This window comes from Mytilus californianus, unplaced genomic scaffold (genome assembly GCF_021869535.1).
Source record: "Mytilus californianus isolate M0D057914Y unplaced genomic scaffold, xbMytCali1.0.p SCAF_8, whole genome shotgun sequence".
Taxonomy (NCBI): domain Eukaryota; kingdom Metazoa; phylum Mollusca; class Bivalvia; order Mytilida; family Mytilidae; genus Mytilus; species Mytilus californianus.
This window is the reverse complement of record NW_026262734.1, coordinates 68,846,712-68,990,890: the sequence shown is the minus strand read 5'-3', so window position 1 is coordinate 68,990,890 and position 144,179 is coordinate 68,846,712. Positions and strand designations below refer to the sequence as shown.

The 144,179-nt window shown below is 32.0% G+C and overlaps 2 protein-coding genes and 1 long non-coding RNA gene across 6 annotated transcripts; 2 read left to right on the top strand and 1 right to left on the bottom strand.

Moving 5' to 3' along the window:
• The first annotated feature begins 55,760 nt into the window (after window positions 1–55,760).
• LOC127712144 (uncharacterized) lies at window positions 55,761–56,799 on the top strand. Its single transcript, XR_007986966.1, has 2 exons — window positions 55,761–56,096; window positions 56,534–56,799. It is a non-coding gene; the product is annotated as an uncharacterized LOC127712144 (long non-coding RNA).
• Window positions 56,800–60,005: 3,206 nt separating this feature from the next.
• LOC127712143 (uncharacterized) lies at window positions 60,006–72,695 on the bottom strand. The gene is made up of 7 exons (XM_052218411.1): window positions 72,261–72,695; window positions 71,786–71,932; window positions 68,288–68,323; window positions 67,012–67,193; window positions 64,174–64,334; window positions 61,753–61,928; window positions 60,006–60,134 (listed from the first exon to the last, which is right to left on the bottom strand). The coding sequence occupies exons 1-7, from the start codon at window positions 72,505–72,507 to the stop codon at window positions 60,034–60,036; spliced, it is 1,050 nt and encodes a 349-aa protein (XP_052074371.1). The 5' UTR covers window positions 72,508–72,695; the 3' UTR covers window positions 60,006–60,033.
• A 19,231-nt stretch (window positions 72,696–91,926) lies between these two features.
• Window positions 91,927–143,878, top strand: LOC127712142 (apoptosis-inducing factor 3-like). Of its 4 annotated transcripts, none has more exons than XM_052218410.1 (19): window positions 91,927–92,126; window positions 103,217–103,338; window positions 117,506–118,341; window positions 121,001–121,338; window positions 125,079–125,188; window positions 126,251–126,360; window positions 127,419–127,545; window positions 128,164–128,276; window positions 128,776–128,862; window positions 129,869–129,960; window positions 131,630–131,760; window positions 135,322–135,437; window positions 135,790–135,925; window positions 138,880–138,956; window positions 139,556–139,673; window positions 140,541–140,639; window positions 141,317–141,392; window positions 142,576–142,680; window positions 143,410–143,878. In XM_052218410.1, the coding sequence occupies exons 2-19, from the start codon at window positions 103,305–103,307 to the stop codon at window positions 143,450–143,452; spliced, it is 2,748 nt and encodes a 915-aa protein (XP_052074370.1). In that variant the 5' UTR covers window positions 91,927–92,126; window positions 103,217–103,304; the 3' UTR covers window positions 143,453–143,878. The 4 variants fall into 4 exon arrangements, with proteins under 4 accessions (XP_052074370.1, XP_052074366.1, XP_052074367.1 ...); XM_052218406.1 differs by lacking the exon at window positions 135,322–135,437 and adding an exon at window positions 132,943–133,058 and having other exon boundaries at window positions 91,933–92,126; XM_052218407.1 differs by lacking the exons at window positions 91,927–92,126; window positions 135,322–135,437 and adding exons at window positions 98,040–98,175; window positions 132,943–133,058.
• Window positions 143,879–144,179: the final 301 nt, after the last annotated feature.

Genomic DNA, 144,179 nt, shown 5'->3' with positions numbered 1-144,179 from the left:
CTGACTACTGGGCTGATGACACCCTCGGGAGCTGATAGTCCACCAGCAGAGGTATCGACCCAGTAGTGTAAAAAATATGAAATCAACACGTTTTAAATTTAATGCGTCTGAAGCACTTTTCTGGATTTACTTTCATCGGGAACGATCAAAGCTGAAAATTTGAAACGAAACAGTTGAAGAGCTATATGACCAAAAAGGACAACAAAACATAAGCCAAATCCATCTATGGTCAACTTTGCCTGAGTTTCTTTATAATTTCTAAATTCATTAACGGACAATTTCAGAAAAGTTTGACAAAGTACTGACTACTGAGCTAATGATACCCTCAGGGACTGATAGTCTACCAGCAGAGGTATGGACCCAGTGCTGTAAAAAATATGAACACAACACGTTATAAATTTAATGCGTCCGAAGCCCTTTTCTGGATTTACCTTCATCGAGAACGCTCAAAGCTGATAATTTGAAAGCCAAGGATGTTTAAGAACCGAAACAGTTGAAGAGCTATATGACATAAAGGAGCTTTAAAAACACAAAAAAACCATCTAAGGTCAACTTTGCCTTGAACAGCTTTTCAAAATTAGCATAGAAAAGCAAGAAATTGATACAATGGTATGTGCAGAATTTTGTGTATTGGAAAGACATTTCCTGTTTATAGAGTGACATACTTGTAAAACGACAACACTATAACCATCTATGGTAGAAGTTTGTTGTCTTTTGATTTAAGTTATCGACCTTTGACTTTCATATTGATGAAAGTAAAATACCACAGTTATATACGCACAACGACAATCAGCAAGAGTGATCTCATTGAATTTACCAGATAACAACAGTTAACCTCTATAACTGAATAACAGAGATTAAGAAAAGGTGAACAGAATACCATAAAACCAAGAAAACCAGTTATAAATAAAACAATTTATTTCTTTGATACCGGTATTAACTAAAACTTAACTTGTTTGCTTTACAAAAAATATAATCATGTGCTATTGTGTTTATTTTAAAATAAGTTTATGTCCCTGACCTCGTGATATATCTTTTTTAATACGATAACTCATATTGCACCAATTTGATTTACGTTTATATGACATAATTAAAAAAAAACAGATTTTTAATAGAATTAAAATGTAAGTACATAGATCTAGTAGATATTTGGGATATAATAAATGTTCCTTAAGAAATACATGTTATTAGCATGGTGTTCCCTTTAAAATTTCCATCAGTAGATAAATGGAAAATCAAACCTGAGGGTTTACGATTGTATTTTGATTGTGTCTATTCTTGTTAGAATTTAAATGTAAATCACTGTATGTAAAAAAATTGTTTAACTATAATACTGAATACAATTTATCTTGGCACAAATAACATAATGATTAACGGTTACTTTTTTTTTGCGGAAGTAAGCATTATCAAAATATCAGGCTTTTTTAATTCGATATTAAATTTTTAAAAAAGAATGAGATTAATTTCACCTTTGCCATGAAACACTTCTATTTTTCTACAGCGAAAAATTGGGTATTGACCTAAATATATGTAAAAATTAAGGCAAAAATAAATTTAAAAATTTACTGAAAAAACAGCTCAAATTAAATTTTCAAATTGATTGGAAGAAAATGCGAGATTTTTACTTTTCAGAATGAAGGCAAATTGGACACTTATTTTTCATTCAAGAGGTTTTTTGACTATGAAAATTATTTAGATTTAAAGCACCCCCAAAAACATTTGTTAACAAAATACAGACTCAGCAATCACTGTTTAAGAATAGAAACTGGCAGACATGAACGTTTTATCAATGTATGTGGTAAATATGAAATATTACCTCGACATGAGAGGATATGTTTATATTGTAATTCAAATTCTATTGAAAATGAAATGCGCTTTCTTCTGGAATGCCCTCTTTACAATAACCTCAGAAGTGATATGACTGATTATATCAAAAAATACCCCAGTTTAGTTAATTTAAACAGAATAGATCTTTTTACATGGATCATGAGTAATGAAGATAGCAGTTTTTTATCTATTTTATGTGCATACCTTGATAAAGGCCTGCAACTTAGAAAATTAGTTAAATACTCTAATAGATAGCAAAATTATCTCCCCTTGACCACTGACCCTTTCCTCATGCATTTGAACTATTATTTTATGTTTCTTTAATCACTCTGTAATGTCTATGTCATGATGTTATTAATGTTATGCTCTTATTGGGCCCTTTAATTTGGAAAAATAAAAAAATATTGTAATTATTGTATTATTACGAATCCAAGTAGGATCCACTATAATGGTGATACATGGTAAACAAATTAACGCAGACATTTAGTCACTGGTATAACTGAATACGTTTTATAAAAACTCTTTTGTCTGGTGAGATATTTGATTTTAAATCGTATATAGATTTTTATTGTAATTTCAAGTGTTATCGACCATTTGTGATGCATTCAATAAATTGTATCCCTTTCATATACCAGACTGATATTCTAAAAAAAATGTTAGATTTTTAATTTATTTTGATGTTACATTCTGTTTGGTATACCACCATGTATCACCTCTGCTCAGCTTTTATATTGTTTCTGAAATACTATTGCTTGAGAAAGAAACGAAACTGATGGCTAAATCAATTGTTTGCTTAACGTTAAGTCCATCAATACCAAATGTTAAGGTATTAAAGATATGCTGTGATTCCCTAACCATGCTTAGATTTGACAGTAATACAGCAGCAAAAAAAATCTAGAAAACCAACAGATATTGATTGTAATAGGCTAACTAGTTAACCGCACTACATTCTGATTGTGCCTGTCCCAAGTCAGGAGCCTGTAATTCAATGGTTGTCGTTTGTTGCTGTAAATCATATTCGTTTTTTCGTTCATTGTTTTGTACATGAATCAGGCCGTTAGTTTTCTCGTTTGAATTGTTTAACATTTGTCATTTCGGGACCTTTCATAGCTGACTATGCGGTATTGGTTTTCCTCATTGTTGAAGGCCTTACGGTGACCTATAGTTTTTCACTTCTTGTCCATTTGGTCTCTGGTGGAGAGTTGTCTCATTGGCAATCATACCACATCTTCTTATTTTTATATTTAAACTAGGTTTCAGTAACTGTGAGTACCCGTAGATCGACTCGTTGTGTCTTTTGTCTTTATGTTAGTTGTTTGTTAGCCTCGTGCCGATTTGGCGAGTCAAGCAAGTTCTAATTGATATTTACTGTTTGTTCTTTTGTTGAGATATTACACGGGAACTACTTAACAAGTAAGGGGAATGTTGTGCTCTCAAAAACGTGTCTCTTGTAGAGAGTTGTCTCATTGGCAATCATACCACATCTTCTTTTTTATATTTTGAGCGCTCTCAAACATATTTAATTCTGCCGCATTCTGTATATTTGTTTTTCGTTTATTGTTTTGTCATAAAGCAGGCCGTTGGTTTTATCGTTTGAATTGTTTAACAGTTTGTCATTTCTGGTCCTTTTTATGGCTGACTATACGGTATGGGTTTTGCTCATTGTCGAAGGCTGTATACGGTGCTCTAAGGATGCTTAAATTCGCATTATATACTCTGATGGATAGTGGTATCATTGGCAATAATACCACATCTTCTTTCATTTTGAACTATCATGTTAGTTGTGTTGACAACATCATCAAAAGACAGAGCAAAAAAATGATACCTGAGAGAACTCACCTGTTACCATTAGTGAAGTCGGTTCCTTAACTAACCTTAACCTATAAACGAATCATGTGTCCTTGTCTTTGTAGTCTTTCATTGCACCTCCGAACAAATTTCATATAAATATAAATTATTTACAGTCCAAGGAAATTATGACTTTATGCAATGGCAACATTTAAATAGCCGCTGTCGCAAGGTTTGGGACAAAAATACAAAGCTGGACAACACGTAGTATGTATCTACAGTATTACACGATGTACATAATGTTTGAAATGCAAGTTGCCGTTTTACATCGGAAAACTAAATACGAAATTTTCATTGATATTTTTCATTTATTATATTAATAAAAGTTATTTCGAAATGATTTATTGATTTTTTAACTCTGTCGGCTCACTCACAAATTGAATAAGTCCGAAGAACTTTATGTTAAGCTTGTGAGTGAAAGACCGAGTTTGGCATCAGTAAACTCCTTAAGAATAATCTGATTTACTTATACGTCCAAAGTATGCACTAAAATTATGACATAAATGAAATAAATATGTGCTCATTTGTATCTCTTGAAAAATTTCCTTCATAAAAGAAATAGTCATTACATTGAGAGGTTGTTCCCAAGCTGAGAAATATGAACAGGACTTTAAATGGATAATCGTCACAGAAGAAGGATGTTACTGTTATGTGTACCAAAAATACAGCACTAAAGCAAGGAATAGGACAAAAACTTGGCAGGAGGAGGAAGTCCTGCAAAAGCCATATGCTATTCAATTCCATTAAATGTGAATACAATACTAACCATTCTTTTTGTGACAACACCCACAGTAAAAAAAACCCGGTTGGAAAAGTATAAAAAAAAATGATACGACCGGTTGCAAGTGATTTTTTCAAAAGACCCACCTTACCTTAGTGAAAAATGGAGAACTTTTTAAGAACACTTATTGAACTTTATTGTGTAGGAATCCATACTCATGATGTCATGAAACTGGTTTATATATTATCTAAACTTTTTGGATGCCAATAAAATAAGAATTACCCTATAACAGTGATATTATTTTTGTATATTGTAGTTAAGCTATTTTTTTTTGTGTTTTTCAACCCGAGATTTTTAGACGTGTATATTTGTTTATCGTATCGCTTTCATACATTTTTACCGAAATTCAGCCCACCATTATTAGAATCGATTTTTTGCAATTTCCAAGCTCATATCGTTCCCTGAGTGGGGTTTTAAATCTTTTAAAACATCAGCTGTAAAACTGCCTAAATTTTTTTAAAGTTTCTGAATAATTTTATTGCATATGACTGATCATTTCTAAAGGTAGTACTACGCTCTTGATTACCAATAATACCGTTTAAACTAGAATATGATATAAAGTTGTTAGATAGATATACCAGGTTCAACCGAATTAATATATTAAATTTCATGCATAAAAGAATTTTGTAAAGACTTTTTGAAAATTCTAGTAATGAAATCCATGACATAATTTATTCTAATTAGACTTTATTTATACCAATTTAGATCATGTTTGCAACTTGTGAATTTGAACAAACAAATAGCTTTATAATGTTACCTTTCTTCCTGTAAATTTACAAATAAAAAAGAATATGGATATCTACTTTTACATATAAACTTAATAGTTCCTTTATGAAATTTCTGATTTTTAAAAAATACGTAGACTTATAAATAGTCCCTATAAGATTTAAGCTGTTCTTTTTTTATTTATTTCATTTCAAATCTATAATCTGAATATTTGTACACAAAAAAGTATTGTTTCGTAGACAAAGAGTACCGTCAGTGCATTTGATAAACCCATTCACCGAGAGGCATTAAAGGAAAACGGCATAGAAAAGTCAACAGCATGGCAATCAATATTTAAGAGGCCATGTTGATAAGTATTGAGGTATCATATTGTACAAACCTTGAATAAAACAAATCAGATTCACTTTAAAATGTTCTTAAATGATTTGCTGTGTCACAAAGAATATGTTAAAGAGACAAATTTTCTTTTTAATCATGTCCTTACTCTTTTAACTTAGAAAAAAATGTTTCCTCAGTTACGAGGCCAAAGAGCGTACCAAAAAAAAAAGGAAATTTGCAGGCCACCTAGAGCAAAAGTGTGACTAGGACATGATTTTTCGTTTCAAATACAAAGTAAAGTTACCGTTACCAATCATATAAAACATTTTTATCAGTGATAATGATTTTGTGATATGTTGCTATAACAACGGGAAATGCAAAGGAATTTGAATTGGAAATATTAAAGAAGACCTAATTTGTATCATATGTATACGGAATTCTGGACTGACAGTAATATGATGTTTATTGTATTCTTACTATTAAAGTTCTATGTGGTTAAGCAAAAAAATAAAATTGGATAAGCAAATTAAAGCATATAAATCTGTCACACTGTGATTTTAGTGAAGTTTGGAAGACTTTAAAAATGACTGGTGTAAAATAAATTCAAAAGGAATAGGCCCAACTTAATTGGTAAATTTTGCAATGTTGTATCACACAAATTCGAAGGGAATCTTCTTTGGAAACCTCTTTCCAATCGCGGTAGGTCCACTTTTTATCGATTTTTTTATTAATGTGTTTGCGTTCTGAATATGCATGAAATGCTTGCCTCTGAAATTCAATCAAACAAGAAAATATCAATCTCATCATGATGTATATGTGGTAGTTGTTAATTTGGATACCTTTTTTTTGTATCATACTTTGATATTTTGAAATCATTATAAATTAGTTGAGTTAAGGTTTTTAATTATAAGTACTTATTGAGTAGTTTCTATTCATGCATAGGGATATTTATTGTAAGAATTCTTCATAGCTCTGTGAGTTTTGATCGATTGGGTATTTGTTTACTCTCTAGGTTTTACTAGTTTGTTTTGTGTAAACTCTCTCATCTTAATGATAATTGGTTGATTAAGTCATATGTCTTTTTGGAGGGAAATTCTTTTGTTTGATTAAAATTTGCTTATATTTTAAGCTAAATGGTACTGCACTGTTCTTTGATATAATTCGTTTTCATATTTGGTGGACATCTTTGATTTTACCAAATGAGGTCAGTTTTCTCACATTCCTGCTAATTTTTTAATATACTGACATGAATGTATTGTATAGATGATTTTGTATAAATGGTCAAAATGAATGATTTCAGAATAAAAGGTGCTATGGGGGATTAAAACCTATGTAAATACATGTATATGAAATATTGGTTAAATCAGATAAACTAATCGACACAGTCAAAATAATAATTTTGTAAGTATTTAAGCCAAATTATATGAATATCTCAGTGTTATTTAAAAGAAGCCATTGTACTGATTATTTGTATTTGTGTAACAGGGTCATTATGAAAATTATCGACCCGAGGTGTTTATTTTTGCTAAACTACTAAAACTACCTAGTTTATTATAAATATTTTCAAAAAATATGCCTTTTTGTTGATCCTAATTCATGTTTTCATGTTTTGCAGGAAATGATTAATGGGGACTGAATCAAATGAAGAATCTCTCAAGATAAATGCGTCAGGAGCCTGTTGTTCAGTGGTTGTGGTTGTTGATGTGGTTCATAAGTGTTTCTCGTTTCTCGTTTTTTATATAGATTAGACCGTTGGTTTTCCTGTTTGAATTGTTTTACACTAGTCATTTTGGGGCCTTTTATAGCTTGCTGTTCGGTGTTCTTTGTTGAAGGCCGTACTTTAACCTATAATTGCGGCGTCAACAATGTATTAGTTTGTGATTAGGTCAGTTTATGGAGAACAACTAGTGGTAGGTCAATGATAGTTGGTATGTAGTTGTATTAGCATTAGCACATCTCTTTCCTTGGAGATTATTTTGACCTCGCCCCCTCAGTCATGGTCTATTGACTTTGAAACTTTTTCTTAGTTTACATGTATGGGAAACCACTAGTGGTAGGTCAGTGATATTTGGTATGCAGTTGTATTAGCATTGGCACATCTCATTTCCATGGAGATTATTTGGTCCCGCCCCCTCAGTAATGGTTCATTGATAAACTTTGCTTTGTTTACATGTATTAGTATGTGATTAGGTCAGTTTATGGGAAACCACAAGTGATAGGTCAATGATATTTGGTATGCAGTTGTACTAGCATCGGCATATCTCATTTCCATGGAGATAATTTGCACCCGCTCCCTCAGTCATAGTCTATCTCCGGGTGCGGGATTTTCTCGATGTGTTAAAGACCCATTGGTGGCCTTGAGCTGTTTTCAGCTCTTTGATTTAAGAAATAATAGATGTTTCTGCAAATTTTTTAAAAGTTGTTGGAGTGGGGTCCGAGGAAAAAAATTTAAAGGGTTCTAAAAGGGACTGAGTATTTTATTTTTATTTATCAAATTTTAATTAGGGATGTTTAACTGTTTTTATCCAAAACTTAATTCATTTTACTGTTTTATCAAATTTTTAAAGGGTTTTAAAAGGGACTGGATATTTTGTTAGTGTTTATCAAATTTTAATTGGGGATGTTTTACTGTTTCATCAAAATTTTAAATGGGAAATTTTACTATAGTTGTGATCGATATTTTATTGTTTTTATCAAAATTTTAATCAGGGATGTTTTAGTGTTTTTACCCAAATTTTAATTGAGTTGTTTTACTGTTTTTATCAAAATTTTAAATGGGTCATTTTATTGGGGTTTTTGTTTAACAGGGATAGGGTATTTTACATGTTTTTATCGAATTTTATTTGGGATTGTTTTACTATTTATATTTACATATTTTTATCAAAATTTTAATTGGGGATATTTTAGTGTTTTTATCAAAATTTTAATTGGGGATGTTTTTGTATTTTTATCAAAATTTTGATTGGGGATGTTATAGTGTTTTTATCATACTTTTAATTGGGGTGTTTTAACTGTTTTTATCCAAATTTTAAATGGGTCATTTTACTGTTTTATCCAAATTTTAATTCGGGATGTTTTACAAGTTTTATACTTAACATTTGTTTAGAAATTTTAATTGGGGAGATTTTATTGTTTTATCCAAATTTAGGATATTTTACCTTTAGTATCAACATTTTAATTACTTTTTTTTAAACTTAGTTGTTTATAAGTCATGCCAATGACAAATCACAGACTTCAAAACTGGTACTCCGAAAGGAAAAGGCAGGTGTCTTACTCTGGCTTTTTCTTTGGTGAACTAGCACCTTAAAGTCCGGATAACCTACACAGGCCAGCTGACTAGTGCAAGCAGACAGGTACTTTTGTACCATTTGGTATTTTTAAAACTTTTGGCAATTTTTACTTATGGACTTTTACCTTTTACTATTTTTCAAATTTTTTTTTAATTGTTTTAAAATGTTTTTAACACCTTTCAGTTAAATACCCATTTTTTTCGGAGTTTAGTGTGACGTCCATCCTCACTGAACTAGTACACATTTTTGTTTAAGGGGCCAGCTGAAGCCCGCCTCCGGGTGCTGGATTTTCTCGCGGTGTTGTTGACCCATTAGTGGCCTTGGGCTGTTTTCTGCTCTTTGGTCGGGTTGTTGTCTCTTTGACGCATTCCCCATTTCCATTTTCAATTTTATTTAGGCTGCATAATGGTTATCCAAGGATAATTTCTTTTTATAAAACTTACATCACACTTTTTGGCTTATTGTAACTGGCTTTTACCTTAGATTTCAAGAATTGATACGATAACCATTTGATATTGAAAATAAAAACTACAACTTCAAAATTGACTCAATACCAACATAAATTTTAATGTTTCATGTCAAAAAGTTTTGATCTTCTTTTCAAAGTTGAAATCTTTATTCTTCCATGTCTGGTACTTCATGATTTTCATCAACTAACAAACTTTACATAGGGATATCTTACACATAGAGTAGGCTAATATAGGTTGGTATTGAATAGAGAGAAATGGAGGGAGGGGACATAGGAAGAATTGAGAGGATGAGGGTAAATAATGGGAATGGTATGTAAAGATGTGTGTTCTATAGGGAGAAAAATGAAGAATTGAGAGAATGAGGGTAATGTTGAGGGTGGTATGTAAAGAAGTAAGTTTGAGATGGAGTGAAAGAGCGTGAGAATGTTGATTTCTTTGTAAGGACTTGATGTACTGGTCTAATGGAAGAAGATGTATGTTTGTTATTCATTCTTATCATAATGGGTTTTATATCGGTCTTAAAATGCTGTAATTATTTTGCAGTTTTTGTCTCGCCTTGACGAAGTCAAAAAGCGAGACATAGGTATGCTGTTTCCGGCGTCGGCGAAGGCGGCGGCGTCAACAATGTATTAGTTTGTGGTTAGGTCTAGTTCATGGTGAACCACTAGTGGTAGGTCAATAATATTTGGTATGCAGTTGTATTAGCATTGGCACATCTCATTACCATGGAGATTATTTGGCCCTGCCCCCTCAGTCAAGGTCTATTGACTTTGAAACTTTTCTAAGTTTACATGTATTAGTTTGTGATTAGGTCAGTTTATGGGGAACCACAAGTGGTAGGTCAATGATATTTGGTATGCAGTTGTATAATCATTAGCATATCTCATTACCATTGAGATTATTTGGCCCTGCCCCCTCAGTCAAGGTCTATTGACTTTGAAACTTTTCATAGTTAACATGTATTAGTTTGTGATTAGGCTAACTTATGGGGAACCATTAGTGGTAGGTCAATGTTAATTGGTGTTCAGTTGTATAAGCATTGGCATATCTCATTACCATGGAGATTATTTGGCCACTCCTGATCATGGTTCATTGACTTTGAAATTTTTACATAGTTTACAAGTTAGTGTTTGCGTTTAGGTTTGTTTAAAGGGAACGACTTATGATAAGTCAATGGTATTTGGTATGCAGTTGTATTAGCATTGGCACATCTCATTCCATGGAGATTGTTTAGCCATGTACCTTTAGTCATGGTTCATCGACTTTGAATATTTACATAACTTACATGTTAAAGTGTTGCTATTTTATGATTTCAACATTTGCATTATCAAAATTACAAAAAGGCGAGACATATCTCTGTGATAACAGTTTATCTAATATTTCATGGTCAACTTTCAATAGTAAAATTAAGTCTGTACAAAAAATCTCTACCAATTTCAATGGAAATACAAAATGGATCACTAACATTATATTGACATGCATCCTGAGGAAGTGTGTTCGCCTCGGTGAAGGAAGTTTTCAGTGTTTGAAGCCCAGCAAAGTCGAACTAGACTTTGAAATTGGCATATGCTGCCTCCTCGCTAAGAACGCTGCATTTAGAAGAAACAGCAAAGACTGATCGGCTTGGAGTCGAAAACATACAACATTGAAAACTTAAGACTGAGCAACACGAACCCAACCATAAACAGGGGGTGATCTTAGGTGCTCCGATAGGATAAGCTGATCCTGCTCCACATGCGACACCCGTTGTGTTACTCCTATACAATACGTTGATAAGTTATATCAATCTGATTAGGCATCACACAATAGCGTATTGGTAATTGACTCGTAGCAACAGATGAAAATCATAAATCAATCCGCAAACAATCCTCCTACCCGCCACCTTCGAATATGAAATGGTCGTCTCCTAATATCTAAATATTAATGACAAGCTATTTTGGCAGTGTTTGCAGTTTTGCACAAAATGCAAGGAGTTTGAAGCCCTAGTGTAACTATGTAAGACAAAATATAAAGATAAAAATGATAAATAATAAAGTAAGATAGTCTAATGTCCTGTGAACATCTAAAGGTGGTAATTTGACTGATTTGTAATAATTTTTGCATTTCGAATTCAGAGGACCAAAAAAAATGGCCTTATATCAAACCCTCTCCTTTAATTCGAAAGACTAAATTTTGATCGATGATTTAAAGTTGACTTTTTTTTAGTTATCATAAAGAAAATCAATTTAATTGAATTGCTACAAGCATGCATAATGTGAAGCCTGACTCATACCATCATGTACATCTTTTTCTTGAAATTGATACTGATGAAGAAATGTTAACTAGGATATATGATTGATTGATTGGTGTTTAACGCCACATTCAGTACTTTTGTGATAATTGCAGTTTTCTTTTAGTCAACTTCCCATTATTAGGGAGTAACATAACCATCTACCCCTGACTATGACTGAAAGAATATATGACGGATTCACAACTTGCGTGTATTGACTGTATTCCCCAATTGATGTAAGCAGAAGTTGATAAAGAATATGCTTTGATTTTAAACTGTACATATTAAACTAAAAGGCTCCCTGTATAATTGACACAATTTTATCTGACCAGTGCCAAATTATCATGGGCTAGACATACTTGTTTGTCCAAAATGGTAAATAGGGAATTTCATGCACAAAACCAAACTGTTCTTTCCAAAGTTGTCAAGCTAAGTTCAGTGAATATTGGACTCATGTTTCAAAAGATATAACACAGTAACCAAATGCTTGCCCTAATTTCAGTCTAGCAATTGCTGTGTTGTGACTTTAAACATAGCACATACAAAGACGTTTTCTTCTCTCCATATGGCATTATCACGTCAACAAATGGTCCAGAGAATACTATCTGGGGACCATAATTTCTCTTTCATTTCCTGTCGGATTAATTAAAGAATTGAAAAGAAATACCGGTACATGAATTTAACAAAAGAATCAATGTTATTTTAGAAGTCTCTACTCAATTTCCGTGCCAGTGGCTTATCTGTAGTATCAGAATCAGGAAGAAGATAGATGTTGCTAGACAATGCAATTTGTTGCTAAGTGTTTAATAATGTGTACATATCATTACTGTCTTAAAATATCTATTGAATGTTAAATTCAAATTTTCATTAATTTGTGGTTGTAATGAGGGGTCCGAGGTTGCGGACATATTTTCAGATACAATGCACAAAAATCTTTTTACTCATTTTCAGGGTAATACAATAATATTGTAATTGTCGCCTTTTGTTGATGCATAGCAACCATCCCTTTGGAATAAAGACATAGAACAATGACTTAACAATGAATATGTATGCTACAATGTATACAAAATAAATGAATCTGGTAAATTGCTCATCATACTCATCCGATTATTTCTTTACTAAAAAATTATCTGTACTTAGTTACTTAAAATCGAACTCCGTTACTAAGGAATATATGTTTTGCTGAACAACCATTTCATTTCAGATTATGGCCCCAAAGTGTGCTTAGAGTTTTGACTTTGAGCTCAAAAAGTGTTAAAATCTGATTTTATAGTAGGGGCCACAGAAACACACAACCTAGCACACTGTGTAACGAATTTATCTTACCGACTATCTTAACATGTGTCATTTAGACTAGTTGCCTATCAAAGTAATCAAGTCTTCAATATTAAGCTACTTCCATTGGTCTATACAAAACAAATGCCAACAATAACAACTTGTTAGCTTTAAATGTGTTTTTTTTTGCATTTTTTTCAGTCGTTGGTCATCAATTTCTTCATCTGTTGTATGAGCGAAAAGTTTCAGATTTTTGTTTTTATAAAGAGACGTAACACTGCACTAACCGTATATTTACATAAAACACGCTTAATGACCCAAAATCAAATATGCATGCTTTCCACGTGTTTGCTTTTAACCAATGATATTCCTAGAAATGTATAGGAGGTAAGATAATCCGAGCAATACATCATATTTGCAAGAGCTTGCAAGTGTAATATGAGATACTGCGAGGGACAAAATTTCTCAATAAATGTATTAGTACAATAACCCTTTCATGTATAATATATTAACACATATTTCAGTAGTATTTATGATATATCGTCCACCACCTGCAGCACTGCTTGACTGCATAATGGATGCAATACCATTTCCTCGATTTAGTTTATCCTTTGTTGCCTGCGTGCAAAAATCTTTTACTCGGAAACTCTCTAGGCGTACCAAACGTTCAGAAGGGAGTTTAGAATGCAATATCGATCAAGATGCAATATTTGTACTCATCGGAAATCCTGTACTTTTAAGGTAAATTTATTTTTAAAAAATCAGTAAAAATATCTGCAATCATTGCAAATCTACATAAAATATTAGATACTACATAATAATTATATGTTTCCTAAGTTTGTAAACGGATTCAAAATAAAACAAAAAGTTATGATAATTGTTAATTTCAATTCTTTTGAAAATTTTCCTATTATCTATCAGTAAAAATCTCTGTACTCTGATAATCAACTTGCAATTTTATCGAAGTCGTTATAAATTAAATATGTTCTATATTCTTGGTTTTTAAATATATGGGTTTGGGCGTTCCTTGTAAAAAAGCGCTTCGGACGCATGGAATTTATTAAGTGTTATTTACGTTCAATATCACTGGGTCAATACTACTGGCCATGGACTGTAGGTTTCACTTCTGTAAATATAGACAATGCAATTTCCCATTGGATCTCTTTTTACGACTGAAACTGTGACACTTTTACTATGAAGTTTCGTGAAATATCATATCCCTGAATGAAAAGTTCATATGCACTACTATTTTTTTTGCAAAGGTCAAAACATAGGGTTGAACAGCATATTTTCAACATGTATATGCCTTGAACTTCTATGACTTTAAACATACTAAAATTCTGTACTACTCCTCCCTTACTTTGATTCTTCCTGGTGAATTCAATGTGTCCGCTACGCAACAGTATGTTTTCACCCTGGTAAAATTCCCAAGTTGTGTCTCTACGAGAAGAAACATGGAGATCATATCTGGTAACCAGTAGGTAAACAAAACAAAATATCTAAGAATATTGAATCTCTCCGAAAAAGAGGCGTGGTTTGTGAATTAGTTATACTTACAAAATTCAATCTGTACGTATCATTAGCTCAGTAGTCAATGTTTCGGTACTGACATGATTTTTTGTATACTATTTTTGAATTCTCCATTGAAAAATAAAAGTTAGGTTCCAACTCCAACATGCAAAGTCGACCATAGAAAAATTTGGCTTTTATTTTAGGATCCATTTATTTTTGGTCATATAGCTTCTTACGTATTCACGTTTTTATACATGCATGGCCTTCATATGTTTGGTTTTAAACGTTCCCTATAAAGTTATACCCAGAAAAGCGGACACACTAAATTTATAAAGTATTTGTATAATTGCATAGAATGTTACGTCATAATAATATCATAATAGCAGTGATTTCAAATAAAATAAAAGGAAATATAGGAGTTTGAATGAGAGGAAAGATAGGAATTTGAATGAGAAGAAAGATAGTTAAAAACTATGAATAGCGTTTAAAAAACTAAAACGGCACATTACGAAATATAACAAAAACGTGGTTTAAGTACTTACTTGGAGGTTCTTTTAGATTTACTAACATTTTCTGTATTAAAGGTTTATATGTATACTTTGAGGTTGTAAAAACCTCATGTCGTATTTTTTTTAGAAAAGAGGCAAAAGATAACAAAGGAACATTTAAACTCATAAGTCGAAAATCAACTGACAGCGCCATGGATAAATAAGAAAAAGACCTATCAAATATAAATGATTGTTGACCAAGGAAGACTGACATAGATCAAACAAACCTCACGTTGAATATTAATAAAATAATAATAATCAATCAGCCGATCTAAGTATGAATCGGCTACATGTAGAATACAAAAAAAACCATTTCGTTTATTCATTGATTCTTATAATTTAAATTATGTATTGTTAAGTAATGTATTCATTGCCTATAATTTAGTTCGGTATTTTACCGCAGTTACGATTTGTTTGAATTTTCTTAATATCATCAGTACTCTGATTCTTTGAATAAAACGCTATTTCATTGTATTTGATCTTTATATTAATTTTTTTAAAGATTACAATTGCAAATGAATGTGAATACAATTAGTATTCCTTCAACATGTTTAAATTCCTTAGATTAAATTACGTCAAATATGCTCAGGAAGCAGGCAACTTTTGACCACTGGTATCGTAAGTCATTACTGTTGTACAAAAACTATGGTACACTGACCAAATGCATCCATGTACCTTCTCTGAACGTATATACTATATTCATTAAGAAAGTTCCGTCACTTTCTGATTCCAATGTAATTTCTAACGTCCACTTTTATCAAATTGCAAGGACTGCTATTCTCCATACACTAATATTCCAAGAAACGTGTTACTGGTTGTATCCTTGTTTGTGTAGAAATAGTGAGTTTTTGAACCAGAAACATAATCAGTAGTTCGTATCCAGGCATGGTCGTCTTTGTTCATCTTAAATAATGCAGTCATTGATCCACAGTCATAATGACCATTACTCTCATATTCGCCGGCCGTTGATATGCTATTATTTTGAACAACCAACTCCGTGAATGCATAGTTATTCCCGCTTGTGCATGCTGTCCAGGAGAACAGATAAATTCCAGATTTTGGTGATACAAATATGCCGTTGAAATTATTATAATGGCCTCCGATATTCATAATAACATTTCCGAATACGACTATTGACTTCTTCTCCAAGTTAAAATAATGGGGTGTAGTTTTTGTTGTAGCATAGAACATTACCGGTTCAGACTCAAAAGAACCTGCAACGATACATAAAGTATAAAAAGGTGTTATTTTTGTTCCTTTTTACAATTTTGCGATACATACTTATTATTGTACTACAGTCACGATAATACTTATTATTGTACTACAGTCACGATAATTTGCATTTCCCTAAAACCGAATTTCAAGATATTGCAAGGGTTTACATTGTAACCAGAGTGTGATGAAAATTAGTATAGCTTATTTTTATGGGGTTTTTGAGAGTATGGAACCATAAATACTTTTCTGACATACCAGTTGGATGATTATAGTTTGTGCTACGTTATTATATTACGTGTATTAAATCATATAAGGATCATTCCGTAACTGCTCCATTGTTCGCTTTTCTATAATTCAAAAATATAAATGAATATAACTTTTTGTTGATACCTTGGAAAAAAAGCCCGTTTTTGTCTTTTCTGAATAGTAATATAAATTCACCTGTATATAACGTTTGTATTTCACATTTAATTTGTTATTCAAGAAAATTCGTCAAGTAGAACTTTCTTGACAGAGTGAAATTGCTGTCTGAGAGAAATACTCAATCTTATTTTATATCCAGTGTAGAAGAGAGGCGAAAGATACCAAAGGTACATTCAAACTTATAAGTCAAAAAATAAAATGACAACGCCATGGCTAAAAAAGAAAAGGACCAATTATAGACAAACTATACAAATAGTACACAAAACACAATATAGAAAACTTAAGACTGAGAACCTAACCAAAACCTGGGGGTGATCTCAGGTGCTCCGGAAGGGTAAACAAATCCTGCTCCACATGTGGTACCCGTCGTAGGTAGTTATCATGCCGAGAATTTTTCGGTCGCCACTAGGATTTTTTGTTTTTACTGTAAATTACCTAGTATTTTAAAAATTAAACAAGTTTCTTTTCGTTTTATAACTTAGCTGTTTCAAATGCGTTATATAATTGTTTATGATGGATTCAAAGGAAAAAACATGTCATTTGAATTTGAATGCTAACTTGTACCGCAAATAACGAACTCTTTGTCCCAAACCAAACATTTGAAATTACATTGCTAAAACTGTTCTAAAATCTACATACCTTTGTAAGACGAATCGTTTAGCGTCTGAATCCTACTTTCAAAGATCCGCATAGAATTTTCTATATCAGAGATATGTTGTTCAATTGTTTTCTCTGTTTTATTTTGTATGGATATAGCGCATGATGTGAGAGCAAGAAAAGTCAGCAGAAACCACAGACAAAACTGTCGTATCGAGCTCATCTTTGAGGATACTTAGATGGGAATATTGTTATGTGTTTATATACTGCCGTCTTAGAAAGCACAGAACACGTCTTTAATTTTCATTTATTATTAAATCATCCATGTGGGCACCAAATATAAATCAATTTATTTCATACACAAACTGTTAATGAGAAATTAACTTTTTTTGCATCTGACATATGCCATTCTACGCGATATTTTCCTTCGACACAAAAAGGCCTGTTAAATATGTGCACGTGCTCTTTCCAATTCATGCATATCAAGATGCAATTGAGAAATGATTGGTTAATATAATTAATTATTATCCATAATCATGTTTTTGTATTATTGATTATTCTTATCTATTACGTTGTACAAAATTCATCGCGTTACCCTTCATTACTGTAATGTCTATGTATAATGTTTTTATGGGAAAAAAACCAAAGCATCGTAATCTCATTGTTTGAATATAAAATCTGGCACAATTTGTTTCCAGATTTTCTAAGCCCCTTCTTTATATATGATGTTCAGTTTAATATCATATTCATCATTGTCAGATACTACTAGCAGATATCTTTATCAAAATCAAGTTAAAGCCATCAAATGACAACTTATAGTGTGATGAAACATATGTTTTTAAAAATAAGAATAGACAAAATCAACATTGTATTTAGATGTTACCAGGAAAAATGAACAATCATACGGATATTTTAACAACGGATAAAGATGAAACAGGCCTTGTTACTCTACAAACTATACTGTATTAAAAAGAAGAGAGACAACAAAACTTACAAAAAGATGAAATCCAAATCAAGACAACACTTACAATGTCCGATCGTGCCGATACAGAAAAATCTGTCCATGCATTGTTAGAAAAAATATAAAACATCTACTTGACCGAGCAAACAAAGGTTTTCTATCAACCTACGAATCATTAATTTTGCAACTGGTGCAGATAATACCAATGGAGCTGCGTTGGAATTCAGAACATATTTGAGACAGAATTAAGTACGTATTTGTGCAATTAAACCCTTTAGATGAAATAGATTTTACATCATATTCCATAATGAAAGTTCGATTTATTACATCATTTTTTTTTTTGGCTGGAAAGTGGTAAAGGTGAAGGCAACTTGAAGAATCCAAATGGTTTGTTGCACAATATAATAAACAATATGCTTGATTTGCATGAAGATAGATTATTGTTGTACATTACAGGATGCAGGACACTTGACATAACGACCAGGTCTGTTACAACTATATTATGGAAACTCCTGGAGGAGGAAAACCTCACATCCTTGATATGAATTTGATTATCAATATCTAGTAGAATATTTGGAAAAAAGTAGCATCTGAAATTGAATTCTTGGAAAATTTTCTTCAAATGATGAGAGGTTCTTTTTCAACAGATTGCTACTAAAAAGCTATTAAAAAGATGATAGTGGACGGTGAGAGAAAATTGAAACAATATCCAAACTGTGAGATTATCAACGTTGATTGCTAAACTTCTCAAATAGAATTTTAAGACTGTCTCAATGTGTTGGCAATACAATAACATGTAACAGCAAAGGTCCAAAATGAATAATCGTCCCTACTTTTGCTGTTAAAGATGAAGGGCTACACTTTGTTCGGATTGACGTTACTTCAATAATTATTATAATGAATACCTATTATGTACATATGGTTAAGATTAAGAAAATGGGGTGGGTTGAGATATGCAAATATCTTAATTTAACCATTCAACATATCCATATGCCTGTCCAATAACAGGAATCTCTTCAGTGGTTGCCTAATGTCATAACTTAATCTTATATTTCTGTTACTTTGAGAATGCGGTGTTAATTGCAGATTTTTGATTTTTTTTTCTGTTACATTTATTCACAACTTTAACAGACTCGGAACGATTTAAAGATTGCAATAGTAATAAAATATCAACATCCGGACGGCATTCATGCAGGGTATAACAAAGAAAAACTTAAAGCAGTGAAAGAGCACAACCAATTTCTGAATATATCATTGTATATCTCGTTTGGATTTTATATCATAGAGCAAATGCAACACGTATAACAAATGAAACTTGTATTATGGTCAATGCTAACAAAACTTTGAAGTGACTTAAAGCCAATGACGAACAGAAAAACTTAAGGTAGTAGAATCGACATAAACTAAACTCAAACACATGATAGAAAAATCAATAATTAAACTTTTAAAAACAGAACTAGAATTAATAAGTAAGCAAAAGGAAGAGAAGGCCAGAGCTTATACAGTAGCAATAGAAAAAGAAAAAAAATAACAAGTTGTATTATAATAGATAGATTGTTAGAATCTGAACATCTGACCAAAAGTGTCTGCTGTTAAAAGGAATCAAACAAAAAAACTGACAATGTTAAGGCCGAAAGAAACATTGTTCTCCAACCAGGTGTAGACGTGGACGATAAATAAACTCATCATAGATACCAAGATTAAAATTGAATATTTTTATAGAAACAATATGAACAACAAATATGTTAAACAACTAGAAAAGGCGAGGGCTATTCCTCACTAGAAGCTTAAAGTATGATACATGTACCTATTATCGTGATACGTGTTTCGTGTATGATCTTCATCATGTATCAGATATGCCCAGGAACAAAAAACAAAAAGAAATATGTGAATGAATTAAATTGTCAGGTAGTCTTAGTTTTAGTACAAAACAATGATATGCTGGTAGAATTGTATTAAAAGGGAATAAGCTACGATTAAGACAAAAAAATATAATATGATTTTTTTTTCCAAACATTTATGAAAGTGGAGTAGTGAAACACTATTTCGCAATTAGCTGTCAGTTTGAGTCAATTTTGTAAAAAAAGAAGCTCATAAACATCGCTGGTGTTATATTAAGTGGCTTGCAAGCCAATAATTCAAACTCATTTGAATAACCCTATGTTGGAGATAGATTGCATTTTTGTTGAGCCTGTCCAGTGCTTTAAACGAAAGTCAGCTGAAATAGGTGAAACTAGGGAAGGAAACAGTAGGAAGATCGATTTCGTTGTTTGATTCAACCTGCAAAACATCTTACCCGAATTCAGTTGTTATATTCTGCTTCTCTACGATGGCTACATAAAAACCCGAAGAAGATTTTTCTGTTGAATAAACTAAATGTGATTTGTTTCCTTTGTAATACTGGTTATTTCAAGCATTACTGTCAAATTTTGTCCTAATCAGTCTAATAGTTTGAGAAAAATCTAGTATAATGTAAGACGACAGCTATTTGAGCAAAAAAAAATCCAAACCAAGTAGCATCATGATACAATATAGTGTGGACCAATAAATGATCAAATATTTATCTCATCTGCTTACAAACAGTTGAATATGATACAAAAGATGACTCTAGGATGATAAATACCACTAATGGACCTCTTTGTCTTCATTATAAGGTCTCTTTTGGTTCATTTATACCTCTCATTTTCCTCCTTTTTAGGCCGATAAATCAAAATTTTTGGGTAACTTTCACACATCTATACAAGAAATGTGATAATAAATGAGTAATTGAAGTATTAAAGCTGAATGAACTATCCATATAAAAGTTTACTGGCTCCATGGGGGTTTCAATAAGTCCTTACGTAAAACTTAAATTTACGCCGCGCTCCAGAGAGGGACATAACATGCTTCCCTTTTAGAGAATAATTTGTTGTTACTGCTTCAAAAATAATTTCATTTACTTATAGCTGTATATTTATTAAAGTATTACTTAGGAAAAAGTGTTCTATTATAGCAAAATATAAGAAATAAGGAGAAAAAGTCAGAAAAAGCTCCCCAAAACACTGAGTATGGCTTGCACTGTCTACTGATATTCATGGTAGAGTCCTATTTTAAGGCAATTTTCTCTTAAAATGTGTTTTTGAGACTCAATCCACTCAGCATATTTCATTTTTACAATATTTCACTGAAATAGCATGAAATTTTAACAAATGAGAGTACATACAAGGTCAAAGGTGCATGTGAAGCTTCCCATAACAGGTGTAATACCACCATTGTTTTCCCCTGTTAATCTTTGTTAAATTTGCACTTTTCAAAACATTGTGCAGAATTTATCTTTGTTTCAAATAAAGAAATACTTGGCATGAGTTAAGTTTTATCCTGTCCAGTACTACAGACAAAATTTCACATAACATTTAATTGCATATAAGATAATAACCATCACTGGAAGTTAACCAATTAAATGTCCATCCCTTTCTTTCCTGTTTACAAGCATTAGTAACCATGTAACCTCAAGCTTCCACAATACTTTATAGAAACACCAAATAAAAAAAGGTTGGTGCTTTGAAACATCCAAGATATATGTTTATGACTCAGAAATTTTTTACTGCAATGAAATGGAGGATTAATTTCCTGCAACTGTCAAATTCAAGGGAATTTTTTTTCAACCCTTTTTCGTATGCAACCGGATGTGACGTACTATGATTTGGTGGTATCACACCTGAAGGCCCAATCAATGAAAATTCGTCAATGAAAAATTTTCAATTGATTATTTGGATTTAGCTCGATATCATTAAGCTAAAAGCTGATTGTCTCTGTCATCCAAAGAATGCCAATCAAAATCCTTGAGTCGCAGCTTTTTTTTAGTATAAAGTGTTCAGGCTCTTGCGAGTGGGAGAGTCGATCACGAAGAGAGCATTGACCATTCGGGTTACAAAAAATCAGTCTTATACAGGTTATGAGTAAATAATTTATAATTTAAATATTTTATTTATAATATATTGTTTATCTATATAATAAGCTCAATCAGAACTGAGAAAATCAACCTTATTCTGTTGCCCTTGTTTAACTGTCTATTTGTATTTCATTTTTTTTTATATATTTATAGCTATAACGGGGTCACATGTCAATCGACAATTTTTCTGAGTTAGGGAGGCCATTTAACTTCAAAAGGGGGGGGGGGGGGGGGTAATGTTTTTTTTTATCTGAGTCAGATTTTTTTTTTTTTTTTTTTAGTTTTTCGACGCTATCATTCAAATTATTTTTTTCATAACTTAACACTATAAGGTATGGGGAAAATCTGGATTCAAAATATTTTTATTTGTCATCTGCTTGACCACAATATTTTTTTTTAAAAAAACCATACCCCCCCCCCCCCCCCCCCCCCCCCTTTTGAAGTTAAATTGTCGTTCCCTTATGCCGATAGTTAATAAGATGGCGTCCAGTCAGCAATATACTCAAAATGTTGATACTTTATAACGATTCCAGACATTGTGTATTGTTTTCTATACAACTTTTGTTATTCTGAAAGATGTTTTAGTATATATAAAATCAAATTTGAGAGGTTGAGTAAATTCCTTTGGCATAAAGTTGGTAGCAAATGTGTGTCTGTGTGGGTGGAGTGGTATTGTTTATTCTATCATTTTTTAAACTCTTTTGTACATTCTGTGTGTTTTGTTTGTTGTTAGTTTATTTGTTATTTTTCCTCTAAAATAGATTCGCGTAATTAAGCTTGTACTAATACCAATAATATGATCTCAAAATAAGCTTTGAATTCACACATGAATTATTTAAAACGCTCAGACAGCGATTTTTATATAATTGTCATCACAATTCGTTAAGGTATTTTAAGATAGTTTACATGAATTTCAATATATTTTATTTTAGAATGGTAGATCTATTGTTAAAATTTAACTTTATACAGCTAACTTGTTGGTATCTTAATCATCTATTATCAAATGAATATCGGTAGGAATCAAAATCATTCAATCGTTTTCCACAAACAGATAAAAACCTGAAATATGAAAAATTTTTATCATTACAGTGTCAAACATTTTGTATGCCGGAAAATTCAGTAAATGATAAGTCCTACCTATAAATACTGCTTTTATTGAGAGGGAAAAAAGAAGTATTACATTTTTGGCCTTTAAGGTACCCACGGCAGGTGAAGGAAGCGCTGTGATTGGATGTAAGGGTACACTATATATTTTTTAAATTATCTATGAATAACTGCAGTGTGTATATTTACAATATAAATTTTGAAACCCATTGAAATATTTTCTTGAGAATTATTCGAAAAGACTTCCAAATTTTCATAAATTTGATGTAAAATGACGGTGGACATGGATACCATAAACAAGCTCCGTTGAAAGATGGTCATGCTACTATTTGCCTTCAATTTCTAAAACAGAATAATAAAGAACTAATGCCACACAAAACCGTTTTGTCCAGGTTTTTTTTTTATAAAAAGTGGTAAATTTAGAAAATGTTAGTATTGTCGCCTATGACAATAAATACTACCGATTTCCCTTTAGACGCTGTATGGTGGTCGCCAATGATTTTACTACATTTTCCAGATTTTCAATTCGTTTATCCGTAGAAGATTGTTCGGTATCATTCTGTATTGATTTAGAATAAACTAGGAAAATGAAAAAACAAGAAAAAGACAAAAAAATATCGAAACCATAATGTTATCTGTTGTGAATGATATTAGAACCTTAATGCTTAGCAAATTTAAAGCAAATATAATTAGTTTATTCTGTTTTATATCTAGTTCATATCATAATGATATTAACAGCATGGTAACCTCACTAAGCAAGGTATGCATAAAATTTATTTAATGAATCCACTTTGTATACAAGATTTGTTTTGAAGGAAAGTAAGTGGGTTTATAAGCCAATAAGGTATGGTTGGCAGATTGGTACGACGTTATATATATATATAAGAAGATGTGGTATGAGTGCCAATGAGACAACTTTCCATCCAAGTCAAAATTTATAAAAGTAAACCATTATAGGTCAAAGTACGGTTTTCAACACGGAGCCTTGGCTCACACCGAACAGCAAGCTATAAAATATGCATTTTCCTTATCGGTGATGTTACGTGTAGTGTAAATGAGAAAGCAACCTATCATTGTAAGTTATAAAAAAAAACGGATATATAATTATTACATGATGGATTGAACTGATGGACTTTAAAAACGCAACACACATTTTGGTGATTTTCTTTTACCAAACCATGATTTATATTCATATGATTGCTAATCATGCTAACTTTTTTTTGTTGCATTTCTATATTGTCGCGACTGAGCTTTGAAAATCTGAATCTGGTCACGCAAGAAAACGCCAACGTGCTGTTGCTACAAAATTTCTCATCAAAAACTCATCTTAAAATCCTTAAAACATATGTACAGGCAAACGGGATTGTCAATGCCAACCCATGACCAGATCAACCTCAACGCCACGTCGAAAACATTTCATTACGCAAATCCATTTGCGAGACAGCTTAAGGACTGCAATGTCAACTGGTAACCAAGTCGTCCGATATCATGACAGACGGATTCAAGCCATAAATGTTTCCAATATACTGAAATGCCACAGAATTAACTGCAGAAAAACATTTGAAAGCCTGCAATTTAAACCGCCTAATTGCCAAAATACATTGTAGACTACTGGGTGAGACAGAGGCCAAATCAGAAGGGACAAAACAGAACTCAAAGCATGCCCAACAGAACTGGTTGACCTCTCTATCAATCATTTAGGCGTTGGTTATAAGCAGCCATTACCTTCGACGGTCATACATTCATTGATAATGAGAAAACCAGGATTTCAATGTATTCCACATGATTAAAACATTAAATGTCACGTAATCAATGTAACTTTTGAATTGCAAACTTTATTCACCAGTTTTGAGTGATTTTTTGGTTTATATATATTTATTTTATAAGTATTAAAGTTGAGAATGGAAATGGGGAATATGTCAAAGAGACAACAACCCGACCAAAGAGCAGACAACAACCGAAGGCCAGCTATGGGTCTTCAGCGCAGCGAGAAAATCCCGTACCCGGAGGTGGTCCTCAGCTGGCCCCTAAATAAAATTGTGTACTAGTTCAGTGAAAATGGACGTCACACTAAACTCCAAAACATATAAATGAACTAAAATTCAAAAAAACATACAAGACTAACAAAGGCCAGAGGCTCCTGACTTGGGACAGGCACAAAAATGCGGCGGGGTTAAACATGTATTGTGAGATCTCAACCCTCTCCCTATACCTCTAGCCAGTGTAGAAGAAAGAAACACATAGCAATACGCACAGTAAAACTAAAACTCAAAAGAAGTCTGAGTCCGATGTCAGAATAGGTAACAAAAGAAACTAAGCAAAATGACAATGATTCATAAAAGAACAAAGAACTACTAGCAGTTACTGACATGCCAGCTCCAGACCTCAACTAAACTGATTGAAATATTGTATCTTCATCATTTGAAAATCAAGTGCAATCCCTCCCGTATCATGCCAATAACTGGTTTTAGAATAAATGTGTTAATTTCCGATGCAAAGACCCTATGAGTGAATCAATATTAATACCAAAATATGCAATCCTTAATGACTTGACAATAGTATCGTAACTATATGCATATTTAAACAGAATAATCTAGTGATGCGTTTGAAAAGTCCGTCATTGTACATGTATTTCCTAAAAATGTCCGCAACAATGGACTAGTTCTTTAATAGACCTTAAGGCAAGTCGTGAGGGCAAGCAAGTTTTATATCGAATGCAGACAAGATCTTCTTTCAACACCACTTTCAAAGCTTAATTAACAAAGGTAAATGCCCTGCAATCCTCATTCTGTATGTATATGCGACAATTCAAAAACAAAATAGCAATGCAATACTGTTTATTTCGATAAAAGATGTATTTCGGATTGTTTAAAACGTATTTCCAGCATAGTTCTAATATTAAAGGGATCAAATGTTCATGTTTAGATGAACCATGAGGACTTGATACATTTTGTTTTGGATAGGCGGGAGTACAGAATGCTATGTATGCATACAATACCTGAAATTAGAAAACTATTTTATTCGTGTGATTTTTATTTGAACCATTCCAATGTAAAGTTGTAAACCAACATATATCGTTTGTTTATGTGTTACATATTTGTTATTCGTTCATTTTTTGTACATAAATTAGGCCGTTAGTTTTCTCGTTTGAATTGTTTTACATTGTCATTTCGGGGCCTTTTATAGCTGACTGTACGGTATGGGCTTTGCTCATTGTTAAAGGCCGTAAGGTGACCTATAGTTGTTAATTTCTGTGTCATTTGGTCTCTTGTGGAGAGTTTTCTCATTGGCAATCATACCACATCTTCTTTTTTATATATCCTTGAATAAGCAGTAATCAACATGATAAATGCATGCCATATACTGGGTATTTCAGTATAAAAATACTATGTCAACAAGCCCTGTCTATATTGGGTCGTTCTTATCCAGACATAGTCATTTTGTCGACTATAAATGTTGCTGTCAAAGATCCACTGGTGTCACGATGACAGCAAATCTGACTAACATACAAATCATGTGCCCACGTCTCGCTTACAAGGCTTGAAATATAGATACTATGTTCATGCATCCTTTATAATTACAAGGCAGTGATCTGACTATGCTTCGTTCTGTTTAAACCATTTCATGGTTCCTGTGTTATCGAAGCATGGAAACAAGATCTATGGTTTAGTCAGATTGGTTAACTGCCACTCTCATTTTATAAGCTTTTGATATAACTTAATTTTATACGACCATTTCGTGAAAACATAGTTGGCACATGTAGTACAGGCTTTCAATAAAATCAAATATGAGGCGGTTTGTGGGGCGATTAATGTGCCATCCAGATTGTTGAAATGTTTCCCAAGTATGTTATCTGGAGTAACTAAGGTTTCGCTTCCTCCAAGCAAAGTTAACCATATGCAGTTTTGGCTTATCTATATATGCCACGTGTATTTATGCTCATAATATTTTTCCAAAAAGTTCGACTCGGGGAGTTTCTGAGGAGGGAAAATTTAGAGAAAAGCATTGGGAACGCAGTAGGTACGGTAAATTTGACATTGATTTTCTACGACTTGTAGCGATAATAATGTTGTTATACTGTTCTTGGTATGCAAAATAACATATACAAGATCAAATTCAATAAAAACAAACACCATGGCACAAAAAAAACAACAAAAACTGCATAAAAAAATGAAAAGTTTGCAATACGAACCCAATTATAACACAGAAATGCAAAGTTCACAATTCATTATTTTTGTCGTTATGCTTAGTTCTCAACCGAACCACATAGACATTTCTAGATTTAAGACAATGTATGCGGCAGACTTAATGGTATCTGTGACATCCTTTATTTGATTTTCATTGAGATAGTTGTAGTCAGCAAAGCGACCAAACCGAAGGGACATCATCTATATAGCGGAAAGTGAAGTTAAAGTATATAATATTTGAAGTGGAAGCTATGTGTTTGGTTCGCTTAAACTGGGAAAAGACTGTTTCTGATTCGTTAATATGTGTTTCTTGATTACCCACCATAAGATTTTAACTTTTACAAATTCCACATTTATAACTAACAATATGAAAAAATTGAAAACAACACGTTATAAATTTAAGCGCTTTTCTGGATTTACCTTCATCAGGAACGCTAAAAGCAAAATATTTGAAAGCCAAGGATGATAAGAACCGAAACAGTTGAAGAGCTACTAGTATACGACCAAAAAGGACTTAAAAATAGCTATATCCACCTAAGGTCAACTTTTTCTGAAGGAGTTGAAACCTTAGTTTCTAAATAATTTCAAAATTTATAAACGGACAATTTTAGAAAGGTTTGTTTTCAATCATGTCAGGACCGGAACCGAAGTACTAACTACTGGGCGCATGATATCCTCGGGGATTGATAGTCCACCAGCAGAGTTATCGACCCAGTGCTGTAAAAAATTAAAACAACACGTTATAAATTGCGTCCGAAGCGCTTTCCTTGATTCACCTTTATCAATAACGCTCAATGCCAAATATTTGAAAGCCAAGGATGTATAAGAACCAAAACAGTTGAAGAGCTATCCGATCAAAAAGGACCTAAAAAAATAGCCAAATCTACCTAAGGTCAACTTTGCCTGAGGGAGTTGAAACCTTAGATTCTAAATAATGTAAAAACTTATAAACGGACAATTTTAGAAAGGTTTGTTATAAATCATGTCAGTACCGAATTATACTACTGGGCTGATGATACTTCCGGGGACTGATAGTCCACCAGCAGAGGTACCGACCCAGTGCTGTAAAAAAATGAAAACAACACGTTATAAATTTCATGCGTCCGAAGCGCTTTCTTGATTTACCTTCATCATGCAGGAACGCTCAATGCCAAATATTTGAAAGCCAAGGATGTATAAGAATCGAAACATTTGAAGACTTTTGGATGGTAAGTCCACCATAATGACCGACTTAAGCAAAGGTCATATTTGTATTTGTCACAAGTATTCATGTTTTACTTATATGAAAATAAAGAATTATTATTAAAAAAACAGTAATGTAGAATCCAAATCAAATACGAAGTTAAAGAGCATCAAAAACCAAAAATTCTGAAATTACTAGTACCAAAAAAAAAAAGACAGGAGAGAGACCGAAAAAACAATCAAAATTCATAAGTCGATGAGAAATCGACAACACCACAATATATAAATTGAAACAAGTACTAGCTGAAAGGACATTACCTATATAGCAGAAAGGGAAATAGTTATAAGTCAATTTTGCGGTTAGTTTTGCTTTTTGTCCTAATGAGAGTTTATCATTAGTGGTAATTCGTATAAGTCCAAGAACAAAGCAAAAAGGGCGAAGCTGTCAATAAGTTTCTATTGGGAGGATACTGGAATATCAATCCATCAAACATGAGACTACTGTTTTTATGATCATAATATATACTCTATAAATCTTGATTAAAACGAATATATAATTCAGTATGAAAACATATTTATGTACTTTTATAGTGCGTTTGACTTCCATAAATCGTCAAAAATATATTATCAAAAATCCAAATTTCTTATGTGTAACTTTATATGGCAATTTATTATATAGAATAGACTCTGCAAATTTGTTCAAAAATTTAGTGAATAATTCTAAAAGTTATACAGTAGGTCCATACATAAGTAAATGAAATGATAAACAATAGGCCTCTAACACTTTTGTCGAAAAACTGACCAGTTTCTCTCACAGACAATTTATTCACTACTTAAAATGATATTTACATTGATAATAAAATTTTTAACATCTAACAAAATGGGAAACTTTTTATTACATGAGCGAAAGTTAAGAAAATTATTGTCAGGGTTTTTATACTTCATACAAAAATCTACAATTTATAATTTCAAAAAATAATCTTAATTTTAAAATTTTAGTTAAGAAGATTTTAACCCAACAGATTTTCAAATCATTATGTTAGCAACAGCAATTGTTGTTTTTTTTTTATTCTCAAACATGTTACAGTTAATTGTAAAAAAAAACAAATGAATACTTCTGCATGAAATAAAATATTTTAATAAATTGTACACGTTTGAAGTTTCTTATTATTTAATTTTTTCTACATTTTTAGTAATAAAAGCAACAGATCGTTGTCAATTAAATCATAATAACTACATGAATTCCAAATTTTTCCTATAAACTATAACTATTTTTATCAGGTATGCTTGGGAATTAACGTTTAGAAATTTTGGAATCCAAAACATAAAAAAGCGCGGATGCATAAAAAACAGAAGGAACAGAGCAGAACAACCATAACAATTTAACGCTAACTTTGCAAGAGGGAGCTGCAACCCTTAGTTTTTTATAGAACTAAGTAGTATATTTAGCTGAACATGTTAAGTCTTTTCAGTACCGTAGCACTGGCTACATTGCGAAAGGTACCTTTGGATACAAACAGAACACCATCAATACTAATGATGAAATGGTAGCAATAAAATGAAATATTATCGCCATTTCGATGTCTTTAATTTGTTGGAACCCTTATTAATTATTCTATAATCTAAAAAACTTGATTCAATTACATTATGTATTTATTGTTATTTTAAAATATAAATAGAGTACATGTGACATCTTTACTTATGTACACGAAATCCTTTCCATCTGCTTGTTTAACTGGAAATTGGTTTCTTGCATACGCATGCTACTCCAATATTTTCCTTCACTGCCTTCCATTTGATTGAGGTTGAATTATGGCGTCTTAAAACAGGAAATGAAATTGTAAGTCTTTCACAGTTACATAGTGACTTCTCACGGATTCCATAAGTTGTCCTCTCTCTAGGGCAACGGCATTTGGCATCTAGCATAACGGTGGGATTTCTATTGGCATCATACGTAACGTCATAATACCATGGACATAATGCGTTTTCATTTACGTAACGTAAGTTACTCTTCAATGTTCTATTACATCTATTTTCACCAAAGTAACGAAAACGGAACGTTGATTTTTTGTAACTCTCTTCGTTGTCGAAGCATACCGAGTCGCAAGCAGTCCGAGAATATGTTGTTAAATCGAATGCCATTTTGGTATGATGGTGAAAAGTACTGATTGAATCTTTAACATTTAAACACCGTTGTGATGCATGAGTAGAAATAAAAGTTAATTGAAATATGAGAATGTAAACTAATGTCATGGTTCGTTCCCTTGATATCAACTCTCTTTATGACTTTCAAATGACCAAAACATTCATTTTATACGTTTTTCGATTCGTTCCATAGTTTAAGTTTTTGAATATGAAATACACTTTTAACATTGTGCTTTTTCTGTGCAAATTTTTTCAACAAATCAAAAAATTTTGAACGAAACGTTTATCGTCTTTTTAGCAGCATTTTTATATAACATATATTGCTTTCAATGCTTTGAACTTCCAATACTTTGTAAGTGTTTTCGGAAGGCCATCCATAACTTTTGAAGTTTTCATTTCATATTTGACTTTTGATAAAGAGACCAATAGATTCGAGCCGAGACCCCATTAAATCTCCTACAAAATTATGTGCTGAAGTTAATCGGTTAATAAAAGAAAGAAATATGGTTGAATTATCTCTATTTCACTTGTTACTTTTGACAACTAAAACAAGTTCCGTTTCCTTGTAAAAATTAAAGACATGTGATGATGAATATATTACTTGTGACAAAGTTTTGAGAAAAAATCAATTAAATATTATGATACACATTAAACATTTCCTGTTAATTTACCGTGTAATTTGATATAGAAACAAGAGAGATATTTAAATGATAAACCATTAAGTCATTTGTGCGACAAAATTTGGTATCTATAAAAATTCTTCGTGTTTATGTTTACATTCGGCTTTCATTTAAGAATTGAATGCTTCTTTTTGTAAATTTATTGGGGTGTAAAAGCGTTGACCGAAGTACATTTTGTATGAAGAGCGCTTCATTCTAAAAATGTGCGCACGGTCAACGCTTTTACAACCCTATAAAATTACTAAAAGAAGCATTCAATACTTATAAAAAATTATTACATTTTTTGGCTAGGATCATGAAAACACGATTTCTTCTTTCTTTTATTTACCTGTGCACTCTATTGTGGAAGCTCGTGTCATCATGAATGTTACATTTCATTTTGAAATGAACATTTATTTCAGAATGACGCAAGATTGCTGTTAGCCAATCAAACTAACGTATTATAATGAAACATACATGTAATGTAATTATATTGTACTAAATAAATTTTTTTTTAATATCTATTATATGAAGGACAAGCATATAGAAGTAATCGCCTGTTTTAAATGTGATGTTCAATGTAGGACAATATTTTGAACGGGAGAAAATTCAAGTCAACTCAGCATTAATGTTTTAATGAAAATAAAAATTTGTGTCCTTTTTGTCCTTTTTGTTTTCCTTCATATTTAGACTTTAACTTTCCGTAAATAGATTTTTCATTATACATCCTAAAAATGTTATATTAATCATATTTTCTTTAAAAAAAAACCAGCTGTAACATTGTACATCTCTGTTCATTTTTGAAACACAGCTTGCAAACATTTTAGGACTTTACTACATTAAATAGGAAGCACACGAAGGGTTAAATAGTTCAACTGCAAATACAATGGTAAACAAACAAATTATTAATATTAGGATTTCCATTCTCTTCTATTTGCTACACAATATAATGACAACTTACAAAGATACAGTCTATTGTAAATGTTGTCAAATAAAGTATATCCCCTGGTCAAAACACAATTTTCTTTATTTTCTTTGATCAAAAATATTTCTATATTTCTTTTAAGCACATCTCATTCCGACGAGAAAAAATAATAAATTTATCTTTATACATCTTTTTCATCATTTTTTCGATGTAAGAAATAAGTATCTGCATTGAGATGATTGACATGATTGAGTATTTTGAGTATCCAATGAAACAAGATGATCGTGTAAAAAGACAATAGCAACTAGATTCGGAATACAAAGATATGACGTATACACATCGACGAGACAGCAACCCAATGACACAAAGAAACAAAAAATATAAGAGGTCAACATGCAGTCTTCAACAAAAGACATGTGGATGATATATAATCAATCAAGCTTTAAATGTTGAGCAAAACTGCTTACCATTCCGTAGCACCTGAATTCACTCTGCTTTTTGGTGGATTTGGTGTTGTTTTAAAATCTTCATTTTTTTTTTTGTATTGTTTAGTTATTGTTATTTGTCGTTTGTTTTACCCATGGTGTTGTCTGTTTTATTGGACTTGTGATTTTTTATTGCCCACTTGGTATCGTCTGTCTCATATTTTTCAATCTTTACATTTTTTTTTTTTTTACCTATAAGTTATTTTTCTTTAATATTTTTAAGTTACTTGTTTCTCTTAACCATTTTTTTCTTTTTGCTCTTCACTTGCAAGGGAGTATTTCATTCGTTAAAAATAATAAATACCGAAACTTTCATTTGTGAAAATCCCAAATCTTGGGCCTCGTGATAGAAGTGCTATATTGTGCTGACTTTAGCTATTATCTTTAAAAATGAATGCAGAGAAACTTAAAAAAAAACGATAAAAAGCCAAGATGTTCAATTGATTCAAACATTACAGAAATCATCAATCGACTCCTCATAGCAGAAATTTCCCTTAAATGACAATTTTATCCATTTTTTGTTTTGTTTTTTTGGTCATAAACTTGAAAATTATTTTAGCTAGAAAAAAAAAACATTTTACAGAAAGCATTATCAGCTAGACAGTATTTACACATATTTTAAACAGTACCGAAATATTTAGGGACTCTTTAAATGGCTTATTGCTCATCAATGACGATTTTAACACGTTTTGCTTTTAAGGCGAAAACACAAGCAGATAGAGAAAAACTGTAATCTGCAAAAACGACCAACAAGATGAGATCAATAAATAGGTCAAAATAACCAAAATCGATATTTGACACCTTATAGGAGATATAAACTTAAATCTTGACCAGCAAATATATGCAGCAATACAAAATCTACAAATAAGTCAATTCAATGAAATCGTCAATTGACTCCTTATAAGAAAGTCGGAAGATATCAAAGGGATAGTCAAACTAACAAGTCGAAAACAAACTTACCATGCCATGGCAAAAAAAGAAAACCGACCAAAAGACAAACAACAGTCTGAAAAATACAACATAGAAAACTACAGACTGAGCAACACGAACCCCACCAAAAACCGGGGTCATTTCATTTGATACGGAAGGGTTAGCATATCTTGCTCCTTTTGCGACACTCGACATGTTTCTCCAATAAAATACATTGAATAGTTATATCAAATGATTATAGGCATCACGCAATAGAAGATTGGTAATTGACTCTTATCTAACATTAGACATCACCAAATGAATAAATCATCGGTCATGTAAATTTTTGAACCCTGAAACTTAAACGAAATTGTAGCACTATTTTCATGACAAAGGATAGACAAAACTGTACCGGTATATACAACTCTGACATTCAAAAATTTAAAAGCATACAGAAAGACACTTCAAACTAAAGCAAGAACAACTTTTAAACAAAACTAGAGGCAATCGCAGGTGCTCCGGGAGATTAAGCAGTTTCTGCTCCACATGTGGCACACGTCGTGTTGTTTTTTTAAGTACAAATCCGATGATAAGTCTAATTTGGTAGGCCTCACTAGAGGACAAGAGGACGGAATTATGGTAACGACAATTTTTGAGGGATGAGATTCAACGTCACCACTCGGAACTCTTGGTTCTGTAGCTTCCTTGTAAGAACAACCCTCTATCAAATAAATTATGATAGGAAATGCAACTTCTGGATTATCATATCAACTGGGAGATATATACTTGTTTTTCTTTGTTGACATATTTGTTGGTTTTTATAGTGATTAAGATTATAACACAATGTTGACTGCTGTACCCCTATTTTGACATTTTTTCCTATTTTGTCCTTTTGTTTTGTTCACAAATTGTTGTCAATATAATGGAATTGTATGCGACTGTCATACAAGTGAGAGGATTAGCTAGCTATAAAACCAGGTTTAATCCACCATTTTATACATAAGGAAATGCCTGTACCAAGTCAGGAATATGACAGTTGTTTTCCATTCGATTGATGTGTTTGAGCTTTTGATTTTGCCGAGTGACTTAATTAAATTCTTCTTCCAAATACTGCCCACATTCAACCTGATGAATATTCTGGCAAAATCTATTATACGCTTGCGCGCAGCTTTTTATTACATTTGCGCGAATTCATTTTACAGGTTATACAGTAAATATAGAAACGATTCGTAATAAATGTGTCGATAGTAATCATTTTGAACATATTTATCATTTAAATTTTATATTTTTCGTATTGAATCCCACAAAAAAAATATATATGAATTGATCACGAGAAATACCCTAATCGCTTGAGGCTTACATTTAACTTAATAGCGAATATTGAAGAGTGGATAATATTCTGTTTCCAATCTAAAAAGGCTTGATACGCCAGCAGTTGTAAGTAGGAGCAAGAAAAAGAAAACAGATCATCTGTTGGAACAATTTCGAATATTACAGAATGGAGAAGTTAACAGAATTCATTTTCTTAAAGTAGTGGGCTTCAAATATTCAGCATATACCGAGGACGTGCAATGTTTTTACATTTTGATCTGTAAATATTTCCAGGACTTAGTGCTTGTGCATTATAAAACGAACCTTCTCGAAAACCCCACTTTCACCTCCTCATTGGTGAGAAGGGGACTTATTCAAGAATTTTCTAAATGTACTGCCGAAATTTACCCAAAAGAACTTATTTTAAATATTCAAATATAAACCGGAATAAATGTCCGATCCTAGATTTAGATATTTCAGTTTTACACGGGAAACTCTATACTAAAATTTACGACAAAAGGGACTGCCCGTGTCTGTTGTGACGTTAAATGGATTTAAATGTACGTAATCTATGTATTACTGGTAAATTATTAAGTCAGGGATTTCGTTATCACAAATTACTTAAAACCTTTACTAGATTCTTCCATAGATATAAAGATTTGGTTTGGAATTTCGGTTGCACCTGTAGAAAACTTATTTCAAACGGTAAAGAACATTCTAATTTTAACGGGGATGTTGCTTACCGAGCCCATTTAGTCTTAGATGCATGATTTTTTTTATTAGTTGTTATTGGCTTTGAACTAGCTGTCAGTAACTGCGAGTACTCTCATATCTGTACTTAGTGTCTTTTTGTTGTGGAGATATATAAGTACCCTGCCACGTCCACTCTGTGTTTTTGTTTAATGTATTTCTGCTTTGTATCTATTTGATAAGTTATGCCCTTTTCAACTGATTTTTATAGTTTGTTCTTATGTTATACTGTTACACCACTGTCCCAGGTTAGGGGAGGCTTGGCGCCTTCAAACTAGTTTAACCCCGCCACATTCTGTATGTGCCTATCCAAAGTCAGGAGCCTGTAATTCAGTGGTTGTCGTTTGTTGCTGTAGATCATATTTGTTTTTCGTTCATTATTTTGTACATAAATCAGGCCGTTAGTTTTCTCGTTGGAATTGTTTTACATTTGTCATTTCGGGGCCTTTTATATCTGACTATGCGATATATACCTTAATTTACCTGTTACAGTAACATGAATGCGCGCAAATGTAAAAGCTGCGACGTCACTAAGAAAGCAACCTAACGACAAATTTGTTTTTCTTCAAAATTTAGAGGGCACCATATAGTCTTCAACAATAAGCAGGTGACTAAATTATGGTGATCTCTTTATCGTCATACACTCTAAAAGTTCGTTGCTGTACTTCATAGATGATTTTATTCAGCAAAGTCATAAACAAAAAACGGAGACACGATCCTGTGCAATATCCTGGGATATCAAGCTATACATAGAATGAAAGAAACATTAAATATTGTTATCAATAAAGAAACACAAACTTATTGACATTCATCACCCAATAATACCAGACAAAAAGAAGATTTGAAGGACAATTCATGGACTTATTATATTTATACAAAATATTGTCGAAAACTAACCGGCTGATTTATGACTAAACAATAAAAGAAAAACAAATATGACAGACAGCAACCAACAACAACCCCAATCCACATGTTCCTGACTTTGAACAGGAACATATATTATTTGGTGGGTTTAAACATATTGCTAACGTCTACGTCATCTTGTCTACTGTGGATAGTTGTCTCATTGGCAATCATTTTTTTTATGCTGTGAACACCCCCCTGTTAGTCGTTTGATTGGTTATTGTTACGAGATACTAAGTAGTTATAACGAGTTACTTCTTCGGTATAACTAGTTAGATTAGTCATAATAACAAGTCAGCTTAGTCGTAATAGCAAGTTAACTTAGTCGTTATGAATTCGTGATAACGACTTAAACAAAAATGCCCTGACATTCACCGGCTTCCGTAGATATGACCAATAGAAGGTCAATAGATATCTATATTTAAGCAGTGTATAAAATGCAACTGAGTTAGAGTTTCAAATATAATTCAGGTGTTTGTTTATTGTATCCTTCAGTAGCACCAAAAATCACCCCCAGTTTTTGGTAAGGTTCGTGTTGCTCAGTCTTTAGTTTTCTATGTTGTGTTTAGTGTACTGTTGTTTTTTTGTCTTTTTCTTTTTTAGCCATGGTGTTTTCGACTTATGAGTTTGAATGACCCTTGGGTATCTTTCGCCTCTCAGTTATCATTTTCTGCAGGAATGGAAAAAAATGAACCTCAAAATAAAAAAAATAACTTTCTAAAACACAAAATGCATTAAACATTTATTTATATAGTGGATGTAAGACCTCAAAACTGTTCCAACTGCACATGTTTGGCCGTAATCAGAGTAATTTTCTAGGTGTTAATACAACCATTTTCGTCAAATTGCTTTGATGAACCCGAATTTATTACGGATATACGAATCAAGCTAAGCTAAAACGGATTTTCTCATCTGAGCAACGATTTTGGCCAACTGTATAAAAGGGAGTTTCATGTTCACCGATTTGACTCAAATTCTTATATTTGATTTATAACATATAAAAAGTCTGAAATAAACAATTAACAATGCATGGACTCGATAATATGTATCAATATTTCGTGTGTATTTTAGTCTAGACGCCATCTAATTAACCCTCGCGATGACCTCCGGAGACTGCAGACGGTCATATAACCCGATTTAAACATAAATATAAATAGATAAAGAGCACGTCCAATTGGATTTTTCTAGGTCTATCTAAAGATTAAAAGTATTGATATTACATGTCGTTACGTGCACAAAATATATGGATGTGCTGAATAAAATTGCTCATTGTAGTGAGCATGGATTGATCCAGGGTCGTTTGTAGTACGCCTGGATTCTGCTGACGGTAGTGATGCCCAAAGACCTGAAGGAAATAGGGTCTGGTGAAATACCTTTGCAATTATTTACGGTGCATCACCATGAAATGTCCCCTAACTTAAGTGTTCTGCCGATACGGAATCTAAATCCATCTTACACTAATGATTGTTTCCGCCGATTCGTTTCAGACAAACGAAACTCCATGTGTGTGCCTTGATGAATCTTTACGAATCATTTATCAAAGCGATCACTAATATTATGAAACAGAATACTATTTACTCTGAAATATTCATAATTAAGTTATATGTATGTCTTAAGCTATTATGGGATTTTTCATGATCACTGTATATTTTTTTAGAATTCAATTTGAAAAATATATAATTTAAATTTAGAAATATGTTCAAAATTCGTTTTAACTATAGTTATATTTATTATGAATTATCTTTATTTTACCTTTGTTACCTGTAAAACGAATGTGCGCAAATGTAATCAAAAGCTGCGCGCAAAGGTAAAACAATTTAATCCCCAAATCTGCACAAAAGTAATGCGCCCGTTTGATTTCATTTTATAGAATAATTAAATATTCTAATCATCGTTTTTGCCTGTATAAGAATGATTGTTTGTGGATCGAATCAGTCAACGAAACGGTTCAACGTTGTTTTACTTTCAATGTTGACATTCTTTTCCTTTTAATAGTTGAACACGCCTAGTATATGCGTAACCCATCTCCAGCTTAGGGGTTAAATTGAAGGTCATATGAATACGGATGCACTGACGTTAAATTATTGATTTAGAAGTCAATAATACACCAGCGATATTTATGACTTTAGTTTGACAAATTCGGGCCTAAGTCACTGCTTTTAACGAAATATCATTTCAAAATTCCGCTCTTTTAATACTTGAAACGAAAAGAATAGTATTCTAAATTTTTGTCTAAATCGTAGCTTATGCCCCTTTAGTAAATCATAAGCCTCTTGTTGTATTGATGCATATTTTTTTTATTTACTTTGACAACCAAAGAAGAATGAATACAGTGATAGCTATATTACCAAAAGGGTTGTTAAATACACAAAACTAGATGAATAGAGGGCCACTGTACCTGTACCGGTCATTTGGAAAAAGTGACAAGGTGCTCTCTATTAATGGGTATGTTAAAGATTGCCAAAAGTCATTCGTGTTATCCCAGGTTCTATGAGTTCCGTCACCAACAGGAATTTGTCGAAATAATTTTAAAGTGGTAAACAAATGACCACAAATGTACTGCTTGAAATAATAATAACATTGAATTACAGAAAACAATTTTATTGAGTATAAAAACAAACATATGATTAATAAACCCACAATATGTGGTACAATAATTATCATTACCTAACTGGTAAGTATAGTTCTATTTGTTTTATTGTCAATGTGACGTACTTTTTCAAACTTTGTTATGATAGATATTTACATGTCATGTGAAATATGTAATTGTTAGTTTACTAATAAATTTACAGTTCAACCTTTACGAAATTAAACTATCTACCCTTCATATGTGAAATTTTGATTTTATCTTAAAGGCTTACCTGTATTTTTGAAAAAGTCATTTCCAAAAGATAAAACAATATGACTATATTCATTCATTAAACAAAAATTGCATTTATATATGAAATTTTCCTTCTTTCACAAAAAATATCATAACGATTACTTTTTTTTATCCAAGATAGTCGTTACAAGTTATATACTCCATAAAAGCCTTTACTATCTCATTTTCGAAAAAATCAGTCTGAATGGTTTATATTCGTATAAGCTTAATATAAAAAGATGGATGATTTATACTCATATAAGCTTAACATAAAAGATGGATGGTTCATATTCACATATGCTTAACATAAAATAATCAAATATATCAATAAATGTACATTACGTTTGACAGAACACATGTAATCATAATCAAAACAGGAAACTATGTAGAAAATCCAGCTATTGCCGTATGCGTAACTGTTTCCCTAAAATGAAATGAATTAACAATTGACTAGAACTTTTTGTAACACAATAACGTAATGCCCCTTTTACAAAATTGACAAAATATCGTAGTAAAACATTTTACGTGCTCCAAATATTCACTTGTTACTGTCCTTTGATTTCGAAAAACAAACATTTCACACTGTTTATTTTAGAAGTTTAAAGAGCAAGCCCACATGAACCTTTCGTCGCACTGTTTTATGTCTTTATGGGTTTCTTACATACACATCCCACTCCAATACTTTCCTTGACTGGCTTCCATTCATTTGAAGTTGAATCACGACGTCTCAATACTGGATAGGCCATTTTTAGTCTTTCACAGTTGCAGAATTCACCGTCCGTCAAAAATTTCCCATCTCTTGGACAGCGGCAATTGGCGTCTAGCATTATAGCCGGATTCCTGTTACGGTCAAATGTTATATCGTAGTACCATGGACATATTGTGCTGGAACCAATATGACTTGAATCTTCTTTTGAAACGACATCACATCTTTTTTCGCCAAAATAATGAAATCGAAATATTGATTTGTTGTAGTTATTCGCACTGTCAAAGCAAGATCTAGATGAGACGAAATTGCTCTCAGTATACGTTGTTAGATCTGATGCCATCTTTGTATCTCTGTGAAACGTCTTTATTGAATCATTTACAGTTGAACATCGTTTCTTTGCATTTGTTAATATGAATGTTGATAACAATATAAGAATGTACTTGTAAAATAATGCCATGCTTCTCGGAGATCATATAATATTGTAACACTTTTTCAAACAATTTATACAAGTAATGCGGATTTTCTCAACTTAATTTAGATTTTTGTTTCTATTATTTTAGCCTTATATTTCGATACTCTTGAGTATACAACATTCTTTGATTCCGTATTTGACATTTTTACTCTGTCAAAATTATTATTGTTTTGGGTATACCCAATAAATAAATAATAAATACGGTTGCATGTTTGAACCAGTTTAGGTCACATGTTACTATGGAACTACCCCTAACTATATTAGTTGCGAATAACCAATGCATCGTATTGTTATATTGTAATATTTACCTTAAACTATGATTAATGCTGATGAAGTCATAAATGAAACCCCCGTTAGTAGCATAATCATGAAATCTTTAAACACTGATAAATCAATACAAAATTAAGCTGAACATTTTCGACTCACTTAGATTATTAAATGAATTTCCGCTTCCTTGTGGAAGTTCAATAAAATGAATGACTGTTTTAATATATTTCATTGTTATTGTGTACCTGTTCATTATGTCATTGAACTTTAAATTAATACATATTTCCTTATCTATTAGGGAAAATGGCACCTTGAAATAGACTCTGACTTTGTATAGGTGGGGATTATAACAAGGTGTCATTTTCCCAAATAGATGTATCAGTCATATAGAATCATGCCTCGAAAAAAAACACTCATTGCTGGAATGAAATTTCTTTATTGGGTAATGATCTAATCAGTGTAGAACATCATCTTATCTAAAATACTTATTAAGGTTATTTATATATAGGTAAGAATTTACAAATTTCAAGGAACGTAAATAGTTATATATAGGAGTAAACGGAAACAAATTATAAGATACAACGAAAAGCAATGTCGATATTTCTGAATTGAATAATGACAAAAATGTTTGACACGGCTGTAGTAATTCATTGGTGCTCAACCTTCTCTGTCAATTTGATCAGTGGAAGTTCAATATACTCACTTAATACACACTAGAACAATCAAACAAGAAAAACATGTAATTCAGAAAATTGGTATCAAAACGTCAAATACATAGCTACATATGTTTTGTTATTTTTGCCGATGGGTTGCTTTTCACATTTACGTGTATACATACAGCACATCAAATTTTATTCATATCCATAAAATATATTTTTTTCTTTAATCGGTACATTGTAGGTACTGCTTTTGTCTGTATAATTATCATTCGTTTTGGTACATCGTATACGAATAGAAATCGTACACGATCTGAATTTTTTTCCCATCATAACACATTCCAATTGAAAGATTTTAAAATTTGAAGTTGTATCGTATTCACACCCAATTAGAGATTTACAATAACTGTCGGACTCGGAATCCGAGTACGATTAAGACTACCTATCATACAGATAAACCGGCTAGCCTGGGATCGTCCCGATCACATAATAATGTTAGCGCTCATTAATATAACCATGCTCAATATCTTAATAATCGGGACGGAGTCGTTAAAACCAAAATAAGGATTTGACTATCTTATCTGTATGGAGGTTTTAATATTTTAAACCCAATGGTTAAATTTACTAGGAGGTAGGGGAGACGTACTTCGTTAACGTTGAAAACCGAGAAATTTATCCACTTGGCATAATTACGATCCTTACATGACAGTTGTGTTTTAAAAAACAAATATATCTACTAGCTATAAAGCATCTCATGTATTTTTAGGCCTTTTGTCAAACTAAAAACCATTGTCTGGTTGGTTGTCAGGGGGAAATTTTGAAAGTTAATAAAAACATTCAAAAAAATTTATTTAAGAGAGGGGCGAAAGATACCAGAGGGACAGTCAAACTCATAGATCGAAAATAAACTAACAACGCCATGGCTAAAAAATAAAAATAAAAACAGACAAATAATAGTACACAAGACACAACATGGAAAACTAAAGACTAAGCAACACGAACCCCCCCCCCCCCCAAAAAAAAAACTTGGGGTTATCTCAGGTGCTCCGGAAGGGTAAGCAGATATTTAAGTATTATGTGGAAGGGCAGACTAAACATTTGCAGAGGTTGAAGAATAATTAACCTAAATTACACACAATTTTTTTTTTCAGTTATGCATTTTTAAGATCCATTTATAAAGTCATGGACTTTTTATATAAAAACAAGGAGGAGTTAGTGAACAAAATTTGTCCCACTTTTTTTATATATTTCATAAATAAAATAATTAATATGCCTAATTTTTTTACTAAAAAATGAGTGAACGAAAGTAAAACAAAATACAACTAAGAAATACACATCCAGTTTAAACATTTGAAATAGCACGAAGCTTTTTTTATTTTATTCAAACACACCTACTCTGTTGTTATGACACATTAGAAAGGTATATCACTTGACCCATATATTTCCTGTTTTCGTACTGTGGATGTGTATTGTTATTATATCAAAATGTAGCCTAAATATATATAAAAAAAATGGATCTGAAGCGAGACTGATGTATCAATATTTTTGCTTTATACGAATTCAGGACAAAACAGTCAACTCAAACACGCTTGAACGTAAAAAGGTGTACCCGATTTTCTCTTTTGATAAGATGAATACCCATTTAGGTTATTTTACCCCAAAAACTACATGAAATGTAATTTACTGCTTGAAAAAGATCAATTAGTCTAATTCGACAATTAGAAGAAAACAGTTGGAATATCACAAATCATCACTAAAAGAATTCCAAAACTGATGAGAGGACTTTGTGTTTCGAGCTCAGATTTTGAATAAAAAATTATAGAAAACTAACTAATGAATAATGAATATATATGTTTTTCTACCTCTGCTGAATCAAACAAAGTTTTACGAGGGGAGTCTTTTTCTTCTATAGGATATCCATCCTATTTGCAGGGTCGCCATATTAAAAATATATGCGTTTATTTTTAAATATAATTTACATCGTTGATATAGTTATAAATGTTAAATTAAATTCATTTAGTGTATTTTGACATTTTGATACGGTCCCTCTATTTTTTTAGTCAGTGTAGGTATCGGTGTCGGTATAAGTGTCCGTGTAGATGACTTTTCGAAAATGTCTAGTGGTAGGGGGAAGGTTTCAGGAGAGGGCTTGATATTAAACAATACTTTTGTTAATAATACTGACTACCGTAAAAAGGTTAAAATAGTGTAACTTAATCTTCGATATGAAAATAAGCGTACGATTGCTGACCCTATGGCTATTCATCCCTTTTTAATCTATAAACGTTAACTATATTGAACGAAACAATACACACTTTGTTCAGAAAGAAAATAGATCGGGTTATATGCATATTAAAAATGAATGCATTTCTTTGATTATTCAAACTTTTTTCCTCGATCAAAGTATATTTGCTCGGGTAAAAAAAAATAACCAATCCGTTATCTGTTGTGTGAAGCTAAATGGCCCGAAATAAAGGGCGTAGGAAACTCAACAGACTCATAACGTAATACCGAGTTCATATGTATTCAGCGAACTTGAATACTATAAAGTTATGGGAACAATTTGAAGGCATTCATGTCAGAATCTTAAAGCAGGTTGAAGTTTGTTTTATTATTGCTTGATATTCGAAAATTAGATAAATACAAAAATGAATAATAAATGTTTGTAATGTTTTTATCATTTTAAGATGGCCTCCGTATTTTTCTAGTCATATTGTTATTCGTACTAGAAGTCGGGTCCGAGTCATACACTTATTGTAACATGTGTAAATAACTACAATACATACCGGCTATCGGAAAGACAAATGTAATAAATCTGCTAAATACGATATCAAAATTCATTGTATTGCAATGGAAATCGGAAACGCAGATAAAGCTGCTGTACACGATATCAAAATTCAATAATAACATAACATGAATGTTTCACTAGAATCCGTATTAGCTGTAGAAGGGGTGCTTTCTCACTGTGTAATTCTTTGTGAACTTCTATCTGGCCATCGTGATTTGTTTGGTTTCAGGATTCTGAGCAGTTTTCCTTCTGTAGCAATGGTTATGTTTCCGTAGTGATAGTCGTAATAGGGTGTTGTATAACATATCATATTGTATCTGCTGTAGTGATAGCCGGTAAGAAGATGTGGGTTTAACAAATGAACTTGAAATAACATTCAGTACGAAGAAAACAAAATAGCAAAATTGCAATCAAGATAAGATAAAAAATGAAATGAACCTGACAGGAAGTCTTCAATACAGCAAGGTTCACTTTTGGCAAAATATTGCCCCAAATTTCAACTTTATCAAGAAATAATAAAAGAACAATTTTGTTCTAAAATTGATTTATTTCAAAAGCCTAAATCCTAGTTAAGTAAAACAAATCTTTTCATAATAGCAAATGATAGGCCCTAAATACTGCTCATTTTGGAGATCTTGTTAAAATACGATGATTTTTGTGCAATGTTGAGAGGTTTGGCCGCACCCTTAAAACGTTCTGTAACCAAGAAGATTAATATTGAATCCCAAGACACAAAAATAAAATCTGAATCGGGGATGGAGACAAAAGTAAATTATGCTAAAAACTGTCATAAATTATGGAAAAGTTTTAGACGAAACGTGCGTTTGGCGCAAATACAAAATTTCAATCCTGGTATCTATGATGAGTTTAGTTACAGCACACATCCTGCATAATAAGGGGGAAAAACTTCATATTTATAATTTGAGGTGCCAAAAAGAAGTTATATGTATTTATAGTAATATCACAACTGCTTTTATATGAAAGTTGTAGCGTTTTGGCCTGATGAAAATGCCTAAAAATGTTTGGGCTAATTTTAGCCTTTCGTGAAACTACTCTTCTCAGAATTTCACAGTTTTCCAGCTAGCCTTAGTTGTCTCATTGACAATCATACCACATCTTCTTATTTTTATATGGCATTATCTTAGGAAAATTTTGTCAGTTCTTTCCATTCCTTAAAGTATCAAAGACCTCCATGTTTCGTTATTTTTTATGACTTCCATAGATACACTATCTCGTCAAAACAATTAAAAAAACAACCCTGAAATAAGCCAATATTGGTTTTTAGGAGTTTTCGCACTTTTGTCCGATATCTGCCATGTAACTTTTATACAACTGTGGATTCATTATTATATACTTAAAGATAATTTTCTTAGTGTTCGTGGATACAGGTGATCCATGAAATTAAATGTTGAACAAAATAATATTTCTTATCGACTTGTTAGGAAAACGTGTCAAAAACAGCGAAATCAAGTTTCACCCAATATAAATAAAACTTCCTCTTAATGCACGAAAATGTATACCCACAAAATTAATGAATCCATAGTACATTAATTATGGCAAAATTTGTTTAATGAATACAACATTACCTACCGGTAACATACGCAGCTATTCCAATATGAGCAGCTTTCATGTAACATATATTTCGATATGAGCAGCTTTCATGTTACATATACACAACATTCATTACAGGTCATATACACAGCTTACTTGTAAACTATATACTTCACTCGTCACAGGCAATATGTGCAGCTATCGTGTTATATATATACTAGAATTATTACAGGCAATATGTGAAGCCTTCATGGTACATATACTAGATTCATTACTGGTAATATTTGAAGCCTTCATGTAACATACATTCAACATTCATTACAGGCAATATGCACAGCTTTCTTGTAACATATATATAACATTCATTGCATGCAAAATGCGCAGCTTTCATGTAACATATACGAAACATTCATTTCAGGCAATATGTGCACTTTTCTTGTAACAGATACATGACTTTCATTACAGGCAATATGCGCAGCTTTCGTGTAACATATACACAACATTCATTGCATGCAAAATGCGCAGCTTTCATGTAACATATACGAAACATTCATCTCAGGCAATATGTGCACTTTTCTTGTAACAGATACATGACTTTCATTACAGGCAATATGCGCAGCTTTCGTGTAACATATACACAACATTCATTTCAGGCAATATGCACAGCTTTCATGTTACAAATACACAACATTCATTACAGGTTATATGCACAGCTTTCAATTAACATACATACAATATTTGTTACAGGTAATATGCACAGCTTTCATGTAACGTATATGGAATATTCGTTACAGGTAATGTAACATAGAATGTATATAGAAAATTCATTTCAGGCAATATGTGCAGCTTTCAAGTCACAAATAGAAATAGAAACAGCACAGGAAGACATGTTAATCAAAAATCATCTTCGAAGCATACATGCCCATGGTAAGAGTATATGCAAGTGATGGTAGTTAAATTTTGAAAATTACTTAAGATTAAGTAATACATGTTTATCTCCCTCATACAAAGCTCTGATTCGTTGTCCAGATTTGGCTATACTTTATGTCCTTTTTTGTTTAATCATCCCTTCAAATTTGTGTAAAGATTTTCATATAGTTTGGCATCGAGCATCCCTGTAGATACATTAATTTTCGCAATGCGTATCTGGTGCAGTAAAATTGATAAGATTTATGTTATTAAACAAATGCAAAAATATGATATGGATTTTGTGCACTCGATACATGTATCTAGTAAAATCTTCATATGGCAATACTATTGACCAAAAATTAAGAGTGCCAAATACAATTTGCAATTGCAAACTTAGTATTTACGCAGGTTCAAAAATAAGTTTCCACAGCGAAAACCATTATTATAGAATCTCTAGATCTTAACTGTGGATATCAAACAGCCTGCATTGGATAAATAGAGTTCTATTGCACTGTTTCTATGATGACGAAGGTATATCTAAACCTTCATAGTTCAAATTCGGTTCAGATAAACTATCTTATAATTTTCACAACTTTCATAATATGTAATGGCGATTGTAATGTTAATGTTATTAAAATTGTTTGCCTTTGAAACACATACCAAATAAAAGTAGATGTTGGATACACCAAACACCTTGATGTGATTTCCTGCTTTTTCACACATATTACTTTTAGGGTTCATATGTTGAAAATGAATTGCTAAACGATCAATGTTATAATAAGACTAATTTAACCTATAATTTCTGGTAGCCCTGAACGGATAACAGATAAAAGAGGGACGAAAGATACCAGAGGGACATTCAGACTCATAGATCGAAAACAAACTGACAACGCCATGGCCAAAATAAAAAGACAAACAGACAAATAATAGTACAGATGACACAACATAGAAAACTAAAGTCTAAGCAACACGAACCCCACCAAAAACTGGGGGTTATCTCAGGTGCTCCGAAAGGATAAGCAGATCCTGCTCCACATGTGGCACCCGTCGGTTGCTTATGTTATTACTTATTGCTTATTATTGTTTGCCTTTGAAACACATACGAAATAAAAGTAGATGTTGGGTACACCAAACACCTTGATGTGATTTCCTGCTTTTTGCATACATATTACTTTTAGGGTTCATATGTTGAAAATGAATTGCAAAACGATCAATGTTTAAATAAGACTAATTTAACCAATAATTTCTGGTAGCCCTGAAAAAAGTGGGATGTAGAGTAATCTTAGTGTCCATTTTCCATTCCTCAAATAATTTGTATGCGAATAGTTGCATTTGCATATTTCCTGTTTCTGAGGTTTTTCAAATTTTATTTGTCATAAGCATCGAGAAAATTGTCACTACTTGGACGAAGAACAGCCTATCTTTTCAAATCACATAATATGTCCCTAATATTTTTACTAATATGTTCGTGTTATTCAATATTTAGTTTTCTGTGATATGTGTTTGGTGGGGTTTTTTTTCATTTCTGTAAATCTTGTTTTTCTTTTAGATACAGTTCTATTAGAATGAACTCACACAATGAATCAATTACTTCGCTTATAGCATAATGTCATATGAGTATTTACATATCTAAGTCCATTATAAATGATATCAAACAATTTGTTGAAAAGAGAACAAATATTACCAGCTTTTAATGTTTTATTGAGAACTTCAGTATGACAATTTTCATGTCTTACTTTGAGTTGTCTCTCTTGCAATTTTAAATAACAGATTGAAAAAAAATCATAGACAGGCAACTTAATGAAAATCAGTTTGGTTTCTAAGGAAACCATCGGACATCTGACAAATGTAAATGTAAATAAAACTATGATTATAAAGTAAAACTGTTCTCATTCATTTGTAACGTACAAAATACAAAGATATTCTAATATGTTTCTATACTTATGTCTATTTCTAATCATTTTATGTAACTTGCCCTTCATGGACCGATGATTGGTTCAATAAAGTATTCGTATTCGTACCAATAAAGAATCAACAAGGACAAAAAACGAACATAACGACCTGTTCAAGAGCTGGCATCAAACCTCCTATAAACTAATTGTTTTCTATATGAAGCTAAGGTTGATTATCAAAGGCATTAAATGAAATTTTCGTTACTTGGTGTTTGGTATATGTTACTTTGTGTGCACGTCTAACTCACATTTCAATTGGAAGTAGACCCCACTTCCGCTAAAAAAAAGTGGGATGTAGAGTATAATCTTAGTGTCCCTTTTCCATTCCTCAAATAATTTGTATGCGAATAGTTGCATTTGCATATCTCCTGTTTCTGTTCTTCTTTTATTTATTATCTAGATGATTTATTCCCGGCTAAACACTGCTAATAGTTTTTTTTCTAATTCTAACTATCGTCGAAGACAATATGTCAAATTTTTATTTACTGCCAATTTTGTCTTCAGATTCTAGTCCACCTAGTGGATATTGGATGGGCTTGAATGATATAGAAGTACCAGATGATTTCAGATGGGTTTCTTCAGATAAGACTGCAACATATACAAGCTGGAATCCGGGAGAACCGAATGGTCATCCAAATCAAAATTGTGGGGGATTATGGACTTCTTTGCAATTTGAATGGGGCGATGACTTCTGTAAAGACGCAAGTTTATTTTTATCTGCGAGGAGAAAGAGTAAGTGTATTGATTCTTTTTATCAAACCGTAAACGATGTTATAAGGTAAAGCCATCATTTGTTAACATTAAAACATTTGTTACGATTAAATAACAAAAATACCGAACTCCGAGGAAAATTCAAAACGGAAAGTCCCTAATCGAATCGCAAAATCAAAAGCTCAAACACATCAAACGAATGAATAACAACATATTCCTGACTTGGTACAGGCATTTTCTTATGTAGAAAATGGTGGGTGGATTAAACCTAGTTTTATAGCTAGCTAAACCTATCACTTGTATGACAGTCGCATTAAATTCCATTATATTGACATCGATGTGTGAACAAAACAAACAGACATAATAGGTAAAAATGTCAAAAATAGGGGTACAGCAGTCAACATTGTGTTTTAGTCTTAATCACTATAAAAACAAGCAAATATGTCAACAAAGATAAACAAAAAGGCATATAGACATAGCAAATTAGCAAAAACAAAAAGAAAAGAATACAAAACATTATCATAGCACAATAACACAGTGACGGAATGTTTAAGTACCGAGCCACGTCAAATGGATATTGCCAAAAAGAGACTAAACAGTAAAATTAATAAACTACAAAGACAAATAAAAGAATACTATAACACGTTCTAACCGATTCCTGTTTAAAAAAATAGAGGCAAAAGATATCAAAGGAACATTCAAACTCATAGGTCGATATCATACTGACAACGCCATGGCAAAAGAAAAAAAGACCAAAAGACAAACAACAGTATACAAAACACAACATAGAAATCCAAGACTGAGAAACACGAATCCCACCGAAAACGCAAGCCCTGGAATATCGTATCAACTTGGAGATATATACTCTATATGCAGGCGTTACCTGAAATACTGCTACATAGAAATGAATAGTTTACAATTGGGAAGCTGAAATCATCTATTTTGTCGTAAAGTTTTGTTCTCAATCGTCCCTCATTGTCAATTTCTAGATGTAAGTCAAGATGTAAGGCAGACAACTGTAACTGTTGTATCCTTTATTTCATGTTCTTTGGGAGCGATGCGTTCAATCACCAAACTTTGGATCATTAAGTGAGAGGACATCATCTAAATAGCGTAAAGTGAAGTTAAAGGATAATGGTAGCTTCTTTTTATTCTTCCTAAGAAGATCCTGCATGTATGAAGTAAACCTCGGATGAATAAATTATCCAATCAAAAAAAAGGAGCACAAATGGTTCCTATTGGAATGCCGTTTGTTTGTTGAAAAACACGTCCTCCAAATGTAACAAATATGTTGTCAATCAAGAAATTAAGCATCTTGATAATGTCAGTTTCGGAGAATTTCTTTTTATTCAGAGTGAAAGTACGATTTATCCTTCCCTAAGACAAGATACTTTATCTATGTTGACAACTCTTTTTTACGAAACAACACAAGACCAACTCTTTAAATTTGTCTTTTACTTTGGAATGGGGAATACTTGTGTAAAGTGTAGAAAAGTCGAATGGTTTGATAAATAATATTGCTAGATGAAAGAGTCTTATATTGTATGTATTCAAATAGTTCTTATGATTTTTTTAATATCCACATCTGATTCACGCAGCCTCTAGAATGGATAGTTTCACAATAACTTTGAAGAACGGCTTTTTTGGCTGACACGACTTATGTTAATAATTTAGAGAGAGGTTTCGTGGAGCACTTGGAAGACCCAGCAGCAATATAACGTTGTTTGTAAGGAAAAGTATGTAATTTAGGTATCCAATACAGTGAAGGAACATCCAGTTATTCATCTTTGGTTAAAATTCCAAAGGAACATAGATTATTTATCAAGCATTTTATGTAATGTGATTTACACACAAAAACGATGTTGTTTGGGCTTTATCTGCGGGAACAACGACATATTTGTCATGAAGGTAGGACAGTGCTTTGCAATATTTGGGTCTATTAATGTCTCTAGAAGTGAACATAACCATGGGGAACAATAACAGTTAGCTCTTTTGACATTATATCCTTACAGATATTATTATTATTAGTGTTTGTTTAACCATTCATGCATGATATCGGTATTCACAAATGTATACAAATGTTAAAATCAAATTCCATTCAAATAAGTATATTTCATAATTAATTTTCTAGTTACGCAAACATGCATGCAGAATTGCAGTGATGAAGAGTTTTCAGAAATGGAAAAAATTCAATGTTTTAAAATCTGTGTCGAATTCGCATGCGCCGAGATTCTTTTAAATTAATCATTTATTTATATGAAAACTTTTGTATTTGATATTGTACGCATATACATTCAGCGGTATTACGAATAGATAAAAAGATACTAGTACTTTAAAAACTGTTACTGTACTGATAAAACCATGCAGGAACAAAGGTTAGAGAGAAGTTAAAATAAAAATAAACATTTATAAAAATGGGATGAGATAATCATATTCAAAATATACTAGCTCACACAATTGAAACAAATAAACATGTATAAAGAAACAGATTAAATGTTCAAATTTTAGTTATGTAATTATAATTTCCTACGGTTCGATAGTATAGTTGGAAACTACTGTAATAACGGTAATAGTGAATACTATTGATACGGGTACTTCGTATGTACACGTATGATATATATAAATATATCACGTGATATTAATATTAAGCGGGAATATTTTCCCTTGTTGGTCACTTCTAGCCAAGCATCAGACTGAACAACAGTGAAATATGACAGACCCCGGTTTAGATAATTTTGTTAAACAAGTAATTGTCCAAGAAGTACAAAATGCGGTATCTACTTCCAAACGAGATACCCTTAACCAAATATCCGCTTTTATAGATAACAGGCTATCCATATTCCAGGGAAATATCCAACAATCTCAGCGAGATATCAGTCTATCTTAGATGTCCAAGATTGAAGAAACTTTGTCGGAGAACTACACATTTCAACGGAAGCGGAACGAAAACCAGTACAAACATGAGGTTAAACTCCTGACGAAGTTGACGGAGGTAAAATTAGAATTAGACGGACCAGATTTATCCGTAGAATCCATTCAACAAGCAAGAGACAAGATTGTTGAAGTTATGGCAATTGTAAGAGACAGACAGAAACTCATTAAACTTGCTGATTCATCAGAATTGGGGTGGAAATCGTTTAAGGAGTACACAACTAATCCAATTGCCGACGACTCCGAAGATGCAAAGAAGATGATAAGAGCGCAAAATAGAGCTGAACGTAGGAACAAGTCAGACAAGCTGAAAAAGTCGAAGACAAACAGAAAAGTGCCTTATTCCACCAAAGAGAGAGATTCACCCTCTACATGTAGAACAGGGAGATGTTTTAATTGTGCAAAAAAGGCCACTGGGCGGGACATTGTCCTGAAAAGAAAGACAAGATAAAAGAGGGACGAAAGATACCAGACGGACAGTCAAACTCATTGATCGAAAACAAACTGACAACGCCATGGCCAAAAATAAAAAGACAAACAGACAAATAATAGTACAGATGACACAACATCAGTATACATGTACTTAAAAATTTTGAAAGTTATGATTGGTATAGTAATATAAAGGAATATTATATTGATCAAGCTGAAAATTCATTCCAGGCTAGGGTATACATGGGATACAAATATAGGTAAAGTTATTGTTAATAAAGATAGAATTATGAAAACTGAGAAAAAGATTTTTAATAGAAGATACAGACCAATATCTAGATCAAGGGGTTATAACCAAACTCATTTGAGCAGAATCTCCCACTTTAATGATCGGTAAAATGGGATAGAAATTACTGCAAAATCGTAAAAAACAGAATATTTTTCGGCCGTATATAAGTCAAATAATGCATATTTTAAGGTTTTTCTTGTCGTATAACACACTTCGGGTGGTGTCAGGATTGCCCAAGGAAAGACCTCCATCCGGCCGGTCTTTCATTTGAACAATCCTGACACCCCTCGATGTGTTATACGACAAGAAAAACCTTAAAATATGCATTATCTATAACATAACTTAAGTTTCACTTTAGTAGAATATATGATTCCTACTAAATACAAAATAGAACAAAATAATTCAATAGAAAATGAACTTTATTTCACTCTTGTCCAGTCTGATGCTTGGCTAGAAGTGACCAACAAGGGAAAATATTCCCGCTTAATATTGATATCACGTGATATATATATCATACGTGTACATACGAAGTACCCGTATCAATAGTATTCACTAGTACCGTTATTACAGTAATTTCCCACTGTATTATCGAACTGTGGGAAATTATAAGTATCAACTTTACTACCATTTCTTGGTATCTCAATAAATACTAAATACTATATACTAGTATATAGTCGATAGTCCCGCAATACTAGAACCACACAGAAAGGGCGGGTAAAGTTCAGTTTACAATCCAAGTGTTTGTGAAACTGACATTCTCTTTTCAAATGCATCATCCATGTACCCGCCCTTACTTGTTTCTGACTTCCACCTCGCGTGTCTCTTAATGCACCTTTCGTTTACATCAGACTGGGAAGCAACGGTAGCACCGCCTGCACGAAGAGAATGTAAACCTAGATTAAGATTAAGGGCGACAATTTTTATCCTTTTTACAATATTGTCTTTAGCTGAAGTGTAACTCATCATCTTATTCTTATGTATCAATTTAGCTATACCCCTTGATTTGTTAGAGTGGGACCCGATTTTTCTTACGCAAAGTTCGTATTCTGAAGTAAGTGAAGATATTTTTTTTTATTTAAAACCAATTGATAATGATTTGGAAATTACCCGTAATCAATTTAGACATGGTCTACCGCAGACAGCAAAATCACTTCAAAACAAGATTGAGGAATCGGTTCCGAAAAATTCTGTTAAAAAATATACATGGGGTTATCATGTTTTCAATAGTTGGCAAACCGAGCGCTGTTTTCGTCCGATATCGGATAATTTAGGAATTCCTCCAAATTGTATACAAAAGGATTTAGTAAGCATGGAAAACACAGAACTGTCTACTTCGGTAGAATATTTCATTGCCGAGGCCAAAAAGAAACATGGAGGTAAATATCCGTCTAACAGTATATATGACCTGTTTTCCTCAATACAGGGATATATTCGTCATAAAAAATCATCTAGTATAAACTTCTTCAAAGATCCCGAATTTCTTCGGGCTAGACAAGTGTTAGATGCTTTCATGAAAGAAAGGGTCAATGAAGGTCTCGGTTCGAAAAGAGGGAAAAAAGATACCAGAGGGACAGTCAAACTCATAGATCGAAAACAAACTGACAACGCCATGGCCAAAAATAAAAAGACAAACAGACAAATAATAGTACAGATGACAGAACATAGAAAACCAAAGACTAAGCAACACGAACCCCACCAAAAACTGGGGGTGATCTCAGGTGCTCCGGAAGGGTAAGCAGATCCTGCTCCACATGTGGCACCCGTCGTGTTGCTTATGTTATTACAAATCCGGTAAATAGTCTAATTCGGTAAATCACATTCGTGAAAAGGGAGGGTACACGCATGCAGGCTGATGTGATATCGGTAGATGAAGAAACGGCATTATATGATAAGGGTATTTTTAGCATGGATAATCCCCTACAACTTCTAGACACGTTGCGTTATTTGTGTGGTTTGCATTTTGCATTAAGAGGAGGCAATGAACACCGACGGCTCAGACTTAACCTTAATCCGCAAATAACTAGTCCGTTTCAAGATAAGGATGCTCAATTAAGATACCTGTTATACAAAGAGGACGTTTCAAAAGCTAATGCAGGTGGCCTTAATCACAGAAAAATTGCTCCAAAATGTGTCCGAGCATTTGAAATCCCAGAAAACAGGAATAAATGTATTGTTACAGTATTTGAGAAGAACAAGTCACTTTGGTAAGTAGCTTATTATTAACTTTGTAAAATGGGGGGGGGGGGATTTTTTATGTAACGCGTTAACGCAGATTATTTTTCAACACTTATAGATAAATGAACAGACAAATGGTATTCCGAATATGTAAAAATGACAATAGTGGTATCCCCCTCCTCCCAAATATAAAATATGAATATAATAGTGTATTCTACCTCTCTGTGGCGATTTCTTTATAAAGGTGTAGAACATAAGAAAATATGAAAATTGATTTGCGTAAAGAATATATAAAACAATTAAAAATAACAAAGGCAGCAGTAAATCGTCTAATGTACATGTAACCAAAAAAAAAAACAGACATCCAAAGGTCGCATTACATTTTCCAATACGAATCCACAAGATTCTATACTGTTTTCTTTAATATCTCTTCTCATGCTTGAATATGATAAAATCTGAAATATTTGTTTTAAAAGTGTTTTGAACAGTTTTTCGTGGTTGATCTAATCTCACGTAATGTCCTTTTAATTTACCTATAATTTAAATCATCTTTACATAATTACATTATGAGTGTTTGAAGTTGAATTTTACATTACGTTTTCTGGTATTTCAGTCCAACAAATGGAGGAAAGGATTGTTTTTACCTTACACCTTTAAAACATGTCAAAGATGGACAATGGTATAGCAAAACTCCTATTAGACACCACACTTTACAAGGCACTGTGAAACGTTTGTGCACACGTATTGGACTAGCTGGAAAACGTACAAACCATAGCCTCCGAGCTTCAGCAGCTACATGTCTTTATAATGCTGGCATAGAAGAACAACGTGTGGCCGAAACAACAGGTAATATAATAGTAAAATGAAACGTTATAATTTCTAATCTTTTAATACTAATATTCTTGTTTAGCACAAACAAAAATGGCATTAAAAAAACCACGAGGGTTTTGCTTTTTGCTTGTCTGCATATTACCCAACATCTATTCATTTTCACTGTTGTTTCAATTGCTATAATAGAGAACCGATGATGGTAACAAAAAATGGATATCTTTGTACAGAGACTTGAGGAAACGTATTAAGATATATGATTGTATCTGTTTCGATCACGAATGTTTTGGGTTATCAGATTTACCATTACTCGTCCGCTCGTCTGTTTGTTCGTCATGCTTGAGTTACTAGTCAAATTTTGAGTTTAATTCCATTTATTGTGCTTTATGAATATGCAGTTTAATAAAAAAAAAAGTGCTAACGTAAACAAAAAATAATTAAGCTTTGTATTGCAGGTCATCGTAGTAAAGCAGTAAGAGTTTGCAAAAGGACCTCTACCGATCAACACATAGAGGCTTCCAACATCTTGTATGGATTAAGACCGTCAGATGGAAGTAAAAAGGCAAAATCATCAGCAGCTGCCGGTGCACCAGTTGGTAGTGCGTCGGTTGAATGTTCAACAGACGAAAGTGGCAAAAAACTGTGACTTGCAACTTTTCTTTCAATTTTTCGTTATGATTAATTCATGTAAAATAAAATGAATAAAATCTGTTAACAAACAGTTACAGTAGTATTTTAATCAGGATAAAATAATGACCTTACACAGGTCATTATTTTATGCCTTGGATCACATTTCATTGAAAAATGGTATCGTCTAGGTTGATTCTTCAAAAGAATGACCTATCGTTCTGAAAGAAAATAACTCCATATAGATATATAATACTTAATAACATATAGTATATTTACTTTATATACTGTCCAAGTATAACTCTTGAGACGGTCTTCCGAGCATTTGGGTTTGGACACAGGTTTCCGACATTTTCCACTTTATTTAAAATAAAAGACTACATTTTAAATGGAGTTTGACCGAGATAACTCGTTTTTGTTGGTTTTTCCTGACCGGCGGGATCGTTGATGACAGAGCAAAATATTTTGAACACAATTTAATTATTATTCTATAGAATTCTTTAATAAAAGTTAATTTATTGTGCATTGATACTATGCTTTATGTATACTGTGTTTATCAATTATATTTATATTAATAAAATAGGGGTCCACCAGTATTGTTGGGCTATCGGCTATATATATAGTATTTAGTATTTATTGAGATGCCTAGAAATAGTAATTAGTAAAGTTGATACAAAGAGTTATTTTTTCTGCTGCATCGTATAAAATTGCTAATCTATCCGTGTGTCTTTGGTTTTCTGGAATTAAATTTGTATGCATTTGTTTCAGAAGTGTTGTTGACAGTGGTGAAGTCGTTGGTTTTACCAGGCCTGAGGGAAATAAAACATTGCCTTATTCATCTATACCATACTGTGTTGATGATATGTTCATTATAAGAATTGGCATAGCTTATATTTTGTATCACATCCTTGTAACTTATTTTTCTTTACCATTAGTTATTCCTCGTCAATAAAGTATGCAATGACATATGCTATTATATAGGAGTCCCCGTTTCTATTCTCAATTTAATCATTCTCCTTTTTTGACCTCTTTAACATGAAAATTAATTGTATTTTCAGCTCTTTAAAAAAACTTATTTGTTCTCCTCTCTTTATTGGTATCATTGTTTTATCAAGTATAAAACTTCATGGATTGTTTACCTATTATGTTTCAAGGTAAACATACCCTTTGCAAAACAACATATAATATAAACGTTGTTCTTTGCCTAAAACTATGTACTTAAGCATTCTTCTTTCCCTGAAAGCAGAAAGAATGTACCAAGAAGGCAAACAAAATCCATATGTCGACAAGACAGACTATAACCGACAGAAATTAAAATAAAATATCTTTAAACGTGATGAATACACTTAAAAAATTAGAAAACACATATCCTATCCAGTAGGATATGCAGAAATAATTAGTAGAACAAGTTGAGTTGCTCATGACAAGTTGTTTTCTGTGATGTCAACAAAAGTTTACCGCTGTTCAATTTTCATAAATTCATACAAAACATACAAATCAAGATAAAAACAAAACTAGGCAATTGCATGATCAAATAAACAAATTAGAGCTTTGAAAGTCATAGACACGAAATATCAAAATCCGCAGCACAGCAAGAAGAGATTCAGTTTACTGGTCATGCAATTAAGGACTACTATGGCCATCAAATGGGTTAAAAGCGAACCAAATGAACCAACACAGGATATTATCCTAATAAAAAAAAACGAGGAGCGAAAGATACCAAAGGAATGTTCAAACTCATAAATCGTTGACAAACTGACAACTCCATGGCGAAAAAGGAGCACGACCAAAAGACAAACAAACGTATAAACAACACAACATAGAAAGCTAAAGACCGAGAAACATGAAAATCATCGAAAACCAGGTTGATATTAGGTGCTTTTGAAGGGCAAGCAGATCCTGCTCTACATGTGACACACGTCGTTTAATTCGGTGATGTCATAAGAGGGATATAGAACCGGTATGTTTCCGACAATTGTGACATATCCGTCTTCATCTGCAAAACCAAAATCCCATAACGGACAACCAGCTCTTGTTGGTGTCCTTAAATTTTTTCGAATGGATGCCTTGAACTTCACTATTTGGAAACCTTGGTTTAATAGCTTCATTGTAAGCATCGACCGGACTCAAGGCTATTAGGTCATGCATTCAGAATCGCATTCAAAAACCACAATGTACTATGATCACACGGGTTTCAAACCCTTTCAAGAAGCCCGAGAATGTGATTGCTATGTTAACTCTATGCGATGGGACAGAGGATATGTTACTTCTTACAAATGGGAAATAGACAATTATAAAGGAAAGAAAAGTCTAAATTATAGTAACAATAAATGGTTTATAACTGTGGTCATCTCGCTATTTGTGACACATGTATTATAAAATTCGAAACTTAAAGGAAGGATCACTTCAATTTTACGAATAAAAAAGCTACGCTTATTATTTTGTCAAAAAACAGGCCTTTTATTTAATTGTTTGAATTGTCCTACATTTTTTTCATGTCGGGACCTTTTAAAACTGATTATTACGTATGTGTTTTATACATTGTTACATTTATACAAGGGCCGTTTGATGACATATAGATGCTTGAATTTACATGATTTTGAAAAGTGGATACTGTAAACCAACAAATTTTCGCGACTTCCGCGAGTAGTAAAATAACTCGAATATAAATTTCACAAATATGTAACACTTGGGCCTACTCGTATATAAATACATAAAGAAATTTAGAAAAAAACAGCGAAAATATATCGCTGCAATGTTGGCTAAAAAGGGTTTAACCTGCAAAACAAGTACGTTTAGTATCCGCGATTATAAGTTGGTTTACAGTAGTTGTCTCATTGGCAATCATACTGCATCTCTTCTGTTAAATACATTTCTTGTTGCAGTCACCCTCTTTCAATGATATCCTGATAAGAAAGGCAAATCCTAGAATACTATATCAGATCTGAGATTTTTACCTCATATGATGATGCAGATGGAATGTTGATATATTGAAAATCAAGTTTAAAATGAGAAAAATAAAGTTAGGTACTCGACTGAGCATCACTGTCAATGCCTATTCTACTTGATATAGTGTGTGATTTTACTTTCTTCCAGAGGTAACCGATATACTCAGTCCTTAAATGTATTAATAATATTGTTTGAATAATTAAGATTAAATCAAAATCATATCTTTAAATTTATGTATATTAATTGATTTCAGTATTTTCAGGGTCATAGTTATATGAGGTTTTCGGAGCATTTGGTCATATTTTCGTACATTAAAAAAATAAACACAAATTCCACATACTAGTACGTGTATTTTAAGCATGATCTATGTATTTATCAATCATCCTATTATCTGTTCAGTTCCCGCTAATATTGGTGATGGACATTTACATGTATTGGTATGCACAGAAATCTCTATTGTATCAGCCAGAATATACTGCCCTGAAATGAAAATAAATGACTTGTATGTTTTTTTACTTACAGAAAATATTAAATTGTATATGCGTGCAAATTAATCTTTGCATTGAGAAAATCGTTGTCAGTGACAGTTTACTGACATAATCCAAGAAGAAGAAATTCAGCATCCTTGACACAGACGGACTGAATTCTTAGTTATAGATTAGGACAAAATGCAGCAATGGTAATCGGCTAAGACACCATAACATTAAATCAATCAGTACATTTCTTTTTCACCTATAGGTAATACAAACTTCAATGTATTATATTAATGAAATTGTGTGGTATCAACAATAATATTATGACAACATGACACAAAAATAAGGAATCTAGATTTGAACTTATGGCATAGAACAGAAGGATGAGATATCAAGGGGTATTAAAAATTCAAAAGAGGAACTACCACCGACAAAACCATGGCAGAAAAGAAACAGGTCAAAAAACAAACAACAGTCTGCAAACACTACATAGAAAAAAAATCAGCGACACGAAGCCTACAAAAACCGATGGTGAACTCGGGCACTCCGGAAGAACTAGTAATCCTGCTTTACTTTGCCACCGCCGTGTTACTCTTTCCGCGTAGAAAATCGCTAAATAAGTCTCATTCAGTGATGTCATTGAAGAATGCAAACCGGAACTATGGCTACGACCAGTGGAAAATATTCTGTTTCAATCTGAAGTTATTACAAACGCCATTACCATAGATATGGTAATATTGGATAATTAAAAGTAAAACTTCACAAGGAATGCTCAAGCCTTATAATGACAATGAATAAACTTCAATTTGGCGTATCATAAAAACGTACCATTTGTAGAGTAGTGAAGATAGGGCCTTCAAACATCAACTTAACTACCGATTAACCGGTCAATCGGTCGAAAAATTATTCGAGTAACCCGTTAGGCAAAACCATTCAATTTGAAAACACTACTATTAACGCCATTACAAAATATCGACTTACGAAAAAAAGACAAACAACACTCTACAAAACACAACACAGAAAATTAAAAATTAAGGCATACAACAAGAACTGATTTGATATCATGTGCCGGATGTGACTCAAATCCTGCCCCACACGGGGCACCCATTGTGTAGCTCACGATAGTTACAAATTCGGTGCTAAGCCTCATACGATAATGTCAAAAGTCGAGGACAAAAAGATGTGGTTGTGGTTACGACAATTGGATCATATCGGTGTTCATCTGTTAAATAGATATATAGCGGTCAACCAACTTGTTATGGCGTCTGTAAAACTGTTGAAGGGATGATTTCATTTTACCACTTGGAAACATTTGGTTCCATACCGCGGAAGGTGAAGTTAGGGGATAACGGAAGCATCTTTTCGTTCTTAATGAATCTTCTGTATGGAGTCTGCCTCATATAAATAAATTACAAAACTAGTGTTATAAATTCATAACCAAGAAAAGATCGTGCACGAAAAATAAAAATTTGCTAACCATAAAATTTGGAAAGTGGAGATATAGAACAATTCTACAATAAGATAATCATATTTACTACTTCCGCATTTACATTGTTTCTAAACAGTCAAAGCCTCCGCCTCCCGGAATGCATTATTTGGTGACAACCACATTACGAGGTACTTACCACTTTCAAATCGGCCTTTCTTGTTTCCAGGACTAACAATGAAATATGGTGGTTTTGTCAAATGATCAAAATGACACGGTGCAACCTGTCCTGTTACATCTCGAACTAATAACCATCCTTCATCAGCAGGACATCCTCCAAAATGTTCATTTATGTAGAAACGGCGCTCCTCTACGCTGTTAAAGGATGATTTGTTACACCAAAAGTTACACCAAATTTAGAACAAGTATTTCAGTAAATCAGACTGTGCTCGTTAAACATCATAAATCGTGTTATGTATCACCAAGGTGTGATTTCACACTTATTTAACACTTAAAAGAGTTGTTTTGTGCAACTTATCACTCGAATCAGTGTTATCTCCGTGTAAGATGTACAATTAAAAAAATACTTGCAAGGTTATACCAAACGTTACCACCATATTTAGGACCACTTTTCAAGAAAATCGGAATGCTTTAAATTATAAATCGTGTTAGTGTAACCTCCGTGTAAGATGTATATATAGAAAACCTAAATGCATATTTAAAATTGCTTACATCAGCTAGACGAACGTATAATGATTCGTTCACACGTACATTTGATTCGAATTGAATTCGAATCGACTGTGAATCGATTTCGCTAATCGCGTTCACACACTCTTCTTTTTTAATTCGAATTGATTCGAATAGGCTAAATCGCATTATCCAATTCGCATTAGAAATGCGTTTTTGTTAATACGAATTAAAAGTTAACGTCGTTAAGACAGTAAAGCGAATTTGATGCGCATTTCAATTCGAATTAGAATTTACGTTAGACGTTAAACGTTTCGAATGCGAATTAAACTAATTCGAATTAGTTAATGCGAATCGAATTCGAATTACGTGTGAACGCAGCATAAGTATGTGATAGTTTTAATCTTAATTGATATATTCTGTAAGTATTTCATAGTATTTCTGATGATATTTCAAAATAAAAAACAGCATGCACCAAGTGCCATTGTAATGACTGATCGATGTTCTAAAGTGGTTATGCAAAAATATATGTTTATATAAAGGATTTGTTCGTTTTTTCGTAGTTTTTCTGTCATTGCCATGGCTTTGTCAGTTTTTTTCTTCGACTTATGATGATTGGATGTCCCCTTGCTATCTTCTACCTCATGTTTGTATATTGTATCATTAAAATGTAATAGTTCGCTTATTATGAGATGTTTTGTATCAACCAAAATCAAAAATTGATATTCCTATAAACATTTTTACAATTAATGACAGAAAATGCGTAATGAAAAGTAATAGTATCTCATGTCTTTTTAGTCATTGCACATGATAACAGAAGCAGTATCTTTACTATACATGATTTCCTCATGTTTTTAAAGTAACGTCTGCTGTAAAAGTTGAACAAAAAAAGAAGAGATCTGATCCATACTGTCGTTTACGAGAAAGTTTTTACAAATTGTGCCTTTTTGTTATAAATGCTCTAAAAAAGACAAATCGTTTGTCATTTTTGCATAAGTTACTAACAGGTAAATAAGAATAACTGGTTATAAAACAGCATACCCATGTGCAAGGACAATTTTGAATGAGATGCTTAAAACATATATAACTTCCTGTTTCATTTTAAGTTTAATTTCGGCTTCAACTTAATTATCAATTATCAGTTCCATATTTAAGTATTTTTCTTATCACGTTTTTCTACAAATGTTGCGGGATGATCTTCTTTTTACGTTTGTTCGTTGTTATACTTGCCTATACTTTATATCTTTTGGGGTTTCAACAGCTTGTCAACGTTGTATAAGTTTTTGGATTTTTCAAACTTTTGGCCTAGGGCATCACTGAAGGGACATGAATTGTCAAAATGCGCATCTGGTGCAGTAACATTAGTACCTTTAATGTAACTATTATGGTAAGAACGGTTTTGAGGGAGAACAAATGAGCAATTGTAAAAGTAATTACGTCAGAAGATATGGGCTGTTATCTTTCAGTGATTATTTGGGTTTTTGGTTACTAAGCTGAAAAACAATCCAGCATCGCTCAAAATGAGGAAGAAACATATAAGCGCCAATTATTTGATGCATTTTGGTATTTCCTTGAATTTATTTCTCACGTGAATTAATCCCATGTCCATTTATCCGAGCAAGTGATAAATCATAGAGATTATGTAAAACTAGTTGATGGTTAAATTTGCATTAATGTGATTTATCTGGTAATAAGTTAGAAGACAATTACATGTCACTGACATTTCTAAGCCAAAAATGGATTTGTTTAAGATCCAAAATGGCTTAACACCGTTGTGGTGCGAAAGTGCAACAATGGTTTTGGTAAAATGACATAATATATTCAGTATTTTCGGAGTCAAATTAACTTTAAGAAAGAATTATTTTCAGTAAACGTTTTCTAAACGAATGTTTATCTTAAGAAAGTTTATAAAGACATAAAAAAATATACTAACCCTTCAATTGAAAAATAGTTAACCGTTGAACTTCGTTTCAAATCAGTGAAAGTAGTTCCTAACAGGTTTTCCTTCGAGAACCAGTTCATGTGGTTCGTACCAAGACCATTGAAGTAAAACGCGGCAATGACGGATCCATTCTTGTAGATTTCAACTTTAACCTGTTGCAGAAAACATACAAAAATTGTTAAATAAAGGCTCTTTGTCACTTGCTTAGCTGGCAATATTTATTGTAGCTTTAACCTTAGATGAAGAAGACAGTATTTACAGAAATTTTCTATATTAGGGGACGACCATTTGAATCTGAAGGGGAAGGGTGGAGGTGGCTGGCAAATTTTGGGACATAAATATTCTGGCCCCCATTAAGTTTGAAATATATAATCTTGCCTTATCACACATGAATATAAATATTTTGGCCTTAAAATATTCAAAATGTTCAAAATATCAACAAGTGTATACGATAGTTACAAATAATCAAGAAAAAGCGCTTCAGATGCCTAAGATTTATAAAGAGATATTTCTATTTTTTTTTTTAAATAAAAAAGTATTGTCGGGAGCGGATTAAAGGGGTGCCTAGAGAGCGTGTGCATACCGTCCCTCTTTTTGATACTTACTCAAGCAGAGAACAAAAATTTCACCATTTGAGATCTAAAATGTTCGACAGTCCAATTATCATTGTCGGGCAATACTTAGGTATTTATCTGATTTTTATATTATCGATATATATAAAGTGAACGAAAACTATAAAAAAAAACATATTGAATAAATATTAGGAGGGTTCTCAGAAAGAGTGATCATCTGCTGTAATATACATATTGCAGCACTTTTAATATTCCCTATAATTTTTTTGCTGTCTATTATAAATGTTTGAACAGCAAGTACATTGTACTAATTTTACGTTTTTGTTTCAAAAAATATATTGCACATCACAATTGAAGGCAAATTCTTTAAAAACTTTTGAAGCACATGGCTATGAACATCTTAAGCTGGACATAAAATAAGGAAGTGACTTGAATCTTCAAATGGGTCTCACAACGTAGGCACTGCTAATACAGACAAGTGATGAAGCTGCAAATGTAAATTTAAAAAATAAATAGTCTGACCCTGGTGTAAGTGAAATCAAATTTGCCAGCATACCCCCCTTCTCCCGCTCCTCAAAATTCAGTGTTCACCCCCTTACTGCGTCGACGCATCCAAGCTCCCGCCGTTTTCGAAATTCATAAGGTTTTTTTTCACATGATGTGTGGCCTCGCGCTCTTATCTATTGAGGCTTTATTCGTTTAGAATTTCCACCTAGTTTAAGAGGGGATACTTGTTTTAAAAATGAGACGTCGGAGTGTGTTAGATCATAATGAGGAAGACCTCTGTGCTCCTTAGTTTGAGCTATCCCGACACTCATGCATAACGCTTGTCCAACTGGAATGCAGTGCCAAGATGAAAGCTTTTCATGTGTATAATATAGTCCAAGACATGTAGAGAGATTTATATCACTTATTGAAATTAATCAATTAAAATAAAGATGTAGTTGATTACCTCTGCGGTAATTTTATATCTGCTCTTGAATTTAATCAATAACAGTGCAGTTAATGTCCTGTACAGTAATTTTACATCAATATATCAATCAATCAATCAAATAATGAATCAATCGTTCATTGATTTTTATTTTAAAAAAAAAACGCTTCGCGTACTTTGAATAAAACAGTTTCTAGGACAAAAGTGTATTATTCATTGATTTCTATTTTTCCAATCGAGTACTATAAAATTGAGAATGGAAATGGGGAATGTGTCAAAGAGACAACAACCCGAACAAAGAGCAGAAAACATCCGAATGCCACCAATCGGTCTTCAACACAGCGAGAAAATCCCGCACCCGGAGGTGGGCTTCAGCTGGCCTCTAAACAAAAATGTGTACTAGTTCAGTAAAAATGGACGCCATACTAAACTCCAAAACATATAAATGAACTAAAATAAAAAATCATACAAGACTAACAATGGCCAGAGGCTCCTGACTTGGGACAGGCGCAAAAATGCGACGGGGTTAAACATGTTTAGTGAGATCTCAACCCTCCCACTATACCTCTAGCCAATGTAGAAAAAACAAACACACAGCGATACGCACAGTAAAACTCAGTTTAAAAGATGTCCGAGTCCGATGTCAGAAAAGGTAACAAAAGAAACTAAGCAAAATGACAATGATACAGAAATTAACAAAGGACTACTAGCAGTTACTGACATGCCAGCTCCAGACCTCAATTAAACTTATTGAAAGATTATGTCTTCATCATATGAAAATCAAGCACAATCCCTCCTGTTAGGGGTTTAGTATCATACCATCATAAAATATATGGGAAGAACATAACCCGTATCATGCCAACAACTGGTTTAAGAATAAATGTGTTTATTTCCGATGCAAAGACCCTATGAGTGAATCAATATTAATACCAAAATATGCCATCTTTAATGACCTGACAACAGTATCGTAACTATATCCCTTTTGAATAAGTCTGTTTGAAGGTTTGGTTAACTTTTTAGGTGAATGCCGACATTTTTGTGCTTTGTAAAGAATATTACCATAAAAGATTGGATGTGAAATACCTGAACGTATACTAGTAATATGTCTGCATGTTGAATATTATTTACGAATTATGTCCTTGTACCGATGATAAAATTAAATAAATATTTTGACTAGTTTGTGATATCGAAAACCCTGCATGGTGTAATAATTTTTCAGTAATACAGAGATTTCTTTCGTTAAAATCAAATACGTTGTTACATACACGAGCGAATCGAACAAGTTGAGATATATAAACAGTAATACTACTAAATCAGTTCAGTTACTTGGTCAATGTTATGCTTGCTCCAGTTATCTATCAGCGTGCTCCTGACTTGTTTCAGTCTACAAGCTGATGCATCAGATGTAACAGCACCACTGATTGTTGTTGAGGTGGGAGAAGATGCGTTCCATGAATTTATTACAGACTGACCGTTATTAGCACATGCAAGAAAGACTGTTGTCCATGCTGAAATATAAAAATACCACCAATTAAATGATATAAAAGCTCATTTGTAATATAAGTTCCAAACGAAAGAAATATTCTGTAATATTTTTTCCAATGGAACAAATTTTACAGAACAGTAAGGTTTTACCTCTTACATTAAATCTTCCGTCACATGGTCAATTAGAATATTTGCTGATACAATAGTATTTTTATTTAATAGATGTGACACAAGTTTTATGCCATTTAGGAAATTATATTTTATTTACAGTCTTAAACTGTGATTGAGAGAGTTGGGCGTCCATTAACATGTTAAACCCCGTCATATTATGTGTGTGCCTGTCCCAAGTAAGAGGCCTGCAATTCAGTTGTTGTCGTTTGCTACTGCATCATATTTGTTTTTGGTTTATTGTTTTGTATATAAATTATAGGCGTTTTGTTTTCTCATTTGAATTGTTTTGCATTTTGTTAGGTCTGGCTTTTTACAAATTGCTATGCGGTATGAGTTTTTTTCATTGTTGAAGACCGTACGGCGGCTTATAATTGCTCACATCTACGTCATAAGGTCTCTGGTTGCTTCAGATTCAATTTTTTAATATAGTCTCACCACATACAAACATATAATAAGATTCACAGGATAACATATAGTTGTCTCATTGGCAATCATACCACATCTCTTTACTTTATATACAAAATGAAGACATTACCACAGGTTTAAATTTAAGTTATTTTGTTACATAAAAATTCTTGGCCTTGTGTTCGTTGTTGTTTTTTCTTGACCGGTGTTTTTTTTCGGGATGTTAAATTAAATTAAATTGTGAATGTTTTGACTTTTGCCTAACTTTAAGGAAGACTGAGTCTAAGTCTGAATCACTTAATATTTATATTCCTGATTAGAAAAAGAACAAAAGTATGAATAATTATTGTTAAAGAGAATTTATTATGCAGTTCAATTTAGTTAATAAAAAAGACTGCTGTTTACTTTTACAAACTAACCTCTTTTTATGGGCAAGATCCCCTCTGCCTATCTTCAATTTGTCCTTTTAATTATTGTTCCTTTTGAATCTGTTTACCTTATATCGACCAATCAGCAATGAGACTTAGTAAATTTCACTTACTTGAGGAACTGATTTTGCATTTTGTGTCTTCCATATCTGAAAAGCAGACGTTGTATATGAATAAACATTAAACAAGTTGCTTTTTTAAAAAAAAAGACAATTACGTGAACCTTAGAACTTTTTTTTAAAAATTATATCTCAGTGCTTTCATGGCCATGTGTGTGGAGGATGATATTTTCTTTTTAAATTATTGTAAATCATGACAATATGAGAGTGGTGTTAATTATAAAGTGAGATGAAAATAAAAAGGGAATGTGTCCATGGGACACACATGATGCCCCTGCTTGCATATCATATAAAGTTTTAAAGGGACATAACTGAAGAACGGTAAAAGTGACACTACCCAAATTTGTAGTTGATCTGACTTTTGTGGTAATAGGTATTGTGTATAAGTTTCAAAATATATGGTTGAGGCAAACTTAAGTAAGAGAACGGAAACTTTTATGTTTGTAAAGGGGCATAACTCTAGAACAGTAACCGTTACACAACCAAAATTCTAACTTGATCTGTGTTTTGTGGTAATAAGCATTGTGTATAAGTCTCATACCATTTGGTTGAGGAAAACTAAAGTTAGAGAACGGAAATGAAAAATTCAGCAATTTTCATTTGAAAAGGGGCATAACTCTAGAACGGTTAAAGTGACGCCACCAATTTCAAACTTGATCTGTATTTTGTGGTAATAAGTATTGTGTATGAGTTTCATAACATTTGTTTGAGGCAAACTTAAGTTAGAGAACGGAAGCCAACTCAGTTAAGGGTAAAACGTAATGCCCCACCGCTACGTAGGAGGGATAAAAAGAAATGGATTCCCAGACGTATACCTTCTTAAAGAATGATAATGATTCAAAACATGGACAAATGTACCTTCTTTCAAAAATTCATAAAATAAATCTAGACATAATTAATGAGGCATTACGAACTGGTCAGATAGTAGGAGACATTAAATGTTCCTTACCGACCAATTATCAATAAGTGTAACTCTCCCACGAGACGCATTGAGAGATTTCTTGATCTAATTATAAAACCATTATTGAAGAGGCTTGACTTTTACATTCGAGATACAAAAGATTTCATTAATAAAATTGAGTCACACGAGATCAAAAAAGCATATAAACGCATGCCAACAAGAATACCTTGCGAGGTAGTAGTTGGGAGACTTTTGAAAAGGGACCCATTCTTAAACAATTTTAAGCAAAAAATCCCGAAACACTGATAAAATTCTGAATTATAGGCAACAAACATTTATTTAGTTAGCAAAAACGGTTTAAAGTCTTGAGATTTATTACGTATGTTGGTTGAAGGAACCGCATTTCACAATAATTTTTAATTTTAAAACACAATTTCATAAATTCAGATATATTTATTAAAAGAATGTTGGTCTCAGTATTTTATGTATTTTCAATCTTAATTCTTATATTGATATATAATTGCTTAAACAAATACCCGAACGTAAGATCAAATACACTCTTTTTCTAACTTTCCAATGTTTACAGAATCCATTGTATGCTTATTCAGTGTAAAAATCTAGAGTTAATTGTTTTGTGTATTTTTCTTTTTTTCTTTTGCATAACATATTTTTCAAGACCTCATGAAAGATTAACATGCAATTGTTAAATCTATTTCCTTATTTAAAAAAGTATATAATATATTTTTTATTATTAAGAATATGATTATTTCCTGGGAATACAAAACAAACAGTCTTTATTCTATTTGTTTTATTTTCAGTTTTTGAAACAGACATTTTTGTTTATCTGATTTGTCAAAATGACAATGATGTGCATAAAATTTATTGTTACGAATCAACAAATCCCAAAGCCTACTAGAACTCATTATGTAGAAACCACAACACTATTAATATCTGGCACTGATGTTCGATACCATTGGTCGTTAAATCTTGACAATTTAACTTTCACTTGTTTATCAAACGTTGCAACTGTCAACTTTGCTCAAGTAAACACGTAATACGATGCATAAATATAGCTTTAACATACATGTTTGAAAGTGATCTATAGATACATTAAGTTTATTATCATATATCAGATAAGAGGATAAGCGATTTGTGACAATTTCTTTATTGCGACGTTTTAAATATCTCAGATACCCCCGTATGGAGGTGCTCTTAATTGCAGGAGGCTAATACAGATAAGATGAAAAAGTGTTCCGAATGAAGAATAATTTAGCTTCCGAATATTCCTCCATAGACTATATTTCTAACTACGGGAGCTGCTAGGATGAAAAATTTTGTCCTGCATTTTTTTTTTTAGTTGTAATCTCTGTCCTGCCTTTTTATTTTTCACTCTATTCGGTCCTGCCTTTTTTTAAAGTTCATCCTGACTTTTTTTTACCTAAATTGTCATCCTGACTTTTTTTTTTGAAAGTGTCTCATCCTGCCTTTTTTTTTTTACTCAAAACTCCTGTCCTGTCTATTTTTTTCTAATTTCATTCTAGCCCCCCCCCCCCCCCCCCCATGAAAATCAAATAGTAGCTCCCTAATTATTATGCGTGAACCCTCAGGTGTTCACGCAAAAAGTAATTATCTTATACTAAAGCTATGTTGATCTCATTGTTCTGTAGATTTCTAACAAACGACTTAAACAATGGTACAAAAATTGCAGTCGTATCATACGCGTATGATCGAACCATATGAGTAAACGCATTTGGTCATGACCATACACTTATGGTCCAAATACTCATATGATCCGGACCATATGTATAATTGCCAGTTGATATTAAGAATACAACAACCAAAGGATCAATATAAAAAGATATATGGGGCATTCTTCAATGAGACAGCAAACTAATGTCACAAAAATATATCAGACATCTAGAGGTCCACATTATGTCTTCATCAATAGAAGAGTTTCTATGCTATGTGTCCAAATCTAAGTTATATTTAATTTACAGAGACTATCAAATATATAGCTGTTATCACCACCATATTCTTTGACTCAGTGAAAAAAATACCTTAAGATGTAACTAATGACAATCATTGACGAGGCTCTTGTCTTGGGCCCCAGAGGAGCGTGAACATTTAATATGATTTAAAGGGGTTAACTACTTTTGGGGAATCTCAACCCTGTTCCTTTTTTTTCACCTCACAAAATTAACTTTGATAATATTTAATTCGGCACAAATGTGTCTAAGTTAGAAACTTAATAATTGCATTGCATTGCGGATGCTTTAACTATAATAGAGCTGCGTCGGATAGAAATTGACCTCATGCAAATGAATGTCAATACATCTGTTAACTTATTTCAGGTTGAAAAAATGTCTATAAAAAGTCTGTAACCGTTTGAAAATCGAGTTGATATTTATAAGAACCCTACAATGCAGACCAAAACTCATCTTTTACTTCGTATTTTAATGTTCCAAAATCAATCAAAGTTTTATATATGTACATGTATACGTGCACTTGCACAAGGCCGATTTCTATCCGACGCAGCTCAGATGTGGTTCTTCTCTTGTTAATCTGCTCTAATACACATTAATCTTTAATACCTGTAATCGCCTGGCTCAATAATCCATAAATATTGTCTTGAATCGTTAATACATTATTTATTAGGTACTGTGTTTCAATGCAGCATTGGTCAGCATTGCTCTCGTCGGTCAACTTAGCCGAATTACATCCTGACATATTTTTCCAATCTGAGAGTAAACAGATTCGAACAATCACAAAAAGGACTTAAAACAGTACAAGACTATGGCATTCAAAGTTATAGAATCTATTTTTGGTAAAATAAAATGAATGATTTTTCCTAACATTTGCCAGCATTATTCCTATTATCATTATTATTATTGTTTCAATTCTGATGTAACGATCGAGAGAAAAAATATAAAGATATTATATTGTATCATGAAATTGTACTAAGTTATCTAAAGTCATTCTATATTATTTGAAGAAAATTACAATGGCATATCTGGTGCACATTTTCCATTAATGCATTTCACTTTCCTTTATAATAAATATGTTTACCGGTCTGTAAAGCTTTCTTTAAACTCTGATACTCTTTTGTAAGGTTCGATGCCATTTGCTTTGTCATGGATAGTTCATGGTACAGTTCTGAAACATAGCTTTCTAAGCGTTGTCTTGATTGTCTCTCCTCCGTCAACAGCGCATTGATATCCCTTTGTGTCCCTCGATTTCCCGTTAAATGACCATTGTCCAAAAGAAATCCATTTGAATGTAGAATACTTAGTAAGAATAAAAGCAGTTGTAACATGGTTTGAAATATTGTTCTGACCTACTTTTCCACTGATGATTATCAAAATTGTTCCTCAGATAGCATATCTTACTAAGTTTTAATCTTTGTACTTGTGAAGAATGTCATGTGAATTTGAAATAACTCTTGGTTTCCGTGTACTAAACTAAGTAAATAGTGGAAAAGTTTCTTTTTTTTTTTCATTAAAACATTTCGACAAGGCAAACTTAAAGATGTAGTGGCTTTTCGGGAATCTCTATGATCCAATCTTGCTAACTTAAAAAACGAGCAGCCTCTCAAATGTTGCTTCTTCACCAAGCAGTCAGCATTAAGGATGCAGAGCAAACACTGATCGGCATAGTCTGAAAAAAAAATGTCCCGATGAGTAACATGTTTTACAGCTAGCTTGTGTCGGTAAAGAAAAAGACAAGGTTTACGACACTGTACTTCTACATAGTTGACTTTTATAAATTATGAATAAATAAAAAAAAAAAAAAAAAAAAAATCTTTATTTCAAGAGGATGCTCCCATTAGTTAAAACTAATCTTCCTGAGAGTCCTCAAAATAATAATAACATATGTATAAACAGTTTGTATAAACAGAAATGTTGAAGAAAATATTCAGTTTACAGACATCTTTCGTTTGACCTATTCGATAAGGGGGAAGTCGGAATAAAGTTCCTTTCAATTTAACCTTCGGTTGCCTTAATTCTTTTGCTAACAATCTAATGCCAATCCGACTTTGAAATAACAACTAGTGGTGTTAAACAGACCCGAATATTTGAAAAGGCGATACTACCAACGGTGATAGAAAAAAAAACCTGTTTGATTTACAGTTTGAACATTATCATAATAATAAAAGTTCACCTAAACTTTAATATTTTCCAACATTGCAATGTCAAGAGTTAAGGTATACACCAATTTTATTTGGTGATCCCCTTTTCTAAGAAACCATAGAAGCACTCGTAATCATTACTTATATTAGGGGTCGTGGTTACACTAAACCCATATATAAACTATGACAACAAAAATAATATATGAAAGGTCTTTTATGAAAATTATTTATGTTCATTAAGACAAAAAAAAAATGATTTTCATTAGTTATTCTTTTATCCCCACCCGCTCCAGCCAATTTTCGGGAAGACGATTTGAACACTATCTGCAATAGTCGTCATTCTTTTCATACATGGTGGTCGTTTTACAAATTGCATCAGTTTAACTCCCTTTTTTGGATCCGCCCCTAAATTCCGTGTGATGGTGAGTACTAACTGACGCTTCCTCCTAGTTGCTTTTAATCTAACTGCATGTGTATTTATTAAAAAGAATCAGAATGTATATAAATCCTTCTGAAGAAAATAAATAAACAGCTGCGCCATGAGCGCATGATACGCCCGTCGTCTTGTGTGTGTGAATTTTTATGCAATAATCATAAATAGTTTCTGACATACGGCGCGACATGCGAAACCCCCCCTCTTTTTTTTTTTACAAAAAACTCAATATCTCTAAAATAAAATTTTGAATCAAAACCAAAAAGTATACAGATCTTTAGATTAATATAACTAAGAAGTGTGTAAAATTTTAAGCAATAATCATAAATGGTTTTTGAGATACGGCGCGACATGTGAAAACCCCCCTTTAAAACAAAAATCAATATCTCTAAAATAAAATTTTGAATCAAAACCAAAAAGTATACAGAAACATGTTACTTTTATTATTCTTCCCTTAGTTTATTTATTTTGTATTCAAAATTATTTATTTTGTAAAAAATATTTCCTTTCTCTATTGGTACTGTACAGGTATACCTAACAACAAAATTATTTTCATTTACCTGTGTTTAAAGTTATTGCAAATGGATGGTATTTTTGTTCGAGCATATTGTTTTTCTTTAATTGTTTAACATTTCTTACCGATATAACATGTCACTTTTATTATTCTTCCCTTAGTTTATTTATTTTGTATTTACATTGTGTCATAGGTCAAATTTATTTGTTCAGTGTATGTTCAATGGTGTTAATATGTCCTTTGATTGAGTTAAGCTATTTCAGTTGATATTTTATAGTGTGTCTTTCTATGTTGTGATGTTACACTATTGTTTCAGAAAAAGGGTGAAGGTTTGGTACCATTAAAAAGTTTAAACCCGCTGCATTTGTTTGCACCTGTCCTAAGTCAGGAATCTGATGTTCAGTAGTTGTCGTTTGTTGATGTGGTTCATAAGTGTTTCTCGTTTCTCGTTTTTTATATAGATTAGACCGTTGGTTTTCCCGTTTGAATGGCTTAACGCTAGTAATTTTTTGGGGCCCTTTATAGCTTACTGTTCGGTGTGAGCCAAGGCTCCGTGTTGAAGACCGTACTGTGACCTATAATGGTTTACTTTTATAAATTTTGACTTGGATGGAGAGTTGTCTCATTGCCACTCATACCACATCTTCTTATATCTCTTTACATTAATATAACTAAGAAGTGTGTAAAGTTTTAAGCAATAATCATAAATTGTTTTTGAGATACGGCGCGACATGTGAAAAACACACACACACACCTGTTTTAGTTACTAAGTCCCGTACGTAACTCAAAAAGTTTTAATCTTATTTTCACCAAAAAGTAAACAGATCGTTTGACCATCATAAGAAACAACTATTTAAGTTTCATGAAATTTGGATAAGTCGTTCTCAAGTTACGGTGCGACATGTTTACGCCGGACAGACAGACTGACAGACGACATTTCTTTACCATAATACGTCCCGTCAAACGTCAAAATTTTGACCGGGGTATAAAAATATGGAGCATATTTCTTTAATTTCACTTTCAGACCTATTTATCATGTCCTTTCTCTCAATAATCCGTATTTGAAAAAAATACTTAAATTGATCGAAGTTAGATCTAGTATATATTATTAGTTACATGGTGTATCACATATGGGGTCAGTAAATTCCATATGGGGTGAGAGCGAGAGCGAAGAGCTCTCACCCCATATGGAATTTAATGACCCCATATATATCGTATTAGGTCACTAGCACACCGTGTAACGAATTTATCTTACCGACTATCTTCACATGTGGTATTTTGACTAGCGGCCTTTCAAAGTGCAAGTCTTCAATACTTAGTATTAAAATCCTACTTCCATTTGTCTATATAGAAAACAAATGCCAACAATAACAACTTTTTAGCTTTAAATTTGTTTTATGAATTTATTTCAATCGTTCATTACACATGTTACATGTATCAATTTCTTCGTCTGTTAAATCCTTTCAGATTTCTTTTTTTGTTTTGAAAGGGAAGTAACTCCGTTATACCAACAATAACAACTTGTTAATAATAGCTTTAATTATCTTTTATGAACTTTTTTCAACCTTTGAAAGGGAAGTAACTCCTTACTAACCCCATATGGTTGCTAACCCTATATGGTAACTAACCATGTATTTTTTTAGGGCACCCTATACCAAATATACATAGTCACCACGTGTAGTCCTTTAACCAATCATATCTCCATAAATCTATAGGAGGTAAGATAAAGAATAATACATGGCAAAATCCGTGATCTGTTTATCATATATATTTTTACAAAAGCAGATTCGTGATATGTAAGGGGACAATCGTTAATTTTGATTCTGAGGTAGGGGCCTGGCAGATTTTAGAAATAAATATTCTGATCCCCATTTTGATGAAAATATATAATCTTGTCATATCACACATGAAAAATAAATATTCTGGTCCAAATAAATGTTTGTAGTCAGTTACAAAGGTATCCAATATTAACAGAAAATCCGGAAAGAATTCTATTATCAGTTGTTGTTTTGAGGGAAATGCAGTGAACTTTCCCCCTCCTTTTCATCTAAATAAATATAATTTCGTTAATGAAATTTAAAAAAAAAATTTTAAAATGACTCACTACGCTTGCCAGAAGACTCTCTTTTCTTAGACCAACCATCGATTGTAATGGTATTATGTTTTTATATTTTTTTATATTTATAGAATATATATATTCGAGACTTCATTTTGACTGTTCTACTGACATTGTTTTTGTTTGATTATTTAAATAATCTGGCCGCCTTTATGTTTGAAATAAATATTCTGACCTCATCAAATTTGCTAGCTCTCCCTCCCAGCCCCCCTCAAAAGTAGATTGTTGTCTTCTGCTGCTTAGCCCTCTTGCTGACGCTTATTTAATGTGATAACATTTCGTATCATGCCAGAAAATACGGCAACTGGACATCATATATGTCAAAATTTGACGTCATTCGATATATGACGTCGCGCCTTGATGACGTAACATTGGAGACCTAGCAAAGCCTCGGAAAAAGATTAAATTATATAATCTTTGTTCTTTTATTTGAAATAATTTTGAAAGAGATGCGGTAAAAGAAAAAAAAATAATTGCATAAATATCAAGCGGATAACAACCAAGGAGTTCCGGAAACAATCTGGAGATGTTCCAAAAGGGGTGCGATACGTGGTATGCCGCGCGGATACGGGTTTAGCTATGCGATACGGGGTATGCGATACGGGTTTAGCTATGCGATACGGGGTATGCGATACAGGGTAGATGATACAGACTTGAGTAAAGAACCTTTATTAGATATACAAAATTTATGATAAATCCAGGTAAACTTGAAAAATTAGAGAGACTACAGAGACAGTATAGTCTTATAACTTGATATATTACTTGATTCGATGACTTTAAACTAGAATCGAGTTTGACAAAACTATAATTTCGGTTTTCATCTTATTAAAATGTATACCTATATGGTAAGGTTTCACTCGACGCTAAGAAACGAATCTATATAAGTGTCACGGTTTACTTATTTCTGATCGTTTCGATGCATTTCTAATTGTAACCGATTTTACTCCAATTATTATAGTTGTGTATTGAAAGAGAAAAGATATGATGTTATTTTACGTCATAGCCATAAATTAGTAGTACTTTTGCTAATTAATATTCATAATATGTAAATGAGAATTGTACCACGTGATAATAGTTTGAACTGGACTGGCTTGATATCATTAAAATCTTTAAAACACGGATATTTTAAGTTGCCCGTCACAGAGTCCTTGTTTATAATCACTCTGATATTTCCGTAAAGTTGTCAAAGTTGTCAGGCGGTCAAAATCAAAACAATGAACGCGAATTTAGTGAATTTTTCGTGTTTTCGTGAGTTTATTCTTCTTGAAATAGGGGCATTTTAACTTGGGAACCTAGAGTTCAACGACTACACATACAAGGTTTGGACTTGCTTATTCTTTGGACATTCAAGTTTCAAGTTTCATCCCCGCAACCTGTTTTTGTAATGACCTTGTTAGCCAATTTTCAACACAAAGTTTGCAAATTTGACGTTTCAGCCATTTTAGCCTGTATTTTATACTGCAATGTTAAAAGCCTCTCGCTTCGATTTTTAAAACAGCTCAGGAACCTTAATTTTTGCAACGACAGTCATTATGTTTCGTTTAAATGGTGTATATTGTTGTGTATATTTATTTTCTGCCCCGGCAACCTGTCTATCACTTAAATCAAAGTTAAAACAGACATTTTTTTCTAAATTCCCTATCATTTCAATAAAATTTCCGTGACCCGTATCCGATTTCTTTAGTATAATATTCAAATAAGCAAAGTGGCGTTAATTTCTGGATATGTTTGATAGAATATTGACTTTTAGTTAGCAATAAAGTTTGTAAAAATGAACGAAACCCCCGATATAGAGAGTAACCTTCCATTTTCACGAAAGTTACTTTTGCATGTTTGTCTAGATACCATAAACTTTTAGATACTTTAAAAACTGTCGATTTAATGTTTCTCGAAAGAAAGTAATGTCAGACGGTATTCATCTTCCTAATCAGTTTTAGTGCAATGTAAGTACATATAATAAATATAACTCAAACATTGAATAATGATATTTAAATTCGGGAAAGTTCTCACATTTTGTCATTAGAAAGCGCTGCAGGCGTAATTTACTTACTCTTTAGACATGTTAGAATTCAGTTTTAATCTTCTTTCTTCCATGCAATGGTCTGAAAACTTCAAATAGCAATATTGCTTTCTAACCAATCATTTGCTGATTTCAATTAAATTACATGTGCAAGGAGTGCTGTTTCTTATTCGTTTGTTTTCTTGCGCTGCAGTATTCAGTCAAAAGCTACATGGCTGTACATAAGCTTGTTTCCTGTAATAACGATAGTGCACCCCGCTTTTGAAAACAATTTATCTGCCATTTTTTCATATCTTTATTCAAGTTAGTGGTAATGCATGGAAGCTGCACTTTGCATGCTTTTTTATTGTGTCAAGTTATTTACTTCAGTTTACATGCCCGAGTCAGACTTGTCCATGCCTATTTCGAAAGAAAGGGAGAGGTGTGCACAAATAAAACTGCTTTTAACTCACAACTTTGTGTGCCTGTACGAAGTCAGGCTATCTAGACCATGGCATTGTGACGGTTGCTGCTTGTCTTTGTACGTCCATTTTTTTATTTCGATGGAATCGGATCGGTTGGTGGTTTACTGCAGGCTGGCTATTTTGCTGTCTAATATTTTGGTAAATCCTATACGTACAACCACTCAGTCTTTTGGTTGTTTTTTTGTTTGTTTTGTTTGTGTAATTGTTGCAACTCATGCAATTGGACATAGACCATACCTTTGTAAAGGCTATGTTTATTTTTCAGTCTACATGTGTGGTTTTGATTTTTAAAAAAACATGTTGGGCGCATTGAAATTGGTAGAACATGAGAATAATTCCAGTAAATATTTAAAATTCATATTGCGAAAATACACAGCCACAGAAGTTCAGCTTTTAAGACACTTAAACTGATATTAACGCACTTTTATAGTTTATCAAATATACTGCTGAACCATTCGAATGCTTATGATACTTCCTTAATGTTGTCGAATTATTCAAGATAGTATCCTTTAGGCTAATACAACAGAAAAGTGTGTGCTTTGTATCGTCATTTCATGCTTTTATTTATCAAACTGTAAAGTTTAATGGCAGTTGATATATCAGTTTGTTCTTGGACCAATAGATCCGACGTGTGTCTATTAGGTCTATGTTTGATTGAAAAGTTTGAAAAAACAATTGACGATAAGGTTGTGTGGTATAGCTGCGACTACTATAAGTAGGTGTTATATTAGTATTAGTGTATAGGCATTTCTTATCAGAACAAAACCAAATGTGATTATAGACCCTTTTAGGAGGTAAAATACTAAATAATCATGATGTATCATTCAATAAAATTTTACAAGTAATATATTTATTTAAAAATTACACCCATAAGGATGAAGCAATTAATAACAAATAAAATGCATACTGAAGACTCCGACAAATCAGTGAACAATTAAAATTTAGTACATATAAGGATCACGAATCTGTCTTACATAAGTCTGACACCCTCGGTTCTAAAGACTGCTTAATAGAGACTCCAATATGACAAACAAATTCAGGGGTGGGGCCAGAGACATATATACACATGTGTATATATGTCTCTGGTGGGGCTAACTACGGAATTTGTACTAATTTATTAAATGTATCAAGATGTTGAAATGATGTCACGTTGTCTCTAAGATCAAGGATTTCAGTATATAATAAACCTTTGACTACAGTAATAGTCTCAGAGTAAATTATACGTATACTATACAAATCCCTGCTTTAGTGAGCAAAGAAATCTGGGGGAAATGACTATATGAATATTATATCACAACTAAAAATAAACAGATAAGTTGTCTAGAACTCTACAATTCTGACATCATCTTTGTACTTGTGTACATAGAAATAGAAGATATGGTATGAGTGCCAATTAGCCTGTGACAACACTCCATCCAAGTCACAATGTGTAAAAATACCCACTTTAACACCTAGGGGACCAGGGTAATGCCACCAAGTCTTTTTGATAACATGTCTGTATGTGAAATTATTACAATATTTTTAAAATATTCCTCAGTCTTTCCAGGCCTTGAAGACAAAGTTTAGTTGAAATTTTATCTAAAGTCAATTTATCGTATTCACCTGAAACAGAGACACATATACAAATATATATGCGTATGTCTGAAACAAACTTTTTAATTTTACATCACGTACATTTTCCGTATGGTCTAATAATGTTACAATCTAAGGGAGATAATAAATATTTTTTTTAGAGCGGTTTGTGTACAAGGGGAAATAATCATTTCCGCGCTTTTTAAATTGAAGACAGATGCTGTAGGGACAACAAACGTAAAAAGAATCAAGACAATTGAATTAGTCCCAAGTATAGAACTGTACACCTCCAGATATTAAGCATAACACATTATCCATGTAATTTTAGAACCTAGAAAAGGCATATATAAGCTCTAAAATAACTCTGGTGGATAGAAGCTAGGACTAAAATTTATAAAAGTATAATAGTCCCAGGTAGAAGCAAGTGCTTGTGTGTGAAACAAAAAACAAAAAATCGGGATCTGCCATTAACATGATACATAAAATTTGTATAGGACATAAAACCCAAGGTTAAACTTTGTTTCACGGTCATCATTTTTAAGGTTCATCATAACAAATGGACAAATATGGCCGTATTTTCACCTCAAAAACTACTCTGTGTACAGGCTTACCTGTGCAGTTTGGAAAGTTTTAAGGCCTGGCATCCACTAGATGTATAAAAGTTAAATTTATTTTGCATATCAGAAATATAAAATCTTTTTTGGATTATGATGGGCATTTTTTTCCGTTCCTGCTGAAGGTGTAAAAATAAACTAAGTTGGGATATAACTTTGAGATGCTCCATCTCAGGTAACAACTGATTTGTATTGTATTGATTGTCCTTGATTGGCATGGACAATAGATATCTACACATCTATAGGTGAGTTAAAGGTAGTAACTGAGTGGACAGTATCAAATGCAATTCAGGTGTTTGTTTATTTTTACATCTTCTGCAGGAAGGAAAAAAAATGCCCATCATATTCAAAAAAAGATTTTATCTTTCTGATATGCAAAATAGATTTAACTTTTATATATCTAGTGGATGCCAGGCCTTAAAACTTTCCAAACTGCACAGGTAAGTCTGTACACAGAGTAGTTTTTGAGGTGAAAATACGGCCATATTTGTCCATTTGTTATGATGAACCTTAAGAGATAAATGTGTTGAATCTGAAATTTGAATCTATAATAGGCATACATATCAATTGATAAGTCTTGATTGAAGGCTAATCTTGTACTATGCATTATCCATAGCCTTTCCCACCTGGATAATAAAAAATATAAAAGACGTTAAGTTCAACTTCTTAGTCTTCCTGATCTTTAGTTTAAGGTTGCATGTAGTCCAAATAATTATGATGTCTTGAAAGGCTATTCTATTTTTTTTCTGTGACTTATTTGGACTAGGTTACATGTAGGTGATGAAAGACAAAAATAAACTCATCACATGGCAAGGTTTGATCCACTCCTTTCTTAATTGACAAGAATAGCTAGTATTCCTGCCGAAGGTCAGTTGCTATTTTGGAGGCGCTCCTGCTTCCTCCACTAATTAGAGTTGGCCAGTATGATATAGCTGAGGTCATTAAAAGTAGTGTTTAACACCAACAAACAAACCATATTATATGTCAAGCTACACATTGCCATGATTGCAAGACATGCAAGAGGCTAGAAAGATTTATTTTCTGAAAGTGTTAAACTAAGGATTTCAAGCACTTACTTTATTTGGCCTTTTTACCTCTTTTTGATTCAAGTGTCACTGATGAGTCTTTTGTAGACGAAACGTGTGTCTGGCGCAAATACCAAATTTCAATCCTGGTATCTATGATGAGTTTATTTACTTGTATATGTAGATAAATAATCCCTTGTTAGACTAATTAAAACTAGTGTACTTTGAACTGTTGGAATCATTGATTGATTGTTACTTGTTTTTTATGTGCCAATCTGCCTAAGAATCAGGCAGTGGTGAAAACATGACAAACAAAAACCCACTCAAGTTGACATTAATTTATGTTCAAAATGTATAATAGTACATGAATATAACATTTGTTTCCTTTTCCTGTTCTGGTAATTCAAGATATATTTTGGTTGAAATGCACTAGAAATTAACAATTAAGGGGAGCTAACTCTGTAATTTGCTATCATTCTAACCAAAAGTTAGAGATTTTTCAAATTACCAGACACGCAGAAACAAAAGACCTACCATTTCTAACTCAAGATGAGGGTTACTTCAAAATAGGATGGTTAGCTCGGTGGGTTTTTTTCGGCCATGTTTTGAAATTTTTCTAAATTGCCTGATTCTTACAAATACTATTCAGTGGCAAATATTTCATGCATATTCAGGACAAGAAACTATAAACAATTAACACTATAGTTAATTTTTTTTTTCTTGCATATATAACTGCTTTAAACTTCTTATACATATTAAAAGAAAGCATAAATCTTACTTTACAGATATTTTGACAATTAGTGTCTTAAAGATTCTGATAAAAGTGAAATATCTTTTTGGATTTTTTTATATAGCACATGTATTTTAAAAGAAACTTGTGATGTTTATGATGGTGTCAAAGTGATAGCAATGCTGTACTAAACCAACTAAACATTATATCATTGTGGTTTTTGTCTCGCCTGGATTAATTCCAAAAAGCAACACTTGGGCATGCTTTTTCCAGCAGCATCAACATTGCGTCAGTTAGTGATTAGGTCTGATTAAGGGGAACCACTATAGTGGTAGGTAGGTCAATGGTATTTGGTATGCAGTTTATTTAGCATTGTCACATCTACTTTCCATGGAGATTATTTGGTCCTGCTCCCTCAGTCATAGGCTATTGAATGACTGAATGTTTTGCATAGTTTGTACATGTTTAAATTTTGCCATTTTAATTTCAACATTTGTGTTATAATAAATACTGTCAAAATAACGTAAATGTGAGACATACCTCACTAAACATAATTTTGATTTGATTTTCATTACATTTGCAATTTCAGGGAACATATAATGCACTTTACATCCCTCTTCTATGGATGGAGGATAAAAGCAATGAATTTAGTAAATACAAGATTATAAAAGTTATTTGTTATTCTAAGGCAAAGCTAAGTAAAAACCTAATATTTTAATACACCTGAATTCCATGTTCATGATGTTAGCAATGTAATTATATTTTGACATTTTGCTCCACCCTATGTTGTCACTTGTCAACTGAGGATTTTTTCACCTGTAAACATATCTATACATCACTTGGTGTCTACCTGCAATTAATTATGACACTTAATGTGTTTTTGACCAAAAATAGCATTAGAATTAAGAATGTAGTGTCATAACGACCAATGCATTTGTTTTTTAGCGTATTTTGAGAGATGACCTTAAGTTAACCTGACAATATTGTTCTTAAGTGAAACACCATGTACAGGGCATTTATCTTCAGTTCTGTTCACCAGTTAATAAACCATTTTAGGACATTGCTAAATATGTGTAAACAGTGTTTAATGTAGGTTCAAACAAATTAACGAATTTCTAATAAATAATTGTAGATTAAGGTGGATCATTTGTGTGTATTTCCTCAGACAGAATTTTCTTATACTTTGTCAAAATGTAGATTTTACCACGCTTTTAAAAACAAATATATATAATAATAGAAAGTATAGGTCACTGTGTCTTTTTTCAAGCTACTAGATTTTGCATAGATCATTCATGAAAAAAACACTTTTTTGTCAGTAAAATGAAATCTATGAGAAAGAATTTTGAAATGAAATATGAGAAAATAGGTTTTATAATACATGTAATATGCCTTAAGAAAATAAAGAGAGAAAATGGTGTCACTGAACTTGTTTTCTTGCTACAAGTTGAAAATCAAAACTTCTTTAGCTAAGTTGAAAAATTGAATCCAACAAAAGCAAATATTGAGTATTTGTTAAAACAGTCTAACTAATGCAATAAAACACTTATTTTTCTTTATTTAAATATACAGTCTTACACATTAATTGCCAATCTGTCTAAATATTTGCAGATTTAATCAAAGAACTAGACCGATTGTTATGCTATTTTACAATCCAAGATGGTGGTATACAGTTACATTACAGTATTAAATGAATTTTTAGATTATAAAGTTATGGCAAAGGCAGTTGCAAAGTCAGCAAGTCGGGCATTAGGCCTTCTTATTGTAAAATGTAAGGCACATGGTGGTTTCCAACACAATATTTTCACCAAATTGTTTTGGACACTTTAGTTTGATCAGTCATCAATTACGGCTCAGCTATTTGGGGTATGAGTGAGTTCTCCTGCATTTCAGCAGTTCAGAACCGAGCCATGAGATTTTATATGGGAGTTGGAAAGTATACTCCCAATGATGAAGGGCTCACGCTAGCAGGCGACTGGGGCGACAAAGTCGCTTACCCGTCCGTCACTTCGCTTGCCTGACTGTCAAAAGCGAAATCTAGTCGCCCTGTTGTTCACGATACTCGCTTTCGTCATCGGCAATATTCAACATTTACCAAGTCGATGAAACAGCAATTTTGAATTTGAAAGTGAAGAAATTCAAAGACATAAACGATTTATTTTCTTTAGAAAAGAGGTTAAAGCATTGATTTTAAAGTTGGTTGCATGATATTTTCATAAAGACAATTTTTTATCACTTCAGGTACTTGTTACTGAGAGCGAATATCAAATCATTCTAACTTTCGGCAAAATAAGCTTGTTACTTCATTAGAACGTGATGAAATTTGCCTGAAGTAAATTGGTTATCCTTATATTGCATTAAAAACGTCATATTCCCTTCCAAATAGCGTATCAAACATCGTTCGTTTATTTCTGTAAATTTAAATTTTTGGGCAAATTATTGTTCAACTACGGATCGGAGTCTGGATTTCATCGGAAACTGACCAGCTATGACCGAAATCCAGATTCTTGCGATAATAACTACGGACGCATGAATGGCACAGCTGACAGAAGAAAATTGATCCCAAAAGGAAAAATTACGCATTCCACAAGCATTAACATACTTTTGGTTAGATCCTCTTGATTAATGTATAATCTTCCATGTATATGCATTGTTTCAATTTATAAATTAAAGTTGCTCAACTCTGGGACTATTACACTAATATAATTATATTATGTCCAAGCTTAACTGTGTTAAATAAAACTGTCAAATTTAAATATCTTTTTAATGAGAAATACTTAATTTCATAAACATGATAACAGAGTAGTTTTTAATTGAATTTTAATTGATATAACAACTTTCTTTTCCTTTTTGTCAAGCCTTCGACTTTTGTCTAAAAAGCGAGACATAGCGATCCTACATTCCGTCGTCGGCGGCGTCCACAAATATTCACTCTGTGGTTAAAGTTTTTCAAATTTTAATAACTTTCTTAAACTATCCTGGATTTCTACCAACCTTGGACTGAAGCTTGTTTATGATCATAAGATAGTATCCAGAAGTAAATTTTGTAGAAAAAAAATCCTGTTTTTCCGTATTTTACTTATAAATGGACTTAGTTTTTCTGCCAGGAAACATTACATTCACTCTGTGGTTAAAGTTTTTCAAATTTTTATAACTTTCTCAAACTATCCTTGATTTGTACCAAACTTGGACAGAAGCTTGTTTATGATCATAAGATAGTATCCAGAAGTAAATTTAAAAAAAAAAATCCTGTTTTTCCGTATTTTACTTATAAATGGACTTAGTTTTTCTGCCAGGAAACATTACATTCACTCTGTGGTTAAAGTTTTTCTAATTTTAATAACTTTCTTAAACTATCCTGGATTTGTACCAAACATGGACAGAAGTTTGTTTATGATCAAAAGCTAGTATCTAGAAGGAAATTTTTATTAAAATTTTGTACTTGTTTATCCATATTTTACTTATAAATGGACTTAGTTTTTCTTCCAGTTAACATTAGATACAGTCTGCAGTTAAATTTTTTAAAACATTTATTAGATTCATAAACTATCCTGGATTTTTACCAAACTTGGACAGAAGCTTCTTACAATAAAAAAATTGTATCGAGAGGAATATTTTTATTAAATTTTTTCCTCGTCTCATTTTTGTTGAGCCTGCGATTAACAGCAAAAGTAGGCGAGACACTGGGTTCCGTGGAACCCTTACGAATTTTTGATATAAAATTTTTTTTTTTTTATTATTGCCAGATATTTAATTGTTTTTTTCTGACAAGAGGACTAATATGATTGTGCAACTAAATATGATAAAATTAAACAACTTTGAATTTGAACTGTTACTTTAATTGTATACCCAGGTACAAATTGAACAATATAACAAAAAATAAGATATATATGGCTCTTTGTATTATAGTAAAAAACAAACATTGTAGCGCCGCTAGGGAACGAGCACTTCTCTTTCAAATCTCACCACTTCTCCCTCTCAGTTTCAAAAAGAGAAGTAACTTCTCCCTATGATTCTGAAGTAGTGTGAGCCCTGTGATGCTGTTTCAGGTGACATGGGTTGGAAGCCTCCATATGTTAAACAGTGGTCTAACATTTTAAGACACTGGGCAAGATGTACAAAAATGGATAATGACAGAATAAAATATAAAGTGTTTATATGGTCAATCAGAAAAGGTAGTTATAAAATTAAAAATTGGAGTTATAAAGTTATGGAAATGTTAAAACTTTACAATATGGATATATTTTGTAATGTAGATGATTATATACTGGATAAAAATACAATTTATCAGTTAGAAGAAAATATTTTTGATAATTATAAAACTGAATGGAGTACAAGACTTGATTCTTATGGTCAAGGAAATAAGTTGAGAACTTATAAATTGTTTAAATTTTCATACTCTACTGAACAATATTTGTTACAAAATATACCTACTCATTATCGCAGTGCATATATATGCTAAATTTAGATGTGGAGTAGCACCTTTAAAAATTGAAACTGGTTGTTACTAAAGATTAGATTTAGATAAAAGATTGTGTTTCAATTGTGATAATATAGAAGATGAAAAACATGTATTGTTAACATGTCCATTATATGAAGATCTAAGACAGTCTTTATTTATTGATATATAATTCATCAGCATAATAATATGTTTTTAATTTTATCAGATGATGGAAAATTTATATTTTTGTTCAAAAATGAAAATGTTTGTAGTTTTGTTGCCAAAACCTGCCATAATATTTTATTGTGACGAAATAGTATTTTATATCATTGAAAATTGAAGATGTTAATTTTATGTACATGTATCAATCTTTATCCTTGAATGTGCTTGGTGATATTGCACTTTTATATTTTGTGTAAATAACAAAACTATGTTTTATTCTGATGTATTAACATGATCAATTAATACTGTATATAACAGTCTCTCATAGTTCTTTTAAGAATGGCACATGCATTCTAAATTTTATATTGTGTATTAAATGTCATATTGTGTTTATACTTGTATGTATGTGGTGAGACTATAATAAACTATTGAATCTTGAATCTACATTGTAATCTACCATAAATAACTTGAAATTATGAAAATTAATATTGGTACAGTTACATAGAAATTACAGTTACTTCAAAAATGTAAATCGTATAATAACTTTTATGTCAGAAAAAAATGTTTGAGGCAATGATTAAAGGAATTAAGGTCAGTATTTTAAGGGAAAATTATGTAATTGGTGCATGTGCCATTAAGTTATTGTGACAACAGATTGATTTTTTCTTAAATCTTGTGCCATCTGTCCACACCTCTTACAAAAACTGGAGACTGATTTGTTAAATTTTCATGAAACATGCATGGAATACAAAATTTGTATTTGAATTAGTGGAAAAAAGCTCCCATTTGATTTTGATAAATTTTCAGTTTGTTGTTCCAAAGTCGTGGGTTTTAATCATCAGATTTCAGGTAACTTGAAAAGTTATTTTGAAATGTTATTAAATTGAAAGTTATTGTTGATACTTTCAGCACTCCATACAGTGTAAAATTTGAAGCATACTTAAGCTAGTTTATGCATGAAAAAATGCCTTAAGGAAGAAAACATATCTATTAGAAATGACTTGCCTTTGCCTAATTTATTTTTTCCTAATTAATTCTAAGCTACCGAGTAATACAGATTTAATATCTGTATTGAACTGCCTGTTACAGATACTTGACCCTGACTTAATCTGCTGGTACAACACACTGGAAAATTCTTGAAATTAAAAGCTTACTTTTACCAATCAGAACAACAGTGTAAAGTTTCAAGAAAATCGTTCGGAGCATACATGTACGTGAGTAAATGGGCAACATATGAAAAATAGCACTCTAGATGTCCTTATGTTATTTTTGTTGTTGGTTTAGTGTCTTATTGATGTGTACCCCAAATCTCCTTTTACTTATTGAATCTGAAAAAAACTGATGACTCAAGTCCTATAGGCTACACCTCTGGAAAATTTTCAAAATAGAATGTGATCTTCTTTTACAAATCCCAAGAACCAGAAAATTGGTTTTGTGGGTTAAAAAATATATCCATATTTTATATATATTCTAACACAAAATTATGCAGATCAGTTTCTTCCCCTGACTCGACTTGGAGTATCTGATAGATTGGACAGTTTAGTTGGGGAAACTTTTAAGTGGTACATTAGAGAAATAAAAACCAAAACAGAATGAAATGTTATTGTGTCCAAAAATTGTAGTTTGAATTTCTTATTAAAGTACAAAACTTGGACAACTGGTTTTTTCTTTTATTTTTTGTCTTTTGGACAAGTAAAATGTCATGGTCACTTGCCTGATGGACAAGTTGTTATAAAAGTCAATACTGAACCTTGTGTTGTGATTCAAACATATACAAGTGCTACAAACAGTTTTTTAGCTCACCTGGCTCAAAGGGCCAAGTGAGCTTTTCTCATCACTTGGCGTCCGTCGTCCGTCGTCGTTAACTTTTACAAAAATCTTCTCCTCTGAAACAACTTGGCCAAATTAAACCAAACTTGGCCACAATCATCATTGGGGTATCTAGTTTAAAAAATGTGTCAGATGACCCGGCCAACCAACCAAGATGGCCACCATGGTTAAAAATAGAACATAGGGGTAAAATGTAGATTTTGGCTTATATCTCTGAAACCAAAGCATTTAGAGCAAATCTGACATGGGATAAAATTGTTTATCAGGTCAAGATCTATCTGCCCTGAAATTTTCAGATGAATCTGACAACCCGTTGTTGGGTTGCTGCCCCTGAATTGGTAATTTTAAGGAAATTTTGCCGTTTTTGGTTATTATCTTGAATATTATTATAGATAGAGATAAACTGTAAACAGCAATAATGTTCAGCAAAGTAAGATCTACAAATAAGTCAACTTGACCAAAATGGTCAGTTGACCCCTTAAGGAGTTATTGCCCTTTATAGTCAATTTTTAACCATTTTTCGTAAATTTTTGTAATCTTTTACAAAAATCTTCTCCTCTGAAACTACTAAGAAAAATTTAACCAAACTTGTCCACAATCATCATTGGGGTATCTCGTTTAAAAAATGTGTCCGATGACCCCGCCGGTGAACCAAGATGGCTGACATGGCTAAAAAATAATACATAGGGTAAAATGCAGTTTTTTGGCTCATATCTCTGAAACCAAAGCATTTAGAGCAAATCTGACAGGATACAATTGCAGTCTTCGAATTTAGCCACAAGTCCGACGGTCCTGGCCAGTAAAATCGGCCGCGGACTTGTCAAATTTGTTGTTCAAAAGTCCGACTGGGCTTGTAGATTTTTCGGTAGTTGGTACGCTCTTTGCGTCTTTGGTAATTAGTGATACCAATAAATCGGTTTCTATTTTGCGCTTTTTCACATGAATTAAACGTATTGCGATTAATACTGGATCGAGACATTGTATGAAATGACAGATCATTGGTTTCCTTCCCCCTAACTTATATTCCCAAAATGTTTCTTCGGCAATGTACTGGCGGAGCTCGTCCGGGGAAGCCGTTTTAGCCCCCCGCCGATGAAAATGTAAGGAAGAGAAAGTACGACGCTACATGGTCCATCAGTTCCTTTCAAGTTGGTTAGAAGGAAGTCAGTGGTTGATGTACGAGTTGAAAAAACAAAATGTTCTGTTCATGGTGCACAGAACATAAAATGGATTCACAGTTTGTGACCCCAGGTGGGGACAACTTTAAACTGGATACTATTAAAATTCACGAGAAGAATAAGAGTCACAAATTTATTGCTCTAAATATGAGAAGCCTGCAGCTGAACCATCAGAGGCTAAAAAATGTTACAGCATTCTAGAGAAGGCACCTTCTTTCTAAATTTTTAAGAGAATAAAATTATTATAACAGCTACTTTTTACTTTTTTCTCCAATTGTCAATGTTATTCCTATTAAATTTATCTTCAAAACATGACACTCAAAGCTCTCAGAATGCAGGATTTTGCATCTAATTTTTCAAAATTTTTCTGGGGGGGCATGCCCCCAGACCCTCCTAGCTGGTTCGCAGCGCTTTGCGCTGCTCAGCGATGATAATAATTTGTGTGGTCTTGTATAATTTTCTGGGGACTTGTAAAAATTTATGAACCACAAGTCCTACTGACTTGTAGGTTGAAAAGTTAAGTGTGAAGACTGCAATTGTTCATTAGGTCAAGATCTATCTGCCCTGAAATTTTCAGACCAATCAGGCAACAAGTTGTTGGGTTGCTGCCCCTGAATTGGTAATTTTAAGAAAATTTTGCAGCTTTTGGTTATTATCTTGAATATTATTATAGATAGAGATAAACTGTAAACAGCAATAATGTACAGCAAAGTAAGATCTACAAATAAGTCAACATGACCAAAATTGTCAATTGACCCCTTAAGGAGTTATTGCACTTTATAGTCAATTTTTTACAATTTTCATAAATTTTGTAAATTTTTGTAAATTTTTACAAAATATTTTCCACTGTAACTACTGGGCCAAGTTCATTATAGATAGAGATAACTGTAAGCAGCAAGAATGTTCAGTAAAGTAAGATCTACAAACACATCACCATCACCAAAACACAATTTTGTCATGAATCCATCTGTGTCCTTTGTTTAATATGCACATAGACCAAGGTGAGCAACACAGGCTCTTTAGAGCCTCTAGTTTTTGGAGGGGGAGTATACACTACAGTAATCATCCTGTCTGTTACTTTCCATCTAACTGTGTACATTGTAAAAACAACTCTTCCTTACATGATGTACAGATATTAATTCTTGAAAAAAGAATAAATTTCAAATAATGGAACTTTAAAAACTTATCACCTGACTCGAGTAACTTTATCCCGGAAAAAAATTTAATACAAAGTTCAGAAAAGAGGAAGGTTTAAATGTCACTAGAGCTTATTTTTGAAGGTTTAAAAGGACATTCTTTTTTAACTTTTATTTACCAAGTTTATTGTGTTAAATGACCTTGATTACACTTTATCAAAAATAAAGTTTGCAAATTAAATTCAAGCTAAAACTTGATAGGTAATATAATCCTTAACACTTTCAATTTTGAACAAAAAGTAGTAATTTAAATGTATATTACACATTGAGTTCTATCAAACAGTGCTAAAATTGTCAATTAAATGTCAGATAGACAGTTAAACGACTGTAATCAAGCTATTTTGTTTTATATGTTTTGGTACAAGTTGTCATAATTGTCCAACCACAAAAATCTGACAATTAGATGTGGGCTGAAACCTGAATCATTATCTTGTACATCTTCTGTGTATTCAGTCGTGATTAAATTATCGGTTCACCTGGAATTTTATCTCAAAAACAAGACAAAATACTACAGGTGAGCCTTTTTAAATTATGTTAAAAACAATTAGAATATTAGTTTTTTTTTGGTTTGTTTGGTTATTTTTTGGCTATTTTAATATTTTATCATTTTTTGCAATGTTCCAAATTTAATTATTGAAGGTTTGCAATGGCTGAAATGATTGGGAAGAAAAAAGTCTATGTATTGCAATATTGCAATATTTTGATAATTGGATTGAATGATTAAATGAATCTGAAGGAAGTCATTAAAATATGGTCTTTGATGTCAAATGTTTGTAATCCGATAAAAGATTTCTTGATCATAATAAACTGATGTTATAATAATGAAGTTCTGGATATATGTACATGTATACTATACTGCAGTGTTTTGCTCACTGATTTTTTTAGAAAATAAATAATGAAACATTTTTCTATTAAGAATAAATTAGAACTTCAATTAGACATTTGGTTTGTTATGCTCATTTGAACTAATTTCCGTAGGTCTTTAGAAATTGACGAAACGAAAGATACAAAATTTATGCTTTAGGAAGATATCATTTACATGAAGGTAACAAAAAATGTTGATTTGATGGATGGCAAAGTTATTGTAAGAAGATCTATACCATGTACATGTAGTTAGATTTTATAAAATAATTGAAAAAGACATGAAAGTTTAAGTTACCCTGATACGCTTTATCTATTAGTAAGACACTCAGTGTTGTACAAGGTTTTGATGCCTTCTTTAAGTGAAAGAGAATACTATCCACATTTACCCTAATATTCCATTTATTCAATTTTTGTCAAATCTGGCCTGCTTTCAGAACCATATATTACAAATAAAATTGTTAATGACTTTCGATCATTTTTGTTGAAGCAGGCCTGGAGGAATTGCAAGTGCTGTTGATTCAAAGTTTATGCTAAGGTTATACAGGGGAGACATATCAGTAGAAATATTCCTGGCTAATCCTGCAATTTGATTGGTCACATTGACAGGGAATATGAGCCCATATACCCTGTGAACAAAAACAAAGATAAGAACATAAATAATGTTAAAATCAGGACACTCCGGTATAATGTATTTGTTATTTGTGCTTTACAGGGATATGGGCTCATATTCCTTGTCAGTGCCCTTTATCCGCTTCGCCAAATGGCTTAGGAGATATGAAATACTGACAGGGAATATGAGCCCATATGAGGGGGTGGACAGGGGGTACCCTTCTTCCGCCTCCGTATCTCCCACTTCCCACTTTTTAATCTTTTTTTCTCTCTCCCACCTATTTTTTGTTTCCCCCCCCCCCCCCCCCCCCCCCCCCCCCCCCTTTCTCAAAAGCTGTCCACCCCTCCCATATCCCATGTGAAGATCCTTAATAAAATATATTATTACCTTTGTTTACCATGACTTTGTATGCACTTTGTCAATGATGACCTTCAAAGTCCCATATATATAACATCATGTTCTAGTATTTTAGTTTTTGCTGAGACTACCGGTACATGCTTTCCAAATTTTGAATAACAAGTGTAAAAAAATATTACATAACAATATGTAAACTTAAATGTTAAAGGTTTTTAATGCATAGACTTTTGAACTAATACATTTGTATAGATTTTAAAGTACATGTAATACAAACAATATTTTTTTATTAACCTGAATCTTTGAATTTAGTTACAAGCTAAGATTCTATTTTTGTTGCTTTATCATGTTTATGTGTAATTTATAATTTTTAGGTTTTTTTGGCTTTCGAAAATATGGTCTTGAACAAAAATTTACAGATTCTTAGTATTCCTTTGTTTGAAGCATCTCTCATCTCTTATACAGATAATTTTTATGCCCCACCTAGGGGCATTATGTTTTTCGGTCTGTCCGTTCGTTCCTTCGTCCGGCCGGCCATCTTCAGGTTAAAGTTTTTGGTCAAGGTAGTTTTTGATGAAGTTGAAGTCCAATCAACTTGAAACTTAGTACACATGTTCCCTATTTTAATTTTTTTAATGCCAAATTAGAGTTTTGACCTCAATTTCATGATCCATTTGAACATAGAAAATGATAGTGCGAGTGGGGCATACGTGTACTATGGACACATTCTTGTTTTTATCATTTTCAGTGTTCATTATATATATTTAGTTGTAATACCACCAAATCATAGAACGTCACATCCAGTTTCCTATGAAAAAGGATTGAAAAAAAATATTCCCTTGAATTTGACAGTTGTAGGAAATTAACCCTGCATTTCATTGCATAAAAAAAATTGTGAGCCATAAATATATACATGATATATTTTGGGTAAAATTCTGGTGATGTTATTATCTTATATGCAATGAAATGTTATGTGAAATTTTCACTGTAGTACTGGACAGGATAAAACTTTACTCATGCCAAGTATTTCTTTATTTGCAATTGAAACAAAGACAAATTCTGCATAATTTTATGAAAAGTCCCAATTTAACAAAGACTAATAGGGGAAAAACAATGGTGGTATTACTCCTCATATATATTTCTTATTTAGCTTATTAATATTATGTCATTGTATGATCTTTAAGAAATTTGTGTATTAAGCTTTAAAGTGGAATTGAAGATTTGAATAGGAGTCATCTTTATATTTATCATTGATCTTATCTGTGATAAATAAAGTTTACTTCCTTTGTAAGCAACTCTTTTCAAATGCACTCAAGTGTTGAGAAAAAATAAAAAGATGTAATTTTGAAATATATTTTGCAAAACAGGGTAACTACATGCAGTATGTTTAAATAGCCTCCGGAAGAAATTTTGAAAAGAAGATTATTTTTTACATAAGTATTCATTATATTAACATGACAAGATAACACCTGATATGCACATATTTTGAATGTGGCAGAGATCTCTGTACAGACTTCTTGACAGGTGAACGTCGGGGAAGATAAGTCACAAGGGTTTGTTGGTAATATACTAAGTATTTGATAAACAATGTAATCAAAGGATAATTGTTGCCTCTTGTCTGAAAATGTTTCCGTGTCCTAGTAATGTTAACATATTTCTGATGTTTGAGGATTGTGATAGGGATATTGTCAATCCTAACAATGGTTCATTACCTACTTACATGATATTAAAAGACCTTGCTGACAAAATGGGGGAAAAAACTTGAAAACTGGTACAACTTGTTAGTCACCAGAAATGATTCACTTTTGAATTTAAAAAATTAAATTGTTGCCATTGAATGGTTGAAATTCTGATTAACTCCAATGTCAGCCAAAAAAGTTGTTTTATCAACTGACCATAAAAAAATTACAACACTTGTAGATTAAGCTAGATGAAAAAATTGTTTCCCATGTCAAATGCATGTGTGGTATATCAATAAACAAAAGCAAGTGAGAGTTCTGATTTTAAAAAGCCCTCATTTATGAGCAAGTTCCACACAAACAATCCTTGGTTTCCTCAAAAATGTTTGGCTCAGAAACACTTGAACAGAACATTGGGTTCTGACATTGTTATGCTGATGTTATTGGGTTGCTGTCTTGTCTACTTTTACCTGACATACGAGATAAAAGCTGATGTAATTTGTCTAGAGCAGTTTGGGGTTTTGACTCTCCCAAATGTTTAAAATATTTGACTTTATTCATGTTATATTTTCATTAAAAACATATTTCGACTTTGTAAACTTTTGGTCTCCCTCACACTAATACAGGTTGTTCGAAAACAATGGTTTTGTACACTAGAATTATTACCATATTACCATTCATTTATAAACATCAATTTTATTCGTGACTCATGGACTTTTGAAATATGGCTGTTTGTATTGTCAAGGCAACATGACTTATAGTCTATATTCTAAAATGAATAATTTGTCATAGACGGATACTAGATAATTTGCTGAAAGTTCTAGTTACAGCTGTTACTAAAACTACAGAAAATAGCTGAATTTGCCCGTTGTTTTGGCTTCCTGTAATTTATCAAATCTGTTTTAGAAACCTGAAGCATAAAATGTGTGAAAAATTTACAACTTGACTTAATTCTCTACATCGCCTTTAGAAAGGAAAGTAAAAGGGATAGTATTTAAAAATCAATTTTATGTGTGTTTTATTGAAATGAACTGCTTAGATTTCATGACATAAATATAAACTTGACAATAAAAATATCTTTTACATTCATTAAATTAACATTGAGACAGTACCTGTGAAACTGTTTAACAGTTCACTAAACCTTTTGTTTTATATGTTAGGATAGGTTGTACATGCATAATTCATTTAAGATATTTAAATTTTATATGAAGAGAGTGAGTGATGGGACCAGTTTTCACACAAAATTATTAATTGAGGCAAATTATATTTACAGGTAAAATTGCAATATCTTTAACAACTAAGGGACCGAAATATGTTTTTGTAACACTATAGTTGTAGTTGGGCCGAGAACAAAATGCTGTGTTTCTTGATAATATATAAACAAATTGAAATGATTAGTAAATATTTTTTTTTATTTACTAAATTTTTTTGTTTGGTCTGAGGCATCATATATATGTAAATAGAGATGCAGATCTTGGATTTTGAAAAGGGGGAGGGAATGGGTGATGCACCAAGAAGAAAACTTTAGGCATGTGACTTGTAAGAAGTCTATGCATTAACCATAAATGAAACTGTAAGGCCCCCCTCCGTAAAGCCTCAACTGAAATATGGAATATAATCAAACTCAATTTGAATTTAGTTCTCCTTTCTGAATGTATTGCCTTTTTTATTAGACTTGTTTAAGATGGGGATGAAAACAGTCTTGTACACAGTCACATGACATTTTTAGTATCACTTTATTGATGTATTCACATCATAGAATTTATAAAGATGTGCTTCAGAACTCACCAAAGATACCAGGCATACAATTTAGTATACCTGACAAGCTTTTTGTCTCAATAAATAATTAAAAAAAATGTGAAAGACCTAATCAGTAATGAAAGATATTAATTGAAAATAAAAAATTCCAAATCTGCCTACTGTTTTGTCATCTTTTCCTGGGGGTAGAAAAACCTTACTGTTTGTTTTTCATTCAAGAAAATGTATTAGATCTTCTGTCCACTCGAACTGATAGTGGTCTTCATGCATATTGAGGAAGGTGGTTACATGTATATATATATATATATATAGATTCTACCACTGCATCGAGTGTGATACGATATTTATCTACTGGAGACAGTTAAATTTTCAAATTTAAAACGCGAGGCTTGCCGAGCGTTTTAAATATTTAAAATTTAACTGTCAAGAGTGGATAAATATCGTATTACACGAGATTTGGTGGTGGAATCTGTTTCTCTAATGATTTTCAAACAATACGCAGGCAAATATATTCCTTCTTTTCGAATGATCTGCAAAAAGATGTGTTCTTTCTACGTGACGTCATCAGGCATGGTCGCCTTTTTTCATGCCGTCACAATAGGAAATTCAGAGTAAAGCAAGAAAATTCGACGTCATAATCGGATTTTAACCAATGAAGAACTGAGATCAAACGAACCACACGTTGATTAAAATTTTTTTATACAATGGGTGCAGAAAGGGATAAATTGATGAAGAATTAGAGAAATATATATATATATGCGATGCATTAAAATGTTTGTCATATATAATGTTTATATTAATTTCCTTTGTGGCTGGACTTTTTGAAATACAAATGGTGGAAAATGAGATCTCGCCATATTTTATCACAAAATTTTATATGAGAGTGAAAAAGGGATGATAACAATTTTGAGAATATAGAAATTAATAAATACAAAACCATTAACATGATTCAAGAGGGCAAACAAATTTAAGAAAATATTATTTTGAACGTAGGAAGTAAAAGTAAATGCTGTTGGGTTGCTGTGTTGTAAAAAAAAAGGCAGAATTTTTAAGTGCATGTTGCATAATGATGAAAATTAAATATAGTGAATTTCCCTTCAAGCTCTATGATATTGCTACCGTGTGTACATAATGGTATCATATATGTATACTTAATAACAAGGAAGTCTGCATGAAAAGAAAACGATAAAAAGGATAGATGGTTTTATTCAAAATCACTCATTTGGTTCAAATGTGAAAACATTTTTTTAATTTTAAAATTTAGGCTTTGTGATCACATAACTTTATTCAGTAAAAAGGTAAGAACTTGTCAAATTTTAACGAATTGAAAGTTAAAATAGTTTCTAGTGATCAGCATTATAAATTTATTATTTTTTCATATTGCTGGAAAGATTTGTTTTTCTTTTCATTTTATGCAGGTAGATCAAGAATCAATTCTGTCAATTTAAAAAAAAAACTTATCTCAATCTTAGGCAATAATACATTGTGGGGAATCATTTCACACTTTTGATTCATTTAAAGTGATCCCTTTAAAAAAGACAAATGTAGTGAACTACTAACATTAGTCAACACTGAAGTAATTTTAAAATGAACAAATTAGGTTTTGTTTGAATTTTTTTAAATGCCACATTTGTGAAATTAATCTCTCAAAGAAGGAAATCAAATGTTTGTTTCCTCATTGTATTAACTTCTTATACAGAAAGTTATTTAGATGTCATAAGGTTAGTTGATTATTATTTAATCCACACAAGTAGACTTTTAAAAAAGTTCTTTTTGTAACTTCCTTTTCTGGTTACATATTTTTACTATGAAATTTGGAAGCAGACTTTATAAACAAATAAATCTTAGACATGTACTTCATGTACTTGCTGCATTTTGCTCTTTCTAACAAAATTTCAAACCAACTGTCAGCAGTAACTTGCAGTTGTGAACTGAAAAGTCTTTCTGCTGTTTTTTTTGGTTTTTTTTTTTCATTTTCCCATACATCAATTTACAGGTTTTTATGCCCCCGCCATAGGCAATGGGGGCATTAAGTGTTACCCTTGACAGTCCTTCCCATTTTCGTGCACAATGCTTGAATGCTTAGAACTAAAAGTGGCAGACTGAGTTCCAATTTGGGCTGTGAGTTGCTTACCGTTCTAGAGTTATGCCCCTTTATTACTTGGAAAATTGCTAATTTTTCACTTCAACATTCCCCACTAAAGTTTCCATCATGCAAACTTTATGGAACTCAAACACAATACTAAAAACCACAACACACACACAGAGTTCAAATTTGGGCAGTGAGTCATTTACCGAAGTTGTCTGGTGACAGCCACATCAACCTTTGTTAAATCTTGTGATCAATTCAATTAACCACAAATGGTAGGTCAATGATATTTGGTATGCAAGTCAAATAGTGTTGACACATCTCATTTCCATTTGCAGAATATTTGGTCCTGCCCCCTTAGTCATGGTCCATTGACTGAAACTTTTGCATAGTTTACATGTCACAAGTTTTTCATCAAGCCAGTTTAAGGTTAAAGCTCAGATCAATAATAGGTCAATTTTGTGAGGTATGCAGTAGTAGCATCGACACATCTCATTTCCATATGGAGAATACTTTTGGTCCTGCCCACTTGGGCTGATCCATTGACTTTTGCATACTTTACATGTTTAAGTGTTGAAATTTGAATTTCAACATATATGTATTATTTCATGCAATAGAAGTTCCTTTAAAACATTAGTTCCAAATGGAAGAAATATTCTATAATATTTTTCTACTTGAACAAATATAACCACATTTGTCTATTACGGACATGACACAGTAAAGGGTATCAGAATATTTGTTCCAACAGAAACAGATATTTAGGCATTATCTATAACAAAGTTTCCAGGGGAATTTCTGTTAGGCAAAACACATGTATACATTGACAATTATAATATGAAAATTGCATATCATTGTGTCAACAGTTTATGTTTCTGTTCCTGTCAAATTCATTCTTGTCTGGTTTTTCAAATATATTTTCTTTGAGAACACTGAACCAATTTGAAGACAGTATTTAGTATGACAAGGTTACTCAATATGGTAGTTTAAAACCCAACTGATATTTAGTATGGAACAAAATCATTAAAAAACATAAGAACCATTGACAGCAAATATGAATTTTTAGTAGTTGATGAAGAGTAAATTTCCCAAGGCAACTGGCTACATCAAATTGAAAATGGGACTTTGATATTTAATCTTTTGTTATTTCCTGTAAAAGATTGGCCTTGAGCCCATTTCTATCAAACATGTCAGACTTGAGCCAGGGTATTCTGAAAATTTAAAAAAAATGAAGAGAACCGTGTTAAAAAAATAATTGTAATTTACCTATGCATCCCACAGTTTGATGTAATCATTATATGGTTTCATGCATATCAAGATAGAACGTTATCTACCACTAAGTACATGTATTTCAATCAAAAATAAATGGAAATTTCTGAAATATTTATGTCGGGGGAAATGAATTTATCTTTGAAGCTTAAATAATGAATTGATCATTTCAATGATTAATTTGCGCTTTGATAGTGATTTTTAATTAAGTAGCTTACAGGTGTTCTATGTGAGGAAAAAAATTGATTCTTACATAATTATATACAATTTAAAGTTTATTGTTGAATGTTGGTATGAAAATTTAGTTTTAGTTCACTTTGGGAGCATTTATGAAGGATTCTGACTTATTTGGAAATAATGTAGCTGTTTTTGTTTGCTTAGTCATGTTAGTCATTAAAGAAGTTAGTATGTTTGAGGTTGAAGTATAGTGGACTTTCTATTCTTTATGTTTTGAAAAAAGTTATGCAGTTTGATTGTGACAATTGTGACATTTACATTCATGACATTTTTGTTGATGTTCTCTGGCTTTGCCAAAAAAAAATCCTAGCTTTCACACAGAAATAAACCAGACAATCAAAGTTGGCATACAGATCATATGGAATTAAGAGAGAAACTAACTGTAAACAAAATAGAGGATTTTTTGTGAATAATCCTACTCTCAAAACTTAATACCAACTTGAAAAACGGTTTAAGCAGTGGTTTGGTAGCTTGCCTGGTGTTTGAAAAGTCTTGGATTCCATCCTCAGCTGGGTCAAAGGAATTGGTATTTGACTGCTTTTCTATCAAGCAATGCTGCATTTAGGGGTAAGAGCAAAGACTGGTTAATAATATAATGATAAAATTAATAGAAAGTTTAATAAAGACTAGAAGAGCAAAATTAAGTAATAAGATATGTGTTGCCCCTAGCTCTTCCTTCAATAATACAGCGGTACTCAGATTGTGTTCACTCACTCATTATCTTTGGGAATATTACATGGTGTTTGTTGTCTCCCTTTCCTAGATAGTTTAAGTTTTATTGTATTTTCTTCACAATTATTTATACATTTTTTTTAATTTCAACTGTAATTGTTCTGCTCCTTGGTGCGTCTTGATTGACATATAAAAATTGGTGTTGTTGGTTGACTCAAGAGTTCGAAAAATATGTTTGAGTTATATGCCTTCTGTGAGAATCCAGTCCTGTATATAAGTAGGGTAATATATTTAGGATTTTCAGTAACATGTTATTCCCCTGAATACACATATATTTTGGACTTAATGCTGGACTTAGGTACACATTAAACAACTGAACAAAATTCAGATAGCTCAGATTTCCATGAAAATATTGGAAAATTCTCTAGTGAAGGACATCTGAATCGGAATACATTCTCTGCATTATAGAATTATAGCCTTTGTATGAGGTCGATACGAGGTTATATCGACCTAAGAGAAACATATTGACTGAGGACGAAGTCTGAGGTTGATATGCTTTTCGAGGTCGATATAACATCGTATTGACCTCAACCAAAGGCTACAATTGTTATATTATTAATTAACAACTATTGCATGAACAATGTAAAATTGGGGATTTCTAGTAACATGCTGTATGCCCTGTGCAATATGCTGTTTTTGACCTACGAAAAGCTAAACACAACAGTATTGGCGTGCAAACTGAGCAAATACAAATGTACATGTTATCAAGTTTTAACAAATCACAAATCCTTGAAAATATTCGATTAATAATACTATACATTCTCTGTATTACACATGTTACATGTATATTGAGACACTAATATTTATGGTTTTCATTGGAAGTAAATAATAGAACTGCAAAATTCAATATTCTTATGTCATTTATGTTAAAACATCAATTTTGTTTTAAACCATAAACATTAATTTTCATGGGATGAATAAATCAGTAAGGCCCTTTAGCTCTATCGATATCTGTATTCTATCATAAATGCAAAATAATATAAATTTTGCAAAATGACATAAACGATTTATCACTAATTTTTGTTGACAATCTTAAAACATTATTGTCAGGAGTGAGTGTACTTCATTATCAACTTATTTCTAATGACTTTAGTTCAAATTAACACTTAGACGAGTGCAGACATTTCAATAAGTAGGTTTCATGGCTGAGAATATTGCAGATGCAGTTCATATTGTTTTGAGTTTGCCAGTAATTTGACAAGTTTTGATTGTTTGCATTATGTGCTGTGACATTTTCACCTGTCATGTCTATATATGAATTGTTTTGGAAAATGTTTTCATGTAATTTTTAACTTCCTCAAACAATTTGTTCTGCAGACATTTTGTAAATTCATTATACAATTTTTGCAAATTCAGAAATTTTTATTGTAATTGTTGATGAGCAGACAAAAACATGAGGTTCCATAAAAAATTTGATTTCTGTAAATGTATTGGTCAATTGATGCTAGTAGCATATTAGAACGCAAAACTATGAGTGATAATTTATAAAATGCTTTACACCAACACTTTTTTTATTAAAGTAAAAAACCATTGTCAGTATTTATAAATCAACTGTTTTCAAATCATTTTAGTAGCTGACCATAATGCACCATTGATTCATGTAGCTCCTGTGTACATTGTTTTAATGTCATCTGCATAAAGAAATGAAGATTCAAATTATTGTAATTAGCATCATGTCACATTAACCCGAAACTAAAAAGTTTACAAAATTCAGCACTTGTCTGGTTGTACATAATATATGAGATTTTAGTGATACTTTCCAAAATTTGTACATCTGTTTACCTGAGGTAGGCCTACTTATAGGATCAATTAGATTTTACACTCATAACAAGGAAATTGTCCCACAGGTCTTTGATTACATCATTATGTAATTATGTATATTCATTTTAATGTACATGTATGATGTAGCCCATAAATTATACTTTTCGCAAGGTCATTACAAGTATTGTAAGTGGTAGTTATGTTACTAACAGTGAAACTTCATTATTAGTGAATTTTACTGATCTACTTTTCAGGATATGCCTCATGACCACAAGATATTGTAATTAGAAAAGGATGTAACAATAGTTGTAGACAAGGGAGTGAACTCATACAAGAAGAATCATGGGGAAAGGACAGTCAAAGTCATATGATATCAGTAAGTAAACTTCATGTCAGAGACAGCTATGGAAGAAAATTTTTTTCATGCAGTTGTTGAATTCAGCAAAAATGTTTTAGGGACTAATTTAGTTCCAAATAGACCAGCTATAGAATCATCTAATAAAAATCAGAAATATTTGAAATTATTGTACTATTTAATTTGATATATATGCAGCTTATTGAAAAAAAGTAATTTGTGATGACTAATAACCATCTTGTTAAGGGGAAACAATCTTTTATAAATAGCTAGATTATTTAAGAGGTGACACACTTTTATAAATAGCTAGGTTATTTAAGAGGAAACAATCCTTTATAAATAGCCAAGGTACATTTTAGAGGAAACTAATTTAGCTTCTTTTAATATATCGGTATTAACTCTTGTCAAGTGACTTAATTGAAGGTTGGGCTTATAAGATGCTAGGAGTTTCCCCACAATGACCTTCATTAAAGAGAAAATGGATCTGAAAGGCAGAGAAGGTGTTCTGCCATGCGACTCATTATACTACCACTTTAGGAGTGTGGGCTTTATTGCAGTTCCTTAGTTTATCTGTCTGTTCGTCTTACAATTATTTTCGTCATACTTTACTCAGATACTGTTTAACAGAATGATTTCATATTTGGTCTGCAGCTTGGCTAAATATTTATAACATTTGAGAAAAACATTTCTCCATAACTACTTCTTTGAGTATCCTTTAGGCTGAGCAGATGTTCTTTGAGTATCCTTTAAGCTGAGCAGATGTTCTTTGAGTATCCTTTAGGCTGAGCAGATGTTCTTTGAGTATCCTTTAGGCTGAGTAGATGTTCTTTGAGTATCCTTTAGGCTGAGTAAATGTTCTTTGAGTATTTTTTAGGCTGAGTAAATGTTCTTTGAGTATCCTTTAGGCTGAGCAGATGTTCTTTGAGTATCCTTTAGGCTGAGCAGATGTTCTTTGAGTATTCTTTAGGCTGAGTAAATGTTCTTTGAGTATCCTTTAGGCTGAGCAGATGTTCTTTATGAATTGATAAGGCAGATTAGAGGTTCTTTATGTTTCTTAAAATAATTGATAAGATGTTCTATTTGTTCTTCCTGATGGCTGAAGATGATGTTTTATGTATAAATCATTATAACAGCAGCCCAACAACAGAATTAAACAGAAGAAAAAACATGCATTTTGCTGTTTTTACCTGTGTTGTCGAAGGTAGAAGCAGGTCTAGTAACAGTTGACTCCGTCAGTCTGTCTTTCTGTCCAATTGTTTGTCTGCCCTTCTGTCCCAAAGAAAAGTTTGGTCAGAGTCTTCTTGGCTTCTATGAAAGAAGATGATTTAATATTTGGTGTAAAGCCTGATAATGTAAAGTTGTAGCAAGTAAGCAATTTTTACATCTGCTGTGTAGCCACTTCCTATTGTCGATAGTTTTGAATTTTACAACACTCATTGTGCAAGGAAAATTTTCTTCAAAATTTTCTTGACTTCTATGAAAGGGAATGAATTAGTATTTGCTCTTCAGCTTGATAATGTTGAGTTGTAGCGAGTAAGCAGTTTTTACATCTGCAGAGTAGCCACTTTCCTGTTTGCCAATAGTTTTAAAATTTAACAACACTCATTGAACAAGGAAAATTTTTGTCCAAAGTTTTTTTTACTTCTATGAAAATATGTAAATGTGCAGAGCTGACCCACTAACATGTCTTACTTTTGAGACAGACAGAACTTTTATTACAAGGCCTGAAAAATATATATTAAAGTGACATATATATAGGTCATGTAGGTAAGTATACCCCTATCCAAAAGAATGTTTTTCAGTCTGTGCGTCCATTCGTTTGTCCGTCCAACTGTCCTGCTTCAGGTTAAAGTTTTTGGTCCAGGTAGTTTTTGATGATGTTGAAGTCCAATCAACTTGAAACTTAGTACACATGTTCCCTATGATATGATCTTTCTAATTTTAATGCCAAATTAGAGTTTTGACCCCAATTTCAAGGTCCACTGATCTTAGAAAATGATAGTGCCCACTTCAGGTTAAAGTTTTTGGTCAAGGTAGTTTTTGATGAAGTTGAAGTGCAATCAACTTGAAACTTAGTTCACATGTTCCCTATGATATGATCTTTCTAATTTTAATGCCAAATTAGAGTTTTGATCCCAATTTAACGGTCCACTGAATATAGAAATGATAGTGCGAGTGGGGCATCCGTGTACTTTGGACACATTCTTTTCATGATCTGAAAATGACTTTCTCCTGTATAATTATTATTTCACAACTATTTCTTTAATAACCTGAAAATTATCAGGAACTTTGTCTTTAGATTAAAAAATATCTGATGCAAACAGATTCCATTTTGAAATGCCATACATCAAATAGGTCATTCACCATATTGAGAAATTATAATATGATTTTTGATTGATAAGTTTGCAAGAGCCTGAAGATATGGTTTTGAAGCAGATGTGGAAGAACTAATCTGTTATGTAAATGTCTCTGTGAAATAAAAAATTTACCCACAGGCTGAAAGTTACTGGATGTTTTCCAGGTTATTTATGTGTATTACTGTGATATTTCAGTTTTATACACATTACAGTTTATTTATGCTATAAAAGGGATGGTGACTATTTTTTTTTTTTTTTTTTTAATGAGGAAGGGGGGAGTTGGGTGGGTGGTTAGATGACATCAACATTACTACCTTTACATGGTTTTATAAGAAAAGTTAAAATAAAAGGAAAATATTAAGGGCAATTGACTTAAACTTGCAATTAATTCATCTAAGTAGATCATAAGATGGTAACAGTTTCCAGAGTTTTCAAAATCTTTTTTTTCCCAGGCGGTCCTTGAAGAAAGTCTAATCTGCTGGTCCTCACTATTATTTCTAATATTTTTGAAAAATACCAAAATTGTGTCTGTCCGTTGCAAAATTTTGGTGGTCAAAACTGTCGGACTACCATTTTATGATAACTTGAGTCCTAGTAGTTTTTTCCCAAAGTGAGTCATCCCAGTTTGAAGTTCAATGCAGAACTGTAAATATGTGCATCCTGTAATAGAACAATAAGGAGATGTGGTATGTCAATGAGACAACTATGCACTATAGACAGACAACTATAGGCCACTTTAACTGTACAGCCTTCAACAATGAGCAAAACCCATCATGTATAGTAAGCTGTAAAAGGTCCCTCATGACAATATTTGAAACAATTCACAAGAGAATACCAATGGCCTGATTTATGGTAAAAACAACTAACAAAAATCAAGTGTGGCAGACAGCAACCAACAACTACCACTGAATTACAGGATCCTGATTTAGGACTTATGACAGGTACATAACGACCTCTCTCATCTAGGACAGTGCTGTAGAAACACAACCTAGAACAAGCATAACAAAATCATTTGTAAAAGGCTAGACTCATCAGCTATGCACTGAAGCACATTAGAAACCAGAACACAAAAAGATCAGATGTGTAATGACAAATACAAGTATGGATAGGATGCAGGACCATAATTGTCTACAACTGTAAAGTCCATTAATTTTTTATTGGTCCGTGAAAAGCAGACCTAATGGATAAACAACTGTTTTCCATCAAAGATGTTGAAAAGTGTGAGCTTTTAGAAAACTCTCTCTATTTTCTGTGGTTAATGGTATTCTGGGTTCAAAAATTTACTTAACCCTTACCATGCTGAATTGTTTTCAGAAATTGTCTAATTTTCGATTATTTGCAAAAATATGCAAATTATATGCAAATGAGCTGTACCCTGATGCTGATGCATATTGATTGCATTAAATCAAAGATAGGGGATCACGGGGTGGGGTGGTCGGGGTGAGGAGACGGGGGAGTGTGGGCGGCAATTTGCCCCAAATTTGGTCCTCATGTGCAAAAGGCGTCAATTTTGACGTTTTTACGTTCTTTTTCTCGACCTGGAAGTCCGAGGGATGCTAATAGATGCATCCAACTGTAGTTTGCATGTAGAGTGGACCCCAGTGAATACATTAATCACAACAGTTGTTAGGTCCGAGTGAAACTGATCTGGGTACACCAGTCTAAAAAAGGTCATTTGCACCAAAATTCTAAAAATTTCCGATTTTTTACTTTAACTGGACCTGCAACCGGAAGTAGTCGTTGCCTAGGCGTATTTTGATAACAAACACGATCAGTAGTTATATGCCTTGGGGTTTACACTATTTGTCCAAGTTTCAGGCCTCACAACTTCGTGTTTCAGACCTCGAAGGTAAGCCCACCCCTCCAAATAACCCAATTTTGTCCGATTTTAATTTTCCAAGTTCGTATTTGAGCTCAAAATGAACATTAAAAGTGAGAAAGATCACAATTAATGGTGTAAGATTGAGGAAACATGCATACACTTCGAATTAAATGGCATTACGTTGACCTTCAAATGTATGGAGCGCCATTGGTGCCAAATAACGGTGGTCTGGGTACTACGGCCCCACATGGTAAGGGTTAATAATAATTCAGCCTTAATATAATGAGCAATATCCAAGCATCTTTCATTCAAATATTGATTGAAGTAATTAGTAAATAAAATGTTTATAAATCAATTGTTTACAGGGGAACAGGTTTAATTACGACATGTGATGGATGAGTCAAACACGTGATAAAATCTTTTGCTTTTATTCATTAAACAGTAAAAGAACAAAAAATCATTTATGTATATTTTTTTTTATATATTTACATGTTATGGTAGAAATATTGTTTATTGCATTTTTTGCATTAACCAATTTTTCTCATTAATTTGTGGGAATATATCATTTATAGTCATCCTACATTGTAATACATAAATGCATAATGTGTCACTGAGTTTGTCATAAATTTGTGGGCAGACCAAAAAAAAATATACATGGACAGAATATTGTATTTATTATTAGTGTTTATGAAATAAACATGTTTGTCAATCACATGAAAGAAATGCTATGTGTTAGGTCCTTAAACTGATTTGTTTTATATCTATAGGACTAATGAGCTTGGGTGAGGAGTTGAATGTAACTATTATGTTGTGGCCTTATGACCATTTTGACAAATTCTTAGAAACTAAAGAGAAAATAGACAGTTATCTGCTTAGATATTTTCAGATTTTTTTTAGCCCATATAAAATTCAAAATGGCCAGCAGTTCAAGGCAATACTGTTATTGTTTCGTCATGACCAAGTGGCTGAGGCAAAGGTCCTCTGACAAAATTTTTTAAGTGTTGCTATGTAAATTCAACATTATCACTAACAAAATTACAAAGAGGCAAGACATATGTCTGTATCAACAGTGTAACTACAAGAATTTAAGTTAATTAGGTTAGAAACAAAAACTGATGAAATTCAATGGTATTTAAATGGAGGTAGAAAAGACATAGCTTATAAATGTTGTAAATTGCAGATATAGTAAGATTGAATAATCCTGAAGTGGTCATCAAATGTAACAATGTTGTTTTCAATCAATAAACCATAGATATAGATAGACTTATGGTGTTTGGTTTGTATTCGGGTTTAAAATGTGTCACTACTTTAGCTGAACTCTCTATTAATGCATACCTTAAACTTGTTTAAACAAATTCAGATAAGAATTTAAAAAGTCAAGGTCACTATCAACATATTTTATATGTCTCTTAAGAATAAGAAGGGAAAAAAATGAGAAAAGTTAATGCAGACTCATATTTATCTTGCTGCAACAAGAACCCTTTAATACACTGTCAAACATAAATGGTTATGGAATATTGTATTTGAATTCTACTTAGTAAACTGTACCTGGAAAAATATATTTCATGTCAACTGTTTTTTGGGGGATTTTTTTTTCTCAGGCATTAAAATTTTGCATGATATAAAATATTTATGGGGAAGTTTTAAATATCATTTTATGCTAATGGTAAATAGAATAAATTATATTTTCCTAAGTCTGAAAGATCAAATATTTATGTACTAAGAAAGACAACTCAATAAATATTACATGTACATGTATTGTAATCTAGGTATAGAAGTGACCTTTTATAGTTCATGTACTAAAGGTTATATAAATTGTTTATACACATTTGTAGCTAGCTTTTCTTACTATAACATTAAGAGAAGAGCCAAAGTTGTCTGTAGTCTATATGCCAACTTTTTAAGGTGAGTTTTCCCTGTCCTAATTGCCATTAGTAAAAGGTTGCAGTCATTCCATGACCATAGAATTAATTGATTGAGTCACTGGAGTCGAGTGTCTTCAATCCATAGGAAAAAATTCAAATTTCCCATTTTTCTTTAGAAAAAAAAATTAATGTGGCAAATATCTTGAGTATCTACAATAAAATAGAAAATATATCCTGAAAAGGAAGAAGGAAGCATGCATTGAAAAAGGTCAACATCAACATGTTGATGAGTTTTTAACTGCCACTGGAAAATAAAAGGTGTTGGATGCAACATGCCACCCACAAACCTCTCAAAGAGTTGCTGCAAGGGCTTTTTTAAAGTGCAGAAAGCATGACACTCTCTCTACACAAGGCATAAGATTTGATTGAAGGACCCTGTTCTAACTAGACATGGATGTGTAATTTATAAATCCTGCACAACCAATTAGACACCCCTTTTTAGCATGTGTTCGACTGTCTGAATGGAGTTAAATTATGACTATACTTCCAGTCAACCATTGGGGTTCTAAATCCAATTAGATTTGAAGAACAAATTTCCTACCAATTATTTGTTGTATATCTGTTTTATTGAAAATAATTATGCCTCAACTTATGTCATTTTTTATTGACGTAAAAGTTGTTCAGTCATATAAAACATTTGAATAAATAATGAAAATGATATCAAATATCAGTCAATATATGAGGGACAGCAGTATATACCAAACAAACATTTTCACAAATCTAATACTTCAAAAATATTTCCTTAATCAGTCAAGGTCCTACGATATTTACCTTCTTTTACTTAGATTTTGTTTAGGAGACATTCGATTTAGAACTCTTACCTACAAAGTTTAAATGTCATTGTGAAATTTTGTCATTTTTATGAAATTTTAAAAAAGATGTCTGTTGAACTTCCTTATACCATTTTTCTAATGCAAAACAAGAATGAATATTAACAATTGTAGATAAAATCATATTAGGTTTTAATTTCTGATAACCAGGATGTTTCACATGACCAAGATAATACATGTGATTGTATCTGTTTGTCAGTAAGTCACATTCTTGTTGACAAAGTCTGATTATTATAGATAATAATCATTAAAGTCATTTAAATACTATGATATTCTTACAAGTGACCTCTTGTAAATAGCCGAGTTGTTAATCTACTGATTACAATACTTACAAATACCCCCATTTAATATTATATGAAGGTGTAAATTTATCAGGTAAATTTGTTTCTTCCTTGTATGTCCTTACATTTTTTTGTTAACAGTGTAAATTTGAATACTAGTAGTATATAAATTGAATTTACATGTTTAATATACAAAATGTAACATTTTTTGGCAAGATTTGTTTTTACTTTTGCATTTTGACTTCTTGTTTTGATATTTAGATATTGAATAAACATAGAAGCATGGTATGTAAATGAACATTGCTAATTTGCAATAGGGATTAGATTATCTCCCTTTAAAACTCTCAAACTACTTTACAGATGACCATACTTATTAGACAAAGATGGATGGTTGTTTAACCTCCTGTGGCAAATTAAATGCATATTCATAATGAGAACATGTTGATGTGATATGAATATGAACCCTGCTTTGTACTAGACGGACACGCTGAGCAGGATTTTTAACATGCTAGTTCACAAGGTAACAGTCTGAAGGAAGACATGTCACCCTACCCAGACACATTATTCTGACTCAGGGTGGACCAGTTTTTGCTCCTACTCCTTACTGTCATATATGCTTAGCAGATAAGCAACAAATACTCATTTTAAAGTCTTCCGTTTAACTTGGCAAGGGATTGAACCCACAACCTCCTACACTCGAGGCAAGCAGGCTACCACGAGACCACCAAGGTGGTTTTTAAACAAAGACAAAACTCTTATTGCACAAAATATATTCAGTACATAGTGTGGTATTCATAGTATTAGGGCAAACCATATTTAAAACTATCCTAACTGTATTTCTTATAAAATGTGAAGATAGAATAGAGTCAAATAATTAAGTAAACAAAAGTTGAAGGAACAACACTTGTTAATGAGTGATTTAAAGTAGTCTTATCAGCACAAAGCCATCCACCTCTATTTATTGTACCCTAAAATAGAGTAGTTTCTCTCCAGAATCTTGTACATATATCTATAGGCAAATATACCATTTACAACTTTATATTTACCATGGAAAATTAAATAATAAATTGATTAAAATTCATAAGATATTCCTCTGTGGAAGGTCTAAACCTACTGTAATGGGAGCACTTTGTAAGTTTTAAGCAATACTTTTTGTTAGTTATTAGGAATTTGTTGATTTTTAGGTTTTTTTTAAAGTAAATAAAGGCTAATTTAAATCAATGAGAGATATTTGTCAATTTGATTATTTTAAATATTCAAGCCAAAAGAATTGAGATAACTAGCATATATATGAATATGAATTGTCTGTTTTTGCAAAATTTATTTATGAATTTATTCACAACTTTTTCAATTGGTGATTTGGAGCTTCTCATATATTGTAAAAACACCTTTTATGACTTACTTTAGAAACTGATGCTATCCAACAATGCATAGTTCTTACACCATATACTGTAAATTCAGAAATGTTTGTGATGTTTTAATTATTGTAAATAATTGTGACATTATAGGTATTGCAAAAAATAATATCTTTTTTCAAAGCACTATTTGTATGCAGCATATCGTAAAATAAGTAAGAATTGATCTCACTTTTTGTTTTGTCCATTGTTACACATAACAATATAGGATCCAAGGCTAATTTCAAATAAAAAAAAGTGGGTCTATGCTGTTTGTGAAAACACATTTGTACTTGGGCCTCTTAATCTATCTATAAATCCATACTGAAGAAATATTTAAGACTCATGATGTCAAACCTGTCCGAACATTGAAAGTTGTGTACACTACTATCTAAATTTGTCAGTTTTGAAGAGGCATTGTTCAATTCTTCATTAACATTGAATTTATGAAAATACTTGAGCTATATACATATATAGAACAGATTTTGATCTCTAAATTGACAAAACTCTTGAGTTATGTGGATGTCTATTACAGGATTTTAAGAAATCAGTATATATACGGTAAGTAAGGTCACATCAAGTTAATTTGTTTTTTCACTTTCACTCCATGCCCTATCTCCAAAGAGCTTGCCCCAAATTTTATATTTTGATATAAGCTTAGCCAGTTAGCAGTTTTTACAAGTTCTTGAGTCCTTAAAACAGATTAAACTCTGATTGTAAGTCAAAGCAACAAAGCTTCTTACTGCCGGTAGTTCCTGGAAAAAAAGCAAAATAATCCTACATATTCCATTTTTGTCGAGCCTGCGACTTTTGTCGCAGAAAGCTCGACATAGGAAAGTGATCCGGCGGCGGCGGCTGCGTTAGCTAACTTCTTAAAAGCTTTATATTTTAGAAGGTGGAAGACCTGGATGCTTCATACTTTGTATATGGATGCCTCATGTTACGAAGTTACCGTCAGTCACATGTCCAATGTCCTTGACCTCATTTTCATGGTTCAGTGACTACTTGAAAAAAAAGATTTTTTGTAATGTTAAATTCTCTCTTATTATAAGTAGTAGGATAACTATATTTGGTATGCGTACCTTGCAAGGTCCTCATGCCTGTCAGACAGTTTTCACTTGACCTCGACCTCATTTCATGGAACAGTGAACAAGGTTAAGTTTTGGTGGTCAAGTCCATATCTCAGATATTATAAGCAATAGGTCAAGTATATTCGGTGTATATTGAAGGACTGTAAGGTGTACATGTCCAACTGGCAGGTGTCATCTGACCTTGACCTCATTTTCATGGTTCAGTGGTTATAGTTAAGTTTTTGTGTTTTGGTCTGTTTTTCTTATACTGTATGCAATATTTGGTGTATGGAATGATTGTAAGGTGTACATGTCTAGCTGGCAGGTGTCATTTGAACTTGACCTCATTTTCATGGTTCAGTGGTCAAAGTTAAGATTTTGAGTTTTGGTCTTTTTTTCTTATACTATATGCAATAGGTCAACTATATTTGGTGTATGGAAATATTTCATGATCTACATGTCAGTCGTGCAGGTTTTATTTGACCTTGACCTCATTTTCACAGTTCATTGCTCAGTGTTAAGTTTTTGTGTTTTGGTCTGTTTTTCACTATAAGCAATAGGTCAACTATATTTGTTGTATGGAAGAATTGTTAGATGTACATGCCTGCCTGGCATGGTTCATCTGATCTTGACCTCATTTTCATGGTTCATTGGTCAATGTTTAGTTTTCTTGGTTAATGTTAAGTTTATGTGACAGTTGTAATAAAGCTTTATATTTAGGACTATCAACATAATATCAATGATTAGTAAAGAAGGCGAGACATTTCAGTGTGTGCATTCTTGTTTTTTTTTATAGGAAAAATTTATTTATTTAGATTCACTTGATGTGACCCTATGTTGAATTGTGTTCAGAATTGATTATTTGTTTTCTTTCATTGAATTTTAGCAGTTTTAGCTTACTCAGACTAAAGCTTTACTACCAAGAGTTGCCATTTCTTAGCATTTATTTTCGTGGGTACCAATTTTAGTTGATTAAGGGAAATTGCGTTTTCGTGGATATTTGATTTTGTGATATTGTCAAAGTCTGTATTCAAGCCTATAGAAAATTTTTAATTTGTTGAACTTTTAAATTCGTGATTTGCCTGTTCCAACAAAAGGCCTGATAAGACCCCTTTTTGGCCCCAAAATATAGCATTTCAAAAAATTTATTTAAATGTAAACTTTTAGGTATTTATTGGAAAGAAGAATACTTTTGTTATATAGATATGGGCTTTTTTTGACATTACACTGCACATGCATCAGGTACTAGCATCATAAATTTGTGCAAAATTACTGAAATCTTCACAATTTTAGCATTTGTGCTTATTTTTAGACGGTTTTTGTCTTAAATGGAAGTGGGCCCACTTGTGTTCAGTCTTAATATTTAAATATATCTTGTATTTGATGACGAAACATAATACATATAAAGGTTGAGACTGAACACGAATGCGGTCACTTCCATTTAAGACCAAAACATCTGAAAAGTGACGTTTTGTGGCATATTTGATAGATTTTTCTTAATTAAGCTTGAATTTAGGCGTCTTTAATGACCAGATCAGTTCACATCTTTTAGATTAAACTAAATGAATCTACTGAAGAAGACACTTAAGTGTTTAAAAAATGTCAAAAATCTTTCATCAAATGTACTTCAAATTTTAGGCCAAAATAAGCAGACCTTCTGCTTTACTAAAATTGATATTCCTCACACAGTATTAAATAATTGTGGATCATTTTCTATTTTGAATTTTTATGCCCCACCTAGGGGCATTATGTTTTTCAATCTGTGCATCCGTTTGTCCGTCCGTTCATCTGTCTGTCCTGCTTCAGGTTAAAGTTTTTGGTCAAGGTAGTTTTTGATGAAGTTGAAGTCCAATCAACTTGAAACTTAGTACACATGTTCCCTATGATATGATCTTTCTAATTTTAATGCCAAATTAGATTTTTGACCCAAATTTCAGTCTACTGAACATAGAAAGTGATAGTGCAAGTAGGGCATCTGGTTTACTATGGACACATTCTTGTTTTATTTTTGTCAGATGAATTGTAAACAAAATTTGAAATGATATGATCTCTAAAATTAAAAAAAATAGTATAGCTTTAACCATTTTTAGGGCACCCATTACATGTCGATATAACATTGATGTGGTGAAAGTGACATCAGTTTAAAAAACCTGGCCAATATTCTATTTTTTTTTTTATCTTCTACTTCTTATATTATTTAGGCTTTATTTTTAACTGGAAATAGCTGTGGCCTTGATCAATTGAAAGAACATCTATATAATATCTCAAGGGCAGTGAGGTTAAGAAACCTTAATTCATACCCATAGGCATTCTGTTGTACATATCATACATTGATATGAAACATTTTGATTACTTTATGCATATGATTGACAGTTACAAGTTATTGATGTTTATTGACAGGTTGATATTTATGTTTTTATATATTATAGTATTATTTATTAGGTAATATATATATATTTCTGTCTTAAAGGTCACCTTTGTAGGTTCTGCTTCTGTCAAAAGGCATATAATGATTAAATTACAAAAAGTCCATACTCCGAATAATCAAAGGACGGTTGTATTACCAAGGTTATGTTTTCCACCAGTATGAATGATACTTGTGATTGACAAATATGTTGAAATAAGATATAATTGATTACAATTGGAAAAATACACCTTTGTTTATTTTCAATAATCTACATAAGACTCAATAGTTGCATTCTAATAAAAAAAAGTTTGAAGGCAAAAATAAATACAATTTTGAAGAGCATTGAAATACAAAAATTCTAAAAAGTTGTACCAAATCTACTTTGGGCAATCTAAGTCTGGGAGTAGACAAACCTTATAAATTTAATGTATATATAGTGCTTAAAATGAGTGAAAATTTACAAAATGAATGTCATGTACAGTTGGTCTTTGTGTCTGCGCTTGTTTTTACAGGATTCATGGTACTAAGATCTAATTAATTATTCCATTATTTATCATGTTTATACATGTAAACCAACTATACACAGATTTTTGTCGAGCTTTCGACTTTAGTCGAAAAAGCGAGACATAGCGATCCTACATTCCGTCGGCGGCGTCCACAAATATTCACTCTGTGGTTAAAGTTTTTGAAATTTTAATAACTTTCTTAAACTATCCTGGATTTCTACCAAACTTGGACAGAAGCTTGTTTATGATCATAAGATAGTATCCAGAAGTAAATATTGTAAAAATAAAATTCCATTTTTTCCGTATTTTACTTATAAATGGACTTAGTTTTTCTGCCAGGAAATATTACATTCACTCTGTGGTTAAAGTTTTTAAAATTTTAATAACTTTCTTATACTATTTTGGATTTGTACCAAACTTGGACAGAAGCTTGTTTATGATCAAAAGCTAGTATCTAGAAGAAAATTTTGTAAAAAAATAAATCTATTTGTTCCATATTTTACTTTTAAATGGACTTAGATTTTCTGCCAGGAAACAACACATTCACTCTGTGGTTAAAGTTTTTAAAATTTTAATAACTTTCTTATACTATTTTGGATTTGTATCAAACTTGGACAGAAGCTTCTTTATGATCAAATGCTAGTATCTAGAAGGAAATTTTGTTTTCTTCCAGATAAAATTACATTCAGTCTGCAGTCAAAGTTTTTAAACATTTATTAGATTCATAAACTATCCTGGATTTTTACCAAACTTGGACTGAAGCTTCTTACAATCAAAAGATAGTATCAAGTGGAATATTTTTATTGATTTACTTCCTCGTTTTTGTAGAGCCTGTGATTAACAGAAAAAGTAGGCGAGACACTGGGTTCCGTGGAACCCTTACGAATTTTTTAGTTTGCAGTATTTATCATGTTTATACACGTATACCTACTATACACAGATTTTTTAGTTTGCAGTATTTATCATGTTTATGTGACAGAAAATTGCAGAATTGTGCTATTCATAATTTTTGTCTCTCCTGCAACTATTTTGAGGCTCTGCCCCCTAGGTCATGGTCCAGCGACTTTGAATTGCTTTGCAATGTTGCTGTCCATCAGATCGTCTTTTTTCAAATTTTCTGTAGACAGGTGAGACATATCTCTGTTTCAACAGTTTATTATGTAATGATCACCTCCAGACAGATGTCTTGTTATAGTGTAATAAAAATTATGGATGCTTGTCAATGTTCATAATGAAATCTATATCACTAACATTATTTAGATATATTTGAGGTGTGTATATACATGTATTTTTATACCAAAACATTTTAAAGTTTTGATTTTTTTCTTTTATGTGCATATCTTTTAAAATAGCTTTTAGCCTATAAACAGAATGATGAATTGCTTGTAATAGGTATTAAGTACTGTCTTTTTTGAGTGATTGTACAAATAGTTCATCCCTAAAGGTTAGAAAAAGGTTAAGCTGTGATTTTACTGGTTGTAAAAAGATTTCTGTACATATTTTTTTAAGAAATTTCGAAAGCGAATTGTTGAATTTTGAATGTAATTTAAGTTAAACATTTGTTTTTACTAATTGTTAATTGTTTATTCTTGGCAGGTACCAATCCACAGAAGGCATCTCACAAAAGACCAAAGTCTTCAAACCAGCGTGAGTCACTGCTTCTGTCAAGGAATAGTACAAATATTGACGATAATACTCAGCTCAATAACCAACCAAACGGAGATAAGTCACCAACAGAGCAAAAACCTGATAATAGGGGAGATCATTCTGTGGAAACTAAGAAATCGGACATTAATGGAATTGCAGACAACAATTCAAATTTAGAATCTCACGAAAAACAAAAAGATTCAGAAACTCCTGTTGTGACTGAAAATAATAAACAGGAAGTAGAAACTTTGGATTCCAAGGGAGAACCTTCTGAGGAGGTTCAAGTTGATAGTGCTAAAGATAGCTCAGAGTCTAACAGCTATAATCCTAAAGAGGAGAGTGATCAAATTGATAAAGCTTTAGAGGACTATATTGAGTCACAAAAAAGGGAAGAAAGTAAAGAAAAGGAAGATATTATTACAGAGGAATCTGATTTAAAAGAGGAGGTTGAGGAGAGTGAGCAAACTGTGACAGTAGAATTAAGTGAATCAAAGGAGGAGGTTCCAAAAGAGGATAATCAGATTGGAGAGGAGGAGCAGAAGGAAGATAGTGAAACTAAGCCTGAACTGAAAGAGGATAGTGATAAGGTGGAAGTCATAATTAAAACTGAGACTGAATTTCAGGAGGAAGACATTATTAAAACTGAGACTGAATTTCAGGAGGAAAACATAATTAAAACTGGGACTGAATTTCAGGAGGAGGTACAGGAAGTTGTTGTTACTACTGATCAACAAGAGGAAAGTGACGTGAAGGAGGCAGTTGAGAAAGAAGAGGTTGAAACTGAGGTAAAACAAGTCGAAGATGTTTGCTAACACTCATGACATGTATATTTCTTACTTTTTAAAATTTCACAATGAAAAGAAGTTGCCTTTAAGACATTATATGAAAATAAGGAGATTTGGCATGTTTGCCAATGAGAACTATCCACCAGAGTTCAAATGAAGTGGATGTAAGCAATTATAGGCAACCTTCAACAATGAGAAAAACCCATACCGAGTAGCCTGTACATACTATGTATGTTAAGGTAGATTGGTGGATTTTTATGCCCCTGCCGTCAGTGGAGAGGACATTAAGTGTTACCCTTGTCCGTCTGTATGTACGTACATCTCAAAATTGGTTTCCATTCTCTAACTTTAGTTTGCCTCAACCAAATGTTATGATATATATACACAATGCTTATTACCACAAAACTCAGATCAAGTTCTAATTTGTGTGGCGTCACTTTTACTGTTCTTGAGTTATGTCCATTTATAACGTTCTATGCAAGCGGGGGCATCAGCTGTGTCCCATGATGGGACACATTCTCCATTTATTTTATTTTATAATTGTCAGTATACATTATATTAAGGAATAAGAAAAGAAAACGGTAACCCAACAAAAACAACATGATATACCCCCCAAAAAATCTGCTATGAACTACATTTATTTCAGACCAATAAATATTCTTATTATATAAATTATGGTGCTTTATATGAATTTCCCATTGTGATAAATTCCAATAATCTCAGATGTGTAAAAGCCCCCAAGGGTGACTGGGGAATAGAAGTATGGTCACCATTGGTCTTCCTCCGACCGGCAGTAAAACCCTTGCTAAAGTGGGGCGTCCGTTTGGTTGTGCGGGATGTACAAATTTGCAGCCACGTCCGGTCAGAATGGGGACGTTAAATCTGATGCCTCGTGTAAAGAGAGTGCCACGCTCTTTGCACGTTAAGAACCCTTGCAACAACTCTTTGAGGGGTCCGTAGGTGACCTGTTGCAAGGCTAAATTTCTGTCCCTATCCAATATACATACCCTCATTTCCCGTGGCAGTCTAAATTTCTCCGACCTTAATCCCGGGAGCTCCTATTACAGAACCTACCTATTGTATTTATTGTTAATTTGTTCTCGTCCTGAATATGCATGAAATATTTGCCACTGGACGTTAAGCAACCAACAATCAATCAATCAGATGTGTAAAAACTCGTTTATTTTAGACTTTCCCCACATTTTACTGGACCCTCACTTGAGACTTCCAACTGCACCTTGATACTTAAAACTAATTGATTAAGTGTTGCATATCAACAATTAATAGTGCATATAAAACAACTTGTTGCTTCACAATAATTGCAAAATCGGCATCAATCTTCTAGAAGTGTTGATCTGCATTTTGTCAACTGTATGCAATACACACATATTCAAAAATTACAATGAAATCGACAAAATAATTAAAGTGAAATCGAGAAGATAATTCATAAAGTGAAATTGACAATATAATACATAAAGTGAAATCGACAATATAATACATAAAGTGAAATCGACAATATAATACATAAAGTGAAATTGACAATATAATACATAAAGTGAAATCGACAATATAATACATAAAGTGAATTCAACGGATTGCAGTAATATAGAAAAGAGTTTGATATTCTATTTGATAAAAACTTTACTTTGAATATGAAAAATAAGACAACTTGTGACTGAATGCCACTATCATGACTATAGATTAAAATCATACTGTGCATTGTTTAATCTATGTGTTGTTTGGTCACATGTCTTATTTTTTATATTCAAATATGGCGATCAGTTATACTAAAGTTATTACTCTAGATCAAAAAAGTCATTGATTAATTTGTTTTTTAAAGAAAATTCGATTTTTACTAATAGATTATGCAATTGAAAATGCTTTTTGTTAATGTAATTTTATTATATCATTATTCATGTTGCAAAAAGTAAAACATTGACATGATTGTATTTACTTTGCAAATGTTCTGGCAGAAAATAATATGGTAAATTCAGAATTTGACACATATATATCATTGAATAATGGACAACAACTGCAGGTAAAAATGAGATTTAAGAAATGACAGTGAATTACTGAATATACATATAATATATGACACTTTTTCAATTTAAAGTTTGTGTCTTAATGAATGCAATGAATGATCATGATGATTGGCAGTTCGTATTATGCACATCAATAATAAAGAAAAAAAAATGAAATAATTTTGGAAATGGGAATGGTAACATGGAGTATGGATAAAAATATTAGTTATGTTATTAGATGGCCTTAATTAATATACCTGTTAACATGGAAAGTGATCAGTGAAGTTGAAGCTAATACATGTAATATGTACATGCATTAAAAAGATTATTTGTGAATGTGTAATTTTCCCTCTTTTGCTTATCAATCAAGTTATGTGACCTTTTTAGAGTGAATCAGACTGTTTTAAAATCAATAATGTCGAAAGATTTCACTGAATGTAGAAGCAGGTTCAAATAAATTGATTTCATATTGTGAATAAATTTTTAAATCCTCTGTGGTAATTTAAGTTTATTACTGTCACAAATATTGATGTTTATTTACAAAAAACATCAGCCAGTATTTTATAAACAGAAGAATACTTCTTATAAAAATTGTCATACATTGCAAGTCTTAATATAGTTATTTTATTTATCTATAGACTAGTCCGGATACACCCAGGGACACAGAGGATAAGCCTGTCGTAGAATCAGAAACGGTGCAGTTTAACACTGTTATCAGCCTAGAAACCACACCGCCAGGATCGGACAGATCTCCTCAGGAGGCAGACACAAGAGAGGGGGCAGTAGATTTTGTAGAACCCCAAGTGGATATTGTACCACCTGCAGAGCCAGTTGTTCCTGTAGAGGAGCCCACATTACCCGAGTCTGCATCATTAGTGTCATCAGAGCTTGTAGTCCAAGTGTCGTCAGAGGTTGATATAGACATGGCATCTGTTGAAGCTGTTGTGTGTGAGGTGGATGACCTCAAGGATGGAGAGTAAGTTACAGTGTATTGTGGGTAGGAAGTAAATAAATTATGGGGGTCTTTTTAAATTTTGGACTTCGTTTTGAAGTGGTAAATACAGTTACATTAACAAGTGTCAGCTTATTATGCATATGTCATATACATTATGGACAAAAATTGATCCATTTGTAATTGTTTTAATTTGGACATAATTGTGGTTACACAGAATTTCAGACAAGGTGACTAAGTCCTGATTTTTTTAGTTCAGGAATGATGATATAACATGTATAACAAGATATGTAAAAGTTTTACAAATATTAAAAATTTTTATTTAACCCTTAATTTTCCTCTGATTTATGACCTCATTAATTTTCATCTTATTCATCTTAATGTGTCAACTTCTTAAAAGAAAAGAATTTTGAGAAATTTAAATACCAATTTTATTTCCCTTGTTTTACCGGCTAATTTGATTTTTTTTGTGACTAAAAGTGGAGTATTTTTCCTGTTTTAAGATTTCAGTTATTGTATTCAATACATTAATTACCATATAAGTGAACGAATAATAACTTTCGTTAGAAGAAAAATGAAAATTCTCTTATATAAGAAGATTTTATTGTTATCATCCATCAACATGATAAATCGTCTCTCAAGTTTTTAAGTTTTCACTTTTTATTTCCTGATTTTTATAGTGAATTTGATCCCAGATTTTTCACTAACAGAATACATAGGACTGTAGTTGAAAAAAACAGAATCTACTTAAAATTATGTAATAATAGGCACATGCAAAAAGTCATGCCCAGGTGTGTTAGGGCTATGCTAGGAAAAATCAATGAAGGACTAGGTAGCATGTTTTTCATGAACCTTCACCCTAAACAGTTTTCATTAGGAACTTTAAAGTATATTGTGAGAAAAGTCTAGCCTCCATTAATTATTTCAAGCTCATAGTCAATCAGAGTTAAGAAAAGTGATTAATTCAACAGAGATGATCAACATTTAGCTCCCTATTTCCCCAAAACAACAAAAAAAAAGTTTAAGATTTTAGGAAAGAGAACCACTTATAAGGTTCCTGACTTTTCACTTGAACATGTGTCAAAAGTTTAGCGATTTTTTTTCACTTTTCAGTTTAAAGTCCTCCAAAATACCTGTTTGCTATACTCAGATACTTGTAATAGATCTGCAAGAAATGCAAAAATACTTACTTGTTTTATAAGGTTGAAATTGGTTCAAGGTTAAAGGCTATTCCAGGTTATAATTGTGTAAGTCACTTTGTATTTGTGATGTATGAATAAAGATGTGCAGTGTTTTATGACTTGTAGATTTATTTGGTCCCCCTCACGTATAAAAAGGCAAGAACATCTCATGGTGGAGGATCCAGGCATTAAATATTCCTAACTTGTATATTTAGAATTTTTATGATTTTTTATACGCCCTTTTACTGGACGTATTATGGTATACCTTTGTCCATCTGTCGTCAACATGTCAGACAGTAACTTAAAAACACTTTCACTGATTTTTATGAAACTTTGGTGAATTGTTTATATCTATTGCCACAGCTCCCTTTTGATTTTTATAAATTTAGATTTTACATTTCCAAGTTATGGCATTTTATTCATAAAAACAGCGGGATTTTTCCAGTTTTGGACTATAACTCAAAAATGCTTTGAACAATTTTCATGAAACTGTGGTAAATTGTTTATATATATATTGACCTTTCGATTCTTAGTAATTTCTGATTTTTTTTTTCAACTTTATTCATAAAAAAGGGGGGGATTTTCCAGTATTTCTCAAAAACCCTTTTAGTAGTTATCATGAAACTTCTTTGATTTGTTTATATCTATTGAAATAAGCTCCCTTTTGTTTTTTTTAATAAATTTCTGATATTACATTGCAGAGTTATGGAACTTTATTAATTGAAAAATTGTCGAAAAATGTCCAGTTGTCGACGGGCTTATCATGCGCTTATAGCGCAGCTCTTTATTTCTTTTTTTTTTATTAAATTTTTTTTTTTACTGTCAAAGATAATGTTAAAGTTTCGAATTTTTTTCCCACTTTAATTCCATGTGCTTGCAAGGACTTTCAATTTAATCTGAATTTGATGAGATTTTGAAAATGCTTTTACCAGAAAAGGGTTTTCTATGGTGTGAAGAAATGTGATTTTCAAACTTTTTTGGTACTGAAGAATTTCCTAGTTAAGTCACAAATTAACAAATAAACCTAATGAACTTTTTAAATGTGCACAATTTCATTTAAATGCCACACAAATGTTTACATGTTTTCTATTGCAATAGGTAGATAAAAGGACTAAATGTATTTTATTTTCATAATTTTTTGTATATTCCCAATTTAATTTTAATATGCAAAACTTTTTTTTTTATCTCTGTTAAATTTATGCACAACTTGTTTTAGACTTGGGGCTTTAGATCTTTACATATTTTTGAGACACTTCCTGTCTATATGCTAAGACTATCACATGTTGACCTCTAGATGTCTTTGATTTTTTGTATGTCGTATTGCAGGCTCTTTGATGAGAACCCCACACCCCTTGTATTCATATTTAAGCAGATGGGTTGGCTTAATCAGTGCTTATCTTAGATCTGCCCAAAAATATTCAGGGTATTAATCCAACAATTAGAAATAAGGAATTTTTTGGACAAGAGGAAAACATACTTTTTTTTATTTGGCCTATATGCACCTGTGCTCTTTTTGTTTCACTATTTTACATATATACAAACATACATAATTTCTTGTTTTATTTAGAATTACTCAGATGATTTAATACATTACACGTATTAAGAGACATTTAGAAACAAAAACATGGCTAAAACTTCCTACGAATTCTTAGTTGTCAAGTACAAACTATTATTTAGCATATTTGTCATGTTCTGCGTTAAAACAAACATTTTAGTTAAACAAATTAAACTGATAAAAGAATGTTGTCTAAGATTTTTCTGTTTAAATGTATATTGTATTTTTTTATCTTTCAATTTGCCTTTTTTGCAGAAAGATACTTATCAAATATTTATGACATAGTCAGCATTTTATTGCAACTAATCACATACTGTGAATTCAGAAATTATTGCGTGCATTTATTATTGCGATTTTTTGAAGAATTGACAAAAATGCGAGTTTAATTATTGCGATTTTAGGAAAAGCTACATACAGATATATGTATTGGAAACAGAATGCAAGTACTTATTATTGCGGTACTCAAGTTGTCATATTATTGGCATTAATAAAAACCTCGCAATAATTTCTGAATTTTCAGTACTTGTTTTGAGATACCACAACTAATACAAAATCTATATATGTACAAAATCAGACTAGATTCGTGGACAAGACCATTTGATAGAGGTAGAAACATATTAAAGCTTACCACATGACCTCGAAACAGAAACTGAGGTTACAAAGGAATGATAAAAATCATAAGTTGAATAAAAACAAATAATACAAAGGTCAAATGGAAAGAAGAATAAATAAAGACATACAACAGTCAACAAAGGACAACAAACATAACTAAAGACTGAAAAACAAGATCCCCACATAAAATGGGGGTGGTGTCTGATGCAAGTAAAATTTTCAAAAATTAAGACTTAGATTTGATGTCTTCCTGACTTCAACTTAGATACAAATCACAAAGATTAGGTCAGTTTACTGGTTCTTCTTCCAAATACTGCCCACATTCAACATGATGAATATTCTGGTTATTACTCCATATAGTAGTCTTAGTTGAATTTTGCAATGTAAATGTAAATTTCTCTATACTTATTTTACAGAATGAGAGAAGTAGATGTTGGAGAAGGGAAAGCTTTACTGGTTAGAGAGAATGGCCAATTCTATGCTTTAGGCAATAAATGTACTCACTATGGTGCTCCCCTAGCTAAAGGTTTGTATCACTGAAAGAAAAAAGAATGGCCAGTTCTATGCTATAGGCAATAAATGTACTCACTAAGGTGCTCCTCTAGCTAAAGGTTTGTATCACTGAGAGAAAAAAGAATGGCCAGTTCTATGCTATAGGCAATAAATGTACTCACTATGGTGCTCCCCTAGCTAAAGGTTTGTATCACTGAGAGAAAAAAGAATGGCCAGTTCTATGCTATAGGCAATAAATGTACTCACTAAGGTGCTCCTCTAGCTAAAGGTTTGTATCACTGAGAGAAAAAAGAATGGCCAGTTCTATGCTAGAAACTTTATTGGCAATAGATTTTCTCACTATGATGCTACTCATTGTATCCTTGATGAAGGAGAGGGTAAGGCCAGTACTTATATGTAGGCAATTGATGAATTGACTCTTACACTGTATCAGTGATTGCAAAGTATTATTAGAGAGAAAATATATAGACGATAAATAATTACATTGATGCTTCTTCAGCTTTCGGTTTGTATCAGTGAAGGGAATCGCCAGTACTACTATAAATTCATCAATTTGTGCGATGTTTTGATTATTGCGAATATTGCTATGTGATAGGTTTCACAAAAATGAACTCGCGTTTTAAATTTTGATAGCATTATTTATTAGCAGCATTTCTGCAAATTACAATAGTTAATTTTTGTCCATTCTTCAACCATCACAATATTAATTCTAATGCAACATCGTTTGTAACGTTTATTTTAATTGGATAACGTCACCACTTTTCATGGCATCAATTCACAATTGATGCTATGAAAACGTACGTGCATGCCCAGACGACGTATGACAGATTTTTAAATGTATGATTTGGTGTTGTTTTCTGTCAGTTTCATTAGAATGGAGAAAACAATATTGTATTTTAAGCTCCGACAGCATCAATTGGTGATTTGATGGTCGCAAATTAAGTTTGCTGGCGACGCGTTAGTTATCTCCTAAATGAATGCAAAAATTTGTTACATGTTACATTTACACCTTTATTGTTTTGCTCAAAGCAATAGTTTAAAATTTGTAATTAAAGATGATAACAATGTATTTCAGGTGCTTTAAACAATGGAAGAGTTCGTTGCCCTTGGCATGGTGCTTGTTTTAATGTAAAGACAGGTGATATTGAAGATTTCCCAGGATTAGACAGTCTTCCAAAATTTGATGTAAGCTTCATATTCAACTTTTTCTTGTCATAACTGGAATTCAAAGAATGTGATATGCTGGGGATTCACTTTCCTGGTATCAATATTGGTAGATTGAGAAATGAAATATATTTTCGTGGATTTTCCAAAGTTTGCATATAGGCTTATAGAAAATTTGCACTTTGTTGAACTTTTCAATTTTGGTAAACCTATACCTACTATACCTACTATACCTACTATACCTATATACCTACTATACCTACTATACCTACTATACCTACTATACCTACTATACCTACTATACCTATATACCTACTATACCTACTATACCTACTATACCTACTATACCTACCTACAAAATCCACATAAATTAGTATCCCACTAATATATATCAATGAATTTACAGTAGTCCAACAGGAGTAGGAATTTCTTCATTAAAAATAGATGAGTTAAATTAAATAAAATGAAATTATTCTGTAGTTTCCTTGATCAAAACTATATATATATATATATGAATAGAAATATATAGTGGAAAATTTTCAATGAGACACCATTGCCACCCCAAAATATATAATAAAACCAAATAGGTATCTAAGACATGAGAGCAATTTTTAGATACTTTCAAAAGGAAACAATAGTTTTTGTTAAAAAACTTAGTCATTGCCTATAATCTTAATGGTAGCAATTTAAACTTTGATAATTGTCAGTTGGTAGGGCATCTTTTTACCTCTGTTGCAGTGGAAAGCAGGTCTATTGGCCGCTTCACCCCGTTCATATGTCCAAAAGACCTTGTGTAACTTTTGTCAAACTTTTCTTGGTTTTTATGTTAGGGACTGATTTTATATTTGTTCTGCAGCTTGATAAAGATGAGTTGTTTCATGTAAGTTATTTTTACATCTGCAGTGCATCCACTTCCTGTTTGCAGACATTTTATATTTTACAACAAGCATTGTATAAGGACATTTTTTGTCAAATCTTTCTTGGCATCAATGAAAGGGAATGATCAGTTATACTTCAGTTGACTGTAAAAGAAATTGATTTTATTGAATAAAATTGAAATGATTTATTTTCTGTTTTAGGTAACAGTTGCTGATGGCAAAGTAAAGGTTAAAGGTGACAAGGCACTTCTGACTTCAAGCAAAGTTCAAAAGTCAATGTGCAAACAATCTGCAGACAACCAGAAATCAGTTCTAATAGTTGGTGGAGGTTAGTAATATAACAAAATGATAATGTTATGAATAACCATATAGATACTGATGAAATTCAAATACATATGAAAATATAAGTAGAACAACACATTTTAAGATTACAATATGATGTCTTCTAACATAGAGAAGTGGCTTTCACTGCATGACATGCTCTAACATATATATTGCAACATCAACACATTTGTGATCCTTCTGTGGTTGTGACAATAAGAAGTTCACAGATCTCAGCTGGGTCAGAACAAAAATTTCTATATATAGAAACAAATAACTGTAAATGTACCATCCTATGAAGGGTATTACTATTATATTTCATTGTAAATAAGAAATTTGAAACTAGGAAGAAGAAAACATGGTGCTTTAGTTTACTCAGTTATGTGGAAGATATTTAGTTTCAGTTACAGAATTAATGTATAGTATGTTCAAGTAAATGATGGCAATTTTTAGCATGTTAGCTTGTGAAACACAAGTAGCATAATAGTGCTGAAAGTGGCGGTAAACACCAATAAATCAATCTGAATTCAGTAGTTGTTATAACAGTTTAATCCTCTAATCATTTACTATAAATGAACGGTCTCAAATTTAATGGATGAAACTTTTCAATGATTTATGATTGTAGGTCCAGCCTCTGTTATGTGTGCTGAAACATTAAGGAAGGAAGGATTTACTGGTAAAATCACCATAGCAACACAAGAAAGACATTTACCATATGACAGAATCAAACTTAGCAAAGTTTGTACATTATTGCTTTTATTGTAGATCTAAATAATTCATATAGGAAATTTTTATTAGCACATCGTATTTTTGACAGGATGGAATATTGAATAAATATATATTGAAGTAAATATATATCAATATGTACAAGGAATGAAAGTAAATGCTCATCATTAGCAGCATGAAGTGGGCATTTCTATTTGTAATATGTTCAAGAACAATAAGAGAAAACATCTTTTGTTGCTTTGTTGCTGCATGGAGCAATGATTTCCTCGATGTGGATTTTGACTCTTAAATAGCTCATAAAACTCCATACCTTTAAAGCAAAAGAGAAAATTAAATGTGGGTGGAGTTTTGAACATTTTTTCAAGGGAACCATATTTAGTTTTATAAGATTTCTTAAGAAATAGAAAATTGTGATTTAATAATATTTTCAGTTACAGTCTAAGGGAGATAACTGTCCAATTTTTTGAAATAGTTACAGTAGATGTTTTTACTAAAGATATTTATTTTTTAGGCCATGGATTCTTCAGCAGATGCTATTGTACTCCGAAATGCTGACTTCTACAAAACAAATGGTATTGACATCCTTAATAATAAAAAGGTAAATATGTTGTATCTCTTTCATCAAACTTTGAAGGGACTGTTATTATTAATGGGCTGTTGTAGATGATAGATGTGTTAGTTGAAGATTGCTTACAGAGTTTTATTTACTAAACTTTTAGTACAATGATGGCAGTGAATTGACATTATTTTGAATCTGACATAGACTATTTGAATTATATCTGAAAATTCAAAAAAAAAATGATGCATTTATCTCTTTTATATATGTAGGCCGTGAAAGGTTGATTTTTGACGTTTTTCACTACCAGATTGGTTATTACGCCAAAAAACAAAGTTGGTGACCCCATGATTATTTTATATCATTAAAACAGAAATTTATGTATCAACATCATACAGTTTTTTAAGAACAATCGATGTATTTAAAATTTGAGATTTGATGATTTTAAGACAAATTTATTAAGGTTTTTCGACAATTTTATGAGCTTTCTTTACAAATGTTCACCTATTATGAAAGAATTCATTCAGTTATATTTCAGAAAATAAAAGAGAGAGAGGCATTATTTTCTTGATTTTTAGTTATAATTCAATGAGCCAAAGTTGTATGCAAAAGTTTACCAAAGTCTGTGACGTAGCCCTTTTATATTTCCTTAACATTAGACAAAGAAAACTGCATTTATATGTAATCAGATAATGCATTGTCAGTGGTATTTTTAAACCTGTAGTGAAATAAATCAGAGAAATATTTTATACAGGGATTCTTGAAAATTCTTGAATCTCTTAATTTAAGATGTACTGTAAACTCAGAAATTATTGTGTGCATTTATCATTTTGTGAATTTTTAAGAATGGACAAAAATGCCAGATTAACCTTTCAATTCCAGGAAAATCTGCATAAAGATAAATGTCTCAGATGTCAAAATGCAAGTTCTAATTATTGGGACCATCACCCCGTAGCATTATTAGCATTAATCTAAACCTTGCAATAATATCTGAATTTTCATTAGCGAAATATTTGAATGTAACTTAGGATACATCTTGTATTTACAGGCAACTTCTGTAGACAGTCAAGCTAAGATTGTTAAGTTTGAGGATGAATCGTCTCTCAATTATACATCACTAGTCATCGCAACTGGAGGAAAGTAAGTAAATACAGTCAATATAATATGACATTCTTCTTTCGCTTTGGAGGCAAATTGCAATAAAACATGGGCTGCATGTGATTGACGTTGCAATTGAAATTGCAATGCCAGTTGTATTTTGAACAACGCCAGAGATCAAAATGGACATTTGTGTTGGTTTTTCTAGCTAGGAAATTAAATAAGATCATTTTAAAAGTAAGTTTACATGAAGTTAACACTCGGTTTAAAGATACATTGTATTGACAAATATAATGCATACCCATGTTAAAATGAGCATAGAGCATGGCATCAAAGGATTATTTCTCAAACAATCATTGCAATATAATGTATAAGATTTATGTCCAGCATGTCATACCAAAAGGTCTAGTATTATATGTTAACATTTTTGATGCCCCATCTACGATAGTAGAGGGGCATTATGTTTTTCGGTCTGTGCGTTTGTTCGTCCGTCTGTCCCACTTCAGGTTAAAGTTTTTGGTCAAGGTAGTTTTTGCTGAAGTTGAAGTCCAATCAACTTGAAATTTAGTACACATGTTCCCTATGATATGATCTTTCTAATTTTAATGCCAAATTAGAGTTTTGACCCCAATTTCACGATCCACTGAACATAGAAAATTATAGTGCAAGTGGGGCATCCATGTACTATGGGCACATTCTTGTTTAAGAATTCCTTTTATGTACAAAGCACAATCCTATTTAGAAATGGAATGATTTATAACAAAAAATACTTTGGTTGGTTTTCTTCATCCTGAAGTTAATATAAAGTTATCAAAGAGAGGCAAAAGATACCAAAGGGACATTCAGACTCATATAAAGTCGAAAACAGACTGACAATGCCATGGGCTAAAAAAAAAAAAGGGCAAACAACAGAACACAAAACACAACATAGAAAACTGAAGACTGGGCAACAGGAACCCCATCAAAAACTGGGGGTGATCTCAGGTGCTCCTGAAGGGTAAGCAGATCCTGCTCCAAATGTGGCACCTGTCGTGTTATCAACAGTCACCAAAAGACATACATTATTAAAAAACTAAGATGATTATTGTCTGTATAATTGAAATATGAAATAGATCAGTCGTGATATATTTGCAATATAATTCATCATTGATTTAGCACTGATGCATAATTTAGGAACATGCTAATCCAGAAAATGCAATTTGTCATACTAGTTTTAAATCATCTAACTAACACCACCTCTCAAATCAAGTACAAAAAATTACTGAAAAATCACATCTGTACTTTTCTGAAATAGAAAAGTCCTGGTAGAGTGTGTGTTGATCAGTTTTTAGATATCTATGTTGGGCTTTGTAGCTTGTTGTTTGTCCATTGGTCATTTTTTGATTTTTGCCTTAGCATTGTCAGTTGGTCTTCAACTTATGAGTTTGGTATTTTTTGCCTTTCTTTCAAGAATATTTCATTTTCCTAGCAGATTTGACCCCAGGAAATATAATTTGTTTTGCTTGGATAAAGGAGATGAGGTGGGGTTAACACTTGTAAATAACGAAGTAAATTGTCATAAAACAAAGAAATGATTGTATAACACAAATAAAATTTTCTGGGTCAGCCAATTTGTTTAGACCTAAATATACTTTTGCAGCATGTATCAAAGCAAATACCTTAAAGCATGTTAAATATTACAGAATTTTGATCAGATTTGTTATTTTAATAGACCCCGACAGTTACCAATAAATGGGGCAGACTTTGAGAATGTCTGTTTACTGAGGACCCCTGACGATGCCAATAAAATAGCAGAAGCTGCCAAAGGCAAAAAAGTGGTTATAATTGGTTCATCTTTCATTGGTAGGTATTGACTTTATATAAGAAATATTATAGAAATATTATACCAAACAAACAAAAATCACATTTTCCTAAAAAAAAAATGCAAATAAATGGATTTAATTCAGCTACCATGTGTAAAAAATTTTTTGATGAAATTTTGGAAGAATATTGATAGAACTCAGAACAGACTATAGTCTTTAGTAGCTTTACCTTAATTCATATAAATTGCATCAAAATATGAATTAAAAATTAGAATTTGTTTTTATAATCTTCATTATATTACTTTAATCTATATTTCTACTTCAGGGGACTTACCTATTTGTTGAAAGTAATTTTTATTTATTAAATGAATTAATTTCTGTTTAAGATATTTATATTATGTTTCATACAGTTTATTGAGCACATTCCATGCTTTGTAGATGAAAAAATATGTTAGAAGACCCACATTGATTATTTAGAATCATGACTGTTAGTCTTAAAAATGTTTTTCATAAAAAGATTACAAGAAATTACCTTTATAAAATTAGCAATAAGTTTAGGATGATGTAGTATTTGCATGAACAGCTTCAATTTGAATGTTTGCTTATATCTGCACTTAAAATACTCTTTTGGTCCATGTAACATTATTTCATCAGAGAAAGGTCATCTCCTGGTAATTTGATGCAAATTTTCCCTGAGAAATTTGTAAATTACTGTTCAAAAGTTAAATGAATATCTGTATTCTAAGTGTAATCCTACCCCATAAGATTCCTCCCCCTAATAAAAAATGCAATAAGATGAGAAATAAAATTTACTAAGGCTGCAAGCAAACAGCAAAATTTTAATTGTTTTTGATCTGTCTTCCTTTCTGTTCATGATAAATATTTTCAGTTAAAAATCTCCCACATTTTTTATTTATAAATTTTATATAGTATATATTGGACAGAAATACATTTTATCGTGTGCAGATGTTCAAACCTGGATCAGTAAGATTATTTGTTTTGATTCGTTTGCCTGTATTTAAGTGTTGTTGTGACTTGTACTTCATACAGGAAGGTGAGATACATGTTTTTGTGTCCAAATTTTTTTTCAAGTATATATGTACATTTTTTTGCCTATATTTTTTCACTGAAATCACATTGACAAAAGTTTATAAATTTTTTGGGAGAAAATTGAAATTTTGAAAAGAAACCTCAAAATTTAGTGTGGTGTCTGATATTTAAGGTATGGAAGTAGCAGCTTTCTTGGCTGACAAAGCAGAGAGTGTATCTGTAGTAGACATTATTAAAGTACCATTCCAATTGGTCCTTGGTGAAAAAGTAGGATCAGTCTTACAAAAGGTACAATGTTACCCTCACTTAACCATTGCTTGGTGGCTTGCTTCTGGCTTCTTTAGTACATAATTTGTTGGGAAGTATGGTGAAAGTCTTGTGACCAAAGAGAATTTGTTATCAGCAGATTTTTTGTCAATATTTTGGCATAATATTATAACCTTTGTTTTAAATAGAGCTTACTTGAGTGTGTACAAACAGCAATTAAGTTAAGTTTGCTAGGTGAACCATACAATTATTATACTGGTGTTTTTTTCTAACTTATGAAAGTGTAAACAATTGATACTACTAATGCAAATTCAATATTATTCCTGGGGTACCGATTTTCAATGATTTCGTGGGTATAGGGAAACCAAAAAATGTTTAACAAAGTATAAATTTTCTATAGGATTGTATACTAACTTTTGCAATACATGTACCAGGAAATCAGTTTTATACAATTTACATCTAGCCATGAAAATTGGTACCCACGAAACTAAATTAATCCACAGTCGTTAATCAAATCTTGGGGGGGACTGGAAATCCTGTTTTCCCATAAAGTTTCTATTTATACAATACTTAATTAAGATTTCATGGTGCACGTACCTCCCCATAAAAAGAAAACTTAACTTGTTGACATGATGTACACACTTAAAAAGTTTTCTTGTAAATTGGTTTTCAACTTACTGATTTGTCATGTAAGGGGAGATAACTTCCTCATCTGAATCATTTCTCTTTGACGGGAAATATTAAAAAGAAAATCATAAATTGTTTTGCTAAATTCTGATTATAAATTGGTAAAACAATGTCTATACAAATTGTTCAAATTTGAAAAAGGATGGTTAAATGTGCTGAATTATGTACCAAAGATTTCAATTAGTTTTTATATATGTCTCGTCTCTTTCCTGATTGACTTATGATATTGTCTTGTCCCTTTCCTGATTGATGTATGATGTTGTCTTGTCTATTCCCTGGAAGATAATAATAAAATTGCATGTAGATTATGGTATCTTCAAACTTTTGTTGCTAGTTAAGAAATCTCACAAAATTACCAACATTTATTTTTGCACATGCTGGTAGATAGCAGTTAAAACTTAGCATAGATATCAGTTTAAACTTAGCATATATCATTTATATTTATTTAAATGTTTAGTTTAGATTAGTTTGCATTTACCCATCAATAGTTGTTCTTTCAGATTATTTTTGTTTTTAGCCACTATCCAAAGTTACTAAAACAATATTTTATTTAAACTAATAAACTAACCATATTAATTCTGTTTCAGAGAGCATGCTCTTTATGCAAACCAATAGCTGCCTAACTACCAGTCTTTGCACTTATACCAATAAGATGTTATAGAACCTTTCATGATAATATGCAAACATGCTTCCAAGGTATTGAAGATCCTGTTAAAATTTATAGTTTTATATTATTTCTTTGCTCTTTTTGTGAGTCAATACAAGGCAAATGTAAACTGCATACATTTCTGTGTCAATACACAGGGGTCAATAATCATCATCTGTTATCTTTGTTGTCACTCTTGAGTGATCTGGTTAATCTTACAATTTTCCACAGGAACTAGTAAAATATGCACAAACTCTCCTAAAATTGAATACTACACCTATTTTTAATATATTGGATTGCATCTGGATTTTCCCGTAGTCAGACCAATATTGAATGTGGTTCTGATATGGGTTATGCATCTCTAATCCACCAATTCCACTTAGAAACTGGCTTAGTTTTTAAAGAATTCTTTTCTTGTGAATTTTTTATAATACAAGTTTCCCAAGTGACACATGATTTCCTCCGACAGAAGACACAGGACATGATTGAACATTTTAGCATATTATCATGAAAGTGTTCTTTTTTTATCTGCATCTTTCTTCTATCAGAATTTGGAAATTAAAGCATAGAATAGAAAATGGAAATGGGGATCCATTTGTTTTGAAATATACATTTTTGGTGAAAAGGTTCCTTCCAGACTTTTATCAATAACAAACATGATACCAGTAGATTATTTTTAGACTAAAAAGAAATCTGACTGTCAAAATATAATTTTATCAATGTTGGCTGTCCCGATGCAGTAATACCTATGCATTTTAAATCACAATTCAAAAGTCATTTTTCTCAGGTCTAGAGGGTGACCATTATATTGAGGTTTGACTGTACATTCCAAAAATAATAGGGGCTAGTAAACTAATATAAAAAGGAGAAAGATGCAGATCTTTATAGGAATCGGTAATCATATATAATTAATCAAGAACAATATACAGATGGTTATTTACTTCCTATTAGGGATGGAGGTTGCAGCATATATGACATCCGTAGCTAAATCTGTCTCTGTTCTCGTCAGAGGGAAAGCCCCATTTGAAAATATCCTAGGGATAAAAATAGGGAATATGATTACAAAGGTATTATATAAGTAAAAAATAGTAACATCAGTTTGTACCTGTTTAAACACTTCAATGTCTCATAATATCAATGCTTCATGTGAATCTGTTTCAATTATTGTATATTTACAGCTTAATGTCTTAGATATGCATATTATAAATTATATACCAGTTTGTAAATTTTCAGTTGGTTTTTTTTTTCCCTAAATAAGTGAGATTTTATATAGATTATTTATCTTTATTTATCAATTGTAATTACTGTGTAAATGAAAATTCAGATTTACTATAAATCATTTATAAATGCATAAATAGTCATTTTGATAAGAATACAGATTCAAACTTTATTTTGAAAAAAAAAACATATTTTGTTTAGTTACATGAGGACCAAGGGGTGAAGTTTTATTTTGAACGAGGGATCAAAGAATTTACTGGAAATGACAACAGAGCAACAGAAGCTGTATTGTCAGACGACACAAAACTGCCATGTGATCTTGCCATATTAGGTGTAGGTAGGTACCAATGGATAAATGTGCCATATTAGGAGTAGGTAGGTACTAATGTGTCATGTGATCTTGCCATTTTAGGCATTACTTGATAGCCATGTGTTTAGTGTAACAGGAGGAAATGCCAATTGACCTTGTTTTAAGCAATGGTAGACATCATGTCATATTTTGTAAAAATTAAGTGACATATTGAGCTCCTTAAGTCAGATGGACACTCAAACTTAGTGATTAATAAAATGTTATCTTTTAAAACAACTGTTGCTTGTTTGGTAAGTGGACCTCATATGATGTTTTTCTTGTTGCAGTTGCAGAATACTATCAAGCTATGGCGTAACCTATCTGTAACAATCTTAAATTTTAGAGAATAGATGACCTGGATGCTTTATACCTTGAACACAGATGCATTATGTTACGAAGTTTCAGCATATGTCCATTGTCCTTAACCTCATTTTCATGGTTAAACACTGCCTAAAAAATAAATTTTTCACTTTTTGTCCAGCCTTTGACTTTAGTCAAAAAAGCGATACATAGCGATCTTACATTCTGTCGGCGTCGTCCACAAATATTCACTCTGTGGTTAAAGTTTTTGAAATTTTAATAACTTTCTTAAACTATCCTGGATTTGTACCAAACTTGGACAGAAGCTTGTTTATGATTATAAGATAGTATCCAGAAGTAAATTTTGTAAAAATAAAATTCCTGTTTTTCCGTTTTTTACTTGTAACTGGACTTAGTTTTTCTGCCAGGAAACATTACATTCACTCTGTGGTTAAAGTTTTTAAAATTTTAATAACTTTCTCAAACTATCCTGGATTTGTACCAAACTTGGACAGAAGCTTGTTTATGATCATAAGATAGTATCCAGAAGTAAATTTGTTAAAAAATTTTTTCATTTTTTCCGTATTTTACTTATAAATGGACTTAGTTTTTCTGCCAGGAAACAATACATTCACTCTGTGGTTAAAGTTTTTAAAATTTTAATAACTTTCTTAAACTATCCTGGATTTGTACCAAACTTGGACAGAAGCTTGTTTATGATCAAAAGCTAGTATCTAGAAGGAAATTTTGATAAAATTTTGTACCTGTTTATCCGTATTTTACTTATAAATGGACTTAGTTTTTCTTCCAGTTAACATTAAATACAGTCTGCAGTTAAAGTTTTTAAAACATTTATTAGATTCATAAACTATCCTGGATTTATACCAAATTTTGACAGAAGCTTCTTACAATCAAAAGATAGTATCTAAAGGAATATTTTTATTGATTTTTTTCCTCATTTTTGTTGAGCCTGCGATTAACAGCAGAAGTAGGCGAGACACTGGGTTCCGCGGAACCCTTACAAATTTTTATAAATAAAAGGATATCTATATTTGGTATATGATCCCTTGAAAGGTCTTCATGTCCATTAGACAGGGTTCACCTGACTAACCTCAGTTCATGGATAAGTGATCCTGGTTAAGCTTTTGTGGTCAAGTCCATATCTCAGATATTATAAGCATAAGGTAAAATATATTTTATGTATATTGAATGATTGTAAGGCATACATATTTGTCTGGCAGGGTTCAACTGACCATGACCTCTGGTCAATGTTAGGTTTATGAGTTTTAATCCTTTTCTCAGATACTATAAGCAATAGGTCTATTTTATTTGGTGTATGAAATGATTGTAAGGTGTACAAGTTTGTTTGTCAGGGACCATCTGAACTTGACCTCATTTCCATGGTTTATTTTTCAATATTAAGTTTTTGTGGTTAATTCTGTTTCTCAGATACTATAAGAAATATGACTACTACATTTGTTGCATGGAATGATTGCAAGATGTACATATCTATTTTGCAGAGTTCATCTGACCTTGACCTCATTTTAATGGTTCTGTGGTTAATGTTAAGTTTTCATGGTAAGGTTTGTTTCACAGGTACTATAAGCGTGAGGTCAATTGTATTTGGTGTATGAAATGATTGTATGGTTTGCAGGTTTGTCTGACTTGACCTCATTTTCATGCTTCAAAAGTCAGCATTATGTTTTCGTGATTATTTAGTCTGTTTTTCAGATACTAAAAGCAATAGGTTAACTATATGTGGTGGAATGATTGTCTGGTGTATAAGTCTGTCTGGCAGAATACATCTGTCCTTGACCTAATTTCATTTTTCATTAGTCAAGTTTTAGTTTTCCTGGTAAGAGATGCTTCTCGGATACTAGAAGCAATAGGTTAACTTGATTTGGCATATGATTGTTAGCCATACATGTCCATCTAACAGGGTTCATCTGACCTTTACCTCATTTACATGGATCATTGATAATGTTAATTTTATGGAATGCTTGTATAACCTTTCTATCTCTTTCTACATAAGCATAAATTCAATCATGATCAACAAAGCAGATGAGACATTTTAGTGGTACACTCTTGTTAATTGTTACAACTATAACTTGGGCATAACTTAGAGTTCATTATTACTTTCTTGGTAAGGCCCATGCTGTATAAAATCTTATTCTCCTAAGATATATTTACAAATTGCAATAATTGACTTAGAATCTGTGATTTAGGGGAGACAACTTTGCACATTCAATTTAGAGGAGTAATAAAAGTAGATAATTTTGCAAACTCAACAAAGTTTTACCTTGTTTTTGGGCAAGAAAACAAAGATGAGAACCCATCTGTCTATTTATATAATGGAAGCTAGTTATTGGCATAATGCTTTGCTAAAAGTTATCAATAAGTATTGTTTAATAGTTTTTGTTTTGTTTGCCAAAGAATGATTTCAACATATGAAAACTATATAAAATTGTCATTGTGACCATTTCTTAAATTATTGTTAGCACATGTACTTTTAATGAAAATAATTGTAAGCATGGTCAAAATTATTAACCTTTGTCATATATTGCAAAATTACCCTTTTAATGAACACTACACAATTTTTTTTAGAATTTCAAATAATTATATATTTTTGTTTTATTACACAGGTGTTGTACCAGCCACTGACTTTTTGAAAGATTCAGACATTACTATGACAAACAGAGGATTCATTCCAGTTGATAAGGTAAATAACTATTTCCTCTGTATAAACATTTTACTAGAGAGAGTAGCAAAACTTAAGTTATTGTATGGGTGAGGCATTTATCCTCCAAAGTACAAATAGCAGGAATATATCAGATGTAAAATAAGAGAGATTATGTTGTTCATTCTGAATGTTGCTTTAAGGTCCTGTATGAACACCTGACCTTAAATTAAGATCAAGAAGGCCTTAAAACGACATAAAAATAATACTGGCGATACTTTCATAGTCATCAATAAACAATATAGGTTCTTGAAGATGACATTTTTGGAAGAAATGAATAAATTATATAAAATAACATGAAGAGTCATTTATGTCATGTATGTTTCAGTTTGTACTGGTATCACAATAGTATGTGTTGAATTATTACTTTTACTATTTTATAGAACTTGCTTTGTACTGTCCGAGTTAGATCATCCAAAAATCCTTGACATCTTCTAGTACCATAATCACAACAGCCAAGTATCAAAATCAAAGTTGCGCTAATGGAACAATTTTGTTGGTCAAAAGATTCTAATATTACAGATAAATTGTCATAATCAAAGGGTTTCATCTTTTGAAATATTGGTCAAATTTATTTTTAGAACATGAAAACCAATGTTGATGGTATCTATGCAGCAGGAGATATTGTGGAATTTCCCTTATTTACAGCAGGGGACCAGCAAGTTAATGTACAACATTGGCAGATGGCTCATGCACATGGTAAGGAATATATACGTCTAGCGGGAAGATCAACAGTTATGCTCCATTTTAAGGCCATGGACAATTATGCTCCATTTTAAGCCCATGGTCAATTATGCTTCACTTTAAGGCCATGATCCATTACGCTCCGTTTTAAGGCCATGATCAACTATGCTCCATTTTGAGGCCATGGTTAATTATGCTCCATAATAAGGCCATAATCTTACATTTTTTGATTCTCATCATGATAAGCGAAAGGATTTTTTTTTATTTTTCATTTTAGCATAGCAAAGAAGAAAAAGCTAGAAAATTGCTAAACTTGTTTAAAAGATTAGAGAAGTTCTATGCTGTCAGGATTTTTCTCCTGACCTCAGTCCTTTAGACATAAAAATTATATTTGAAATAATAGGCTGATGACAGAAATTCAATATCTTGTTGATGTGCATTGTAAAATATGATAATTGTATGTGAAGTTCTATATCTTAGATTTTTTGTCTTCCTATATCAATTTGAATACACCCTTGCATATAAACCATGGCCAAAAGAAAAAAAACAACATGAATAGCAGTCCATTAAACAATGCAGAGACAACTTAAGATTCAGTATAACAAAACTCCCAGCAAAAGCAAAAGTGAACTCTTAGTGCTTTGGAAAGGGGAGCACTACTTGCTCCACCTGTCATGATACTCAAGTCTGTTATTTTCCAGATTAAATTATATTTAGTTTTAAACGGCCCTTGAATATTGTTATTCAAAGTAGAAAATAATTTGGTTGAATATTGTTATTCAAAGTAGAAAATAATTTGGTTGAATATTGTTATTCAAAGTAGAAAATAATTTGGATCGTTTGAAAAGTTTGTATCAAAATGTAGTCTTTTGTTTGTTAAAGGAAAGGCAGCTGCATTAGGTATACTAGAGAAAAATGAAGATGTAAAGAGTGTGCCATTTTTCTGGACTATGATGTATAAAAAGAGCATTAGATATACAGGTAACAGATATAGATATAAAATGTGCAATTTTCTCTGATTTTTAATTTAAGTAATTTAACATAAAGTAGGATTTTGTTATCCTGGAGATAAAAGAGTAATTGAAGTTAAGATAGTATTCACTAAAAGCAAATAAAATCAATTTCTGAAGGGTGAAATCTATATATACCGTGATGTGATGCATTACTCTTGTCATGTTGCCCATGCTTTTATGTAATTCTGCTAATGTTATCACTTGATGGCACCCATCTATGATCTGCTTTTTAACTTTTGTAATTTCTTCAAACTATTGTATATAAGGTGAACAACTTAAGCAGAAATGCTCTTTAGAATGGTTATATCTGATTGATTTTTGCTCATATAAGCCTCATAATATAGACTATTTATACCAACCGCTATTGTTGGAGAATGTCTTTTTAAAAGGTCATTTCGTCGACAACATGCTGTCTCATTTATGTATATCTACTTTTATTCATATGAACTGTTAATTTTCACTGACAAATGTTGAATGTAACTTGCCTAAAGGACCAATAAATGATGAAACACCAAACTTACAACAGATCTAACATTTCCAAATGTATCTGTATGTTGAGTAGAAAAAAGTAAAGGCTTATCTACTTCATCGCCTTAGTCTCTTTCCATATAAAATATGAAAAGATATTGATATTTGTATTTTCAGGATATGGTTTTGGTTATGATGACATTGTAGTCCATGGTGATCTGGATGCTCCTAACTTTACAGCATTCTATACAAAGTAAACACTTTATAACTAACTGGTTTTGTGGACTACGAACTAATTGCATTATCTGTATGGTATACTGAAAATCAGAATTTTAGTGAGCAAATTGTTTATGCAAGCACCATCTGCAATCTCACAATCACCACCACCACAAGAGGCTCTGGTTCATAGTGTTATTCAAAATTATCTGGATTTCTTCCCTTTACTGCTGTACATATTAAGCTGACTCTGAATGACATACTTTTTACAGAGTTGCTGAGTTATTTTGCAGATGATGGCATTCATGTCTTGAATTTTTTAGTTTTATTTGCATCAGTTATCAATGCTACAGGAATTTTCTCAGTATTTTAAACAGTTTAAAAATAAAATCTGTCCTTTCAAATAAAATTGTCTTATTTTAAAAAGTACTTTTCCATATTTCAGAAGACATTATAAATTGACGTTCGCTTGTGGCATCTTCATTTTGAATGCAATTGATTGAATTAGTATTCACTCATTTTAGAAACTGGCCAGGTTTCTTAATTCACAGTAGTCAAATCTTTTCCTCTGGTTTAACATTCATCTTGGTCAACCCACTTGTGTTAACCTCAGTAATAAATTAATTGTATAGTTTGTTTTCATTCTCAAAATGCATTTTGTAGATGTATATTGCCACTTGATGATAAGTTCACAACAATTATCATAAAAAAATTAAAATTCTTTCATGTCATTCAACAATTTCTTACATTATTTTTTCTACAGTTATCTCCCTTTGACTAAAATTTTCATAATTTGCATTATCAATTTCAAAATTATGCAAAGATATTGAGAAGGAGTTGTTGGGCATGTCCCAGTCAGGTAGTACCTTATCATACATGTATGAATTACTTTCATGCAAAGGAACAGAACTGTTATCAACATAGGTGTATAGTTAATACTAGTATATAAAAGATATCATTTTCATTATGTCAGAAGGTTGAGCCAGAACTTAGAGATTTTACTATCTGAATTTGCAATACATAACAAAGATAAAAAAAAGTACAACCTTTATTAAGATAAAAAAAATGAAACAAGAAAGACATCTTATCAGAGGTTCAATGCTAGTTTAAAGAATGAATATGGGGATAAAATATACAACAATCTTTTAAAAAGTGTTTGTACAATTAAACCTATTCTTATAGGGTAACCAATCAATGATAGCAATGTTAAAACATTTCAGAGGTGATGAGGTTGTAGCTGTAGCCACTCTAGGAACAGACCCAGTGGCAGCACAAGTGGCAGAGATCATGTATGCAGGACAGAAAATTCTCAAGGCAGAAATACAGTAAGTTTGGACATGAAGCTTTTTATTTTTCCACTAGTTACTTCTAAATGAATGATTAATGAATGGCAATTGGAATTAGGGTTTCTTCTAGATTTTATTCGGGGCAATTTAAAGCAATTTAAAACTTTGAAGGGTGGTAATTAAGAAAGAAAACAGAAAAACTATAGAAAATAAAAATAGTAAAAAAAATTTGTTTTGCAGGGAAACGAAAATAGTGCCTTTTTTTCCACCCCATCCAGGGTATATTGTATGACATTGAAAATTGTCTGATTGCCTAGGACAAGTAAAATTTAAGGGCACTTATATTTATGGTTTATTTTCTGCTGATGTATGTTAAAAATTTTCCTACATATTTTGCATAAAAAAAGAATAAAATGTGACACAATTTATCAGACCACATCTAGCTATGCATTGCTTATTTTAGTTTTTTTTTATCAGATTATTTTTACTTTTAATGTTCCTCAAAGCAAAATATAAATTTAATCATTTCTACATATAAGGAGGTATTTTTAAATGTAATCTACATTGGAACTGAAAAAATCTTAATATGACTGTTAAATGACAAGTGCAGTTGTGCATTAACTTATGTTTTTTGTGAAGAAAAAAACTTATTGCAGCTTCATTTAAAAATATTCCCATGTAAAGTACAAAATAGAAGGTAATGAAAATACCAATTGCTTTTATGTTCATTTTGTACTACTCTATAAAGTGATGTGATCTATCTTTCAGGGATTCAGTAGATGCAGTGGTGGAAAAGTTTGCCAAACTGTGAAAGAAGATTAATGTCATATCATAACTAAGTGCTCTGTATATAAATTAAAAACAACTGAAATGCAATAAATGGTTAATATTTAACATTTTTATGGAATTAAGTTATTTGATTGTTGAATTAATTTTTATTGTTAGCCTATGAACATTTAATGTTCAGCAGTACATGAAAAAGTTAATTGCTTCTTGTACAAAGTGCTTTATAATGATACAGTTTCTAACTATTGTCAAAAAATTATGGAATGAGCAATAATCCATGGATTGAAAGTTCAAGAAAAGTATCTTTATGGAAGTAGTGAAGTAATTGCCAATTAACAATTTATAACAGATAAAACTGTAGTTTTCAAATTATGAAATATATTGTTCTTAAGCTCTAAATTGATTACTGTTGACAGCTTATAATAGACAAATAAAGCAATGAAACTGAAAATGTTTTGAGTTCTTTTTTTCTGCACATAATCAAACTATGTCAAGCTATATAGGATTATTATTATGATTTAAGTATGTGTAATAGACAACAGTGAATTTAATTCTGTAGATTGTATTAAAAGGATTAACTATAAATCCAACACCAACAACTTAGCATAATTCGTTGAAAAATCGTCATTTTGGGTCAATGAGTACCACTGTGTGTGCATGTCTTTTTTTTGTTTGAGGGAGGGTGCTCTGTTTGAGCAGTGCTTGCAGTATTCCTAGCGTATCATATAAATTCATTTCAAGCATAAAGACGA

Bases quoted from the DNA above. Each gene is read 5' to 3' on its own strand.
- LOC127712143 (XM_052218411.1), bottom strand. From the start codon at position 72,507: ATGTTACAACTGCTTTTATTCTTACTAAGTATTCTACATTCAAATGGA. The intron at 71,933-72,260 runs GTAAACATATTT...GTTTACTCTCAG, and splicing joins AAAGAAAGCTTTACAGACCG to ATTGGAAAAATATGTCAGGA. The intron at 68,324-71,785 runs GTATTAAAGATT...TCTGCTTTTCAG, and splicing joins ATTGAGCCAGGCGATTACAG to ATATGGAAGACACAAAATGC.
- LOC127712142 (XM_052218410.1), top strand. From the start codon at position 103,305: ATGGGGAAAGGACAGTCAAAGTCATATGATATCA. The intron at 118,342-121,000 runs GTAAAACAAGTC...ATTTATCTATAG, and splicing joins AAGAAGAGGTTGAAACTGAG to ACTAGTCCGGATACACCCAG. The intron at 126,361-127,418 runs GTAAGCTTCATA...TTTCTGTTTTAG, and splicing joins ACAGTCTTCCAAAATTTGAT to GTAACAGTTGCTGATGGCAA.